Below are 143,845 nucleotides of genomic sequence, written 5' to 3'. Positions count from 1 at the left end.
GGAGAACCCTGAGGGATGTGGGACACTAGGGACTCTCAACTGGTCCCCTGAGAGCAGATGACCAGGAATAAAGAAATGTATCTAGAGTGGGTCAACTGAGCAGTAGCGTCTGGAGTCAGAGGAGCAGGAGCTCCAGGCATAATGCCCAGTGGTACTTGCTACCCTTCCATGCAGTCCCTCTTTGGTCCCAGGGTACCTGTGAGCTCTGGAGGGTAAGGCATTGGTAGAAATGCTAGAATTGTATCTAAGAGCTCACATGGCAGAGCTGAGGGATTCCTCTCTGAAAGAACTGGACATGTCGATGTACTGGCCAGAGAGAAGAGGGCACAGGAGACTGGGAGAGAGAAAGAGATGTCAAGAGAAGGACGGCAGTGCCAAGACCAGCACCGGAAATGATGAAAGTAACAGTGGACAACAGAGGAGAGGGTCCACAGAGCCCCTGATTATACATGAGGAAGAGATCACCAAAAACCGATGGTTACCCCAAATTATGTATTTTCTGGGAATTCTCGGATATAGCTGGAGAATTGAACACTGAAAAAATAAAAGCCTACTAATCAGCAGTTATGGGCAGCATGAAGGATTGAGATTTGGATTATTATGGCAAATATGATCCTGGGCTATAATTACATAAAACTGCCTAGTAAACATACAGACTATAATTACATTAAACCATTTTATGTAAATTTTCTATTGAAGTAAAGGTACATAGAGAAAAGCACACTAATCACAGGTGCACGGCTCACTGAATTTTCCCAAAGAGAACATACTTGTGTACCCAAAATCTAGATGAAGAATCTAGTATCATCCCAGAGGCCCAGCTCATGCCCTTCCCAGTCACTGCCTCCTCCCAAGGGTAACAGGTATCCTGATTTATAACACCATACATTAGTTGTTGTATTTGTCTGTTTTTGAACTTTATATAAATGGCAACATATATAACTCCTTCAAGTACCTTTTTTCACTCAACATTATGAGATTCATTTTTATTGCTACGTGAGGTTGTAATTTATTTTTTGTTATTGCTGTATGGAATCCCATTATGAAAATACCACTATCTATTTATCCATTCTACTTCTGTTAGACATTTGTGTTATTTCTAGTTTGAAGCTCTTTTGAATAGTGCTGCCATGGACCTTCTACTATGTGAAATATGGTAAATATATGATGCATTTCTGCTAGGCATATACCTAAGAGTGGAAATGCTATGTCATAGGGCATACGTATGCTCAGCTTTGGAAGATACTGCCTAACAGTTTTCTGAAGTGATCATGCAATTTATATTCCCCCAAATAATGTTTGAGAGTTTCAATTGCTTTACATTTTCTTCAACACTTTCAATTTGGCCATTCTAGTGGGTGTGAATTATATATAAAACTTTAAGTTTTGGCCAGGTGCAGTGGCTCACACCGGTAATCCTAACACTTTGGGAAGCCGAGGCAGGAGAATTGCCTGAGCCCAGGAGTTCGAGATCAGCCTGGGCAACGTGGCGAAACCTCATCTCTGCAAAAAATACAAAACTTAGTCGGGCGTGGTGGCACACTCTTGTAGTCCCAGCTACTCAACATGCTGAGGTGGGAGGATGACCTGAGCCCGGGAGGTTGAGGCTGCAGTGAGCTGTGACTGCAGGCTCACAACTATAGCTATGGAAGGTTAGCTATACACTATACAAGAACATTTCCTTTTCCTCCTGAGCTGGTTCTTTATTTTATTTTATTTTTTTGAGACAAGGTCTCACTCTGTCACCCTGGTTGGCATGCAGTGGCCCGATCTCAGCTCACTGCAACCTCTACCTCCCAGGCTCAAGCAGTCATCCCACCTCATCCCCCTGAGTAGCCAAGATTACAGTCCGTGCCACCATGCCTGGCTAGTTTGTTGTATTTTTGGTAGAGACAGGATTTCACTATGTTGCCCAGGCGGGTCTTGAACTCCTGAACTCAAGCGATCTGCCCACCTCAACCTCCCAAAGTGCTGAGATTACAGGCATGAGCCGCCAAGCCTGGCCTTGCTGAGCTGGTTCTTTAATACACTACAGTAAGGCTTGATGCTTATATCCTTTCTAATAGATGCATGTTGTCTCTTTAGATGTCTGGCCACAATACCATAACGTATGAACCTTTCATTTAATCTACATATCCCAAAGTAGAGAATATAATTGCTGGAGACCTGCAGGCACTATTAGCAGGGGAACTGCAAGGCTTTTCATATATTTGCTCTCACAAGGGAAGACTGTTTTCTCATAGACCATTTCTCTAGGGGCTGCTGTGTGACTATAAGTGGAAGGAATCTATCATAACCAAATTGTAGACAATAAAGCAAATCTGGGGGTGACATGGGAGTTTCTTTGATTTCTACTCTAGAGATCAATGTGTAAAATACGCATGATTGGTTTCCTCTGTTTAATGTCATCCTTGGGATGCCTAGGGATTTTGAATTCTGCAGAGTCATTTTTGCCTTTAAATGGATCATTGACCTAGCTGTCCCCAATGTGTTAAAATACTTGCATTGAAAAGATTGAAAGGGAATGAGGGAGTCTCAAATTCTATTAGTAACTTTCTCTGTTCTATGAACTTACTGGTCTCAGTTGGCTTGAAAGAAAGAATCTCCCCCACTGGCCTGAAAAAAATTTAAAAACAAAAAAAAACTAAACTAAAACTAAATTGTGCCCATGTGCAAAATGGGCTTCATTCTTCAGGGCTGATAACAAGTACAATTAAGAAACCACGGAGCCAGGTGCAGTATTGCATACTTGTAATCCCAGCTACTCTGGAAGCTGAGATGGGAGGAGAGTTTAAGCCCAGGAGTTCAAGGCTATAGTGCACCATGATGGTGTCTGTGTACTCCAGCCTGGGTGACATAGTGAGACCATGTTTCTGCTTTTTTGTTTGTTTGTTTGTTTGTTTTAGTTGGCGTTTCACTCTTGTTGCCTAGGCTGGCGTGCAATGGTGTGATCTTGGCTTACTGAAACCTCCGCCTCCCAGGTTCAAGCAATTCTCCTGCCTCAGCCTCCCAAGTAGCTGGGATTACAGATGCCAACCACCAAGCCCAGCTAATTTTATTTATTTATTTGTTTGTTTGTTTGTTTGTTTGTTTATATTTTTAGTAGAGACAGGGTTTCACCATGTTGGCCAAGCTGATCTGGAACTCCTGACCTCAAGTGATCCAGCCTCCTCGGACTCCCAAAGTGCTGGAGTTACAGGCATGAGCCGCCGTGCCCAGTCAGTGAGACCACATTTCTAAAAGAAAAAAGAAAAGAAACGACAAACTGGCCAGCTGCGGTGGCTCAAGTCTGTGATTCCAGCACTTTTGGAGCCCGAGGCGGGCGGATCACGAGGTCAGGAGATAGAGACCATCCTGGCTAATGGTGAAACCCCGTCTCTACTAAAAATATTTAAAAAATTAGCTGGGCATGGTGGCAGGCGCCTGTCGTCCCAGCTACTCGGGAGGCTGAGGCAGGAGAAAGGCGTAAACCCGGGAGGCGGAGCTTGCAGTGAACCGAGATCGTGCTACTGCACTCCAGCCTGGGCAACAGAGTGAGACTCTGTCAAAAAAGAAAGAAAGAAAGAAAGAAAGAAAGAAAGAAAGAAAGAAAGAAAGAAAGAAAGAAAGAAAGAAAGAAAGAAAGAAAGAAAGAAAGAAAGAAAGAAAGAACAAACTAAAATACATGACTGTGTAGATGAGGAAGGACATAAAATGAAACAGGAAAAAGGTGACCTGAAAACTTTAAGAATTTTATGTTATCATTGGTATTTTCCTCAAAATCACTTAAGTATCATAAAGCTTTGCAGGAAACCTTTGGTTTGGCTGCAAGGAGAGAATTCAGGACATACTCACCCAGTTGTTATCTGAGGGACTTCCTCTTAACAGCTCTTAATTTCAAAGATTATGTATCATAGCCTTGTTCCTCAACCAGACTGTAATCCTCTGGAGGGCAGGGACTGCCGATTCACTCAAACATTTTTGTTAGGCACCTGCTAGATGCTGGGGATGGTAAGTTGATACTTCCTGCCATCAAATCTTCCTCCGCCAGCCACCTGCCTGCATCCCTGACTAGCGCCTGTTCGCCAGCTCCTGGGAACTACACTCTCCTCTTCTAGAGACACCCTGTACTTTTTGCTGAGCCCTCATGATGCCAACTGTCTGTCTGGATCAGCACCTGTTATTTGCCTCAACATATGTTCTGCCTAATAGACCTTTCTCTCTGTCCTTGGAGCCAGTCTACCACCCCCACTTCTAACTGCCCCTCTCTGTTGGTATGTCTCCTTCAAGGTTCTAGACCCTATTAGGCTTCCCATCCAACTCCTTTCTGGGCTATGTTACTTCACTCATAAAGATTTTTATTCCACAAGTGTTCATTGAGCTTCCACTTAGTGCCAGGAGCTGTGCCAGGTGATAAAGATACATGTTAATGGTTATCAGGCTGCTAAGAAAAACATATGCATGTGAATAAGAATGTATAAGAAAATTCTACAATTGCCTCAAGAGATGTGTGAATGAGATAGAGGGGCACCAAAACGCAGGTGATCAATTTTTCCATGAGGTTGGGGTGGGCAGGTAAGATTTCATGAGTAAACATTAGATAAAGTAGCTTCAACTAGATCTCTGCTTCTACAGCAGTTCTCGACATTCTCACTTGACCACACTGCATTGCTGGTTAGAGATCTGGCAGCACTGGACAGAAGAGAGGGCAAGACAAGCTATCTGAGGGTATCTAGGTCTCATCTCCAAATTGGGTTCTTTATTCTTGTGTTGTTGAGTAGTAAGGTTCATTATGTGCTATGGATACATGTAATGACTATTATTTCATTATGTGTTTTCCTCTAAATTAGCCTTTTTTTTTTTTTTGACAGGGTCTCACTGTGTTGCCAAGGCTGGAGTGCACTGGTGTGATCATGGCTCACTGCAGCCTCAACCTCCTGGTCTCAAGCCATCCTCCTGCTTCAGCCTCCCATGTAGCTGGGATTACAGGTGCACTCCACCACAGGTGGCTAATTTTTGTATTTTTAGTAGAGGCAGAGTTTCACCATATTGCCCAGGCTGGTCTTAAACTCCTGGGGTCTAGCCTCCTAAAGTACTGGGATTACAGGCATGAGCCACCATACCAGGGCCTTCTAATTTAGTCTTGACGTCTCTCTTAGGATAGAGGCTATAAACTCTAGCCCTGGGCTTTGGGGAATTTGGTCATGGCTGCTTACAGTGTACCTTTCATGAGATACTTCTTTATCCTGAAAGATGCTTTTGTTGCTGTCTGATCTGTGTCCAGTTTATTCCTACCAAGATGGCCACTCCCTAGGAGATCCCTGTCTAGTAAGAAGTTAGATTTGAGTGTGTCAGTCAGGGGAGCCATGTAAGAGGCAGCACAGTAAAATGCATGAAGTAGCAGAAGCAGTGTATTGCTCATGGGCCCCAGAGGGAGGAGGAGAGCATACCAATAGGAATGGAGAGCCGCCTGGTACAAAAAAGCCCAACTTGTATTTAAAATGGATGCTGAGACACCATAAAACTGTAAGAATTCAGTACCATCCCTTACAAATTGTGATTTGTAAATATTTTCTCCCATTATGTAAGCTATCTTTTTACTTTCCTGATGATATTCTTTGAAACACAAAATTTTTTATTTAACGAAGTCTAATTTATTTTTGTTGCTGTTGTTGCTTATACTTTGAATGTTGTACGTAGGAAGGGTTTGCCTGCACCAAAGTCACAAAGATTTGCTCCTATATTTTCTCCTGAGTTTTGTAGCTTTAGCTCTTACATTTAGATCTCCGGTCTGTTTTAATAAACTTTTATAAATGGTTTGAGGAAGGGTCCAACTTCGCTCTTTTACATGTAGGTACCCAGCAGTTCCAGCATCAATTTTTGAAAAGATTATTCTTTCTCTCATTGAATTGTCTTGACTCCCTTGTTGAAAATCAATTGAACATAATTATAAGGGGTTATATCTGAACTCTCAATTCTGCACTATTGATTTATAAGTCTATCTTTAGGCCAGCACCACACTGTCTTAATTACTATAGTTCCGTAGTAGGTTTTAAAACCAGGAAGTGTGGATCCTCTAACTTTTTACTTTTTTTCAAGATTATTTTGGCTATTCTGGGTGCCTCACATTTGTACATGAATTTGTGTTTAGTTTGTCGATTTTTGCATACAAGCCAGCTGGGATTTTTACGGATTGTGTTGAATCTGTAAATCAATTTAGGGAGAATTGTCATTTTAACAATATCTAGTCTTCTGATCCATGAGCATGTATGTCTTTCCATTTATTTGGATCTTCTTTAAGTTATTTCAACAATGTTCTATAATTTTTAGAGTACAAGATTTACCCTACTTTGGGAGGCTAGGGCTGGAGGATCACTTGAGCCCCATAGTTCGAGGCTGCAGTGAGTTGTGATCATGCCACTGTACTCCAGCCTGGGTGACAGAGAGAGACTCTGTCTCTGAAACAACAACAAAAATGACTTACTTTTCTCTTACTAAATGTATTCCTATTTCTATTTTATAATTCCTGTTTTCTTGATGCTGCTGTCAATGGAATTATTTTCTAACTTTTTCAGATTTTTAATAAAGTATATAGAAGTACAATTCATTTTGTGTATTAATCTTTTTATTTTTATTTCTTCTTTTTGTTTTTAGAGGCATGAGCTCACTATGTTGCCCAGGCTGCTCTCAAATTTGTGGCCTCAAGAGATCATCCTGCCTTGGCCTTCCAAAGCTCTGGGATACAGGCACAAGGTAATATACCTGGCCCATTTTGTGTATTAATCTTAAATCTTACAACTTTTCTGAACTCATTTATTTGTTCTAATAGTTTAAGTAAATTTCTTAGTATTTTCTATATGCAAGATCATGTCATCTGCAAATAGAGTCGGTTTTACTTCTTCCTTTCCGATCTGAATGCATTTTATTTTATTTTCTTGCCTACTTGCCCTTCCAGCACACTGCTGAATAGAAGTGGTGAGAGCAGACATTCTTGTCTTATTCCCAAGCTTAGAGGGAAAGCTTTCAATCTTCCATCATTAAATATGGTGTTAACAATTGTGGGTTTTTCACAGATTCCCTTTATCAGGTTGAGGAAGTTCCCCAGTATTCCTATCATGAAAGGATATTGGATTCTATCAAATGCTTTTCCTGCATCTATTGAGATATCGTATGATTTTTGTCCTTTAGTCTATTGATGTAGTATATTACATTAATTACATTTTGGATGTTAAACTGACTGTATTCCAGGAATAAATCCCACTTGGTCATGGTATATAATTCTTTTTACATGTTGTTGGATTCAGGTTTTCAGTACTTTGCAGAGGATTTTTGTGTATATCATCATAGAGAATATTGGTTTGGCTTTTAGTGTTGAAAAATGAGTTGGGAAGTGTTTACTCATCTTCTTTTTTTTTTTTTTTGGAAGAATATGTGAATAATTGATACTAATTATTTTTAAATACTAATTATTTCCAAACATGTTCGGAAGGCTCTGATGAACAGTCTTTTCATAATCTGACAAGAGAGATTGCAATTGAACATTGCAGCCCAACCCATTCATGAGCTTGCATATGAAAATCTTGACCAAAAATACCAGTGAATCAAAAGTGACCCAAAAAATCACAATGATACAGTAGGTTTATTTCAGGAATGAAACGACAAAGTACTATTTTTTAAATTTTTTTTAATGTTTAATTGACAGATAATACTTTTATATATTTGTGGGGTACAATGTTATGATACATGTATACATTGTGGAATTATTAAGTCATGCTAATTAACATATTAATTACCTCATATACTTATTTATCTGTGATGAGAATGTCTAAAATCAACTTTTAACAATTTTGGTATATACAATAATTGTTATCAACTATAGCCACCATTCTGTGCAATAGATCACTAGAACTTATTCCTCCTAACTGAATTTTGTATCCTTTAACCAACATCTCCTCTTTTCTCTTCCACCTCTCCTCCCTGCCCTCTAGCCTCTGGTAACCACTAGTCTCACTTTCTCTATTTCTATGAGTTTGACTGATTTATTTACGTATTTGTTTTTGAGACAGAGTCTCACTGTGTCACCCAGGCTGGAGTACAGTGGCACGATCTCGGCTCACTGCAACTTCTGCCTCCCAGGTTCAAGCCATTGTCCTGCCTCAGCCTCCCGAGTAGCTGGAACTATAGGCACCCACCACCACGCCCGGCTGATTTTTGTATTTTTAGTAGAGACAGGGTTTCACCTTGTTGGCCAGGCTGGTCTCAAACTCCTGACCTCAGGTGATCTACCTGCCTTGGCCTCCCAAAGTGCTGGGATTACAGGCGTGAGCCACCGTGCCCGGTCGTGTTTGACTTTTTTAGATTCCACAAATAAGTGAGATCGTGTAATGTGTGTCTTTCTGTGCTGCCTTATTTCACTTAGCATAATGAAGGAGAAAGTACTGCTAAATTGTCTATTAATATCAATAATAGGCCAAAAAAGAAATCATACAAACTCAAATGATGCTGAAACAGCATTTGATAGACTATTCATTCTGATAAAGGCTTTAAAAACTTACTCATAGAGGAAAGCTTCCTTAAAAATGAAAAAGAATATATACTTCAGACCAAGAGGCAACATTGTACTCAATGGTGAATCATTGAAAGTCATCCCATTGTGATGCCTATTATCTCTATTATTATTTATTGTCATTTGAGAAGTCCTGGCTAATACATTAAGATATGACACAAAAATAAAAGGGATGACATTTAGGAAGCAGAGCACAAATAATTGCTGTTTACAAGTGATAGTATCCACTAGGAACCTTGAAGAAATAAACTGAAAAAAAAGTTTAAATTAATACAAACAGAAGATACAGTGGCCAGATCCAAAGTAAATATAATTTGATAGTTTACTTTGCAAATAATAATAAAACCCATTTTACACGAGCACATGTTGTGTGGTAGGCACTGTGCCAAATACTTTACGTGTACCATCTGATTTAACCTTTTTAAAGTCCTTCAGCCATTAATTAATGAAACTTTACAACAAATCTTATAAGGTATGTGTTACCATTATCTCCACTTTATAGAAGAGGAAACTGGGGCTTTGGGATACAAATTAACTTGCTTAAGGCCACAAAGCTAGTATAAAACAAAGCTAGAATCCACTAAGCTTCACTCTTCATTATTCTTTTTTCATACCAATAATCACTGTTATTATTATCTTGACTGATATTATTATGTGCTGAAAGCGTGGGGGCAATTTTTTATGGGTCTCTCCCATTGCTCATCTTGTGAGCAGGGGCAGCACTGATAGATAGCCTTTGTTCCTGACTGTCTTTTCCAGGCTGTTTGTATAATGAATAGCCTTGGAAGCTAGAAGTGGTATCTCTATCTGTATCAGGACAAGCCACAGACAAAACCCCTCAGACACCGAGATAGTAAAGGGAGTGGCTTTAATCAGCTGGGAGCATCGGCAGGCTAGCGTCTTAAAATCCCAGCTCGTCAGGTGCTCCACTTCTGTCCCTTTTAAGGGCTCACAACTCTAAGGGGGTCAGTGTGAGAGGGTCCTGAGAGTTCTCACTCTTATTTTTGCTACTTATGTCTTCTTGTGCAACAGATTGATAATGATTCATATAGTACACTTGTGCTGAAGCATTTTGGTGAACTAAGGTAGTGATGAAGCTTTTTATCATTTGAAGAAGTACAGGTAGCAAACAAGGGAGCAGTAAGCAGGTTTCTATTACTATTATAACTCCTATTATAAGAGTTTTAAATCCTCCTAGTGCTGGGAACCACCTTCTAAACATGGCTTCAGGGTCAAATCCGCACTACACTTGTACGTGCACATGTGCCAGTTTTGTCATATTTCTAACTATGTCTTTAACTACTTGCCTTTGATTATCTATGTGTAGACAGTAATTAGTAAGGTTAAATTTTTTATAGACCTTTCCTTCAGCTGCTAGCAGGCAGTCAAGAGCTAGTCTGTTTTGATAGATAGCATTCCTCATCTGAGTTTCTTGCCAGGCTAGAACAGTCAAGGCTTGACCAGTTTTATTAGTGATGATTTCTGAAACAGCTTGCAACCGTATGATTCGATTGAGCATGTAAATGGGGGTCTGGTATCCCCATGAGCCGTCTTGTGCCTAAGTAGCAGGCCTATAATATTGTATGATTCTCTTAGGGAGCTATTCATTATTTTTCAATTTTTTTATAGCTATGCTTTTCTTTTTGTGGGAAGCATAGACAGGGAAGCCCAGGAGTTCACCTGTTTTTATGGGCAGTAGGAAGAAAGATGGTTTAATAGTGCCAGTAACACAACTACCTGTCCAATGGTCAGGCAGTTTAGTGTAGGTTCTATGTCCGCATATCTAGTATACCCTAGTGGGGGCCGTCTACTCCTGGTGGGATTCTGGGTGAGTTTAAGTGGTCTGCAACTTTGGAAATTTACTGAATAGATTTTTATCTGTGTGGTTTGAACTCCACCATGTAACTGTTTTGTGGTACTATTATACAATTTTTGTCCTAGGCAACTAAGTCGTCCTACAGAATGAGTGAATTCTTTCCTTTTTTTAGCTATGCAATATTGTCTAATAATTGAGAATTTTAGAACCTAGAAATGATCAGGGTGATTCTTTTGGGCCAGCAATTTATCAGGAACTGGGTCTGTAGGCACTAATTTTCAGGCTTCTTATGGCCATTGATCTCCTATTACAGTTCCTCCACAAACATAACATTGTGGCCTACATAGCATTATACAAACAAGTTTCTTTTAGAGTCCCAGTACACTTATAATAACCATCAAATAATAGGACTGTAGCAATCTTTTGTCCTACCTCAGTGACTTGATGTATATACTGGGAACAGTTCTCAGTCTGAGGAAGGTCAACTGAAGTCCTTACTATACAAGTCCAAATTTTAAGGAAAATGAGTCCCGCGATGAGTTTCCTCATGCTTCGGCCATGTGTGGACCAGTCAGCTTCCGCGTGTGACTGGAGCAGGGCTTGTCGTCTTTTTCAGAGTCACTTTGCAGGGGTTGGCAAAGCTGCTCCCTTCCACATACAGCTCCCAGTCTACTGATGTTTAAGGATGGTCTTGGAGGTTGGGCCTGCTAGAATAAACTGAGTCCAATACTTCTACACAGTTATGTTTAACTGGGTTCTCTCATACCAGGAGTAAGGTGGTGGGGTTCAAGGTGTTGCAAACTTCAATGGTTATGCGGGGATTTTCACAGAGCAAGCTTTGGTATCTAGTTAGTCTAGTATTCGTTAGCTAATGATGTCCTTTGGTATTTATTAAAGTCACCACAGCATGGGGGGGACTTTACGTTTAGGTTTTGCCTAAGTGTTACCTTATCTGCTTCTTGTGCTAACAGGGCCATTGCTGCCAGGGCCCTTAGACATGGGGGCCAGCTTTTGGAAACCACATCTAGTTGTTTTCAGAGATAGGCTACTGGCCTTGGCCAGGGCCCTACAGTCTGGGTTAAAACTCCATCTGCCATTTTTTTTTTTTTTTTTTTAGACACATAGAGTGCAAAAAGTTTTGTCAGGTCAGGTAGCCCCAGGGCTGGGGCCGACCTGAGTTTTCCTTTTAACTCATGAAAAGCTTATTGCTGTTGGTTGTAATAGATGTAGTTTATCTAATTTACATTTTTATTAACTATCACCCACTAAAATATTGGCTTAAATTCTGTAGCTACTTGATTTCAAGCTTTAAATTGAGCCAGTATTCCTTGTGGGACTCCAATTGCATCTAAATGGACGTGAGAGTCGAAAGACCTATAAGGGGGCTTCTCTCGCTTTATGATGTCTTATTATTCCTCCCTCTGGATGATGAAACGCCAGGGTGAAAGGGATAGCCAATTGGACTAAAGTATAAGTGCCACTCCTGTTATTCAGCAGAGTGCCCAGTAAAGGTCCACCACAATACCACCACACATCTGCTTGGGGATGAACAAGGGCTGACTGATTGATAAGCTCTTGAAAATTCTTAAGCTCATCGTATCCCTTCAGGTCTCCAAGGAATGCTAAGTTTCCTCCCTGTCGTGAGAGACACGAAGTGAACTTAGTGTTGGGAGACGGAGGCTGGATGGCCCTTGGGGGCTGACCCGCAGGGTGCCGGACTTTGGGATAGAGCAGAGAGAGCTTGGCACGACTTATTACTCCAGGCTGTAGAATCCTGAAAAAGAGCTACCATGGAGCCCATGTTAGGTCGACTGGAAGACCACCTTAGTGGAAAGGGGACAATCTGGGCCTCTGGCCTGCCATGTGCACAAACATAATAATTGCTTTTGTTTAACGCGCAGATGGAATATTTGATCCATTCCAACCAGGCATTTGCATCTTGGTGTGCTGTCTTAATTGCCAAAGTTTGTTTTAAGTCTTTAACTTCTATGATCCTCTAGTAAAATGAATATTTCCTTTAGCACCTATTTTTATTAGTCTTTAGACCACAGAAAGCTAAACACCATTTTATATTTAATAATGCTTCTTGTATGATTTTTATACCAGCTAAGCTAAATTTCACCTTTATATTAATGTGCTATTAAGGTTAATCTTAGTTTTAATAAAGCTTTGTATACATATTTATCCAATTTTTAATGTTTGACCATAAGGTAAGATTTTATAGACTCTTTTTAACCTTTTATAATTTTTGTTAAAGAGCAGGTTGGTGCTTTAAGAAAAGCCTGCTATGCTCTTATTTTAATGTCCAATTTACAGAAAAACTGGATTATACCTCTTTAGCCAATGTTTATACACAGAATTTTCTTTCCAATTAACATTTTAAAACTTGATTAAACCTTTAAAACAAATATACATATTTTTAATCTTTTAGTATAGGTAAAAATTTATATTCTTATGCCTCCTTATAATTCTTTTATCAAAGGTATATTTTATTTTCCTTATACATGTTGCACATAAACTGTTTCTTCAGCAGTACTCAGGAGGCCTTATTACTTTTAAATTATACAACTTTTTTGCATAAAAATTTTTTTATAACATTTTTTTCTTTCACAACTTTCGCAGACAATTCTTCAACATGTCTCAACTTTCTGACCTATTACAAACATTTCTTTCTTTAAACAACCAGTTAATTTATTTCAGGACAAGAATTTACTATATGACACTCTTTTTGCGTAAATTCTGCCTCCCCGCTTCCCACCCCCCTTTTTTTTTTGAAGATAACCATTCTTTTTTTTTTTTTTAAAGTAAACTTTCTTTATGTCTGTGGACTAGACTGTCTAAGGCCACAAGATTAGAAGTTACTATAATACATGTTACCCTGTTAACTTTTAGCAAACTTTACTTTTGTTGAAAACCTTCTAAGTTTGGGAATTCAATTATCCTTTGCTATTAATAAGACCTTGTTTAGTCCAAATTAACTTAGAATTGGTATAGATGGCCCTTTTTATCTCTCTCTCTCTCTTTGACTTTCTCTCTCTCTCTTTGACTTTCCTTTTGCCTCTGTCTCTTCTTCTCTTTCTGCTTCTCTCTTTTTCTGTCTCTCTCTTTTCTTGACTCCTTCTTTGTCTCTCTGTCTCTTCTTCTCTGTCTTTTCCTCTCTCTCTTTGACTCTTTGTCTCTCTGTCTCTTTCTTCTCTTTCTCTCTGCTGGTCTTTCCTTGCCCCTTCCAGTCGCTTCTGCTGCTGTTCTCTTAACTACTGTCGGGGGGGAAGGGAGTCTAAAATCAGCTGTAACTGTCTATGTAGGGAAACTGGTCTGGGTGCCTTGGCTTACAGGTTACCTTATGCCATACCTTTGAAACAAGGGACCTGTCCAGGCTTCCTTCTGATGGCCAACCCACCTCTAATGCTGGCCAGTCTATTTCACACAAAGTTCTAAGTGTTCCTGGTGTCACAGTAACAACGTAATCTCCCTTAAATCCTTTCTTGAAATTTTTCACCATAGCTCCTAATGGGATGGGCTTACTTTGTGCCTGACCCACGTCTCCTCAAGACAAAACACCACGCTCACACCATATGCACACTACAAAACAAAGAACGAGTAAAAAGGGCACACACACAGTTTTACAGTTGATGCCAAACCAGAATCAAAACCAAAATCAGAGTATCAAGAAATCCAAGCCAGGTCAAAACCAAAACCAAAGTATCAAGCAATCCAAGTCAAGTCAAAAACAAAAACCAAAGTGCCAGTACAGGTACACCATGGGTGATCAGGCCACGCTTCCGCTCAAATGGAGTGGGCAAGTTCCTAAGACCAGTCCTGTCAAGCAATTCAAACCAAGTCAAAACCAAAACCAAAGTGCCAATACAGGCACGCCGTGGGTGATTAGGCCACACTTCCACTCAAATGGAGTGGGCAAGTTCCAAAAACTAGTCTTACTAAGTTTTAGATGTCCGAACTCCAAGTGCCAGTTCCTTCTGGTGTTCAGCAACTGCGTTGATCCTCCATGGGGGCCTGCCACACACTGCTCTGGCGAGGTGTCCAACCGGGGCACATACCTACCCGGGAGTGCTCTCAGATCTGCGTCGCTCCGACTGGTTGGAGTCCCCCGCAGAGATGTTCCACAGGGCAGGCTAAAGCCGCCTAAGGAGCTGCCTCGATGGTCCGATGGTCCGTTAATCACCTCGCTTCCCGGTCAGGCAACCAAGAAATGTAGCGGGAGGAGCCGCAGACAAAACCCCTCAGACACCGACATAGTGAAGGGAGTGGCTTTAATCAGCTGGGAGCATTGGCAGGCTAGCGTCTTAAAATCCCAGCTTGTCAGGTGCTCCACTTCTGTCCCTTTTAAGGGCTCACAACTCTGAGGGTTCCCCGTGAGAGGGTTGTGATCAATTGAGCAAGCCGGGGGTACGTGACAGGGCTGCAAGCACCGGTGGTCAGAGTGAAACAGAACAGAATGGGAGGTTTCACAATGTCTTTCCATACAATGTCTGGAATCTATAGATAACATCAGTTGTTAGGTCAGGGGTCGAATTTTAACTACCAGGCTTAGGTCAGGCAGGCCCAGGTCTGGTTTCAAGTCTGGTTCCTAGGCACCGGGCTACCTGCCTTTAGTTTCGCTTCTCTTTCCTTTTTGGAGTATAACACAATATAAAACAATATGAGAGGGTCTCTCTCTTCCCTCATTTCCAGAGCAAAGGACGGGTTTGTTTACTGTCCAGTATAATAAAGATAATGTCTCCCTTAAGGAAAATTTTCTTTAAAAAATATTTTAAAAAGAGAAAAATGCTCAGGGCTCTTCTCATGTAATGGCAGGTTTCTACTGGAACAATACATTGCCAAGAATCACTAAGTTTTTTTAAAGCAGAAAAAAGAAAGAGGAAGTACTTGCTTTAGCAGATGTTAAATTAGTCATAAAGCTATAATAGCTAAAACAATAATTGTGGTTCTGGCATAAGAAAAGATAGGTAAATCGATGAAATAGAAAGAATAGCTCAGAAGCAGATTCTAAAACACAGAAGTTAAAATATGAGGAAAGTGTTACAAATCAATGGTGAAGGGTTGAACTACTGGATAAATTGTGGCTATGAAAAACTAGTTGGATGTTTTGGGGAAAAATCAATTTAGGGATTCACATGATACGTCAATATGCAATTCTGATGGATAAGAATTAAATATAGAGAAACACATCAAACCATTAGTAAATATAAAAGCAATGCCTGGATGAAAATCAAATCTCCAGGTAAGAAAGAACATTTCGAAATGGCCTTCAGAATTTTTAAATTATCATGTTTTTTGACTCAGCAATTTAACTAAAAGAATGCAAACATCATTTTTATGGATCTCAGACAATTGACTGGCTTGCTCATTGCTACATTTGTGGGTGGTAGAAAGTCAATAAATATGAATTTAAAAAGAAGTTGCACAAAAACTTAAAGGTGTACGTTCAGAAAGGATGTCATAGCGGTGGCCATTTGTGTGAGTCAGTAGCCAACGGTCACCCTGTGCCTTGAGATTTAAATGAAATTCACCTGGGAATCCTAACCCTGTGGAATGTACATGGCCCTCCCTGTGATTTCTGTGAGTTTTGGCAGTTTTATTTTCTCACAGTTCTTTCTATGTTGCTCAGAGCTCTGGTTCTGTTTCAAGCCCACTTGCATCTCACCTCTTTTAGCCTGTGTTGTCTTTTTGATTTGAACCAACGTACATGTGAAATTTAACCCTCTTTCCTTACCATTCTATTTTTTCAAGACGAAACAAGACAAAACAGAACAACAAAAACACCTCCCAAGCCATGTGAATGTGGATTTTTTACAACCACACAAACTGACTCATTCAAAAATTAATATTAGACCTTCTCATACATAAAGGCCTTTTGTTCTCTTTCCCATGAAGAATTTCTCACTGACCACTTTTGTCCATGGGCTCTGGTATCCTGCTTTTTCACTTGACCTTCTCTCTCCACCTCAGGCATTTCCTGACATCTTATCAGTTCTGTGTTTTCAGGATTTGCTTTCCCATGGACTATTTAGGGACAGTTAAAATACCCAAGGGGGAAAAAAAAATCAAGCTTTTAAAGAATTAAAATAAATTTTATTCACGATTCTTACTGAGGACTATAGACTGAGGCCCATAGCCCGGGAGGAGTCTTTTAGGGAGATCTATCGGACTCCTTCCTCTAAAGCAGTGTTTCAGCCCATTGGTAGGTAGGTGGTGGAGGTTAAGTATGTGCAAAATCACATCTAAGTTTGGGTGCAAGAGTACATTTGAATATAGTTTACTAAAGTACATTTGGTTATAGGTAGTAGAAGCATAATGACTAACCCCATGAGATGTTATCGTGTGTAAGAAAAAGCAAGGACTAGAGTCACTTAACTTTTAAGAAATACAGTGACTCAGGCAAGAGGCATGGGGGATCATGTGCTCTATCCGGTTTTGTCAAAGTATCTTTCTGGAAAGCTGCAGGCCTCACAGTCAGGGGCTTTGTAAAATTACCCTGGCAAGCAGAAACAGGCAAACAGGCTCCTTCCGTTTGCTACTTTGTCTCGCGGTATGCAGAACAATTCTGCTTTCTAACCCTCTCCATTCCTCGACCTTCTTTGCATTTCTAAAGCTTTGATAACATCTAGACTACTGGAGGGACCATTAATTTGGCCTCAAGCTTTAACAGTACAGAAAATCGGTGGAGGTTTCCACATTTCAGACCTCCTTTTCTTTTACCCACCGAGATTTATAAGTAAAAGGAAGCAATATGGATACTCGTTTTCCCTCTGCTATGAAATATGCCTTTCCTCTTCCCTTACAAATGGCCACAGACAGTTTGGATTTTAAATATTTTTTTTTCACCAAGCTACATTTGTAAAAGTAAGAAAATTAAAAATGACCCAAAGGATCATCAATAGAAGATACCAGGTTAATAAATCATGATACAGTAGATTGAAGAATGTAATAGGTCCAGATGTTCTGAAATGGAAAGATGACCAAATCTGTTGTTAAGATACAACAACAACAACAACAAAATGTAAGTTAAAAAGCCAGTTGCCCGAAAGTATGTGTAATATGAAACCATTTGCAATGTCTGAATACATTATTGGTTGTCACAACTAGGTGGTAGTGGTGGTGAGGCTACTACTGGCCTCTAGTGGGCAGAGGTCAGGGTTGCTGCTAATCATTCCACAGTCCACAGGGCAGCTTTCCAAAGAATTTGCTGGCGGCAAATACCAACAGGTCTGAGATTAAGAAACCCTGTTCTAGGCCGGGCGCGGTGGCTCAAGCCTGTAATCCCAGCACTTTGGGAGGCCGAGACGGGCGGATCATGAGGTCAGGAGATCGAGCCCATCCTGGCTGACACGGTGAAACCCCGTCTCTACTAAAAAATACAAAAAACTAGCCGGGCGAGGTGGCGGGCGCCTGTAGTCCCAGATACTCGGGAGGCTGAGGCAGGAGAATGGCGTGAACCCGGGATGTGGAGCTTGCAGTGAGCCGAGATCTGGCCACTGCACTCCAGCCTGGGCGGCAGAGCGAGACTCCGTCAAAAAAAAAAAAAAAAAAAAAAAAAGAAACCCTGTTCTAGATGAATATACACCAAACTCTTAACAGTGGTTATCTCCAAGAGTTGAATTACACTTTTCCTAAATTTTAATCTTTTTGCATTTCTTGTAACGAGCTTATTATAATCAGGAAAAAATGTGAAAAACTATAAACAGTTGGAAGAGCTTGCACATAAAAAAAAATTTCTAATCAAATTACACGGAAGATGAGCAGATAGGGAGAGAGCAGTGCCACAGAATCTAGGAGAGGAGAGACGTCCCCTCCCAGGGACACCCAGTTGGGAGAGAACTCAAGTAAGAATCAGCCTTTCATTCAAACGGAGGAGTTTCCTCCTGAGAGCACATCTCACCGATAGCCAGTTCTTTCCTAGTCTCACCGGGCAGTGCTCTGTCTTCGGAGATTACGAGTGGTTGAAGGGGTAGAGAGGCCAGGTGTGGAAGCTTGTGCCCTGTCTGAACATCACACCCAGAGTCCAGGGGTTTGGAGAATGTAACTGTTAGGTGTTTAATAGAACATAAAAGTACACGTGAAATAGAAGTCATAGCGCTATTTATTCTTCCACGGGGCAAATTTCCCTTTTTAATTTTTCTGTAGTTGTTTTGTTACACTGGAGTCTCTTGACCGCCATCTGGTGGACAGATTTCCATCACCCGATCGGATGGTCAGCCTTCCCCACAAACGTTTTAGTCACACTGTGTCACTGTCTGGCAGGATCATGTCTTGTCTTCAATTCCCCAGCACTTTGTGCAGTTGACACATTATGGGTAACCAGAGTCTGTTTGTTGAAGTAGTAAACATTGGTCCATTAGAAGCTGTGAGTGAATAGTGAAGTCATGTATGAACTGGCATTGGGAAGGAGGAACTGAAAACCAGGAATAAGCTGTCCTGATTGCGAAGGGTGAGTGCAATGCCGGACTGAGGAATGAAACCAACTCCAGGCCAAAGAGCGTTGAAGATTCCCAACAGGCTCCCCAAGGACACACAGGGAGCCCAGTAGAATTTTCCTGGAGCCTACTGAACTTCTGCTCGGAGTGGACTCGGCCCTCTGCCCAGATGAGGTGCCATGAGGTACACAAAGGCTCTAATATGTAATTTGACACTTCCCTGGGTAAAATAGACAGTACAGTGGCCAGACCCCAAAGTAAACTTAGGTACTTCCTCTTTACCCCTTTTTTTCTGCTTTAAAAAAATCTCAGCGCTTCTTTCCTGCCTTTCAGCTCTGCTCCTCTCAATTCCGCAATAACACAAATCCCTGGTCTCCTAAGAGTGGGCCCCAGGAGAGTCTGCAAACTCATCACCTTCTAACGGGGACTGCTGTCACTGAATGGTCCCAAGTGGGCACTAGAGGCCAGTGTTGCAATGTTTTCAGACTTTTCAAAAGAAACAGAAATCTTTATTATCTTGTGAAATCCCTTAATTTGGAGCCAATACTGGCTCCAATTACTTTTGAAACACTCCATGGGCCAAAAAGCACTTGTGTTTATGGCCAACAATTAGTGACCCATCAAAGAGGCTCCCTGGACTGAGTGTGGTGGCTGATGCCTGTAATCCCAGCACCTTGGGAGGCCAAAGTAGGAGGATTACTTGAGCCCAGGACTTTGGTACCAGCCTGGGCAACATAGCAAGACCCCGTCTTTACAAAATTTAAAAAATTAGCTGGGTGTAGTGGCATGGCTCTGCAGTCCCAGCTTCTTGGGAGGCTGAGGTGAGAGGATTGGTTAACCCAGAAGGTTGAGGCTTCAGTGAGCTGTATTCTTGGCACCGCACTCCAGTGTAAGTGATAGAATGAGACTCTGTCTCAAGAATTTTAAAAAGTAAAAAATTAAAAACAGATTTCTGAGCTTCTTCCCAATGTTTCTGCCACACTGTGACTCTGACCTCTGCCCACATTTCTACATGGCTAATTTTTAAATCGGGTCAATTGCTGATCCTAGGTCAGCAGGAACCACAGGGTCAGGAGTGTTCTTTCTTTGAAGTTTCAGATTCATCAGTTTATCTTTAGGAAAAAGAACGAAACTTCTCTTTAGGTAAGGTATCTACCAGAGCAGCCCCCAATCCCACCCGAAAGTCACCTGAATACAGCTATTTCCTGTGCTTCTTTCTGCTACAAATCTCTGCTGCATGTTTTGTTTTATGCATCAAAACTAGATCGACCTCTGCATTCTCATCATTTCCCCATGGTGTTGTCTTTTTCCAAACTTTCTGTTTTCATTAACTTAAAAAGTCTATGATGCTCTCAAACTGATTAAACTCATTCCAATCAAGCACTACATGCTGAAGGTAGTGAATCGCATTGCCAGTTGGGCTTTAAAAAGAACAGGTTTGAATGTACATCCTAATGTATTATATAATAGATTGTGAATATGGGTTGTGTTGAATCTATAATTATGAGGGATTTAATACATTGGGGTCTACATTCAACCCCGATATACACATACTTATATATATGTAAAATGTTTGGCCCCTTAACTTAGCCTTGCTGACAGTTATGGGAAAGTTTCTAGAGTTGTCAGACACAAGCTCCTATGAGAATCTGATCTAAGCAACTCAGCCTTCCCTCAAGAAAAAAACACTCATAAGCAAACAGTTTCCCAAAGTCTGTGCATAGACCCTTAGGCATACCTGGGCCCCAGGTAAGAACTCCTGTTATATCAGTGAGGGGCAAGGCAACTGCTCAGAGCCTATAGGTCTCGTTTGATTTGAAGGTGGCTTGTTGACCATAAGCTCTTTCTCAGTACATCACACCTTCCAGTAGAACTGAACCAAAACTCTAAGATACCCTTTTTATGCTCCCTTGGGAATTTAGGGCCCTTACCATGTATAGCTTCTCTGGGGTGGTTTCCGATGCTCATCAATTCTCTGATATCAACTGGGTATGTTACCAGTGGAAGATATCCCGGTTATCAGTGGCAAATTCATATATCTCCTCAGCAACCTCAATTCTTGCCTCCTCAGAAGAAAGAATTCAACTGAGGGGCATAAGGCAGGAAAAAGATAGAGGCAAGTTTCATTGTAGGAGTGGAAGTTCATTAAAAAGCTTTAGAGCAGGAAAGGAAAGAAAGTGCTTTTGGAAGAGATGCAAGTGGGCACTGAGAAGGTCGAGTGCCCCGTTTAACAATCATCCTAGGACTTTATAGGCCAGCAAACTCTGGCGTCTTGCGCCCCCTTTCCATGATTCTTCCCTTAGGTTGGGTTGCCTGCATGCACAGTGCCCTCCTTACCCTTGGGAAGTGAGGACATGCAGTGTGTTTAGGAAGTTGTACGCATGCCCGTCTGAGGCTTTCTTCCCTTCTCCTGTGGAGTGCCCCCAGAAGGTCATACTCCACCATTTTGTCTCTTAATGCGCATGCCTGGGAAGTTGCCTCTCTTGGCGTCTGCAGTCAGTCAACACTTTAGTGCAACGGTTGTGGACCATCAAGAAATGACCTCTCTCCAGAGGCTGGCTGCCAGTTTATCACTTAGAGAGACAACGTGATAATCATCAAACCGTCACCTGACATTCCTGGTGGGTGGAGGAGAGCCGTTTCCTGCCCCAGTCACACCTGTCTAACTACTTACAACAAGTATCCAAAAATTGAATTATGACACTATCTGGAGTTAGTACAGATCCCACAGATTAAGGGCTCAGTCCTATCAGACTTCCTTCACCTCAAATGTCAATCTCATCTGGGCCAGGCCACCCATAGTTCTGACCTACCAGCTATAAATCAAGGATTCCCAGGATCCCCTCCTCAAGTTCAATAATTGGCTAGAAGAGCTCACAGAACTCAGAAAAACAGTTTACTTACATTTACTGACTTATTATAAAGGATACAACTCAGGAACAGCCAAATGGAAGAGATGCAGAGGGCAAGGTATGGGGGGGTAGGATGAGGGTGGCACAGAGCTTCAATGCCCTCTCTGGGTGTGTCACCTCCCAGCACCTAGTAGCTCTCTGAATCTGTTGTTCAAGAGTTTATAGAGCTCAAAGCTGTATAATACCACTTCCTAGAGGTCAGAGGGTGGGGCTGAAAGTTCCAACCTTCCAATCACTTGGTCTTTTTAGTGACCATCCTGTTCTGAAGCTATCTAGGGACCCCATCTTAAGTTACCTTGTTAACACAAGCTTCAGTGTGATCTCACAGGGCTCATTATGAATAACAAAAGGTAATCCCATCAGTCATGAAATTCAAAGCATTTTAGGAGCTCTGTGCCAGGAACCCAGGAAGAAGACCAAATACATTTTTAAAATGATCTCACAGCTTCTCTGTGCTTACTAAGATTATAGCTGATCACTCAGTGTTCCCACCTCTAACTTTTTGCTTGATTGCCATCTTCTCCATTCATCTGTATTTCTCTGTCTTCAACTGGATTAGGACTGGGCTTAGGGTCAGAACCAGGGTTCTTTTGGCATTGGTGATGGATCAACCAAGAGAAGGCTAAAACCTCCAAACCTGATCATTCTATCAAGTTGGGACTGACTCCAGTAGTAAGTAACACAACGATGTCCAGGGAGAAGCAGGAAATAAATATCCAGGCATGTGGGCAGTGCAGAGCCCCCAGAAAGCCAAGCAGGATAGCAGGTGGCATTAGAGATGGCTAGAAGCAGGAACCTAGCCAGACGACTGCAGTTCAAGGCCAGGACTTTAATCTCTGGAATTGGGAAGAGCAAGACAGGAAATAGAGTATGAAGCCAGGAGTCAAGGTAGGAAATTGACACAAGGGAAAAGCGGGCACCCAGTTACCAATGTTGTGGTACAAGCATTGTATTTAAGATAAGGAAGATGGGCACGGTGGCAAATGCCTGTAACCCCAGCTACATGGGAGGCTGAGGTAGGAAGATTGCTTGAGCCCAGGAGTTCAAAACCAGCCTGTGCAACACAGCGCAAACCCATCTCGATAAATGAATAAATACACAAATAAAATTTAAAATAACACAAGGAAATAATCCAGAAACAAGTACATCTAAGCTGAGCTAGCAATAAGGTGGCTTGATTCCAAGTCAATGAGCTTTGACCCTATAGTTCTTAACACACTTCTTAGGGATCAATTCATCTCTGAATCAAGATGAGCTGAACCTGCAAATGGGGACCAAATGGATCTAGTAGGGGGTTTTAGAGGTCTTCAGGTGGTAGAGAGCCAGGTGGGAAACAAGAGGGATGCCATCAGCATCCTCATCTTTGGTAATTTTTAAATAACAATTAATATGAGAAGTCAGTGCTGAATATTTCCTGGGCCAGAGGCAGATAGTCCAGGGATATTTTCCTGTTTACCTTAAAGCAAGTAGAAAGACAACAGAGTATTGTGGTTATAACTGAATTTGTTTTGAGACAGAGTCTCCCTCTATCGCCTCGGCTGGAGTGCAGTGGTGCAATCTCAGCTCACTGCAAGCTCCGCCTCCTGGGTTCTCGCCATTCTCCTGCCTCAGCCTCCTGAGTAGCTGGGACTACAGGCGCCCACCACCATGCCCAGCTAATTTTTTGTATTTTTAGTAGAGACAAGGTTTCACTGTGTTAGCTAGGATGGTCTCAATCTCCTGACCTCGTGATCCACCCACCTCGGCCTCCCAAAGTGCTGGGATTACAGGCGTGAGCCTCTGTGCCTGACCCCAATTTTTTAAGTACTATATTTGATTAGTAAATAATATAAACCACTGATACCTGGACATGGATGTAGCCATAAAATGACCTTAAATATATAGCATCATCCTAGCAGTCAGGGATGGGCAATAAGAACAGATATTGTAGCCCAGAAAACTGGTGAGCCTTGTGGAAGACAGACCACCATCCTTTCTTTTCCCCTAGGGAAAGTTAATGTCTCTTTCAACTATGTTCCACAACACACATGAAATACTTTGGATACCTAGTTATTTCTGTATGTTTCCTCAGAACATTTACTTTGTGGAGCTGTTTATCCCCAGCATCTAACAGAATGTCAGGCCCAGAAATATGGGTTGGATGAATGAATGAATAAATGCCCAATGAATGAATGAATGGTCAGGGAATTCTTTTCTGAGACTTCATCTAAATAGGATTGGCTATAAACACATGGCATCTCTAAAGGTTATGAGAGCCTTTCCTTCCCTCTGAGTGAAGAGATTCACGTTAGTTGTTCATCAAGGTTAAGTCACTGGTGAGCCAGGGCTTCAAGACACACTGGAAATGATATGTAATAAATTCTAAGCTTTGCTTACTCACAATGTCCCTGCTGGCCAATGAAAAGTTTCCTTTATTCGATGCATCAGATTTATTTCTATAAAAAGGGCCATAATCAAACTCCAGGAGAATGGTAAATTGCTGCTGAGATGATATACAGGATACAAAAAAATATAAAAATAAGCCTTTGTTGAACCCCAAAATATTCTTTGTAATAGATCTATGTTTATTGTAGAACATAAGAGATCCCAATGTCTTATTCTTCCTGTTCTTGTAATGCCTATGCTATGAGAGCAGAAAACAGAAGGAATCAATTATTCAGTAATTACAGAACAAATAAATGGAGGATTGAATTCTGTATCACATTTGGTTCTATTAAAACAATGAGGCTGGGCACGGTGGCTCACACCTATAATCCTGGGAGGCAGAGGCAGGAGGATCCCTGGAGCACAAAAATTCAAGACCAGTCTGGGCAACATGGTGAGACTCTGTCTCTACAAAAAAAAAAAAAAAAAAACTTAAAAAATTAGCTGGGCATGGTGGTGCACCTCTGTGGTCCCAGCTACTCAGGAGGCTTGCTTGAGCCCTGGAGGTCAAGGCTGCAGTGAGCTGCAAAAAGCAATGATAACATGTACACAAATCAAAACAAAAGAAAAAATTATCTATAATGCTACCATCTTACAATGTTTTAAATTTTTTTCTTCAAGACAGGGTTTCACTCTGTCACCCAAGCTGGAGTGCAGTGGTACAATCACAGCTCACTGCAGCCTCAGTCTCCTGGGTTCAAATGTTCCTCCTGCCTCAGCTTCCCGAGTAGCTGGGACTATAGGCTCATGCTCCCATACTGGCTAACTTTTTTATTTTTTGCAGATGAGGTCTCACTATGTTGTGCAGGCTGGTCTTGAGCTCCTGGCCTCAAGCAGTCCTCCAGTCTGTCCTTCCAAAATGTTGGGATTATAGGCATGAGCTACTGCACCTGGCCTGTTTTAATTTTTATATGGTCTGTTTTACGCTTTATGTTTGTCTGTATTTTTCAAACACATAATGAAAAGAACTCATGCACGCAAAACACGCACAGACTGCTTTTATGTGTATACGGGCTAGGCCAGCCTGGTGATAGACATCAGGTCACACTAGCAGTAATCAGACAATGTTTCTCTGATTCTAGCCCTACTCATTCTGCAGAAATTCCAGTTCTCCTCACATCCTTCCTAACTAGTTTTTGAATTCTCAGGAACTAATCCTCTCAGCTATCATGTGTCATCTCTGATTTTCCTCTCCTTTTTAGCATCTCCCTTTCAGCATGTCTCCTGTTGCTGGTGCTGCTGCAGAAACTTCAAAAGCTGCCCGGTTCCTCTGCCCTAGTGTTATGCCCTCTTCCATTCTTCTTCCAGCAGCCAGCAAAGGCTGGTTTGACTCCTTGATTAGCTTGCTTGTGATCAGCAAGTCCACTGTGTTGGAATCAGGGACATGGGCTATCAAGCAGTGCAAATGTGGAGATTTTAATGGAACTGCCCTTGTGGTTTTTACAGGCTTTTTATTGCAGCCCATACTCCTTTGAGCATCTGTGAGTCCACAGTTTGAGGGAGAGAAAATTAAATGGCTAACAGTCTTTTTAGGACCACCTATTTCTTTTTTTTGCTGATTCTATTCCTAAGCTGAGGTTGTAATACTTGAGTCTCTTTTCCTTATAATGAATTTTTGCTCAGTAGGTTCCTCAGTACCACATGCAAACATATGCCAGGTAGGTCTCTTCAGACAGGCCTAAATATGCTCAAAGTCTTGCGTGAACGCAGTTTGAGGTGTCTGGGCATCCTAATACAATAGCAAAGATAGAATTCTGAGTTTTGCTTTGTTCATTTCACATTGTGAGTGTGTTTGCAGGTCACTAGAGAGTTCTCATAATTATTAACTAAGTGGTTATATAATAAATATTATATAGGATGGGCATGCCATAATTTACCTAATTGTTCTCTTAATTTGCACATTTATGTTATCACTGATTTATCTCTAGTTAAATAATGTGAGTTGAGCAAGGACAAATTAGGTGGTCTTGATTGTGTGTTTTATTTTGGAGACATATATATTAGTTAAGGGAATTCTTGGTTCTGTAACCCCCCACATTTCAAGAGCACAAAACTCTAACCATTTATTTATCAGCCATATACCAGTCCAGTGTGGGGCTTTTTATCAGCAATGTTGGGGAGAGCTCTGCCCCACACATTCATTAAGAGACCCAGGGGATGGGGGCGCCACCATCATCAGCACATGGTTTTCAAGGTCTCTCCAGGCACCATAAATAGCCAGCAGATGAGTAGGAGAGACAGGTTTGTGTGAGAGTTTTTTTAAGTTAAATTCACCAATTTTAATGGTACAGTTTGATTTACTTTTGCTAATTGTGTATAGTTGTATAACCACCGTGAAAATAAAAATATAGGCTTTCTAACATCCTAAAAATTTCCTGTTGCCTTTTAAATCTGATCCCCTCTTACAAACCCCTAGCGCCAGACAACTTTCTGTCAATACAGATAAACTTTGCCTCTTCTCTAATCTCATACAAATGGAACATAAGATGTATTATTTTGTGTTATGCTTCCTTTGTTTAGCATAATCCATGTTGATTATTGTATTAGTTTTTCATTGATTTTTGTTGCTGTGTAGTATTTCATCGTATGGATACACAATGATTTGTTTATTCATTCACTGTTTTTTGATGTTTGGATAAGCCCTAGGTATTAGCTATTATGAATAATGGTGCTATGATTTGCATATATGCCCTTTTGTGTACATATACTTTAACTTCTCTCATATCTACAAGTGGAATTACTGGGTCGTATGACAAGTGGATGTTTAACTTCATAAGATACTGCCCTACTATTTACCAAAATTGCTGACCATCTTGCACTGTCACCAGCAATATCTGGGAGTTCCAGTTGTTCCAAATTTTGTCAATGCTTGTCATTGTCAGTGTTGTTAATTTTAGCCATATCAGTGTATGTGTAGTAGAATCTTATTTCTCATTTGCATGATCCTAACTAGTGAGGTGAGCATCTTTTCACATGTTTATTGGCTATTTGTATATTTTATTCTGTGACATGCCTGTTCAAATATTTTGCCCATTTCAAAAATAGGGTTGTCTGTCTTATTACTGAGTTGTAAGAGTTCTTTAAATATTTTGCATATGAGCAAAGAGTGTACTCTTCTCTATCTAGTACTTTGCAGTACATTCATTATTGCTTTTTGCCTTATGTCCAGATTTGATAGGTGTTTTGTATGAAGGAGTTGGTCTTGCAGACTCTTACTGTATCATTACAGGAAATGTAAACTATGACAGAGGTTTTAAGAGCCAGGACTAGAATTGGCCCTCATCAGTTCTGCTTACACCCTATTGGCTAGAATTTAGTCATGTGACAATACCTAACACCAAGGAAGGGTAGAAAATGTGATCTATCTGTGCCCACAGGGTAGTGTGCCCTGGAGAGGAACAGGGTTAGTGATCAGCCAGCACTATCAGCTAGAAGGAACCTAGCAGGGCCTAGAAGGACCTAGAAGGAACATGGAGTGGCAGAAGTTTTGGCCCAGGGACATGGTAACTATTTCTAGATCCCTTCCATGATAAACAATCATGGTACCTATCATATGCTAGACACTGAGCCATAATAACTAAGGCTAGCATTTATTGAGCACTTACTATGTGTGAAGCATATATAGACTCTATAAATGTTTACTGACTGTTGAATGGACCTGATTTCTTGGAGTGGCCTGGGGAAGACTACCCGCTATATGTGTTTAATGATATCTCCAGATCTTGCCAGCCCAGCAGAAGCAGGGTTGTGAGTAATGAGGCTGCTTGCCAAGCACTGCCAGTTCCCCTGAGGGAAGGTATCACTGGAGAAACAGAGCATTACTGATGTCCTCCAAACTTCAACAAACCAGTTTTTCCACTCTCTGGGTAATTATTTATGGACTCCAGGGTTTGGGTAAGATGCTAACTTGCAAGCTCTCTCTTTGTCTCTGCTCTTTTTCTACACCAAACTCATGACTATTTACAGCATTCCATTCTAGAGCTGTTCACAAACCAATGCTTCTGATTTTTTAGTGAATTTCCTACTTCCCTCAATGGTGCTGCCGGATTTATTGGTAATAGTTCTTTGAGTATTAAGTGGATTGAAAATGCTGCCTATGTTATCATTTCTCTGTTGAAAGCAGCTAGACACAAAACATACATAATAACAGCTAGCCCTTGTTGGGCACTGGTGCACACAAATTGCCTTCACGTACATAATTCTATTTGGTCTACTCCCTCACATGATTCATTTGGAGGACCAGTGGTAGAGCTATTTCACTTGTTCACATGCTTATTAGAGTAATATGTTCAAAGTTAATTGATCTTTTTCCCCATCCTACTCTTGTTACAAAGGTAATTGACATTGAAATGGTCAAAAGACGTTCAGTAGGGATGGCCAGTAAGAGAAGTAAAAGACCACACAATACAAATAGGATAAAAAGTTCCTCAATATATAATAAACACATCCACACCTGGAATCTCTCTTACATATCATAGATGAAACCTCACCACCTTATTGTACAATCTATTCCTTCACTGCTGCACTTTTTTTCCCCCTGATTGTGCATACTCCTTTGCACAGCTCTTCTTGACCAGGCTGATGTCCATTATCTTGTATGGACATCATCACTACTCCCTTATAACCTATACTCTGAAATTACTAATCTTATTGCAGTTTCCTGGATATGTTATGGCTTGTCATGTTTTGATCCTTTTAGGCATCTCATTCCCTCTACACAAAGCCTGATTTACTTACTAGATTGCTCCAGTGGTCCCTGGCATTGGAAGCTTCCTCAGCCCAGCCCTGCCTCCCAGCCAATCTGATTTCTGTTAGAGCATCTGGGAGCACCCTCCTCCAAAGCCCTTTTACATTCTTTTGTGATAGTGTTTATTTACATGACTATGTGACCCTCCTACTGTGAGCTCCTTAAGGATGTAGATATTTTTTTCTTATTTGCATAATTTCTGGACTATTTCCATTGAACAATTAGTGTGAATAAACAAATAGTTAAATAAATGTTCATACCACACACTTCAACTCGTTCATTTGTTTGACTTGCATTCGATGTATATTTTATAATCTTGTTTAGCTGGACGAAGCAAGAAGAGACACTGTAGCAAAGGAAAGATCAATACAGAAAATGACTGCAAGAAAAACAGGTTCAATGACAATGGTGTATAATAATAGAAAAAATGGTCATCTTTGAGTATGTTTGCCTTCTTTATATCAAGCATATACTCTTCAAACTTATACAGAAGAATAAATGATGAATGGGTGTGGAATCATGTCTCTTAGTCCTCATTACTGTATAATAATAACAAATAACAGTTGTTTAGGAACTGTGTTTTCATAGCATTTTCACATCCATTTTATTTTTCAGGACATGTTTACAACAACTCTATTTTTCAGATGAAGACATTGAGACACATAGAGGAGAAGCAATTGATCAAAGATCATATAGCCACTGTGGCCTAACTGAATGGATAACATCTCAGTCTGTAAGTCAACATGGAGTCAAGTCATTGGGATGGCTTCTGATTACTAGATTGCTAATTTATACCTTACCTGCCAATCTAATTTCCTTAGAGTCCCTGTTTGCCCTCTGCAGAATAAAAAACATATTGCTTACTATATAGATTATACATTGTCTAATAACTGGTTATAGTTGAAGCAAGTTACCAATGAATATGTAATCTTGGATTTGATTCTAGAATTTACCCATTAGTTTGTCTTTTCTTTGCCTATTAATAGCCTGAGCCCCCTGTCAATCTCTACATTAAAAGCTTCTCCATAGCCTACTCTTTCAAACTACTCCCCTTTCTTTCCTTTTTCAACAGGCACACTAGGGTCCTTCTCTTCACTTCCACCTACCTCCTATGCACATTGTTGCTTCCACACCTGTGCTCAGAACCCCCTGGACCGGTTCATCCCGCTTCACTGCCTGTTCTAGTCTATCCTTCTTAAGGCTTAGCTCATAGAGCCTTCCAGGAATGCTAGCCCCCAGTGATCTAGCCCTCCTCTGAACTAACCAGCTGACATGTGGCCCATTCCACTTTGTTGATGCTTGATAATACTGATCGTAGTAACACTGTGCCTTGTTCCAGTTTTTACATTCTCAGCATTCTTTACAGCCCATGGCAATAAATGTCTGTCAAATGAAAGAACAGGTATTGTGTTTTTATTTAAATATTCTAATGCCAGAATCAGCTTCAACTGTCATTGAGTAGTGTTTTAAGATCATCACAGATCTTGGGCTCTTGGACCTGTAATCCCTAATGGATGAAATGACCCGGCTCTCGATTTAAAAGTGGACTCACTTTATCAGCATTCTAATTTTGATGGTAGAGTTGCACTCTCAGGACATATTCAGAACTTCCCACACTCTTCCCTAAACTTCCCTTTCCTTTTTATCTCTGATTCTCCAAATAGAAGACAAGCTCCTTTGAGAGCAGAGCATGTACTTCATTTACTCTTAGATTTCCCCCGCAACACTACCAATGTTGTACCAACTTTGTATAGAATAAGAATGTAATCAGTGTTTGTTAATTTAAATTAATGGCAGAGTTACACGCAGCTGCAGTGTAGTGGGTTAAGATTGACCTTGGTGTCAAAAGCCCTGCACTCAAGTCCCAGCTCTACCACTTTCTGACTTTGGGCAAGTCATCTTTGTATTTGCTCACATAGATAGCATTCCTGGGACTCTTCATTTCTTTGTGTGGATCTAGATCTCCATTTGGTATCATTTTACTTTGCTGAAGGGCTTCCTTTAAGATTTTTTTAAATAGTGAAAGTATGCTGGTGATTAATTCCTTCAGTATTTGTAGTTTGAAAAAGTTATCTTTATTTTTGAAAGGTGTTTTTGCTGGTTATAGAATACTTGTTGATAGATTTTTTTCCCTTTTCAGTACTTTAAGGATGTTGCTCCACTTTCCTCTGGCTTGCATTGATGAGAAATCTGCAATCATTCTTACCTTTATTCTTCTATATTTAGCATGTTTTTTTGTTTTGTTTTGTTTTGGTTTTGGTCCCCTGGCTGCTTTTAAGATTTTTTCTTTGTCCCTGTTTGAATTTTTGTTTTGTTTTTAGCAATTTTATTATGTGATACTTGGTGTCTTTTTTCCTATATTTTATGCTCGGGGTTTACTGAGATTCTGAATTTGTTGATTTACAATTTTCAACAAACTGGAAAAACTTTTGGCTATTGTTACTTCAATTTTTTTTTCTCCTACTTTGTCCCCTGACCTCTTTTGGGGACTCCAATTGCATTGATATTAGGCCACTTGATATTTTCCAGCAACTCACTGATCCTCTGTTTACTTTTTCTCATCATTTTTTCAAAGTGTTTCATTTTGGGTCATTTATATTAATATATCTTAAAGTTCACCAGCCTTTTCTTCCATAATGTCTAATCTGCTGTTATCCCCCATCCAGTGATTTTTTTCATCACAGGCATTGTTACTTCCATCTCTAGAAGTTTGAGTCTTTTATATATCTTTCTTTTTTTTTTTTTTTTTTTTTTTTTGAGACGGAGTCTCGCTCTGTCTCCCGGGCTGGAGTTGCAGTGGCCGGATCTCAGCTCACTGCAAGCTCCGCCTCCCGGGTTCACGCCATTCTCCTGCCTCAGCCTCCCGAGTAGCTGGGACTACAGGCGCCGCCACCTCGCCCGGCTAGTTTTTGTATTTTTTAGTAGAGACGGGGTTTCACCATGTTCACCAGGATGGTCTCGATCTCCTGACCTCGTGATCCACCCGTCTCGGCCTCCCAAAGTGCTGGGATTACAGGCTTGAGCCACCGCGCCCGGCCTTATATATCTTTCATGTCTGTACTTAACATGTTCAATATTTCTTTTTCTTTTCTTTTTTTTTCTTTTTTTTTTTTTTTTGAGACAGAGTTCTGCTCTTGTCGCCCAGGCTGGAGCTGGAGTGCAGTGGTGCAATCTTGGCTCACTGCAACCTCCGCCTCCCAGGTTCAAGTGATTCTTCAGCCTCAGCCCCCCGAGTAGCTGGGATTACAGGCGCCCAACACCACAACCGGCTAATTTTTTGTATTTTTAGTAGAGATGGGGTTTTGCCAAGTTGGCTAGGCTGGTCTCGAACCCCTGACCTCATATGATGCACACGCCTCGGCTTCCCAAAGTGCTGGGATTACAGGCCTGAGCCACTGCGCCTGGCCCAATATTCCTTTTAGTATTTTAAATATATGAAATATGGTTATCATAATAGTTTTTATGTTCTTGCCTACTCATTCTGTCATCTGTGTCAAGTTCTGGGTTGATTTCCATCTATTGATTTTTTTCTCTTCATTATGGGTCACATGTTCCTGCTTCTTTGCATGTTTGGTAAATTTATTATTATTATTATTATTATTATTATTATTATTATTATTATACTTTAAGTTCTAGGTACATGTGGTGCACAACGTGCAGGTTTGTTACATAGGTATACACGTGCCATGTTGGTTTGCTGCACCCATCAACTCGTCATTTACATTAGGTATTTCTTCTAATGCTATCCCTTCCCCAGGCCCCCACCCCACCAACAGGCCCCAGTGTGTGATGTTCCCTACCCTGTGTCCAAGTGATCTCATTGTTCAATTCCCACCTATGAGTGAGAACATGCGGTGTTTGGTTTTCTGTCCTTGTGATAGTTTGCTGAGAATGATGGTTTCCAGCTTCATCCATGTCCCTGCAAAGGACATGAACTCATCCTTTTTTATGGTTGCATAGTATTCCATGGTGTATATGTGCCACATTTTCTTAATCCAGTCCATCATTGATGGCCATTTGGGTTGGTTCCAAGTCTTTGCTATTATGAATAGTGTTGCAATAAACATCAATAAACATATGAAGGTATGTGTCTTTATAGTAGCATGATTTATAATCCTTTGGGTATATATTCAGTAATGGGATTGCTGGGTCAAATGGTATTTTTAGTTCTAGATCCTTGAGGGATTGCCACACTGTCTTCCACAATGGTTGAACTTGTTTACACTCCCACCAACAGTGTAAAAGAGTTCCTATTTCTCCACGTCCTCTCCAGCATCTGTTGTTTCCTGACTCTTTAATGATTGCCATTCCAACTGATGTGAGACACGATCTCATTGTGGTTTTGATTTGCATTTCTCTGATGGCCAGTGATGATGAGCATTTTTTCATGTGTCTGTTGGCTACACAGATGTCTTCTTTTGAGAAGTGTCTGTTCATATAATTTGCCCACTTTTTGATGGGGTTGTTTGTTTTTTTCTTGTAAATTTGTTTGAGTTCCTTGTAGACTCTGGTTATTAGCCCTTTGTCAGATGGGTAGATTGCAAAGATTTTCTCCCATTCTGTACTTTGCCTGTTCACTCTGATGATAGTTCCTTTTGCTATGCAGAAGCTCTTTAGTTTAATTAGATCCCATTTGTCTATTTTGGCTTTTGTTGCCATTGCTTTGGTGTTTTAGTCATGAAGTGCTTGCCCATGCTTATGTCCTGAATGGTATTGCCTAGGTTTTCTTCTAGGGTTTTTAATGGTTTTAGGTCTAACATTTAAGTCTTTAATCCTGAATTAATTTTTGTATAAGGTGTAAGGAAGGGATCCAGTTGCAGCTTTCTACATATGGCTAGCCAGTTTTCCTCGCACTGTTTGTTAAGTAGGGAATCCTTTCCCCATTTCTTGTTTTTGTCAGGTTTGTGAAAAATCACATGATTGTAGATGTGTGGTGTTATTTCTGAGGCCTCTGTTCTGTTCCCTTGGTCCATATCTCCATTTTGGTATGCTGTTTTGGTTATTGTAGCCTTGCAGTATAGTTTGAAGTTAGGTAGCGTGATGCCTCCAGCTTTGTTCTTTTGGCTTAAGATTGTCTTGGCAATGCGGGCTCTTTTTCGGTTCCATATGAACTTTAAAGTAGTTTTTTCCAATTCTGTGAAGAAAATCATTGGTAGCTTGATGGGGATGGCATTGAATCTATAAATTACCTCAGGAAGTATGGCTATTTTCACGAGATTGAGTCTTCCTGTCTGTGAGTATGGAACGTTCTTCCATTTGTTTATGTCCTCTTTTATTTTGTTGAGCAGTCGTTTGTAGTTCTCCTTGAAGAAGTCCTTCATATCCCTTGTAAGTTGGATTCCTAGGTATTTTATTCTCTTTGTAGCAATTGTGAATGGGAGTTCATTCATGATTTGGCTCTCTGTTTGTCTGTTATGGGTGTATAGGAATGCTTGTGATTTTTGCACATTGATCTTGTATCACTTTGCTGAAGTTGCTTATCAGCTTAAGGAGATTTTGGGCTGAGAGGATGGGGTTTGCTAAATATACAATCATGTCATCTGCAAACAGAAACAATTTGACTTCCTCTTTTCCTAATTGAATACCCTTTATTTCTTTCTCTTTCCTGATTGCCCTGGCCAGAACTTCCAATACTATGTTGAATAGGAGTGGTGAGTGAGGGCATCCTTGTCTTGTGCCAGTTTTCAAAGGGAATGCTTCCAGCTTTTGCCCATTCAGTATGATATTGGCTGTGGGTTTGTCATAAATAGCTCTTATTATTTTGAGATATGTTCCATCAATACCTAGTTTATTGAGAGTTTTTAACATGAAGGGCTGTTGAATTTTGTTGAAGGCCTTTTCTGCATCTATTGAGATAATCATGTGGTTTTTGTCATTGTTTCTGTTTATGTGATGGATTTTGTTTATTGATTTGTGTATGTTGAACCAGCCTTGCATCCCAGAGATTAAGCTGACTTGATCGTAGTGGATAAGCTTTTTGATGTGCTGCTGGATTCGGTTTGCCAGTATTTTATTGAGGATTTTCACATTGATGTTCATCAGGGATATTTGTCTAAAATTCTCTTTTTTTGTTGTGTCTCTACCAGGCTTTGGTATCAGGATGATGTTGGCCTCATACAATGAGTTAGGGAGGATTCCTTCTTTTTCTTTTGATTGGAATAGTTTCAGAAGGAATCATACCAACTCCTCTTTGTACCTCTGATAGAATGCAGCTGTGAATCCATCTGGTCCTGGCCCTTTGTTGGTTGATAGGCTATTAGTTATTGCCTTAATTTCAGAGCCTGTTATTGGCCTATTCAGAGATTCAACTTCTTCCTGGTTTAGCCTTAGGAGGGTGTATGTGTCCAGGAAATTATTCTTTTTTTTTTTTTTTTTTTTTGAGACAGAGTCTCGCTCTGTCACCCAGGCTGGAGTGCAGTGGCCGGATCACAGCTCACTGCAAGCTCCGCCTCCCGGGTTTATGCCATTCTCCTGCCTCAGCCTCCCGAGTAGCTGGGACTACAGGCACCCGCCACCATGCCTGGCTAATTTTTTGTATTTTTTTAGTAGAGATGGGGTTTCATCGTGTTAGCCAGGATGGTCTCGATCTCCTGACCTCGTAATCTGCCCATCTTGGCCTCCCAAAGTGCTGGGATTACAGGCTTGAGCAACCGCACCTGGCGAATTTATCCATTTCTTCTAGATTTTCTAGTTTATTTGCGTAGAGGTGTTTATAGTATTTTCTGATAGTAGTTTGTATTTCTGTGGGATTGGTGGTGATATCCCCTTTATCATTTTTTTATTGCATCTATTTGATTGTTTTCTGTTTTCTTCTCTATTAGTCTTCCTAGCAGTCTATTAATTTTGTTGATCTTTTCAAAAAAACAGCTCCTGGATTCATTGATTTTTTGAAGGGTCTTTTGTGTCTCTATCTCTTTCAGTTCTGCTGTAATCTTAGTTATTTCTTGCCTTCTGCTAGCTTTTGAATTTGTTTGCTCTTGCTTCTCTAGTTCTTTTAATTGTGATGTTAGAATGTTGATTTTAGATCTTTCCTGCTTTCTCTTGGGGGCATTTAGTGCTATAAATTTCCCTCTACACACTGCCTTAAATGTGTCCCAGAGATTTTGGTATGTTGTGTCTTTGTTCTCATTGGTTTCAAAGAACATCTTTATTTCTGCCTTCATTTCGTTATTTACCCAGTAGTCATTCAGGAGCAAGTTGTTCAGTTTCCATGTAGTTGTGTGGTTTTGAGTGAGTTTCTTAATCCTGAGTTCTAATTTGATTGAGAGACAGTTTGTTGTGATTTCTGTTCTTTTACATTTGCTGAGGAGTGCTTTACTTCCAATTATGTGGTCAATGTTAGAATAAGTGTGATGTGGTGCTGAGAAGAATGTATGTTCTGTTGATTTGGAGTAGAGGGTTCTATAGATGTCTATTAGGTCTGCTTGGTGCAGAGTTGGGTTCAAGTCTTGGATATCCTTGTTAATCTTCTGTCTTATTGATCTGCCTAATATTAACAGTGAGGTGTTAAAGTCTCCCATTATTATTGTGTGGGAGTCTAAGTCTCTTTGTAAGCCTCTAAGGACTTGCTTTATGAATCTGGGTGCTCCTGTACTGGGTGCATATATATTTAGGACAGTTGGCTCTTCTTGTTGAATTGATCCCTTTACTGTTATGTAATGGCCTTCTTTGTCTCTTTCGATCTTTGTTGGTTTAAAGTCTGTTTTATCAGAGACTAGGACTGCAACCCCTACTTTATTTTTGCTTTCCATTTTCTTGGTAGATCTTCCTCCATCTCTTTATTTTGAGCCTATGTGTGTCTTTGCACATGAGATGGGTTGCCTGAATATAGCACACTGATGGGTCTTGACTCTTTATCCAATTTGCCAGTCTGTGTCTTTTAAGAGGGACATTTAGCCTATTTACATTTAAGGTTAATATTGTTATGTGCGAATTTGATCTTGTCATTATGATGTTAGCTGGTTGTTTTGCCCATTAATTGATGCAGTTTCTTCATAGAAGATGGTCTTTACAATTTTGCATGTTTTTGCAGTGTCTGGTACTGGTTTTTCCTTTCCATGTTTAGTGCTTCCTTCAGGAGCTCTTGTAAGGCAGGCCTGCTGGTGACAGAATCTCTTAGCATTTGCTTGTCTGTAAAGGATTTTATTTCTCCTTCACTTATGAAGCTTAGTTTGGCTGGATGTGGAATTCTAGGTTAAATATTCTTTTCTTTAAGAATGTTGAATATTGGCCCCCACTCTCTTCTGGCTTGTAGGGTTTCTGCTGAGAAATCTGCTGTTAGTTTGATGGGCTTCCCTTTTTGGGTAACTCAACCTTTCTCTCTGGCTGCCCTTAACATTTTTTCCTTCATTTCAACCTTGTTGAATCTAACAGTTATGTGTCTTGGGGTTGCTCTTCTCGAGGAGTATCTTTGTGGTGTTCTCTGTATTTCCTGAATTTGAATGTTGGCCTGCCTTGCTAGGTTGGGGAAGTTCTCCTGGATAATATCCTGAAGAGTGTTTTCCAACTTGGTTCCATTCTCCCCATCACTTTCAGGTACACCAATCAAACATAGATTTGGTCTTTTCACATAGTCCCATATTTCTTGGAGGCTTTCTTCGTTTCTTTTTACTCTTTTTTCTCTAACCTTGTCTTCTCACTTTATTTCATTAATTTTATCTTCAATCACTGATACCCTTTCTTCCACTTGATCTAATCAGCTATTGAAGCCTGTGCATGTGTCATGAAGTTCTCATGCCATGGTTTTCAGCTCCATCAGGTCATTTAAGGTCTTCTCTACACTGTTTATTCTAGTTAGTCATTTGTCTAACCTTTTTTCAAGGTTTATTAGCTTCCTTGTGATGGATTCGAACATGCTCCTTTAGCTCAGAGAAGTTTGTGATTACCGACCTTCTGAAGCCTAGTACTGTCAACTTGTCAAAGTCATTCTCCATCCAGCTTGTTGATGCTATTCCTTTCTGTTTGTTAGTTTTCCTTCTAACATTCAGGTCTCTCAGCTACAGGTCTGTTGGAATTTGCTGGAGGTCCACTCTAGACCCCATTTGCCTGGGTATCACCAGCATAGGCTGCAGAACAGCAAATATTGCTGCCTGATCCTTCCTCTGGAAGCTTCATCCTAGAGGGTCACTGTCCTATATGAGGAGTCTGTTGGCCCTTACTGGGAGATGTCTCCCAGTTAAGCTACACGGGGGTCAGGGACCCACTTAAGGAGGCAGTCTGTCCGTTCTCAGAGCTCAAACGCCATGCTGGGAGAACCACTGCTCTCTTCAGAGCTGTTAGACAGGGACAGTTACATCTGCAGAAGTTGTCTGCTGCCTTTTTTTCAGCTAAGCCCTGCCCGCAGAGGTGGAGTCTAGAGGCAGTAGGTCTTGCTGAGCTGCAGTGGGCTCCACCCTGTTCGAGCTTCCTGGCTGCTTTGTTTACTTACTCAAGCCTCAGCAATGTTGGATACCCCTCCCCCAGCCAGGCTGCCACCTCGCAGTAGGATCTCAGTTTGCTGAGATAGCAGTGAGCAAGGCTCCATGGTCTGGCGACCCACTGAGATGGGCATAGGAGAGAATTTCCTTGTCTGCTAGTTGCTAAGACCTTGGGGAAAGCACAGTATTTGGGTGGGAGTGTTCTGTTTTCCCAGGTACAATCTGTCACAGCTTCCCTTGGCTAGGAAAGAGAAATCCCCTGACCCCTTGCACTTCCCAGGTGAGGCAACACCCAGCCCTGCTTCAGCTCACCCTCCATGGGCTGCACCCACTGTCCAACCAGTCCCAATGAGATGAACCAGGTACCTCAGTTGGAAACGCAAAAATCACCCATCTTCTGGGTCAATCACACTGGGAGCTGCAGACTGGAGCTGTTCCTATTTGGCCATCTTGGAACTTCATGTTTGGTAATTTTAAAAATTGAATTCTATATATTGAGAATTTTACCTTGTTGCATGCTGGCTTTCATTGTGTGTGTGTGTGTGTGTGTGTGTATATATATATATTTATATATTTTTTTATATATATATATTTATATATATTTATATATTTTATATATATATATATTTTTTTCTATTCTCAAGTTGTTCTGGGACATGGTCAAGTTAATTGGGAACAATTTGATCCTTTCAGGAATTTCTTTTAAGCTTTTTTAGACGGGAAGTAAGCCATGCTTAGTTTGGAGCTAATTTTTCCCTTTTACTGAGGCAAGGCCCAGCGGCCCATAAATTATGAAGGTTTTAGTTTTCAGTCTGGCTGGTGAGAATAGGAATGATTCCTGGCCTGTGTGAGCTTTAGAGATTGCTCCCTCTAATCCTTGCAGGTTTTTCCTTTTCCTCCAGTAGTGTTAACACACGCATGCCATGGCTAGTCTCAGCTAAAAATTCTAAGGGACTCTTCTGCTGATCTCCAGAATTATCTTAACTTTTACCTCTCTTCTCTGCAACATTCTCTGTCACACAGCTTGATTTCCTTAAGTCAGGGAGACCACTGGACTCCACCAGGTTTCCTCATGCCTGCCCTGTAACCTACTCTCTCTATACAGTAAGCTCGGGCAATCATAGGATATACCCTGTGTATTTCTTGTGTCTCAGAGATCACTGTCTTTTGTCACCCAATGACCAGTATCTCCAAAGACCATTGCTTCAGCATTTTGTCCATTGTTTCAATTGTTTCAGGTAGGAAGGTAAACCTGGACTCTGTTACTCTATTTGGCTGGAAGCAGAAATCCTGTGCAGTTTCTTTGTGCCCCAATTTTCTTATTTTGAAAATGGTGCTGATAATATCACTCTGTTCTACATTACCAAGTTATTGTTATTTTGTGAAATATATAATTCATACGTAAATATAAGATCTTATTTGAATAAATGGAATATGCATACAAATAAGTGTGAGAGAAGTTATATTAAAATTGTATCAGTCATTTGTACTTTAGTAAGAATGTGTTAGTCAGAGCTTTTACTGAAACAGATTCAAAGTTGGTAGTAGAACTGCAGGTAGCTACCTATTTTTGCCCCAGGCCTTTTCACTCCCCAAAATACAAGTAAGAGATTAGGGCTCCAATACAGAAGAATGAGCCTAGATGATAGTAGGTTGGTCAAGGAATTATTCCAGATTGCCCTAAAATGTAATGTTAAATGTTTTATCAGAAGTCACTGAACAGGACATGGAGCCTGGTTAGAAAAGGATGCTGCCGCTTTGAGGACATGAAGGCTTAGAGAGAGGGCAACTGGGGCCTGAAGGTATGAGAAGGCAACCTAAAAAGAGAGAAGAGTAATTCCAAGATCAAGATAAGGAATGAAGAAGAGAGTTTGCTGTCTGGAAAAGCAGTAAAACTAGAAGAACTTGGAAAAAAGAAAGATTAATGCCTCCAGTACAATCAATGCAAACAATAAATGGGGGCCGGGCGTGGTGGCTCAAGCCTGTAATCCCAGCACTTTGGGAGGCCGAGACGGGCGGATCACGAGGTCAGGAGATCGAAACAATCCTGGCTAACACGGTGAAACCCCGTCTCTATTAAGAAATACAAAAAAAAAAAAACTAGCCGGGCGAGGTGGCGGGCGCCTGTAGTCCCAGCTACTCGGGAGGCTGAGGCCGGAGAATGGTGTGAACCCGGGAGGCGGAGCTTGCAGTGAGCTGAGATCCGGCCACTGCACTCCAGCCTGGGCGACAGAGCAAGACTCCGTCTCAAAAAAAAAAAAAAAAAAAAAATAACAATAAATGGGGACTATGAATTTATAACTAATTTCATCCATATATATAATATTTGTATATATATATTTGTATTCTGAAATCTCATGTGTACTGAGCTATAGAAGTATCTTGGACTTGATATGTGTTGAGGAAATCTGACTTTAGAGCCTGGAATTTTTGGGGGTGGGGGCGTGGGATGGTAAAGGTTTTTCAGGAAAGTACGTTTTGCTGCAAGTACCTCTGTTCTCCATAGGTCTTTCTGATTCATCTTGAGGAACGGCAGGAATGGAATGGGAAGAAACTTTCTGGCTGGTGTCTTCTTAGAGATGCTCATTTTGTCTTGAATTCCACTTTCTATGTGCGTGGCAATTATCAAAAGAGTGACAGTGCCAGGGCCCTCTTCCAACCCAGTCCTGCCTAAGATTCTAGTGGCATCAAGGGATCAGACTGCATCTTCTCTACGCATTGATGACAGTGATTGAGTCTTCAATGCTGTGATAGAGGACTACACCTCAAACTGCAGAAGATCCTTTCATTTGGATATAACTTCCACGTTCTTACATTATATTAACAGTGAAAGTCTGAATTTCCAGGTTCTTGCCCCACTTGCCTACACAACTGAGTTTGCCTCCTTTCTGCTTCTCTGCTGATGATCACAGTGATGATACAACGATCTCTGTCAGTGACACAGTCACAAGTCCTGGAGATACTAGAATGACAGTCTGTGCATACCTATGCATACCCTGCTCTCTGGACTCTGGCCACACTGGCCTTCTTTCAGTTTCATGAACATTCCATGATCACTTCCCATTCTCCCACCCCAAAGTATCTGCATTCACTCTGTTTCCTCTGCCTGGAGCACTCTTTCCCCCTTTGTGTCTCTTCCCCATGAGAGATTCAGAGGGCTAGTTTATATCTCAGCTTTCTTCAGATATCATCTGGATCTTCATTCCCTCAAAGAAACCTCAATTCTCTTCTTCCTCCTTCTTCCACAAGTCTTGATTAAGTTCTTTTGTTAAAAACTCTCAAAGAACCAATTCTATAGTACATTTATCCTAGGCTATAAATGTATTCTCATTTGTGTGATTATTTGATTAATTTCACTTTAATCTGTCTCTCAGGCTCATTCGCATTCTACAAGTTAATTTCTGTTTCCTGGGTCCATTCATTCTCTCTAATAATCATTTACTGTACCTCAGAAGAATTGCCTACATCCTCCATCTCTTCCCATTAGGTTATTGGATAATAATTTTCCTGCTTGCCGGGCGCGGTGGCTCAAGCCTGTAATCCCAGCACTTTGGGAGGCTGAGACGGGCAGATCACGAGGTCAGGAGATCGAGACCATCCTGGCTAACACAGTGAAACCCCGTCTCTACTAAAAAATACAAAAAAAAAAAAAAAAAAAAAAAACTATCTGGGCGAGGTGGCAGGCGCCTGCAGTCCCAGCTACTCGGGAGGCTGAGGCAGGAGAATGGCATAAACCTGGGAGATGGAGCTTGCAGTGAGCTGAGATCCGGCCACTGCACTCCAGCCTGGGTGACAGAGTGAGACTCCATCTCAAAAAATATAAATAAATAATAATAATAATTATTATTATTATTATTTTCCTGCTTTTTCACTGTGCTTTGTTAATAAGATTGTATGCCTTTTTTCCCTATTACTCCATCTATTGTCAATTAACTTCAACAGACTTAGACTAGAACATTCAGAGGGAAAATCTGAACTTCCCTCCAGTGGAAAGTATGAATAGAAGAGTGGGGACAATGCATCCCCTCACCTCTCTCCTCTCTACTACCTAGGTGCACCTAAGCAGCATTCCCTGTGTCTCAGGGGCACCTCCTTAAATAGCTCTTTCAAATTTTTTGCCTATAGTACCAAGCTCCAAAGACTAAAATTCCAGCCCCTTGAACTGGTTGGAGAATAGGAAACATTTTCTATCTTGCTCAACTTTGGCCTCAGGCATGCTTAATCAGTTAATCATTCCAGGAAATAGATACTTGATGATATGGTTTGGCTCTGTGCCCCTACCCAAATCTCATGTCAAACTGCAATCCCCATGTGTTGGAGGAGGGGCCTGGTGGGAGGTAATTGAATCATGGGGGCAGACTTACCCCTTGCTTTTCTCAAGATAGTGAATTAGTTCTCACGAGAGCTGGTTGTTTAAAAGTGTGCAGTGCTTTCTTCTTCATTCTCTTTCCTGACATCATGTGAAGGTGTTTGCCTCCCTTTCACCTTCCACCATGATTGTAAGTTTCCTGAGGCCTCCCAGTCATGCTTCCTGTTAAGCATGCAAAACTATGAGTCATTAAGCCTCTTTTCTTTATAAATCATCCAGTCTCAGGTAGTTCTTTATAGCAGTGTGAAAGTGGACTACTACAGTAAATTGGTACCAGGAGTGGGACACTGCTATAAAGATACCTGAAAATGTGGAAAAGACTTTGGAACTTGGTAAGAGGCAGAGGTTGGAACAGTTTGGAGGGCTCAAAGAAGACGAGAAGATGTGGGAAAGTTTGGAACGTCCTAGAGACTTGTTGAATAATTTTGACCAAAATGCTGATAGTGATATGGATAATGAAGTCCAGGCTGAGGTGATCTCAGATGGAGATGAGGACCTTGTTGGGAACTGGAATAAAGGCAACCCTTCTATGTTTTAGCAAAGAGACTGAAGGCATCTTGCCCCCGGCCTAGAGATATATGGAATTTTGAACTTGAGAGAAATGATTTAGGGTATCTGGTAGAAGAAATTTCTAAGCACCAAAGCATTCAAGAGGTGACTTGACTGCTGTTAAAAGCATTCTGTTTTATGTATTCACAGATACATGGTTTGGAATTGGAACTTATATTTAAAAGGGAAACAGAGCATAAAAGTTCCAAAAATTTGCAGCCCAACAATGTGATAGAAAAGAAAAACCAATTTTCTGAGGAGAAATTCAAGCTGACTCCAGAAATTTCACAAGTAATGAAGAACTAAATGTTAATTGCCAAGACAATGGGAAAAATGTCTCCAGGGTATGTCAGAGGTCTTCACAGCAGCCCCTCCCATCCAAAAACCAAAGGCCTAGGACACAGGGCACCAGGGCCTTGCTACTTTGTGCGATCTTGGGACTTGGTGCCCTGTGTCTCAGCCATGGCTAAAAGGGACCAAGGTACATCTCAGGCCATGACTTCAGAGGGTGCAAGCCCCAAACTTTGGCAGCTTCCACAGGGTGTTGTGTCTGTAGGTACACAGAAGTCAAGAGTTGAGGTTTAGGAATCTCCACCTAGATTTCAGAGGATGTATGGAAATGCCTGGACGTTCAGGCAGAAGTTTGCTGCAAAGGCAGAGCCCTCATGGAGAACCTCTGCTAGAGCAATGCAGAAGGGAAATGTGGGATTGGACCTTCCACACAGAGTCCCCACTGGGCACTGCCTAGTGGAGCTTTGAGAGGCAGGCCATTGTCCTCCAGACCCCAGAATGGTAGATCCACCAACAGCTTGCACCATGCTCCTGGAAAAGTCACAGACACTCAATGACAGCCTGTGCAAATTGCCACTAGGGCTGTATCCTGCAGAGCAACAGGTGTAGAGCTAGCTGCCCAAGGCCTTGGGAGCCCACCCCTTGTGTCATTGTGGCCTGGATGTGAGACAAGAAGTCAAAGGAGATAATTTTGGAGCTTTAAGATTTAATGACTGTCCTGCTGGATTTTGGATTTACAGGGGGCCTGTAACCCCTTTGTTTTGTGCAATTTCCCCAATTTGGAATGGGAGCATTTATGCAATGTTTGTATCCCCATTGTATCTTGAGAGTAAGTAACTTGTTTTTGATTTTACAGGCTCATAGGCAGAAGGAACTTGCCTTGTCTGAGATGAGACTTTGGACTTGGATTTTTGAATTAATGCTGGAATGAGTTAAGACTTTGGGCAACTGTTGGGAAGGCATGATTCTGTTTTGAAATGTGAGAAGGACATAAGATTTGGGAGGGGCCAGGGGCAGGATGATATGGTTTGGCTTTGTGCCCCCACCAAGATCTCATGTCGAATTGTAATCCCCATGTGTTGGAGGAGAGGCCTGGTGGGAGATGACTGAATCATGGGGTGGACTTCCCCCTTGCTGTTCTCATGATAGTGAATTACTTCTCACAAGAGCTGGTTGTTTAAAAGTGTGTAGCACTTTCCCCTTCACTCTCTCTGTCTCTCTCCTGCCATCATGTTAAGAAAGTGCTTCTAATTGTGTTGTTGTCCTTTGAATCTTTCAAAATGTAATCTAAAATCCTTCAATCTCTAAACTATTATATTAAGTTTAGAAACAAAAAGGCTTGAATGTCATATTAATGACAGACAGAAATCGAGGATTTGTGCTGCCTGTTGTGCATTTACTGGGTGCCAGATGTAAACAGAATTGACTCTTCCCCTCTCTGCTCCTTTTCTCTTGCAGCATGTGGATTACCATACCCTCCCTCTTCCCCTTCCGGTCCACTTTTCGTGGCTAAATATCAAAGCCCTCAAAATAATTTTGGGAGAAAGGCACAAACTACAGACTGTTTCTTTGTTTCCGTGTTCTTGTCTTCCGGACATGTTCTTAACCTTGGCAAAATAATCTTCCAAATTGATTGAGAACTGTCTCAGATACTTTTTGGTTTACATATTATTAGGCCTACTTTGCACTTGTTACCATGCCTAAACCATATAACATATGGAATTCCAATAAAAGGTTCATGGGATCCTAGGAGGCCCATGAGCAGGTTTCAGGAGGTATATGTATCCTCAAAACTGAGTGCACAGCTTAGAAGGTGAGAAGGTTTGTAGCTTTCATTAGATTCCTGTTGGATTCAGTGACCGTAACAGGTTTGGAGGCACAATAGTTGAAGGGAAGAACTTCAACTTGAGATATCAGAGGAAAGCTCTCTGATTATGAGACTTCCAAGGCAACAGCTCAGGCTTCATCCTCAGATCAATAAATTTAAGAATGTGATCCTATCAGAGCCCTTCGTGTTGAGCAGAGTTTCAGACTAACTCACATGAGATTCGTATACAAACCAAAAAAGCCACCATGTTCAGTGGTGTGAGGGTGGAGCTTGCCCATCTAGTGACCATGCTACTAGTTCCCCTTTCCCGTACTGGCTGGCTGGGGTACCTGAGCAGCATTTCCCTGCAGACAGGGAGCCCTTAAACCATCTTGTCGCTCTGCCTGTTTTCTCCTTTTGCCACAAGACTTGAAGACAACGGGAACTGGTGGGAAACAGATCACCCAGCAGCTCTTTACTGGCATCAGAATATCTGGAAAACAAGATAACCACTCAGAAGCGTGGCAAAGAAAGGGAGTTGTAGAATCAGAAGGCATGTTTTTGTACATCTGATGAATTCCCTCTGTACCACATCGAAGTACAACTCACTAATGACCACAGGACCCCTGTCTGCCACACGCACGATCTTCCTCTTTCTCTCGGAACAGTTCTCAGTAAAAGCCAAGACTTTTGTTGGCTCATTTTTGTTGAATATGCTAACTAGCCCTTTCTATTAGTATATTCTTTCCACAGAAAAATTATAATTCATTATGTTACAGGGTTTTTTTTTTTAAATGTTCAATTATATTTTGATGAGCAGTCTCTTTTGATCTGGTGTCTCCTCAATCCCTTTTCCTGCATCTGCCTTCTCTCAGGATAGGTGACTTTCTTGGATGGTTAACTTCCTTCACGATTCATTGATTCTTAGTTTTCACTATCAGAGAGTTGCCTTTTCAAGTTATAGGTGTGCCTTATCCTGTCCCTTCATGTGCCCCACAAGGGAATCACCTCCCTGCTCACCATCATCATCATTGTCATTGTGATAACGAAAACACTGTGAAATGTAGCTTCTGTGTTAATGTAGAGTGCTCTTTAAAAAACTTAGTATTAGTCCCCTCCTTAAAACTAACGCATCAATTGTTTCTTGTCTACTCAGAATTAAATCTAAACTTCTTAACCATGGTAGAGTAGTCACTGTTGGTGTTCCTAGCTTGTCCTCCAATCCCCATTTCCTTTCTTTCAGCTCAGCACCCTGAATTTTCCTCTGGGGACCCACTTTTCTTACAATTTTAGTGTATACTCCAGATAGAATGAATTCTTTCCTCAGATCTGAAATGGTTGCTTTATTCAGGACTGACAAATCGCATATCCATCCTCCTGGGCACTGTGACTAATCCAAGGACAGATATGTGGCCCAGGGGAGTCTGATGAGGATAAGGTCTGGACATTTTGTGGCAATTATTAGAAAACCAGTGCAATCTTTTAGGATTGCTAAACTGCTAGACTAATATGGCTGAATTTTATGTTCTTTACTAACTTGTGACATTCTTGCCACATTTTGCCTTTCTGGAAATGAAGCAAGCCAGAGGAAAACAGACAGGTGAGAGAGACGTGGATTGCCAATGACACTATCTGGGCATGTTTTTGTCCACGCTTGATCTTTTTGCACACCTGAGCCAATACATTCTCTTTTTTCCTTGAACCAGTTTACATTGGGTTTCTGATACTAGCATCTCCCGAAGTCCAGTGGTGTGGCCCCTGCTGATGTCTCCCACCTCGTCTTCTGCCACGTTCCCCCATGTTCTCTATATCATTGCTGTTCTGACTTCTGTCAGTTCCTAGAAAAATCCATGTACTTTCCTACCCAAGGGACTTTGTTCTTATTGTTCTCTTTCCTCTAAACGGTCTTCACTGGCTGTCTTCACCTTCAGATCTCTGCCTAAGCGTTACCTTCTCCGAGGCTTTTCTGTCACAGACTACACACATAGCACATACATGCTCACACACTAGACTGCAAGTTCCCTCTGGGCAGGGACTACACGTGACTTGTTCAGCATTGTTATTCCAGTGCCTGGCACATAGTAAGTACTACAGAAATATTTGGGCAGGCTTCTGGAATGTGCCACACTTGTTCTGCTTTTCCTTCTGCTTAGAATTCTTTTTCTTTAATTCTTTGCATAGCCGGTTTCTTCTTATTTCAGTCTCAACCCAAGCTCCACCTTTTCAGGAAGGCCTTTCCTGATCATAAAGTCTATGATTCCACTCCCCGATCCTGTCTCTCACATCATCTGGTTTTACATTATTCATTATATATGCCCTGAGATTATCCAGTTCAATTTTTTTGTTTATTTATTTATTTTCTATCCTCAAACACAATGTAAGCTCCATGAGAGCAGAGACGGTCTTAATCAAAGCTTCATTTCCAACCCCCTCAGCAGTGCCTGATACATTACGGTTTCAATAAATATACACTGATTGAGTGAATGAGTGAAGGAAAGTCAAGCACTAAAGATTACACTCACTTGCATGCTTTGCCTTATTTAATCCCTACCAAAGCCTTATGAAGGAAGCACTATCATACTACTAATTCCATATTACAGAGGAGAAAACTAAGTCTTAGAGGGGCAGTGTAATTTGCCCAAAATCACATTGTTCATAACTTGAGAAGCTGAATTCAAATCAAGATATGCCTGCTTTGTGAATGACAGCTCATTTTCTACATCTTAAAATATCTGTTTTATTTCTCACGCTTTGAGTTTGGATACCATAGCTGGTCTCCAAGTAGAAAAACAGAGTTCCTACTCTCCTCCCCCTTAACCCCATTAACTTTATCCTCAGAGTTACAGGCACAGCAGCTGGACAGCTTGCAACCTTAGGTAGGGGTAGGTCCTGCCTTGACAGATTCACTACACACAAGGAAGCAGGAGCGTGTACATTATCTTAGGCTTCCAGCTTCGAAAGAGAGAGCCAAAAGGGGCTGGCCTGGGCACGCACTAGGAACTTTTCCCCAAACTTCACTAATCAGGATGGTTTTCTCTTCCCAAGGGGTTGGGGCCAGAGGAAGGGACGGAAGGAGGGGTCTGAGGAGAAGGGCAGAACTGTTTTCCTAATACTTCCAAGTGGGCCAAAGTTCCTGTTTTATGGATGGATGCAATAACACAGGGAGAGGGAGAAATTTCCCCAACTCCAACCCTCAATTAGCGAAGAAAAACCCTTAGTTTGCAATTGATGTTGGAGATCCTGGGATGTAGTGGTGAGGGATATATCTGTATTGGCAGTATCAGGTCTCAGCCTGGCCAGCAACACAATTAATGATATCGCTTCTAAAAATCACTCGGTACCTCTGTACTAACTTTGGAGTCAAGTTTAAACTCTTCCTCAGGGCAAGGCCCTTCGTGAGCAACCCCTAGCCCCTCTGCAGTCTCACCTCCTGGTGTCCCACTGACATCCCCCATCAGCCATGGTAGAGAAGACATGAACATGTTGCAACTCCTCACAACTCTAAGCCTTTGGAAATGTCATTTCTTCTCCTCCTGGCTAATTCATATTCAGCTCTCAAGATTAGGCAGTTAACCATGAGCAGCTTCGAGGCAGGTTATGTTTTACCAATCTCTGTATCCTTGAGCCTCTCAAAGTAGCTGCCTTGAATGAGTTTCAGAAGGTTAGCTGAAAGGCAACCTTGCTTGGAAATCTTCCTGGCCCCTCAGGAGGTGGTTCTCCTCCTTGCTCCCAAAGCACTCCAGCACACCTCTATTTATAATTCTTCAACTATACCTTTTAAATTTTATTATTATTATTTTTTAGAGACAGGTCTCACTCTGTTGCCCAGGTTGGAGAGCAGTGGCACAATCATGGCTCACTGCAGCCTTGAACTCCTGGGCTCAAGCGATCCTCCTGCCTCAGCCTCCCAAGTAGGCAGGACTATAGCAGTGTGCCACCATGCCGGGGTACTCTTCTTAAAATGTTGGGTTTTTTTTTCTTTTTGAGGAAAGGGTTTGTGTCTTATGTGTCACAGGGTCTAGCACATAGGAGGCACTGGGTAAATTAATTTTTGAATCAAACCTCTTCTGAGCCTTTGTGATGTGGAAGGCATGGTGCTAGGTACTACTGGGGGTACACAAAGTCGTGTCTCTGATCTTAAGGAAATGAGAGTCCATGGGGAACAAGACATGAAAAGTCCATAAATATATTTCTTAGGGCACTGTGAGATAACTCGAAGTTAATTCTACAGAAATTTAAAAGGAGAGAACATTTCTGACTTATGTAACAATTATCACACACCCTCCTTTTCACTTGGAAATGGACTCTTATCTGTTAATTATTTTCTTAATTGTTTAGAAGTGTCTTTTATTGTGTGTCTTGGATCTGTTTTAAAAGTAGGTGGGTCATAAATAATAAATAAAGAAAACGGGTGATCAGGCTTAGGAGGCCCTCTGGGTTGTGCATTCAGACAGTATCCAAGAAGTTTGACTTGGTGTGAAGGGGTGGGATTACATGTTAGAGATAGCAGGGTTTAGATTCTACATAGAAAGGAAGCAGGCAGTGAGCCCCAGGAGGAGATGAAGGAAAGCGGTTACAAAAATGGATGCTTCCCAAGGCCCTCCATTAAGCCTCCTGGGATAGGTCTCCTGTCTGTCCCTAGACCCCAGGGTACTGCTGGGCACTTCAAGGGAGGCAGATAATTTGAATACTCATGAGTCTTGGAATGTAGGAATAACAATTCATCTGAACAAGTAAACAAGATAGACAATTTTTCCCCCATTGGGAACATTGGGTCTAAAAATCTGATTTGTGCCTAGGGATTATCAGTATAGAATTTTCATTATTTTATTGACTTGATATCGCATAGTTATGTAGGATAAGGATCTAGCACTTGAGTTATGAATAGCTCAGGATGACACAACATACAGTGGTTAGTTGGACTGGATATGTCCATAAAGCTGAATTCTATTTCAACTGTGAGCATCTCTGATTCTGCTTCTGATTCTAGGTGACTTTAATCCCAAATTGAATTTTCTGACATTTCTGTAAAATGGGGCATGAGAGAGCACATCGGTTATGGGGTTTAAACTAAAAGCAAAGTTTGCTTCTCCAGGGCAACTGAGAAGTGCCTCCTTGGTCAATTAAACCACACTGACATCCCATTTTCCTTTTCTTCTTTTTCATAATTAGAGAGGAAGTGGAGGGAAAGGAAATAAATAACTTTAACAAAGTATGCCTAGTTTAAATGTACCGGGTCCCCGCTCTTTTTATAAACTCATAATTCTCATTGCATCACTAATTTGAAATTAATCACAGCTCCGTGGTGTCTCAGAAAGCTTCCTATTGCTTTTCACTACCTAACTTTCCACGTCTGTGTGCTTGATACTCTAGAATGTTAGGCCACCAGAAGAAAGAGGATATATTTTTTTGATAGTCGAATTCCCTTCAACGTCTAGCATAGTGCCTTGCACATTTACCCACCCAAAAAAAAAAAAAAAAAAAAAAAATGCTTCTTAAGGAATAAATGAATCCTTAGGAGGAAAAGTGAAAATGAAGGTTTTCTCTCACGATGAGAAGGTGTATTTCTCCGTTCCTTTCAGATATGCATCAGCTAGTCAGCGTAAATTGTGCTTTTTATACGCTCACCAGGTGTAGGTAAGAGCTTTGGCTGAGATGGAGAAATTCATCGCGGGAGAAATAAAGCGGGAGGGGATTTGGCAAGCTCAGAGCTGCGAGGAGGAGGCGGAGTCGCGGAGAGTTTGAGTATTTCCGTCCAATCAAAAGGAGACTGGAGGAGGAGGAGGGGGAGATGACGGGGTAGCGGGAGCTCAAGAATACTGCCCAGTTACTCTAGCTCGCCAGGCCGAACCGCAACTTCTTGACTTAGGTACTTCTACTCACAGCGGCAGATTCCGAGGCCAACTACAGCAATGGCTTTTGCAAATCTGCGGAAAGTGCTCATCAGTGACAGCCTGGACCCTTGCTGCCGGAAAATCTTGCAAGATGGAGGGCTGCAGGTGGTGGAAAAGCAGAACCTTAGCAAAGAGGAGCTGATAGCCGAGCTGCAGGTAAGGCGAGCGAGAGAAAATTGAGGTCTCCAGGGCAACCTCCACGGGAAAAGGCTGACTGCGCCCTGGCCATGGCGCCCCCCTCACGTGCCCCTGTATCAGTTAGTTCCGGGGCCTCCTGAGATTGGGGGGTAGTGGGGAACGGCAGCGGGGGGGAGGCAGAAAGCGGGAAGAACAAACGGCGGCGAGAAGCAAACTTTGCTTTTAGTTTGCAACCGCGTCTTTCACGTTGGCATGCCCCCGCTAGCATTGCGAAGTGCAGGCTGCTCCAACTGGTCCTGCAGGCTGCTCGCGGATGCCAGCGCGGCGCCCCTGTGCCTTCGCGCGCAGTTGTTCTGGCAGCCTCGGGCTGCCTCTTCCCCCCACCCCCCCAACCGCCTCCTCGCGAGGGGATCGGGAGAGGGGGGCCAAAGTGGCTTCCTTGCGGAGAACCCAGGGACTGGCGATTCTTCCCAGCCAAGTTCTGGGCGACCCCGCCGATTCCAGCCTTCCTTGGCGGTGGGGGAGTCGGGGGACGGGGGAACGCTGGCAGAGTCCCAGCCAGTCTCGTGGCTGCTGGGGCAGCTGCAGGGGAAGGCAGCCCTAGTAAAGCAGCAAACACGTACCCGCCCCTCGTCTGATGCAAGACTGCTCCCTGCTTTCGCCGCCCCTCTGCCTCCTGGGAGCCTTCGGAGGAAAGGGGGACGGGCGGGGAGCGCTGGGATCCAGATTTAGCCTCCTCCCCACCTTTGGTTTATCGCTGGTTGGGAGTGACCAGACTCGACTAGAATCCGATCCCAAACGCTCCCAGATGATTTATAGTCTTAGTAAATTTTTATCTCCGTTTGTTGTGATATATAATTAATCTACTTCAAATTTTTATCTACCGTGTTTGAAAAGGCCTGCTGCGCTTTGTGGCCTTGTTCAGGATATTTATTTTGTGAACTCTTCACTCCAGTGCCTGCACTTTCGACCTCTGTAGTCGACCCAGCTGCCCAGTCTCTACCTCACCTCATCCGGTATATTCTCCCCCACCCTCCAAATCGCGCCGCCTTCTGCCAGCCTCAGCTCTGTCCACCACCTTCAGCCATCTCCTCCTCCGAGGACCCCTTAGACTGCAGAGGCTGCTGCTTTTGCTTTAGCTGTGCCACAACCACGTGGTCCTGGAAACTGCCTGGCTCTCTTTGTCTGCCTTTGTATCTGCTGGCATGGATGCTGTCACCATGGCGTGGCACTATATCCAAGTATCCAGTCCTGCCCTGTACTCAGAAGAGTTTGGTCCCTGCCTTCAAGAAGTTTGTAGCCTGGTTAGGGAGCGTGGCTAACACGCAGGAGACAGTTGAGCAGATGACACAGAGCATAGCCCCGAATTAGACCATCCAGCTCCCTAACCTCTGCCTGCTCCCTTGCTGGAAAAGGGAGAGAAGGGGCCGATCATCATGCACCGAATTGGTGGGCAAGAGCTCAGGACCTCAGTAGGCAGACTCCTCACATCTGTCACTTCATTTCTTGTGTGAAATGGTATCAGTGGCTCTGGGGAACGACCAGGAAAGACAGTGGGGTGTCCTCCAGAACCGCCTCTGACTCTCACCTCCACCAGAGCTCCAAGTTGGGGAGAGGGTGGCAATCAAGGGCTTTCACCTCTCTAAAGGAAATTAGAAACTTGATACCCCAATGAGGGGGTGGGGATAGGGAGGGAGGAGGGCAGAATTGAGAGGAATGGGAGGCCTCTTCCATAATGAGGGGTTGTTCTACGAAGTCAGGAATCAGCTGGGTGGATGCTGGGAATCTGGTGCTGAAACTTGGAGAACATTTTAAAGGCACTGAAAACTCTTGGCAGGAGAGGAGGGGTGTTTGTTGGCGAACTTGACTGCTGGGCATTGTTGGACTGTTTGGTGGGAGGGCTCAGCTTTGCTGTCTGTCTTTGCAACACGTTTGGTTCAGAATGCCAATTAATCTCCTTGGTCAGCCCACTGAAGGGCCCTCATTTCTACACTATGCCTTTTTATTCTGCATGAAGAGGTGTCTGGCATAGTGTCTCCTGCCCTCCCCCACTGAAATCTCTTTAATGCTGAAGGAAGCTTTGGCCCCATTGCTAGAACCCGGCCTGGCCTTGGTTCCCACTGCCTTGTATTCTGGGCAGGCAGTCTCCTCTCACTCACCCCCTGGTCAGGAAGTATAATCATTCCTCCCTGCCCTTTCAGTGGTGCTTTTCAGACTTGAAGCAAGTCATAGTTCAGTTTAATGGGTCATGACTAGCATTTTAAAAAACAAAGTAGGAAATATCAGACAGCAATGCAGATAGTAAGGCCATAAGTATTTTTTCATGAATTTTGTTTCAATTATGTGTGTAGTTGTATGTGTGTGGTATGTGAGTATGAAATTACGACTTAAAAATGTGTTTCTTGGCCGGGCATGGAGGCCCACACCTGTAATCCCAATGCTTTGTGGGGGCCAAAGGAGGCAGGTCATTTGAACCGAGGAGGTTGAGATCAGACAACGTAACGTGGCAAAACCCTGTCTCTACACAAATACAAACATTAGCTAAGCAACCTGCCACAAGCCTGTAGCCTCAGCTACTGGGGAGCAGGGTGGAGGGCTGAGGCCCTGGTTGCTGTCACTCTTCCCAACCTGGTGCTTTGGTGGCAGGATCGCTTGAGCATAGGAGGCTGAGGCTGCAGTGAGCCATGATCTCGCCATGCAGTCCATCCTGGGCAACAGAACTAGACCCTGTCCTGTCCCTCCACCAAAAAAGATGTGTTTCTTACAATGAGTCTCAGTGAAAAAGTTTGGAAAACGTTGGCTTAAAATAATAAAGCATCTTGTTTGGAACTCACATCTTAAATATACCTAATATGCAGGAAAATATTTAAATAATATTACCATGTATCAATAGCTTTTAAACTTTGACTGTGGCCCACAATAAGAAATTTGTTTTATGTCATAACTTAAACACTCATACATATGTGTACACACAGACACACACAAATTTTATGAAATACTTACTCTTTTTACATATGATGCATTCTGGTATTTTCTTCTGTTTCATTAAGTAGCATTGCTGGTCAGGACCACTAAACTAAACACTGGTAATGATATTTAATTTACTAAAGCACATCCATATCTTCATATCAGAACTTTAAGAAAGATTAAGAAGGGAGTAAATCTTTCCATGCAAGATTTCTTTTCAAAGCCTCCTTAAAATAGCAAGTTCCCAGACTTTACACAAGGATTTAGTTTGCAAAAGTTAAATAACCACCAAATTAATCAGGATCACACATCTTGTGCAGAACAGGGTAGACCTGCCTCCCCTATAGCTGGGGAACATGACCTGGATAGTTTCATTGTCTTGTCCTGTGATTTACGTCGGAGGCACAGCCGTGCTAGAATTACCTCCTAGGCCAAGCTTGTCCTCTTGGGAAAGGAAGCATGTGTGAACTTGAGGAATGGGAATGGGTTCCCACTGCTGAGTTAGCAGTTTGTCTGGAACAGCCATAAATCAAGCAGTTTTCTCGTTGAACAGCAGCTAAGGACAGGGGAGTGGGAGGACCTGTAGGAAGTGTGGGAAGTGACTGTTCCAGCCACAGTGCAGACACAGAAGCCACACGCAGAGGGCAGTGAACATCAGAATTTGGTGCTGTGTAGAGAGAGACTTGCTTCCTCACCCAGGGAACGACAAAGAGGAGGAAGGATCTCTGGGCGCTGGAGAAGTTTTAATCGCAAACTGCAGAGGATGTGAGCGGATGTGTGCATTTGGTTAGGGCTGCAGTTTGCATAAGTAGAGGACAGGAGCAGGCAGCTTGGGGGTGAGTTGTGGCCTGAGGAGGGAAGGGGCCTGGGTGCAGGGGGTTTGAGGGTTCAGCAGGAGGTAGGTTGGATTCAGGCTGTCTGTGAATATGTGCTGATTGAATGAGTGGATAGAGTGGGTAGTTGAGGTTGTAAGAGGCCTTGGGAGCTCATTAACTCTGACTGGTGTGGGATATCTGGTTCTAATGTGGGACCAAGGTCTCCTGAGTGACAGTTTCTGCCCTTGGGACAGGTGAGACCTGATGCTCATCTGTAGGAGTCTGACTGGGGACTCTTAGATTCCCTGGCACCAAAGAAAGCTGGTTTGAGGGAAAAGTCCAGAGACTACAGCGTAAATCTTCACAAGGGAGATCCACCCAGAGAGGCTGTGCTCATGAAAGGAAAAATAGTGCTGTTTCTGTGCTTGTTCAGGGGCTACAAGAGCGGGTGGACTTTGAGGAGTCTGCATGCTCTCCAGCTAGTGTTGTCTGTGGGGAGTAGGTTTGCAAGGTTTGAGGAGCATTGTGGCAGCTTTGGAGAGAGCATTGAAGAAGGCTGGACCCTTAAGGCCCAACGGAATGATTGGGTAGAGCCTCTGGAGCAGGACTGGGCCTGAGATGTGGGCTCCAGAACTTGATGCTAAAGAGACAAAGATGATAAGATAGATGACTCTGGGTGGTCCCTTCTCCTCTTGCTCCATGCCTGCTTCTTGTCAGTTGCACTTTGACTTTTGGTCCTGGCTCACCACTTGAAAGGAGGTTGTGTTTCCTCAGTGTGTTACCAATTATCTAAGGTGTCATTGCTGGCTGCAAAGAAATGCCCATTAAGAATGTGCATACCCACTCACTGTCCAGTTGCCCTCCAAAAAGGCCGTGCAGTGTACACTCCTGTTTCCCTCCATGCTCACCAATGTCGAATATTATTCATTTTCTTTTTGCCAAAATGATGCCCGAAAATATCACATTTAAAAATTTATATTACCTTGATATCTAGTGTTGAGGAATCTGTAAACTAGTGAAACGAGTGACCACTTTGTAGTTCTTCTGTGCATTGCCTATTTATATATTTACCTATTTTTTTATTGTGTTCTTTATCCTTTAAAAAAGTTGATTTGTGGCGCATGCCTATAATCCTAACTACCCGGGAGGCTGAGGCAGGAGAATCGCTTGAACTTGGGAGGTGGAGGTTGCAGTGAGCCGACATCGCACCATTGCACTCCAGCCTGGGCAATAAGAGCGAAACTCTGTCTCAAAAAAAAAAAAAAGAAGAAGAAGAAGAAGTTGATTTGTAGGAATTCCTTCACTTTTGGCAATGAATCCTTGTTCTGTTACATATGGTGAAAGGCGTTTTCTCCGCGTATCAGGACCACTACTTGCCTTTGTTTATGGGATCTTTTTCCATGCAGAAGTTTAAAATTTGAATGTAACTGAATTTGTCAATATTTTCTTCCAGTGTTTCTGGGATTTGTGCCTTGTTTATGAAAGGTTTTCCCAATCCCAGTCATAAAAATATCCCCTGACATTTTCTTCTAATGCTTGTATTTTAAAAAATTCTTTAATTCATCTGGATTTTTAAAAATCTGAAGTGAGGTAGCCATCTATTATTTTTCTTCCTGAATTTTCATAACACTATTTCTTGTTTAGTTCTTCCTTTCCCCATCACTTTGAGTTCTACTTTTTATTTTCTAAATTCTCACATATTCTGTCTAGTGTCTGTTTAGTTCTGTTGACTGATTTGTCAATTTCTGAACATGTTTTTCCTGCTTTTTTTCAACTTCTTTTAATAAGATTTTTGAAAATCCTTGAGCACTCTTGGAAATAGAACTTATGCTTCCTTATCGCAGTCAAAGGAAGGGATTTCTGAGCGGCGATATTCAGGCATGTGAAGTGTTAAAGTTATTTGGGAAGGAGGGTGAAGGTGTGAGGATGGGGGACTGATGAGGGTGATTTCTATGGGCCTCTCGTCACTGAATTCATTTATTCAATGGAAGTGTATAAAACACTTCATTGTGAAGTACCAACTGTGAGCTTGCCTACAGGCCACAGGCAACTTGCTCTTCTCGACAGAGGCATTTGTGCCTATTTCTGTTATCCCTCGGTAGGCAGGCTAGCTGGGAGGAGCAGGTCACCAGAAGATCCAGGGACCTTTGTTAGGGAGCTTCCGCCATCTTGGAGAAGCCACATGATTTCTGGCAGTGTCTCTCCTGGTTTAGGTGTCTCAATGCTGTTTTTGGAAGGTAGTTGGAACTTGGACTTTGGTACTCAACAGATTTGGACTTGATTCCAGCTTCTGCCATATGCTAGCTATATGACTTCAGCAAGTTCTCTAAAGTCTTTGTCAATTTGCTTGTCTGTACTATAGGGATAATTGTACCGTCTGTCCTAGGATTGTTGTGAAGCACAGTGCTGGACGTAAAGTACTTGCTCAAAAAATGGTAGCTATTGTTACTAGTAAATCTCTCCAACGGATTTTATGGTTTGGTTTTTGCACCTAACTGGCCATTGCCTTGGCTCTGGCCTTATCTTCTTGACATCTTGGCAGGTCCACCCACTCTTCTTCAGTTACAGACTCAGAGTTAGCCAGTGGCAATGACTTTCCAGTTCTTGGCTGGTTTTTGATCTGTAAGAGTGACCTTGGGCAGATTACCTCTCAAAGCCTCTGTTTCTTCATCTGGAAAGTGGGGATAATTATACCCCTTCTCCTTGGAGTTGTGGAGAGAATAATGTAAAGCAACTGGTGTAATGCCTGGTACCCAGCAGGGGCTCGATAAATGGTTTATGTGCTGGTGAGGCTGGTACTATGGATATATGGTATAGAGTAGATAAAGTTTTAATACAAAATCCCTGCATTAGGCATAGACAATATAACTAAGGAGACCAAACTGCAGGTCTAAGAGAGGACAACTGATATGAAACATATTATATTGGTGATCACAACAAAAATGGCGGGGTGTAGGGGCAGTGACAGTTAGTTCAGGGTCGTTGGCAAATGTTTCCTGAAAGATAACTTTATTGTGCCTTGAAAAGTCAGTAAAGTGTGTCCAGGCAGGGAAATCCTTTTCTTTGGAGCCTGTGTGGTGGACCTGAATGTGAAAAAGATGTCAGTATCCCGTTTTCTGCCTGGCTTGGCTGATACTTAACTAGGCTGCTATCGGGGGAAATCAGAGTACCTCCAGGTGCTCACCTGGTGTTGGCCTCAGCATTGGGGCAGTCAGCACTGAGGTGGCTTCTGTTTGCTTCCTCTAAGCCCTGGGTGCCCGTGTGACTTGTATAAACCTAGGTCATCATCAGTTTAGCATAATGCCAGATACATACATGGCAGGCATCCAATAAAATGAAGAAAGAGAAGTACAGAGGAGGGGAAGGGGAAGTGGGCGGGCTTAACTCTGTTGGGCTTCAGTGTTTCTGCTGTACAGTGGGGTTGGACCAGATGCTGGGGAACATTTCTTCGAATCTCCCACTCTGAGGTTCTACTTCAGAACCTCAGACATAAAAGGGCTTGGAGTGTCTTCCAGGCAGCCTGCATGTTTCTCTCTGCTGGTAGGCATAGCCCCCAAGCAGTGAGGATACGCGATGCATAAACACCTCGGAGGAATCGTTCTACTATGGCCCTTGAACAATTATTCCGGTATTTAGAAGCTCTTAAGGCTTAAATATTCTATGCAGCGACCTAAGCATCATTCCTCTTCTCTTCTCAGTGGAGATAAAATTACCCACTGCTCTCCTTACATTTACTGTGTCCATATTTGCTCCTGTGCTCTAGGCTTCTGCACGACAAACACAATGTGGGCCCTTACCCTAGGAGCCAACTTCTCATGGCCTTTCCCTGTCTCCAGAATCCATGCAGTGGGAATGAAGGGAAAAGAAGGTTTTCATGGGATCCAGCTGAGAGCTCTATGGGGAAAATGGATCTGAGGAGCCATTTCTTTTATTTTACAGATAGAGAGTAGGGGTATAGAAGGAGGTGAATTACCACAGTGAGCCACTCATTGTTGGCAGACTTAGGATTAGAACTCTGTTTTCCTGATTCCTAGCTTGGTGCTTTTGCAAGTACACTTGCTGCTTTCTCACCGGCCTGGGGTCTGCCACTTTGGGACAGAGTGTGGACTTGCTCACCTGCTCCGTTTCCTAGGGATTCTCCTTCTGTGTTTGAGCAAGAATATTCTTATTCTGGAAGGAACCACATACCACAGGATTCTGGGTGAACATAAGGAAGATGGTCTTGGGGATCTAACTTTGCTCACGTATGGTGGCTGTGATGAATTCAGTGTCTTATTTTTTGCATATGTATATTTTTAGTCTGATATTGCCTGAGTGTCTGAGCAAGCCTAGATGAATTTAATTGCTCTCCTTCTTCCCCTGCCCCTCTTCCTTTGGTCTCTTTTTTAGGAAATGTTTTTCTTTCAACATTTCATTTCATTCATTATTTACTCATTCAGCCAACCAACATTTATTGAGTGCCTTCCCTGTGTCAGAGACAGGGACTTACAAGGTAGAATTTGATCCCACCTCTGCCCTTCAGTAGCTCAGTGTCTAATGGAAGCAGTGATGTTCATTAAGCACGGCCAGATACTGTGCTAGGTGCTGTGCCTGTTCTCTCTTGCTTCCTCCTCACACACTTGAGGAGGCCGAAGCTGATTCATAGCTGGGAAGGCAGGGACCTTGGATATGAACCCAGGCCTGACCAATGGCAGAACCTATCAGATGTGTGCACTGATGACATTGCCTTTCTTTCTTTGGATATGTCAAAATCAGTCAGCTTATAGGAACCCCCATTTTGAGCAAGCAGTATGCAGGAATGATATGGTATACGGAGAGGCACAGGAAATGGCCCCTGACTTCCAGCATGTGTCTGATGGACATCCAGGCTACAGGCATCACGGTGCTGTCTAGAGAGATGAGCCAGGTGCCCAGAGCCCATGGGCCAACGCTGCCCTTTCCTGAGCATGCCAAACAAAGCACTTGGTGTGTTAGAGGCACAGTCTCCTCCACTCTAAGTAAAAATCAGCATGAGTCCTAGCCCACATTTCCCTAGTGAGTATACCAAAGATGTCTATGAGCTGGCAGTCATCAGTGACTTCCTAAGGTTCTGGGAATGCATCTCTTACTCAGGAGTAAGCAATGATGTGCCTGAGGTTTTAGGAGTTCTCACAGAATGACTTTCTGGACCCACATGTTTCTTCTGCTTCAGGACTGTGAAGGCCTTATTGTTCGCTCTGCCACCAAGGTGACCGCTGATGTCATCAACGCAGCTGAGAAACTCCAGGTGGTGGGCAGGGCTGGCACAGGTGTGGACAATGTGGATCTGGAGGCTGCAACAAGGAAGGGCGTCTTGGTTATGAAGTAAGTCATGGAAGCTGCGGGGGCGGGGAGCGGTGGTGAGTGAGGAGACTGACCGCACCACGGGAGAAAAAACTCACTTGAGAGAAAGCTGAGTCCATTGGAAGGGCTTCCAGGAGGATGCCTGGTCTGGAGCCTGCATGGTCAACACACACAGCATAGTGATTCCAAGGTTTTTGGAAGGCAGCTGTGCTCACCACTACGTCACTAATACCATCAGGGGCTTCCAGAGTTTTTGAAATTGAGAGTCCCTGCGTAATCTCAAAATGTTTCACGGACCCACTCCATGCGCAGTGCTTGCACCTCTGCGACCTGGTTCAGGAATCGGAAGGTCAGTGAATTTATCTGCATTTCCTGCTCCCATCCAGCCCCCCCTGCCTCTATTAATGCTGTTTGTGGCAGGTTTTTGTCAGCTCTACTTTACTGTGCTTGTACAGAGGCACAACCTTTGCTAGTAGACTAGTGACTAGAATCCTTGTCCTCTCCACTTCCCTGCCACCTTCTGGAGCTAAGACACTAGTTTCTCTTTCAGTGCTCTAGGGCAAGAGGAGAAGGGTCCCCTTTAAAGCTGTTTCAGCAAAAGCAAGGGGCAGAGGTCATCAGCACGCCAGTGCTGTACTGTACCTGTTCTGTCACTTAGATGGTATGGCAAGGCCATCCGCAGGCTTCTTCGTCCTTAAGACTTTTCTCTTCTCCTGTGGACTTCATTGTCCTTAAGACCTTTCCCCTCCCCTGCGCTGCACTTCCCCCTGTAGGGCAGAGGTTAATTGGTCACCTGACTGAGGTCAATATTCAACAGTAGAAATGTTAAACGGTAACCCATCCCACATTCTTGCCTTGGACCCAGAGGCAGCCAGGCCCCAGCCTCTGCGCCTCTGCTTGCTCCCCCATACAGCCTGTCTGCTGTGGGAGGATGAGAAACCAGGTGGTTTTGCAGACAGATGACTCTGAGAGTCCCTTTATCTTATACAGGATCTCCTGACTTTTTCTTCTTGTAACCTTATTAACCTTCGTTCCAGAGATGAAAAAGACAGACTCAGTAGGGGAATAATCAGGGTGAACACGTATATGAAATTCTTTCAAAAACTTAAAAAGCCTTTGAGAAAAGAAAAATAGTTTTGTGGGTTGCCACCTCTATTCTTTTTTCTATAAAATGGGCAGAGTCTGCACTGCCCTGTGACTTAGGGTATGAGGAGGCTTTCTCAGTTCAGAACTTGTAGAGAGATAGAAAGAGTAGTCAGACAGGCGGAGATTACTAATAAAAGCTAGGGTGGGGCTGGGTGTGGGGGCTCACACCTGTAATCCCAGTACTTTGGAAGGCCAAGGTGGGAGGATCACTTGGGCCCAGAAGTTCGAAACCCAGCCTGGGCAACAAAGTGAGACCCGCCCCCATCTCTACAAAAATACAAAAAAAAAAAAAAAAATAGCTAGGTATGTTGGCACCAGCCTGTAGTCTCAGCTACTAAGAAGGCTGAGCTGGAAGGATCGCTTGAGCCCTGGGAAGTCAAGACTGCAGTGAGCTGTGATCATGCCAGTGCACTCCAGCCTGGGTGACAGAGCGAGGCCCTGTCCAAAAAAAAAAAAAAAAAAAAAGGTTGGGTAACTTGATGAAGATATGCAGGCAATGGGCTGAGCCCTGAATTTGAGAGACTCGGCCTTGGTAAGATCAATGGTAAGAGCAGCAGGGAATTTGTGCTTTCTGGAGGCAAGTAAATCCTGAAATAGGAGAAAGAAAAGGGCTGAACCACACGCAAATCTGATCATATAAGACACTTCTCTGCCTTGGGAGAAGTGAGTGTTTGGGTAGAGAGAAGCCAGATATGTTTCTCTAATGGAGGTCCCTCTGCAGGGAAACATAAACCCAGGGAAAGGGGGTTTCTTTCCAGCCCTTTGCTTAGGGCAAGAGTACATCAGAGAGCTCTGGACAGTGGCGTGGTCAGCTCATGAAGCAGGAGAGAACGAGCACAGCCTGCACTCAAGGCTTTCTCTTGGGGCAGGAGTGGGAATACTGGGTCTGTGCCTATTGATGTCCCCCTTTTTTTTATTTTTAGCACCCCCAATGGGAACAGCCTCAGTGCCGCAGAACTCACTTGTGGGATGATCATGTGTCTGGCCAGGTAAGTCCCTGACTTCTCAGCAAAGCTAGTCTCTCCGATCTGCCAATTATTACCATTTGCCAAGCAAACGGACCCAGAAAAACTTAGAAACATTTCATCTCAGCGACATGCGGACTGCTGAGAAGGTGACATGCAGACTGCAAAGAACCTTTAAGACCATGAGGTCCTCTATTCAACATTCATTACACAGGTTCCCTAGTGCACAAAGGTGCACTTCTCTTTACTCGTGTTCTATTCTCCACGCGGCAGACACTCTGCCTTCTCTAGCCTCCAACTCTTGCAAATGTTCTCCGTACCCTGCTGCCTGGAGATAACAAGGAAGGATGCTCCAGGCAGCAGGGTATGGACAACTTCTAGGTACCCTCTGCTTACTTTTCAAGATTAAGCTTCAGTGTTAATTTATCCAAGAAGCTCTCTGGCTTCCCCAGCTAGACCATGTCCCTCTCTGATTCCCCTGGCCCTCAGGGCTTATCTCTGCCACTGCCCTTACAAATCTGTATTGTCATAGACTGGAATAAGAACCTGCTTCAGGGTCCCTGTGTGTTCCTGTGGGTTCATAACACAATGGAACTCAAATGGGCAAGACTCTTGCTCTTCTAGCAGGAGTCCCAGGCCTCTTGAGTGGATGGGGCAGCCTAGAAATCAAATGGATATGGCACAGAATGTACTTGAGTCTCAGTATGTCGTTTAGTAATTTGGCAAAACTGATTGCATGGAGCACTTCTGTTGAACGGGCAATTCAAGCATTTATGTGGTCAAGGGGAAGAACCAGCCTCCCACTAAAGAGGGGAGGAAGCTATTCTAGGTCCCTTTGAAGCTCCATGGATTCCCACCACCAGGGGACATAGGCATCAAGCACTCCTTTTTTCTCTCCCTGGTCCTGAAACTTTCCGGGACCAAGAAATTACCCTTCCCACGGCAAGACCTGCTTTCCCTCCTGCTGGAGGAGGATCTGGAGGAGTTTACCTCTGCTCTAACTCCCCCACAGTTTCCATCTGAGCTGTCTGGTATTCACTGATATTCACTGGTAGGTGAAGGGAGGCAGTGCAGGGAAAGGAGAAACAGGGATAGCTTACACAGCAGTAGGGTCTCAGCCTAGAAGGGGCTCCCAAGCTGGCAGCCTGGTTCTGCCAGAACATCTAGGCTGAGCGTCTCTCCCCCTGGAGAAGTATAGAAGCCTGGTGCCCTGGTTTCACTGATTACCTTCAGTGATTTTTTTTTTTTTTTTGAGTAAGGGAAAAGATCTCAATGTGGCTTTCTAATTAATTACCTCACTTTTTTTCTGGAGTTGGAAGGAAAGGATTGGGAGCCAGCAATACTTTCCCTCCTTTTCCAGGACGAGCTTTGTTTAAAGGAATCGGTGAAGCGCTGTGGTTTAAAAGAAGCTCCCCATTGTCAACGGCTTCCCATGCCCTCACTCATCAAAGATGCATCAAAACTAGGAAATGCGCACACCCTATTGGGAAGGAATACGTTCGTTTCATCAGGCTGTTCCTAGCAGAGGGGACTGTAGGAGAGAGTGGATGCTATATGTAGACCGTACAGGGTTGGGCAATGTGGGTGGAGAGCAGGCGTGGCCGGGCCCCACAGTGGGGACTTTGAGCTGATGGAGGAGGCTCCTGAGGTGCAGAAGAACAGCACACAGAAAAGAAGGAAGGAGAGAATCAACAAATGTAGGTTTCACCATTTTTGCCTGCTTTACCGTCTCTTCCTCTAGTAAGTCAGGCCAGCAACCATTTAATTGTTGTGAGGCCCCTCGTCCACATTAGAGTCCTCTCCAGTCTGGCCTGATAAGGATTCCAAAGTGTTGAAACCTGGAGAGGCTCCATGATCAGCTGGGGGCAGCAGCCAGAGAAAGGGTTTAGGGACTTCTCGTGTTCTGTGGTGTCGCGTGCATCCATCTTAGATAGCACTGTGGAGTGTGGTGGGAAGAAAACAGAATGTGAGGGAGAGGAGAGAGGGGCCAGGCAGGGGCTCTGTCTCACTAGGTCAAAGGCATTTTATCAGGCAAGCTTTCCCAAGAAGTGAACAGTTCCTCAAGGCAAGTCCCTGTCCTTATTACCCGCCTGGTGGGTCAGAGCAGTGAGGTGAATGCAGCTTGTCCCCCATGTGGCTTGGTACTGAAGTTCTTCTGAGTTTACCCATAAGATGGTGCGCCTCTGTGGTTGAGGAGGACAGACTCCACCTTCAGCCTTACCCTCAGAGGGAGATCGATGTCCTAGTGATGTGTAGAGCTGAGAGAATGTTTTTGTGTTAGAAGTTAGTGAAGTGAAAGCACAGAAGTAGCGTCTTGAGATTTCTCTTTTCGCATGCTCGCTCACTCCGAGGTTTTTGGCAGGAGGTTAAAGGCCTACATTTAAGTACTCAGGAGGCTGGCCGTGCTGGGCTTGACTTTGCTGGCTTTGAATCTGTTCAAGTGCCTCCAGTTGGGTGATCTGGGGTGAGTTGTTTAACGCCCAGTGCCTCCCTCCGTGCAGCTGTGAATATTAGAGGAGTTAATGTGTGTCTAAACATTTATTTTAGGATGTCTAAAATAGAGAAAGTGCTCCTTAAACATTGTTCCTCATTTCTTCCTTGTTGGCCTCCAGAGATGTGTTGATGACCCATGCCCACAGGACACATATCGCCCTTTCACCTCTAACGTTGCCCTAATTGCCACTTCCTCTGTCTCCTCCAGAAAACACAGACTTCCATCTGAACTAATAGGAGGAGACAGGCTGTGAAGCATGTGTGTGTGTGTGTGTGTGTGTGTGTGTGTATGTGTTTTGGTGGTGGTGGGACAGGAAAGTGGTGTGGATGTTTAAAAATGTTGGGACCACACGTTCAGGACAGAATAGAAGTGTCTAAGCTTTGGCATCCACCCACCCACTCCAGACTCGTCTAAGGCCCTCGGAGTTAAGAAACTCTCAAGGAAGCATAGGTCATTAGGTGTCCTCTTCATAATAATAGAAGACGTCATAGGTTATGGTGCTGGATGAGATTGGAAGATGAAAATAATTCCTTAAGCTTCTGGAGTACTCGATGTCATCAGAGTTGCCCAGTACCCCACTCAGTTATCCCTACAGACCCCGGAGGATTGGCAATCGCTTAAAGGAAAAAACTCATTCTGATTGATGCCTCAGTGGCTGAGGTGGAATCCGTACCTCCTCCCAGACGCCTGGCTGGTCACAGAAATCCCAGGCTTTCTAAGTCAGATCTTGCCAAGGGTTTCTCTCTTCTGTTTTCCCTTTACCCTACATCAGTGTTCCTGAATCTGAACCCCCAGACCCAGTTCTTGGGGGAGTGGCTGTTACGGGCAGTGACTGCGCAAACCTGTTGTTGTGTCTCCTTCCTGGGCTGGCGGGAGTCCAGGTGGACCCTCTGAACCTGTGTCTATCCTTGCAGGCAGATTCCCCAGGCAACGGCTTCGATGAAGGATGGCAAATGGGAGCGGAAGAAGGTGAGCAGCGGCCTTGACTCGCCCCACCTGGGCTCAGGGCCCAGGGTCCACTCATGTTGCTGACTTCAGCTTCTTTCCTTTTGCCTGTTTGGTTGCAGTTCATGGGAACAGAGCTGAATGGAAAGACCCTGGGAATTCTGGGCCTGGGCAGGATTGGGAGAGAGGTGGCTACCCGGATGCAGTCCTTTGGGATGAAGGTAGGATGTTGCTGGAACCCTGTGATGTGGGACTTTCTGCAGCAATTTTGGGAAAGGCAGCATGTCTGGGCAGAAGTCAGAAGCTTTGTTCTAGGAAGGTCTGACCCTCCCTTGGAGCCCCCATCTAAATAAACGTTAAAGCCAAGGAGGGAGCGAACACTGGCCTGCTAATCTGGACTCAAAAGCTGGGAATACTTGGTGGGGGTCCTTTAGCTCTCTGGTGAATGAATAGCCAGCCCTGAGTCCCGGTGAGCCAGATGTTGATAGCTGTTTTGAGACCTTGGTTCTTGTCTTCTTAGTTTAAAAGAATTTAAACAAGAGATGCAGTGCAGCATTGAGGAGTTTATTGCAAAGGAAAAAGAATATTTTGAAAGTTCAGTGCAGAGCAGACAGTACACCTTGAGAGAGAGAGAGAATTTAGGGTGGGCTGCTCATAAGAATGAGGTAGTGTTGATTATTGCTGGAGAAACTCCCTTTATGGGAGTTTTACGTGATTATTCATAAGGAGGTGGGAAGAGCTGTTACTAGGAAGCATGTTTCGGGTGGTCCTCTGGGTGCACATGAGTACTAGCTGTACATGCTTGTTCATTCGGCGCATGTCTTATCAGCATCTTAAATCTCCACCCAGGAGTGTGTTTTTTACTATTAGAATGAGCAGGGGTCAGTTTGAGGACAGGAAAAATCAAAGTGCACAGGCTGTCTAGATGGGAAGTTCCCTACTGAAGACAGCTTTGCTTGAATGAGCTCAGTTATAATATGAATTCCAAGGCTTATTGTGTTGACTGTAGGATCACCAAGGTTGCTGCACTTCCGTGATTACCTATCCTACATCACAGGCAGGGTGTTTGTGTCCTGCCCGTCCTTTCTTTCCTTCCTGGTTTTGTTGTGTCTGCTTTCCTGTGATAATTTAGAAAACAGGAACAGGTTTATGGCCTCACAGTAGAGATTACATCCATTGTCCATCTGTCCTTCCAGTTTCCCTCCATATTTCAGAAAAGATTTAAAAATGCTTGTATGTACACTGTGATATGATTGTAGAGTCTATGGTGGCTGGAAGACCTCACACCTGTCTCAGAAATCACACCTGACTCCTGTCTTCCCCCAGGCCTCTTCCTTTTCCTACTCTGGGAGCTCAGTAGGCTTCTGGCTAAGGGAGGGTTGCAGTTGCTAGCAGTACCATCCACGTGGGCTAATCCTGCAGCCCCTGCAAATGAGAGAGGCAGTTCAGCTAAGAGAGGGGATCTGCAGGGCTTCCCAGATAGGCCAAAGAGATGAACCCACTAAGGCTGCTATCGGACATCTCTCTGTTCGCTTTCTGTTTTAGGGAATTACAGGGATTATGGGGTCAAATGGCAGCCACGGAGTCTTTATTTAAACATTAGGAAATTCGTTTTGACAACCAGATCATGTCAGATCTAGAAAAGTGTACATAGAACTGCTATGGAGCTCTCGTCTCCCTTTTTCTACATCCCTCCTACCTTCTTAGAGTTAGAAGGGATCTTAACAGATTAACCTTTAATTTTACACTGACATCTAGAATTTGTAAGCTTATGCCTAATGACTCATAGCAAATGGACAGTAGCCTAGAGCCTGGTGCACATCGCATTGTACACATTGAATGTTATCCCCTCTCTCCTGCCTCCACTCCCCACCTTATTCATTTAAGTCAGCAAGATATGTTTCCTAAGCCTCTGCACTGAGAAGGGCCAGGTGTATTCTTGACCCCTGGACTCCTGAGAGAGGCAGATGTAGCCCAGCAGGATCATTGATCATGTAAACAAACCACAGCCTTGCCCTCTGTGCAGGGATGGTGGGATGCCATCAGCCACAAAGAGCACTCCCTCCTCCATCCTCTTTTGTAAGAGATCAAGGGTCAAGGTTTAGCCCATGGAGAATTTTGATCTAAAAGGCAGAGGTCAGGGGTTAAGTAAAACTGAGAGCACTCATAGCCAAATGGGTGAGCATTTCATTGATGAAACAGTAACTTGGAGACAGGCTCCAAACCAGTGGCCGTTCCAAGGCTCCTGCCCCCTTCCCCAGGGGGTCCTCTTCCCCATGACTCCTCTTCCCGGGCCTTCCTTCTCCGTGGCACCACTACACATCAAATTCCTGGCTCAGCAACATTCTTCATCATGGAGACTTCGGCAGTGACTTAAACCAAACGAAAAGCCCCACCTCATTCCTGAATGATTGAGGTGATAGGTAAGCTTGTCTGTCCATCTGGCACTGCCCAACTCTCTACCCTGGGCTGCTTCCGAGAGGTGCAGGGGTATCTGGGACCTTGAGCATCAGTGTCAGGAAATGTCTGACACCTCTCAGGCATGTGTTTGATTGAAAGAGATGTCTAAGGCTTGCTTATTTCAGTGTTAATCTGTGCCTCAGGGCAGGTGACCCACTGAATGTTTAATTCCCATTCCCAGCACGGTGTGGAGGGTGCCGGTGCCTTCGCTTTGCATTTCTTCTGTCCAGATGTCTCTGGAGGGTCATTCTTAACTGTCTTGCTTCCAGAACATGCTCTTTGTAAAGCCCGGAAACATGGCTGGGATCATTCTGCCTCCCACTTCAGCGCCTCCGGGGCTGCCTGGACCTCATCATTCCGGAGGGTCTAAGTGGCCTCTCCTCATGCTCAGCTGCTTACCTCGACCACGTCATTATCATACTTTTGAGTCTGGATGAATTTTGTCTCAGGGCGGAGAGCTCACCAGTTCTAGTGATCTTGGAGAACAAGATTTTCTAAAGGGAAAGGAAGATTCTTGAACACATTGTGAAAGAGACCTATAAGCATCCAGACAGGAAAAGAGGATAGTGTTTATTAAACACAAGTTATTTCAAACTAACCTCATTCTGCCTTTGGAAACCATTATTAAACTGGTAAGGTATGGAAATCCGTAGGTGTCATATACCTGGACTATTTAAAATTATATTTTAATCGTGTAATAAAGGAATGCATTCTCATATAAATTAAAACATAGACAAGGCTATACTTGATTACCACCTGAACGGTAAACATCAGTTTAGCATGTCATCCCGGACTTTTCTATGCATTTGCACAGAATGCGTACAGTTCCATGCCTGTGGAAGGATTCTATGGCTGCAAAGAATAGAATATTGTTTGGTGATGTTAAGGAAAAAAAACATGTTTATCTCAGAACAACTAAATCTAGCATGTTTTTAAACAGTTGTGTGGAATTTTGTTGCGCAGATAAATTGCTTTTTATTTGGCCAGTCTCTCAATCATGGGCATTTAGCTTGTTTATAGATGTGGACTTCAGTAAGACATCTTTCATGATTCCCTCGGGGTTCAGGTGGAGCCCCTTGAGCTTGGTGCTATTAAAGGGATTAGTGCTTGGTGCTTTGTGGAATGGGCCACCTCAGTTTGGAGGGAGATTGTATGCGATAGTGCCAGGCTCTGCCTTGCCCACCGTTCTCATCAACAGCTTGAACCACGTGTCATTTGTGGATGGCAGGAAGCAAGGAGAGGTAGTTAATACTTAAGGGTGCAGAATCAGGTCCGAAAAGACCTGTGAAGGCTAGAATGGGTGGGCACTCTCACAGGAAATTTAGCTAGAATGCACTTCTGCACCCTACTTGTGGGTCCAAAAAGCAGCTAGACAAGTTTGAGGTGTAGAAGCACTTGTCAAAAGCTTTTCTAGGGGAGCAGGACTTTGGTTTACAAAAGAGCAGTGTGGTTATCAGCGGCATAGCTGATAGAAAAGGTAACCTGACATTTGGCAGCATTAAAAGAAGTATGGCTCCCGGAGCAAGGGAGGTGACGTTCCTCACACTCTGGCCTGATCAGCCTGCAGCCTGCCTGTGGTCTGAGTCATACAGGTCTTACGCTCTAGACCGTTCTGTCTGCATGAGACTTTTTCTCAGTAGTGTTGCTGAATAATAGGTCGTGACCTCAGAGACGCAACTCATTCATGCTGGTGTGTTCCTTAGAATGTGTTAAGAGGCACAAACCAATCAAGAAGCGAGCCTTGTGCTTTCTTATCAAGGTTTTTGAAGAGGGAACAGACAAGCATCTCTTTAACAGTTTCTTTGTAGCCAGCATTGTGATGAATCCAGCTTTAGCCCAGAGGGATGGATGTTGAACCTGAGGCACCAGTTATCACAGATTCTTTCAGGTCCAGCTAATGTTTGCTGAGGTCTGCTGTGTCAGTTCCTGTGCTTGAAATGACTCTGCGGGGTCAGAATTATTATCCCAGGGTTATAGATAAAGAAACTGAGGCCCAGGAAGGTTCTATGATATGCTGAAGATAATGCGACTACTAACTGCTGAATTCTGGCTCAGCCTTCCAGGCTGGCGTTCTTTGCTCAGTACCACTTGACTTTATTCTTGATCCATTGTAGGTAAACAGTCGCTGTGCCATGCCAGTATGCTTAGCTATTCCAAGGACAGACACTCTCAGGATAGGCAGTTCCTATCTCAGTGTGTTACCTGGAATGCTTACTGCCCAGAGCAGTGATTCTCAAACTCAGAGCCTCAGGTTCTGGCAAGGTGCCTTCAGGACACAGGTGGGAGCCAGGAGGGGCCCAGGGAGACAGCAGGTGGTGGCACTTTGAGCCTTCACCTCTGCAGCTTTGAATTGACCTGTTTGTATATTTGGGTCTCTGTTTAAGATTTCATTGCCCTGGTAGGGAGGGTTCCCATGCTAAACTGAAAATTCAGCTATGGGGCAGAGAGAGCAGGTGACGGTGAGGGTTCTTCTTCAGAGCCTCTTTAACTGGGAGGCCTCCTTGCCCTCCTCTTTGCTCTGCTAAGCCAGCAAGGCCCTGCAGCCAGCATACCAGCCTCTCAGGGCTGCCTTCTGTGGCCTCAGGCAGGTAGGAGCCACCAGCTGCCCTGGAGTCCTGCTTAGAATATGAGGCTTCCTCTGTTGCCTCAACATCAGGAGTCTGGCCTGGGGCTGGGATTGAGGTGAGGGGACTCCTTCATGTTTCTCCCCAAGGCTTCTCTCTGGGAGTAGTCTTTGAATCGTGTGTACCCAGAGGTGCTCCAATGTCTGTATATTAGGACATCTGACCCTTTCCAGCACACATCAGGACCCTGGCAGGCACGTGTGTCCTGGGCCTGTTGTCACCCTTTCCATCCCCTCAACATTGTCTCCTAGTATCAGAACCCCAACCCCCAGCTGAGTTCACCTCTTCTCTGTCCTGGTTATCTCAAGTGGAAAATGAGAACAGAGGTTTGCTCAGCCAGATTCCTTCCCTGCAGTCATCTGCAGATAAATGAGATACTCTCTGTGAAAGAAGGAAGCTGGGTCAGTGCTTCGCTGACCACTGAGGAAGATGCTCACCTGCTCCTCTCCCCAGGCCCCTCCCTCCAGCCCCAGGCACCTGTCTGTGGAGGAGGTCAGGCTCAGCCTGCAGCGTCCTTCCTCCTGCCAGCCCCCAGGTCGTTCTTGGCTCCTGAGCATGGAGTAGACGTCAGTCAGCCTGGACCTTGTGATCTCTATTGGTGCTCCCTTCCTCTCCCCGCTCCATATGAGAAAAAAAATATACATCTGGATTAGAGATGAACAGGGCCATTGTTCGGGCGGGCCTCAGGACCAGCAGACAAAGAAGACTTGTGACAATGATGGCAGGGGATGGCAGGGATCCCGTCTCCTCCCCTGGACACTGTCTCCTCCCACCAGAAATGAGTAGCTTAGAGCTGAGGGGAGCCGCAGTGTCTGAAAAAGACCACCAGCGTTCTGAGCTGGAGGTTGGTGTGGGGCCACTTGCCTTTCCTTATTCCACAAGGCTAATGATGAAGAAAAGGATCCAGAGGCTTCACCTTAATCATACCATTTTAGCTTCTGCCTTATAATTACTGAATTTGAAGTCCTCTTTCCTATTATGTTCTTTTTTATTTTATTTTATTATTTTTTTTTTTTCTGAGACATCTTGTTCTATCACCCAGGCTAGAGTGCAGTGGCACAATCTTGGCTCACTGCAGCCTCAACCTCCTAAGCCCAAGTGATCCTCCTGCCTCAGCCTTCTGAGTGGCACAGGTGCGTGCCACCACACTTGGCTAATTTTTTAAAAATTTTTGTAGAGGTGGGATCTCACTATGTTGCCCCAGCTAGTCTCCGACTCCTGGGGTCAAATGATCCTCCTGCCTCAGCCTCCCGAAGTGCATGAGCCATAGCACCCAGCTTTCCCATTATGTTCTAAAGTATCTATTCTGTATCCCTAATTTCAAAAGTAATTTATGAATAATGTAGTAGAGAACTTAAAACCACAGGAAAGTATAAAGGAGAAAAATAATTCCACTACCCAGAGACAACCGCTGTGAAAGTACTATGCTGTGTGTTCTTTGTTTTTGTCTAATCCTGGGCTCACTCTTTATATTCTCTCTTGGAGTTAAGGGGGATTTTTCTTCAAATAATTCCCAGTGATTGCACGTGAGAGTGAGGGATGGCTGCAATGATCCGCCCAGCTCCTTCATTTAGGATTGACGACCCAGGTCCAGGGGAACTGACCTGTACCTTTCCACACAGTGGGCAGTGACTGGGGGAGGACACAGGCCAGGCTTCCTGGTTTAGAGGACATGCAGTCTCACTCCCGCTCCGGGTCCTGCCTTGTACCCCTGTTGCCCTCCTCCTTCACCTCTGCTCACTTTGTTTTAGTACCTGATGCACCTGTCTGTTTTCTGGACTGGACCCTCCAGCTGCAGCTGCCATTTCTCCTCCTCCCTTTCCTGGCTGTCCACTCCCCACATGACTGCCCTCCCTCCCTCAGGGCTCCCCGCTTTCTAAGGACTTCCAAGCTCCAACTTGTCCAGACGTACATGCGCTATTGTTGCATCTGTGTGTGGTCAGAGCATGGAGGCAGACGCACCTTCTTTTGAGCTCTGGTTGTGCCCCTCCTCACTGTGGAAGCCCTGCTTCCCTCAGCTCTCAAGCAGACAAGAACAGTCCCAGCATCATTGTGTTGTCATGAGAATTAATTAAGCTCAGCATGGTACTTAGTATATTGCAGATGGTGCTTAGTATATGGAGCATGGTACTTAGTGTATGGTAAATTAACTGGAGAATTAATTAAGCTGAGCATGGTACTTAATATATGGTAAATGCTCAAAAAATGTTTGCCATTCTTAATAATAACACTACTAATAATTAAGAATGGCACTCTCCCTCTCTCTTGCTTCCTACCAGACTATAGGGTATGACCCCATCATTTCCCCAGAGGTCTCGGCCTCCTTTGGTGTTCAGCAGCTGCCCCTGGAGGAGATCTGGCCTCTCTGTGATTTCATCACGGTGCACACTCCTCTCCTGCCCTCCACGACAGGTAGGTGTGTCCTTACATTGTGGATTGGTCACAGAAGCCACAGACCAGTTAACAAATGGGCCCTCCATCTGGGCCTTCTCCACACAGTGGTAATGAGCTGCGGGGAGAGGTCCACCTGGGTCCTGCAGAGCCTGATGCTTTGTTAGACACCCCTGCATCGGATAGGGGAGAGTGAGCCAGCTAGAAGTGCTTGGGGTCTTGACAGCCTGCCCTTCCTACTCCCAAATGAACCCGCCATGCTGGCTGACCCCCTTGTTTTCCCCAAATCATGGCATAAGACCACCACTTCTTGTCTTTGCTTCTGTCAAGCCCTTCCTGAGCACAGGGATGACCAGTGACCCCCATGGATGCTTTCTGCAGCCCCTACAGGGCTTTCTGATTCCCAGACCCACTTGAAACGGTAATATCTCAAGAATTTCTAAGATGTTTCTAAACTGAGTCTGGCCCAGATCCATAACAGGGACTCCTGCCCCAGAGCATCTGAGGAGGAAGAGATGAGAGCAAAGAAGCTGCCATCCTACAGGAGAGAGGCTCTGAGAAAGAGCTGGCTCGAGGAAAGGGACGACCTCTGGCAGCCAGGGATGAGCGTGGGGATCCTGGTGCTGCCCCAGCAGGAAGATGCTTCGCTTTCTTCCAGGCTTGCTGAATGACAACACCTTTGCCCAGTGCAAGAAGGGGGTGCGTGTGGTGAACTGTGCCCGTGGAGGGATTGTGGACGAAGGCGCCCTGCTCCGGGCCCTGCAGTCTGGCCAGTGTGCCGGGGCTGCACTGGACGTGTTTACGGAAGTAAGTGCCTGGCAGCCTCAGAGTCAGGAGGAGGGGAGAGAGAGGGAGCAGAGAGGCCCATGGCAGGGAAAGCCTGGCGTTTTACAGAAGGCCTCTAGCTTATAGTCTCTTTCATCCATGGTAAACAGGTGAAAACGGTGTTGCCGAAAACACCCCTTTGTGGTTTGAGGAGTCCTTGCGGAGCCTCGTATGGAGGCAGCTATGTGGTTTTCTGCAAAACTCGGGTTTTAAAGGGGACCCAATTCCTGGTTCCAGGCTTCTCAGACTGCTAACATATTGACAAAGATAGAGCCGCAAATCAGTTCTGAGGTTGAGGGTCTGGAGCAGGGAGAGAGGGGGCTTTAGTTTATAGTTGAGGGACACTGATGGATATGCAGTCCCGTTGCCAAGATGTCCTTTTCAGTGTCCATGGGCACTCCTTTTTCCTTCTTCTCTTCCTGGGTGGACAGAAGCCCGAGGATACTGGCAGTATTCCCCCAGGGTCCTCGGGGTGGGCTGCTCTCCCAGCAGGAGCAGAGGCTCGGCCTCATGCCAGATCCAGTAGGGAAGAGTGCATTTGCGCTTGAATCCTGTTGGCTCCTCTCCTGAAAGATCCTGCCCCCAACATTGGATCTTCCCCCGGTGAGGAAGGGGAAAGGGCATGGACTTTGGATTAGGTAGTTGTGGTTTGCAGGTTACTAGCTGTGTGTCCTTGGAAGGTCACTGGCCCTCTCTGAGCCCCTGTAGCACTCATTGTGTACTCCCAGCCCAGGGCACACAGTGCCTTTTGGTTTGTAACATTGGTCATCTTTCTCAACTCTTAGATCATAAGCTCCCTGAAGGCAGGGCAAGCCTTGTCCATCTTTGTATCACCATCCTCCCTAATATAGCATCTCCTCCTGCTCTCTTCAGCATCCTTGTACCATTTCCTGGTGGTACAGGACTCACAGGGTTACATGGTTACATGTGGCCAGGCCTCACAGGGTTAAATGGTCAAAATTCAATGGGACCAACAGAGCTGAGGAGAATGGCCAGAAGATGCCTAAATAACATTCCCAGGGGCAATCTTCTCAGTGAGCAGAAAGGTGGAAAAGACCCTGGAGGGTGGGGTGGAGGTGCCACAGATGGACAACCTGTTCTGATGAGAGCCAAGATGCAGTTACCTGCGTGGAGTGTCTTGGAAGAGCAGGACACTGTGCTACAAGTCCAGCAACGCACATCGACAGCAAGTGCTGCATGGATGCGGGGGGGTGAGTTTCAGGGAAAAGCCCAGTAACAACAACAGTAGCTCCCATGGGTTGACAACCTCCCATGTTAAACGTGCATAATCCCCACAGTAATGTTATGAGGGAGATAGGATCAACCCATTTCACAGACAAAGAAACTGAAGCTTAGATCAAGGTTCACCCCCAAGGCACCTAGGTGGTTAAGTGGTGAAGGTGAGATTTGAATCTGGTTCACACTTTCTGCTCTGTCCACTCTGCTGAGATGGAACATTCATGAGGAAACCCAGTATTGAGTCCAGTGGCCACCCTGACAAAACAGAAGTGGAAGGCACCGGCACTCCTGACTGCCTTCCCTCCAACCTTCCCTGTTCCCTGGGGTGGTCCAAGAGGGTGTGACAAGTCCGTGGCAGCCAGCCTAGAGGCATCTCTTTCTGGACAGGAGCCACCACGGGACCGGGCCTTGGTGGACCATGAGAATGTCATCAGCTGTCCCCACCTGGGTGCCAGCACCAAGGAGGCGCAGAGCCGCTGTGGGGAGGAGATAGCTGTGCAGTTCGTGGACATGGTGAAGGGGAAATCTCTCGCGGGGGTTGTAAGTATCACCACCTGGGGCTGGGGGCCAGGAGTCAGAGGAAGGAGAGGAAGGCAGACATCTTGTAGGGGCTGGTGGCAGCATGGGTGAACAGATTCAGCCCTGGGAGCTAAAGATAAGGGAAATCTGCTTGAGTCAGCACTCTCCGCAGTGGGTGGGCGGGAGCCTCCCGTCTCCAGCCTTGATAGCAGAGGCCTTGGCAGCAGAGAGCCCGGCTCAGGCCTGTTATATCGTAGTCTTGCTGCAGAGATTGTGGCCCTTCCCAGGCCCAGCCTCTAGAGAAAGGCTCCTTTGTTCTCCACATGCCTTGGGAATGAAGGAGTGCTGTTTAGGTGCCAGCTGGACGCAGCAGGTGGGGACGTGGTTGAGGGGGTGGCCTGTGTAGAAAATTTGCACCCTGTAAGCTCCCCAGACCCTGCCTTGACAGCCTGCCCTTCCTACTCCCAAATGAACCCGCCATGCTGGCTGACCCCCTTGTTTTCCCCAAATCATGGCATAAGACCACCACTTCTTGTCTTTGCTTCTGTCAAGCCCTTCCTGACATGTGCGTCTCCTACGAGCTTAACCTGACCTACACTTCAAGTCCTGCCTCATTCATTCAGTCTGTGGATATTCCTTAAGTTTCACTGGGTACCAGACGTTGTCATAGCTCTTGGGAGACGCAGGTGCATGAGGGAGGCATAGCTCTCCTTCCAGGGGCTTGCTGCCTCCTTTTGAAGTCTTGCTTGGCCTTTCCAGCCCCTTCTCAATTCTGAGAACCACTTTCTTTCTTGTTATTAAGGTTCAGTCCCATGGGGTGTTTGTTTGTTTGTTTTCTTTTGTTTTGTTTTGCTTTTTCCTAATCTTCCTACTTAACCTAAATTCTAAGCTCCCTGAGGACAGAAAAACGTGACGCAAGCCTCTCTGCAGTTTGTGTGGGTGGGCCCAGGCCATGGAGTCAGAGTCAGGGAAATGGGCTGGGTGTTCTCAGCTGTCCTGGCTGACCCTCAGCTGGGCAATTTTTGCTGGTGAGGACAGCACTGTGGCAGGAGAGGCGGGGATTTTGGTTCTGTCCTCCCACCTCTGGATTGAGAGCCCAGCCCTCCAGGCCTCTCTGCCCCCTCCATCCTGAGGAAGCCCACACAGCAGAGAGGACAGAGGATGCGGACAGGTCGGAGTCTTTGCTGGCCTCCTCGCATGCTGCTGGTCCTAGCCCTGCTGACTTCCATGGACTCCCCCCGCCCCCACCGCCCCACCACTTCCATGGAGAGGGCTGGGGCGGACACAGTTCGGCGAAAGGAACCATTTTGAGTGGTTGTGGCCTTCTGTGTCCATTGCTGGCTCTACAGCTCCCCTCATCTGTAGGAACAAGTCCTTGTCCTGTTGTTAGTGACTGGTGGAAGTTGTCACCCACCAGGCACCAAGCATGAGTGACCCTATCTGTCTTTCTGGTGGAGCTGGGTCTTGGCGGCCAGATCTTGATTCAGGCTCTGCCATGCCTCTTCCAGACCACAGCCCCGCTCCTCCATTCTCTGCAGGTTAATGCCCAGGCGCTGACCAGTGCCTTCTCTCCACACACCAAGCCTTGGATTGGTCTGGCAGAAGCTCTGGGGACACTGATGCGAGCCTGGGCTGGGTCCCCCAAAGGGACCATCCAGGTGATAACACAGGGTGAGCTGGGGACCTTGCAGAGGGAGAGGAAGGAGGGCATGAGGGGGTGTGGGATCTGCCCTGCTGGGTGTATCTGCTACAGGACACAGGGTTAGTGAGAGGCAGTGGGGATGGCTTGGGCCCTGAGTATAGCTCCCTTACTACTGGTGGGAGGGTGGTAAAGGGAGGGGTAGAAAAAGTCATTGGAAAGATGTACTGAGTATTCATAAATCATGTTTATGTAGCATTTTTAAGACGTAGATATTTTGGGTACAAGAGAGACCTCTACAGGAGATAGAGTTTCGTGTGAGAGGGCGTAGGATAGCTGGAGGGAGGCCCTCATTAAGCAACAGGATGCTGGATTCTGGTTTTGGGCCCTGTCTCTTGCCTGCTGTGTGACTCTCCCTTCTGAGGCTTGGATTCTTCAGTTGTAAAGTGAGAGTTAGGGGCAGATGAACCGAAGGCGGGAGGACACTTTGTGCTCTGTGACTAACCAAGGTGGTCCCTTGGGCCGTCTGACAGCCCTTGAGGGTGTTTGCTCAGCTGTGGAGTGGGAATGAGAGCAGTGTCCTCTGTCCACCTCTCGGGCTGCTGAGCAGGCTGTGGTCCCCTTTGCAGTGGATCCAGTACTGTGCAGATGTGGTTGAGTGACCGAGGAGGGCTCCAGTTTCCTTAACCCTGTAGAAGTGTGTCTTTCTCCACGGACTGTTGGGCGTCTCACTCTTGGGGAGAGATTGCAGGGTGAGGGCAGCTAAACCCCAGGCATTGACAATACCAGGGAAGGGCAGAGCCAGGGGGTCCCCACTGGCCTGGGTGTCTGAGCCCTGAAGGCAACAAGGCTGGGAGCTGGGCAGCAGTTGCTTCAGTTGCTTCTTTCTGCTTCGATTTCCTGAGGCTGGCAAGGCTCTGAGTGTCAGGGAGGGGTAAGAGTAGGGAATTTGCCAGTGTCCCCTGGGAGAATAAGAGGTAGGCCAGGATGGCCAAGCCAGGTGCAGGGTTGGGGAGTGGAGTGGAGTTGGACTGAATTTTGGAGAGGAGTTTCTCAGGGTGGTTAAAACATCCTGGGTTTCCTGGCTTGGGCCCAGATTATGCCTCCTTTGAGCCCACTGAAGGGCAAGTGGACCTGCCTGGGGCAGGCTGCCCTTGGGGTCCCCAGGATAGCGAGGAGCCTATCGTCCAGAGCTAGGTGCCAGTGGCTTCCTGCCCCCCTCCTGTGGTGCTCAACAAACAGTGACCTCATGGTGGCTTCTCTCTGTCCCCAGGGACATCCCTGAAGAATGCTGGGAACTGCCTAAGCCCCGCAGTCATTGTCGGCCTCCTGAAAGAGGCTTCCAAGCAGGCGGATGTGAATTTGGTTAACGCCAAGCTGCTGGTGAAAGAGGCTGGCCTCGATGTGCGCCCCCCTCCCCGACGCTACCTCCCCATCCCTGTCAGCCCTAGTCTTCCCCACATTTCCAGAGCCCGTTCGCTGAGCGGAGGCCTAGGTGCCAGCCTTGCATCGGCCTGTCTACCTGTGAGGGGTAGCTGCAGTTTCTTCATCTGCAAAATGGAGACTGCCTGGCCCCGAGGGTTGCTAATGGCACTGCTCTGTGTATGAGTGCTGTGGGAACGGAGGCAGTAGCAGCGGCCCCATTTCACAGCCAAAGAAAATGACGAGCCAGTGTGTTTGCCTCTGCCCGACATGGCTGCCAGGCCGTGTTTGACTCTGCCTAACTCCCCTCAGGGCTCCTCATGCCGTAGTACCCGGGTTCTTGATTCACTTGCAAGCTCTGGGAGCAAGCAGCATGTCCTACTGTCTCGCACGGCTTCCTATTGGCGCCTTCCCCTCTGGTTCCCTGTTTAGATCAAAGTCTGTTTCAAAGCCTGTTGCTCAGCCAGTGGGAGCTGGCAGAAGGGATAGGCAGTAAAACTTCCACGTCCTCACCCCTCTGCTCCACTCCACTCCTGCATGCCAGTCATGCCACTGATGCTATGCAGGAAGCAGTGTCAGAGCAGGAGGGGCCAGAGTGGAGTCTCCTCACAGCCCTGCCTCCCTCCTTTTCTTTCCTCCCTATTTCCCTCCAAGCCTTCGCCTGTGCCTGGCAGACCTCTTTGCCCTCTCTTTAAGGAGATCATTGGCTGTTCCAGGAAGCTGATGCCGAAGGGCACACAGCTTGGCCCATTTGCCCCCTCCCTTCTGGTCCTGAATTACTGAGCACATTATCCAGGCTGGAGCCCTACATCCTACCAATGGGTGATTCGGCCAAGAGAGGAGGGTGGGCGTGGTGCAGCCAGGAGGAGTAACTGTCGCCTTGCCTTCTCCACACAGGTCACCACCTCTCACAGCCCCGCTGCACCAGGGGAGCAAGGCTTCGGGGAATGCCTCCTGGCCGTGGCCCTGGCAGGCGCCCCTTACCAGGCTGTGGGCTTGGTCCAGGGCACTACACCTGTACTGCAGGGGCTCAATGGAGCTGTCTTCAGGCCAGAAGTGCCTCTCCGCAGGGGCCTGACCCTGCTCCTATTCCGAACTCAGACCTCTGACCCTGCAATGCTGCCTACCATGATTGGTGAGGAGGGCCTTGTAGGGCTGGCTGGTGTCCTTGAGGCTGGGGTGGAGTCTGCCCTGGAATTGGACCCTACCCACCGTCCTTTAGCCCCTCTTCATGCCCCAGGGTGTCTCTGGATCTGCACCATACAGAGAGTTTGTCATGCCAGTTTCCAGAACATTCAGGGAGTGGATACTCAGTTCAAAGAGGGAAAGTGCCTTATCCAGGGTCATAGAGCAGCATGGCAGGGGTGGGGCCAGAGCCTCTATTCCTGCCCAGTTGTGGGTTTCCCAGCTCGCCGTGTTAAGCACACTGGACCTCCCTGTGGAGCCATAGCCCAGGAGTTCAGGGACATTGAGAGCAGGTTTCTTACTCCTGCCTGCTGGCCCCATGGCCGTCCCTGGTGGCCAGCCCAGCTGCAGCAAAGCCTACAAAGCTTCTAGCCATGGTGGGCATCTCGGACCTGCCCCAGTCCGCGGGGACTTGGGCTGTAGGCGTTTTGGAGCACATCCATGTTTGGCGGAGGGTGTGCCTTCAAACCCTGAAGGGCCTAATTTCACTATTCTTGCTGGCTGCCCAAGGGAACTTTCCTGCTTTTCTCCCTTGCTGTTGGCTGGATACAACTGGCAATCAGGAAGTCAAGAGCTACAGCTGATGGTCACGGTGTTCCCAGAGAGTCAGGAATATCCATGGAAGCTGGGCAGATGCCCTCTCGCTCTCCCATCTCAGCTCTTTGACTCTGAGACCATCGTCCCCTCATTGCACCTTTGGTCACAGAAGCTTAGAACTTCTGACTCTGCTCCCAATCCCTCGCTCCTTTTTCCCCTATGCCCTGTGCCATCCAGGAGTTTCTTCTATTTCCAGGCCTCCTGGCAGAGGCAGGCGTGCGGCTGCTGTCCTACCAGACATCACTGGTGTCAGATGGGGAGACCTGGCACGTCATGGGCATCTCCTCCTTGCTGCCCAGCCTGGAAGCTTGGAAGCCGCACGTGACCGAGGCCTTCCAGTTCCACTTCTAACCTTGGGGCTCACTCACCGGTCCCCGCCTCTGGGGCTTTTCTGAAGAAACCTACCCACTGTGATCAACAGGGAGAGAAGATCCACATTCTTGGGCTGAACACAGGCCTCTGACACTGCTTACACTGCACTCTGACCCTGTGGTACAGCAATAACTGTCTTAATAAAGAGCCAACCCCCAACTCCTCCTGCATCTTTGTGTGGTCATTATCCTAAAGAGCCACCAGAGGGCGTCCAAAGGCAGACGTAGGGTTTGGTTTAGACTGCGGGAGGGTAGTGGATGTGGGGGAAGACTGGGATGGGCAAATGGCTTGGTTGTGAGTTGCTTGAAGATGATCTCTCTCTTGTCTGTCTAAGGCTACTCAGAGGCACTTTTACACAGCTCAATGTATTTCCCAGTGCTACGGTATTTCAGATCCCTTCCATCTGGGAATGTACATGCACATTAATAAGTAAGATACAACACACAAGCCCAGCATTATGTACCAGGCACTGGGCTAGGTGCTTTACTTTAAGAGGAGAATTCAAACCTGACCCTTTTTCCATAGAAGTCTGGTGGGAGGGACAGAGCATGCAGAGGTCACTGGAAGCGGTGAGTGATGCTACAACAGAGGCGTATAGGAAATTCTCTTGAGTCCAGAGGAGGAAGTTATTTGAGCTAAGGATATTGGTATCTCGGGAGATGTTTAGAAGGATTTCATAAGGGAAGGAAAGTGTAAAATCATGGGGATATGAGAATATTTGGCAAGTTCACAAAGTAAGTTCAGTGTGGGTTGATGAACATGTCACTTTTTTTTGAAAGATTATTTTCATGAAAAATACAGCTAAACAGTACTCTACCCAAAAGATTCACTTCAGAGAGTTTTTTCCCCATTAATAAGGGATGATCCATTCTTAGTGTGTGCCCAGTAGTGTCTGTTTCTGAGATTCCTGGCCTGGCTAAGAAGGCTTGACATGGGGCAGTTGCTTGGCACTGGCAGGGGCGAGTCCAGCACTCTGGCCTCCTTCGTTTTGTGATGGAGCTAAGCGTCGGTAAGAACTCCAGCATTAAGGGCTGTGTTATCGTCTGCAGTGAGCTCAGAGGCGTTGTCCTTGCCGTAGCTAACTTTGAAGAGAATGGGCCTGGGTGTGAATGCCACCGTCAGCTTTGGAAGCTGTCTGACCATGAGTTCAGTGTTGGTATGAGGTGGTATCTCACCGTGGTTTTGATTTGCATTTCCCTGATGACTAAGTAAATAGGCCAGACACAAAAAGAAAATTATTACATGTACTCACTTATATGTGGAATCAAAAAAAAAAAAAAAGTCACATATATTGACATAGGCACTGGAAAAGCAGTTGAGGGGGGTGTCTAGGGAGATATAGATCAAAGAATGTAAAGTAGAAAATAGGCCGGGCGTGGTGGCTCAAGCCTGTAATCCCAGCACTTTGGGAGGCCGAGACGGGCGGATCACGAGGTCAGGAGATCGAGACCATCCTGGTTAACATGGTGAAACCCCATCTCTACTAAAAAATACAAAAAACTAGCTGGGCGAGGTGGCGGGCGCCTGTAGTCCCAGCTACTCAGGAGGCTGAGGCAGGAGAATGGCGTGAACCCGGGAGGCAGAGCTTGCAGTGAGCTGAGATCCGGCCACTGCACTCCAGCCTGGGCGACAGAGCGAGACTCCAGTCTCAAAAAAAAAAAAAAAAAAGAAAATACATAGGATGAGTAAGTCAAAAGATCTAATGTACAACATGAGGACTATAGTTAATAATATTGTATTGTACTGAGGATTTTTGCTAAATTAGTAGATTGCAGCTGCTTTTGCCATGATGGCAGTGGGGATGGGTAACTTTGTAAAATAATGAACATGCTAATTTGTTCCATTACAGTAACCATTTTACTACATATATGTATCTTACAACATCATGTTCTATCCCTCAAATATATACAATGAAATTTTTGAAAAACCCAGCTAGTGCTACAGGGAGGGTGCCATGGACTCCCTCGTGCTCTCTGTGGCATGTGGCATCTCTTCACTGCCCTTCACTGCACTCTGAACTTCTAGAGTAGAAGTTCATTCTTGTGCACACTGGCTGGGAAGCAGAAGGCTGGCTGTGAGCTCAGGGTGGAGGCAGGGCAAAAGCTGGGCCACACACAGAATCTACCCCAGCGTGCTGACTCCTGAAGGTGTGATCAGTGTGTCCCCCTAGAGCCTGCGCTTGTCTCTCAGTCAGTGGCGGGGCCATCCTTTCCATCAGTTTTAACATCACATGTTGAGTATTCCCGTTTGAATGAGTGTATCATAGCCCAATTCTTGCCCAATCTGCCATCCTCTCTCCTGCCCTAGGTCACCCTGCGTGAATTTTTGCCCACAGGCAAAGTCTTTATTTGCAGGATATCTGTAGACTTTAGGGTGAAAATGTTGACAGAGTCATTGGCAGCTCATTCCCTCGTGTGCTGACCTTACATGGGGGAGAGGGCTTTGTTCAGAGCAGGCAGGCATCAGTGTCCCAGAGCTGCCAGAGGAAGGCCTCGGGCTCAGTATAAAAGTTGGTGAATAAAGGAAGTTGGAGGGAGCCGGGGCCTCTGCACGTGCAATGGTGGCAAAAACTAAGGCCCTGCGGGTGAACCAGTGCTGATGCCCAGCTGGTGTGCGGGGTGTGGGCAGTGTCCATTCAGTTGGTCAGCCCTTGACAACCTGGTTGTCGAGTATGTTTAATATCCTATTTGTGCTCAAATGCTTCCCTAGTGGAGACAGGCCTGGCCTCTGATGCAGGACGTATGGGAAGTTCTGGTTGCTGAGGCTGACTGAGGCTGAGGGAGCCAGTTTCAGCACCAACACCCCACAGTGAGCTCCTGTGTGGATAGAAGGCTAGGCCCCAGGCCTCTTGTCTCCAGAGCTAAGATGAATGCTGGCTTTTCTCCCCTGCACACGGACACCGAAAGGCACATGTTGTTCTGCTAGGGATGCCAACCAGGTTGAGGGCCCCTAAACATCTTGCTGAGGAGGTGCAGGCAGCAGGAGGGAAGCAAAGAGAGGCTGGTAAGTGGTGGCCGCAGCTGGTGTGATGAGTAGAGTTTTGCAGGCACCTTGAGAGAGGCCTGGGAAGGCAGTCAGCTGATGCTGGATTCGCTGAACAAATTGGGGCTTATCCGGGATTTGTTGTGGCATGACCAGCCTTGAGAAAAACAGTGAAGGGAACAGATCCAGCTTCTCATTCCCGTGGGGCCGTTTTTAAGCGCTCCCTGAGGCCTCCTCCCCTGCCCCCACCAGTTCTGCTCCCCTCCAATAGAAAAGATCCTCTCTGTTTTCCATGGTGCCCTTTCCTCACGGGGGTGGCTGAGGAAACTTTCTAAAAGGAAGTGATGACAACACCCTGATACTTTCCCTCTCCTCCCACTCCCTTCCTCAATTCAATCCCCACCTCCCTGAACCATTGCTATTTTATAAGAGGACCCTAGAAGAAGCAGTGCCCTCCCCGAAGGGGGAAAGATCCTGTAATGGAATAATTTCCTGCCAGGTATCAACATTTATTTATTTTTTTACTTTTGGCTGTAGAAGGCAAAAACTTGTTAACCTTTGCCTTGTGTTTATTTGTTCAAATAACAGCAGCAAGGAATGACCAAGAAGATCTTAACTACAGCTCCTGCTGGCCCCTGTCTGCTGCTCTCTGTCTATGCAGTGTCTTTAGATCAGGGCTGGGGGAAGCTGTGTTCTACCATTCTTATTTGCCTTGTCTCTGTCATAGTACTTGGCATGTGGCACAAATACAATGGAATTGCGAGGGGACAGAGGCAGCCTGTGAGGCAAGGACCCAGCCCTCTGACCCAGGAGGTCTAGCAGGCTTGCTGCCTGTTAGCTGGGTTTGTATTCTGGGTTCCAAGAAACACAGGAGTCATTTCCTCTTTCTCCCTTTTTAATTGCCATATATTAGCTTAGAACAAGATACAAAATTTGGAGATTCACAGGAATGGCACCGAAGTTTAACAATATTCATAATAATAAAGTTATAACACAGGACAGGAAAGTTTATCTGGATCTTGAAGGCAACAGCGGATCCGCATGCACATTTCTGGAGGCCAGTGATTCATGAAGAGATCTTTGCTCCATTGCTCCATCTTGCTCTTTCACAAAGGACCCCTAGTCCTTAGCACCACAAGCCCAGGACAGTGATTACAGCATGGAGAGGAATGAAGGGGCTGCTAGGGATGGCTCCTCACTCTACAGGGCTGATGCTTATGGGGCTACTATGTCGATTCAAATTCATTTACCAGCTAAGAGTGGGATCTTCAAAATATGATTCACGGGCAGAAGCTCTGCTAGCATACGTTTCCCAGGAAGCTCTCCACGGATCTATAGAACTTAAATAAACAAAAGGTCACTCAATCATGGGTCTCCTCTTGGGCACCCTGCCCCCAGTGCCTGCTTCTTGCCCGAGGTGTGGCTGTGCAGAGGGGCTCTCCTAAATGTATCCTGAGGGTGCTCCCACTAGGCACCCAGTGCCAAGCCTGGACACCTGAGGGATCTGTGCCCAATGCTACTGGAGCCAAGCCTGGGGGTAGGCAGAGTCCCCCATCGCACATCTGCTTGTGATAGGAAAGCAGGAGGGGCAGGCTAGGGCAGTGCAGAGAACTGCAGAGCTCCACCACGAGCTCTGCATCGACAGCAACCCTTCATTTCTGCTAAAATCTCATTGTTGGAAGTTCACTGCTCATATTAATAATCAATATGAGAAAAGTTCAAGAGTTCCAGCTTTTCTTTTCAGGTATAATGCTGCCTAAGCACTTGTGAGAAGCTTGTCTACCATGAGAGGGAGGGAGCCTGATGTGGAAATTCTCTTTTAAAAATTCCAAATTTCTCTTTCTCTCTCCCTTTCCCCACTCCCTCCCTATTTCTCCTGATAAATGAACTAAGTCGACACATTTAACAGCCCCTCTTTGCTACTGACCTGCCCTTAAGAACCGTATTTCCAACACGCACACAGGCTCCCAGGCAGTACCACAGTCTTCAGGGCCTGCTAACTGAGCTCGCCCTCTCAACGGCATCCTGCGGCCCTCAGCCTGCTTGTCCACCTCTCCTAGCCCTAACAACACCTGGGCTGCAGCAGCCTAGCACCTGCGAATATCCCAGCGGTGAGGAATGAACCCAGGATCCCTCCAGCTGCACTTCTGCTTCCTCTGAGGTGGCTGTATCTGTGCATCTCCGCCTCCCACTGACTTCTTCCCTCTCTTCCTCTGCTCCATCCCTGCCTCGGCACACCTTTTTCTTCTTCCCTCTCCATCTACCAAAAGGAGGGGAAAATCTTAAAAACTTGAGCACGGGGACTGCACTAATTAAAATGTACGGGTTGTAAAATAAATCTCTTCTCACTCTATCATTCCGTTTATCCTACCTATTCGGTCAACTGAAGGCAGCTACCTGGGTTCATACAAGATTCTTATTTTGAATGTTTGCTTTCCTTTTAAAACGATCATAAAGCATTCTCCCATTTCTCCTCTCCCCACAATCCTCTTTCATTTTGCTCTCTTCTCCCTATCCTTGTGTCCATGAATTTCCTGAACCTCACTGCTTCTCCCCAGAAGGAATCCCATTACATAAGAATTGTTACACGACCCTTAGCCTAAAACTCCCTCCAGCGGAAGTGCCTGGCTTTAAGGGACTCTTCAACCCACCCGTTTCCTTATGAATTTGTCTCCCACACATTGGTGTGTACCATTTCTGAGGCTCTGGGGCTGCTCATCTTGGTTGTTCTGTTGCTCATCAGATCTGCTGATCTCATCCCCCTAGAGTAATGATTTCTGTAGGTTCAGGTTCATAGCCTGTTCACTCAACAGATGCTCTGAATGCTAATCTGTCAAGCTTCTTCTAGGAGAGCTTCCTATCTTCAGCAGATCAGGAAAACAAATCCCACTCTTATTTCTCACATTCAAGATTTCAGAACATGTTTCTCCCCCCAGGCTTTTGCCTTCCAAGGCAAAGAGCCTCAAGAGTTTTAATTGGTCTTTATGGTGCAAATCTCCACTTCTGATTAGTTTGAAAGCTATGAACCCTCCCTGGCCTGGTTAATGTTCCCAAACTGCAAGATTCCTATTCTGAATACTTGCTTTTCCTTTTAAAAATACCACAAATAATGCTCCCATTTCTCCTCTCACCCCAATCCTCTTCCATTAAACTCTCTTCTCCCTGCACATGTCCCCACCCTCTCTCTCTCTGTGTTGTTACCCGGAGGAAGACTTTAGGGTTTTATGCCACCAACTCTGCAAACTCTCACTCACCACCTTTAGATGGGACGCCGGGCATACTTTCTGCGATGCAGCTCGTCCACTCGCTCCAGGTACCAAGTACCTGGGAAAAGGCTGTTTGTGTCACCAGGTGGGGAGAAATTCGCTGTGGAATGAGGAGAAGAGGCAGTACTCACAAAGAGTTGTATGAGTTTTTGGAAGAGAAAATGGTCATGAAGATGTCTGCACCTCCACAGTGAAGCTCTCTTGGCTGTGCTGAAAGGGGCTACAATGTCACCCTCAGTCCACCAAATAGAACACTGGACTCGTGGAACCAGAGGAGCAGCCATCTTGAATCTAGCACTTAAGGCCTTAATAAAAGGCTATTAAGACTTTTATTATAAGAGTACAAAATTTTCCTACAGTAAGCATAGCCTTCCTCCACTGAAACCTTCATCCCATCCTTTTGCCAATAGTTCCTACTTTGAGATGTAATTCCCAGCTTCCTGTTTCCTAACAGACACTTCCTTCTAAACTAAATTTTCTGGTTCTGATTCATTGCAGTATTTCACTGCTTTGTCCATGAATGTTTGTCCTAGAGGTCCTATTTTTTTTTCTTTCTTTTTTTTTGTTTTGAGACGCAGTCTCGCTCTGTCACCCAGGCTAGAGTGTGGTGGTGTGATCTCAGCTCACCGCAGCCTCTGCCTCCTGGGTTCAAGCAGTTCTCCTCAGCCTCCCAAGTAGCTGAGATTACAGGTGTGTGCTACCACATCCATCTAATTTTTATATAATTTTTATTTTTTCATATTATATTCATGTTTTTATATTTTTTATATTTTTAGTAGAGATGGGGTTTCATCATGTTGGCCAGACTGGTCTCGAACTCCTGGCCTCAAGTGATCCACCTGCCTCTCCCTCCCAAAGGGCTAGCATTACAGGTGTGAGCCACTGCGCCTGGGTCTATATTTATTCTCATTGTCTTTCTTTGCTATAACATATCCACTGGTCCAGAAGAGAGCAATGACCACTAGGTCTAGGTTTTCTGGAACGTTTCCAATTCCATATATTCTGTCTTCTTTTGAGACCATGCTACAAACATGTATCTCAAGTTTTGCTTGAGAATATATATAAAACCTATAGAAACCATGGTAAAACTGTGCAGTACCATGGTTTTAAAACCACTAACTAATCTCTCTAGTATTACATTTGGGTTTCATTTTCCTTTTATTTGTCGCTTTTGGGGCAATATTTTGTTTTTATGTTTGGTGGAGAAAGAGGGCAATTTGGAGGAGACAGTAATATTAGTTGATAACATATTTATGTAGAGTAATTCATTTAATTTGTTTGGAAATCCTGCAAAATCAGTATGATTTTAGAAATAAGACCACTGAGAAAAGTTTAACAACTTTTGCAAAGATAAACAGTTAGTGAGTAGCACAGCTCAGGGTTAGATTTGGATATCTAGCTCTAAAGTCTGCACTCTGTCAACTGTTGCAGACAGTATTTTCAAAGACTATACTTCTGGCTTCCATGGGACTACACATTCTGGGTGTTTAGCTATATTCTATACTGGGAAGCTGCATCCTGCCTCCCTCTTCCCAACTCTATCCTCTGTTTTCGCAACTACTTCTTGCCCCTTTGGACAACAGATCTTCTAGCAAATCTTCTCCCAACCATATCTCATAGAAGTCCTGACCCTGGACTACCACATTCTAGATTTCTGAGGAATCCCTGACTCCCAGCTACTGGAATGGGGTCTGAGATGCGTTACCTTCTCTTCCTCTCTTCCTGCCCCTTTTCTTACCCTTATGGTAGAATTGCTCTCTTTGGTTCATTATTTCTGTGAACTCCTCAGGAGACATACACTTTCGGGAGGCTAGGCGCTTTGGCAGGTCTGATGTACTGGACACCAACTTGTCCAGGGGAGAGCCTGGTAAGCAAAAGCAAGATTGTTATACCTTCTTCATTGTCATTATCACTATGGCCAATCACGAGTCCAACAGAGAGTCAGGTTCTGTGGGAGGTTACACCCTGGAGGAATGTGCAGTGTGTGTGGCTTAGAATACCACGAAATGATAAGCAAACATACTTGTTAGCAAAACAGGCAGGCAGACACACTGATTTGATCAAGGTGTATGCCACATGGTACTTAGATGCATGTCCTTAATCACATCAATCACAAAATAATCAATAAATTCTTATTAGGTATCTCAAATCCATCAACTTCTCTTTAATCAATTGCAACCAAGCAACCATTACCTCTTGCCTGAACTATTTACTGGAACAATCTAAGTGGTTTCCCCATATCCACCTTTGTTCCTTTTCAATCTAGTCTCTAAGTAGTAGCTAAAGAAGTGCTTTAAACACATAAATTAAACCAACTTACTCCATGCTTAAATCCCTTCAGTGATTTACTTTGCTATTAATAATAACATTAACTCTGTCAAGATGGCAGCCTCAGCAATGATGGAGAAGAAGATGGTTATTCTACCAGATGAATCTTGTCAGGAATGCCTACTAGAAAGATGAGGCTCACCTGGAGAAGCATCCTGGGACACTCGAAATGAAAAGAAACTTGCTGCTAAACCAGAACCATAAGAGAAGGCACCAATCCTGGAGCCAGCCAGTTCTTGGGCAGAGTGGCTGTGGGGAAAAAAATCAAATAAAAAACACATTATATAATATATTCTGCACCGCAAATAGAACAACAGCCTATCATCCCGATCTTCTCCCTGTCTACCTCACACAACTAGAAATGGGTTCCAGGCACCCTACATAAAGAGGGACTTCTGGTAGACCTCAGGGACAGGCCTATGTGTAGGAAACCTTGCCAAAAGGAAAGCAGCTAATATCCCAGCTATATAAGGCAGAGAAACAACAAGATAATTTTTGGTGTACATAGAGCTTCTACCCTCTCATGAGGACAGGATAAATTCAGCACCTTCTGAAAGTGCCTCCAAGTGGAGATCAGACCACTGGACTCACCCTTCAGGCTCACATGTTGACTGGTAATGGTTCAGCAGTCATAACTTTTTGATCATCCTCTGTGAGTAATAATTTGATCAAGTTCACCCATAAGCATTTTTTCCTGCTTTTTTTCTTTCTTTCTTTTTTTCTTTTTTTAATTTAGCAGAGTCTTGCTTTGTTGCCCAGCCTGGAGTGCCTGGAGTGCAGTGGTGTGATCATGGCTCACTGTAGCCTTTACCTCCTGGGCTCAAGTGATCCTCCCACCTCAGGATTCAGGATCCTGAGTAGCTGGGACTACAGGTGCAAGCCGCCACACCCAGCTATTTTTTTCTTTTTTGAGACAGAGTCTCACTCTGTCACCTGGGCTAGAGTGCAGTAGCTTGATCTCAGCTCACTGCAATCTCTGCCTCCCGGGTTCAAGCAATTCTCATGCCTCAGCTTCTCGAATTGGTGGGACTACAGGCACGAACCACCATACCTGGCTAATTTTTGTATTTTTAGTAGAGAAGGGGTTTTGCCGTGTTGGCCAGGTTGGTCTCAAACTCCTGACCTCAGATGATCTTCCCACCTTGGCCTCCCAAAGTGTTGGTATCATAGGCGTGAGCCACCGCAAACATCCATGGCTAATTGTTTTTAAAAATTTTGTAGAGATGGGGTTTCCCTGTGTTCCCAAGGCTGGTCTCAAACTCCTGAGCTCAAGAGATCCTCCTGCCTCAGCCTTCCAAAGCGCTGGGATTACAGGCATGAGCCACCTCACCTAGCCCTTTCCTATGTTATATGCAGTACTTCCTTATAAAACCCACACAACAGAAAATGAATCGAAATAACATCCAACATTTGAGCACCTGCTGAGCACTGCTATTTTAATTGGTTTAGATACTTAATGCTCATAAAAACAGTAGAACACAGGTATCATGATTGCACATATGCTACAGATGGGGAAAGTGAGGCGCATTGAGGTTAAGTATTGTCCAAGGTCAACCCTAATAAGTAGTTAAAAAATTTGAACCCAAGTTGTGGGCTCTAAAGTCAGACCCATTTAACCACCATGCTCTACTACATATAGAGATTTTAAATAAATGAGACAAAAATATGCATACAGAAGCTACTGTTTTCTTCATGCACCCGAACAGATCTTGCCCATCCCTTGACATCATGTACTTCACTTTGGAGACCACTGTCTGATACAGACTGTAAATCCGCCTATACATACACCTTTGGTACGAGTTTCTTTCATCTTCCTTCCTTTTCCTGCCTTCTCCCTCCCCTCCTTTCTTCTATATTTATTTATTTATTTATGACAGGGTCTCATTCTGTCATCCAGGTTGGAGTCCAATGGCACAATCATGGCTCACTGCAACCTTCCACTCCTGGGCTCAAACCATCCTCCCACTTCAGCCTCCCGAGTAGCTGGGGCCACACGTGCACACAACCATGCTCAGCTAATTTTTGTAGAGATGAGGTTTCACCACTTTGCCCAGGCGGGTCTCGAACTCCTAGGCTCAGGCGATCTGCCCACCTAAACCTCCCCAAATGCTGAGATTACAGGCATGAGCCACCATACTAGTCCCCTTCCTTTCTTTTAAATTTCTGAGCCAGAAGAGAAACCCAATTTTTTTGACCCCACAGACCATGGTGGTGGAGGCTGGGGGTGTGCATGTAAGACACAGAGCCAGACACAGTACTCACTGGGACAGAAGTGAGGCCAGGCACCCGTACAGGGATGAGGTGTACATGTTCCCATTGTGCGTGGAGAGGTAAAGGGAGGCCTTGGTTTTCTTGTCGAATATGTCCTGAGAGGCCTTTAGAAGTGCTTTATCCAGGTCCTTGTTGGTGTAGGTGTCTTCCAGCTTTAGCCCCCTGTGAGGCAACCAGAGGTAGCCATGTGAGAGGCCAGGGGAGGAGAGGGAGGGAGCAAGGGGGAAAAGTAATAGCTTCTGGAAAGAAGACTTGGCACATGTTTTTTCTACAATATTTGGAAATACAGAACAGCCCAAAGGAGAACATACCACTAATGGACTTACCATTCATATTTTTCTGGTGGAATCTATCCCTACTTTTATACAGTTTACTAGAAAATTAGAAAGAAAATCATGCTATGTGTTGTGGTTAGCATACTTTCTTAACTCTGTGTGTGTGTGTGTGTGTGTGTGTGTTTGTGTGCGCGCGCGCGCGCGCGTGTGTTTTCCCACGACATTGTAAAACATTATTTGTAAAGGGTGAAGAATGGTCCATGACAGGATGTACCCCACATTAACCTATCTTCTTGCTCCTGTTCCTTGCTAGTTAAAACACTACAGTGAATAGGTAGGTGTTCTTTTAAACACGTGGGATTACTGAGCCCAAAGGTTGCACATCTTTAAGGCTTTGGCTTCATGCTCTTCTGTTACTCCTCAAAACACCTGATCCATTTACACATCCACTACTGCCCATTTTCCCATAGCCTTGACAATTCTGGGTATTCACATTTTAAAAAGACTATCTAGAGAAAATGGTAACTTGAGTAAACATTTTATTAATGAACATGCACATTTAAAATGTGATCATATACATTTCTTCTTTGAGAAAATTTTCTGTTCATATTGTTTGCTCATTTTTCTATTAGGGTATTTATTTATTTATTTATTATTTTTTTTAATTTATTTATTATTATTATACTTTAAGTTGTAGGGTACATGTGCATAACGTGCAGGTTTGTTACATATGTATACTTGTGCCATGTTGCTGTGCTGCACCCATCAACTCGTCATTTACATCAGGTATAACTCCCAATGCAATCCCTCCCCCCTCCCCCCTCCCCATGATAGGCCCCGGTGTGTGATGTTCCCCTTCCTGAGTCCAAGTGATCTCATTGTTCAGTTCCCACCTATGAGTGAGAACATGCGGTGTTTGGTTTTCTGTTCTTGTGATAGTTTGCTAAGAATGATGGATTCCAGCTGCATCCAAGTCCCTACAAAGGACTCAAACTCATCCTTTTTTATGGCTGCATAGTATTCCATGGTGTATATGTGCCACATTTTCTTAATCCAATCTGTCACTGATGGACATTTGGGTTGATTCCAAGTCTTTGCTATTGTGAATAGTGCTGCAATAAACATACGTGTGCATGTGTCTTTATAGCAGCATAATTTATAATCCTTTGGGTATATACCCAGTAATGGGATGGCTGGGTCATATGGTACATCTAGTTCTAGATCCTTGAGGAATCGCCATACTGTTTTCCATAATGGTTGAACTAGTTTACAATCCCACCAACAGTGTAAAAGTGTTCCTATTTCTCCACATCCTCTCCAGCACCTGTTGTTTCCTGACTTTTTAATGATTGCCATTCTAACTGGTGTGAGATGGTATCTCATTGTGGTTTTGATTTGCATTTCTCTGACGGCCAGTGATGATGAGCATTTTTTCATGTGTCTGTTGGCTGTATGAATGTCTTCTTTTGAGAAATGTCTGTTCATGTCCTTTGCCCACTTTTTGATGGGGTTGTTTGTTTTTTTCTTGTAAATTTGTTTGAGTTCTTTGTAGGTTCTGGATATTAGCCCTTTGTCAGATGAGTAGATTGCAAAACTTTTCTCCCATTCTGTAGGTTGCCTGTTCACTCTGATGGTAGTGTCTTTTGCTGTGCAGAAGCTCTTTAGTTTAATGAGATCCCATTTGTCAATTTTGGCTTTTGCTGCCGTTGCTTTTGGTGTTTTAGACATGAAATCTTTGCCCATGCCTATGTCCTGAATGGTACTACCTAGGTTTTCCTCTAGGATTTTTATGGTATTAGGTCTAACATTTAAGTCTCTAATCCATCTTGAATTAATTTTCGTATAAGGAGTAAGGAAAGGATCCAGTTTCAGCTTTCTACTTATGGCTAGCCAATTTTCCCAGCACCATTTATTAAATAGGGTATCCTTTCCCCATTTCTTGTTTCTCTCAGGTTTGTCAAAGATCAAATGGCTGTAGATGTGTGGTATTATTTCTGAGGACTCTGTTCTGTTCCATTGGTCTATATCTCTGTTTTGGTACCAGTACCATGCTGTTTTGGTTACTGTAGCCTTGTAGTATAGTTTGAAGTCAGGTAGCGTGATGCTTCCAGCTTTGTTCTTTTGACTTAGGATTGTCTTGGAGATGCGGGCTCTTTTTTGGTTCCATATGAACTTTAAAGCAGTTTTTTCCAATTCTGTGAAGAAATTCATTGGTAGCTTGATGGGGATGGCATTGAATCTATAAATTACCTTGGGCAGTATGGCCATTTTCACAATATTGATTCTTCCTATCCATGAGCATGGTATGTTCTTCCATTTGTTTGTGTCCTCTTTGATTTCACTGAGCAGTGGTTTGTAGTTCTCCTTGAAGAGGTCCTTTACATCCCTTGTAAGTTGGATTCCTAGGTATTTTATTCTCTTTGAAGCAATTGTGAATGGAAGTTCATTCCTGATTTGGCTCTCTGTTTGTCTGTTACTGGTGTATAAGAATGCTTGTGATTTTTGCACATTAATTTTGTATCCTGAGACTTTGCTGAAGTTGCTTATCAGCTTAAGGAGATTTTGGGCTGAGACAATGGGGTTTTCTAAATATACAATCATGTCATCTGCAAACAGGGACAATTTGACTTCTTCTTTTCCTAACTGAATACCCTTGATTTCTTTCTCTTGCCTGATTGCCCTAGCCAGAACTTCCAACACTATGTTGAATAGGAGTGGTGAGAGAGGGCATCCCTGTCTTGTGCCAGTTTTCAAAGGGAATTTTTCCAGTTTTTGCCCATTCAGTATGATATTGGCTGTGGGTTTGTCATAAATAGCTCTTATTATTTTGAGGTACGTTCCATCAATACCGAATTTATTGAGCGTTTTTAGCATGAAGGGCTGTTGAATTTTGTCAAAAGCCTTTTCTGCATCAATTGAGATAATCATGTGGTTCTTGTCTTTGGTTCTGTTTATATGCTGGATTATGTTTATTGATTTGCGAATGTTGAACCAGCCTTGCATCCCAGGGATGAAGCCCACTTGATCATGGTGGATAAGCTTTTTGATGTGTTGCTGAATCCGGTTTGCCAGTATTTTATTGAGGATTTTTGCATCGATGTTCATCAGGGATATTGGTCTAAAATTCTCTTTTTTAGTTGTGTCTCTGCCAGGCTTTGGTATCAGGATGATGTTGGCCTCATAAAATGAGTTAGGGAGGATTCCCTCTTTTTCTATTGATTGGAATAGTTTCAGAAGGAATGGTACCAACTCCTCTTTGTACCTCTGGTAGAATTCAGCTGTGAATCCATCTGGTCCTGGACTTTTTTTGGTTGGTAGGCTATTAATTGTTGCCTCAATTTCAGAGCCTGCTATTGGTCTATTCAGGGATTCAACTTCTTCCTGGTTTAGTCTTGGAAGAGTGTAAGTGTCCAGGAAATTATCCATTTCTTCTATATTTTCCAGTTTATTTGCATAGAGGTGTTTATAGTATTCTCTGATGGTAGTTTGTATTTCTGTGGGGTCGGTGGTGATATCCCCTTGATCATTTTTAATTGCGTCGATTTGATTCTTCTCTCTTTTCTTCTTTATTAGTCTGGCTAGTGGTCTGTCAATTTTGTTGATCTTTTCAAAAAACCAACTCCTGGATTCATTGATTTTTTGGAGGGTTTTTTGTGTGTCTATCTCCTTCAGTTCTGCTCTGATCTTAGTTATTTCTTGCCTTCTGCTAGCTTTCGAATGTGTTTGCTCTTGCTTCTCTAGTTCTTTTAATTGTGATGTTAGAGTGTCAATTTTACATCTTTCCTGCTTTCTCTTGTGGGCATTTAGTGCTATAAATTTCCCTCTACACACTGCTTTAAATGTGTCCCAGAGATTCTGGTATGTTGTATCTTTGTTCTCATTGGTTTCCAAGAACATCTTTATTTCTGCCTTCATTTCGTTATGTACCCAGTAGTCATTCAGGAGCAGGTTGTTCAGTTTCCATGTAGTTGAGCGGTTTTGAGTGAGTTTCTTAGTCCTGAGTTCTAGTTTGATTGCACTGTGGTCTGAGAGACAGTTTGTTATAATTTCTGTTCTGGTACATTTGCTGAGGAGTGCTTTACTTCCAATTACGTGGTCAATTTTGGAGTAAGTATGATGTGGTGCTGAGAAGAATGTATATTCTGTTGATTTGGGGTGGAGAGTTCTATAGATGTCTATTAGGTCTGCTTGCTGCAGAGATGAGTTCAATTCCTGGATATCCTTGTTAACTTTCTGTCTCGTTGATCTGTCTAATGTTGACAGTGGAGTGTTGAAGTCTCCCATTATTATTGTATGGGAGTCTAAGTCTCTTTGTAAGTCTCTAAGGACTTGCTTGATGAATCTGGGTGCTCCTGTATTGGGTGCATATATATTTAGGATAGTTAGCTCTTCCTGTTGAATTGATCCCTTTACCATTATGTAATGGCCTTCTTTGTCTCTTTTGATCTTTGATGGTTTAAAGTCTGTTTTATCAGAGACTAGTATTGCAACCCCTGCTTTTTTTTGTTCTCCATTTGCTTGATAAATCTTCCTCCATCCCTTTATTTTGAGCCTATGTATGTCTCTGCGTGTGAGATGGGTCTCCTGAATACAGCAGACTGATGGGTCTTGACTCTTTATCCAGTTTGCCAGTCTGTGTCTTTTAATTGGAGCATTTAGTCCATTTACATTTAAGGTTAATATTGTTATGTGTGAACTTGATCCTGCCATTATGATATTAACTGGTTATTTTGCTCATTAGTTGATGCAGTTTCTTCCTAGCCTCAATGGTCTTTACATTTTGGCATGTTTTTGCAATGGCTGGTACCAGTTGTTCCTTTCCATGTTTAGTGCTTCCTTCAGGATCTCTTGTAAGGCAGGCCTAGTGGTGACAAAATCTCTAAGCATTTGCTTATCTGTAAAGGATTTTATTTCTCCTTCACTTATGAAACTTAGTTTGGCTGGATATGAAATTCTGGGTTGAAAATTCTTTTCTTTAAGAATGTTGAATATTGGCCCCCACTCTCTTCTGGCTTGGAGAGTTTCTGCTGAGAGATCTGCTGTTAGTCTGATGGGCTTCCCTTTGTGGGTAACCCGACCTTTCTCTCTGGCTGCCCTTAAGATTTTTTCCTTCATTTCAACTTTGGTGAATCTGGCAATTATGTGTCTTGGAGTTGCTCTTCTTGAGGAGTATCTTTGTGGCGTTCTCTGTATTTCCTGGATTTGAATGTTGGCCTGCCCTACTAGGTTGGGGAAATTCTCCTGGATGATATCCTGAAGAGTGTTTTCCAACTTGGTTCCATTTTCCCCCTCACTTTCAGGCACCCCAATCAGACGTAGATTTGGTCTTTTTACATAATCCCATACTTCTTGCAGGCTTTGTTCATTTCTTTTTCTTCTTTTTTCTTTTGGTTTCTCTTCTCGCTTCATTTCATTCATTTGATCCTCAATCGCTGATACTCTTTCTTCCAGTTGATCGAGTCGGTTACTGAAGCTTGTGCATTTGTCACGTATTTCTCGTGTCATGGTTTTCATCTCTTTCATTTCGTTTAGGACCTTCTCTGCATTAATTACTCTAGCCATCAATTCTTCCACTTTTTTTTCAAGATTTTTAGTTTCTTTGCGCTGGGTACGTAATTCCTCCTTTAGCTCTGAGAAATTTGATGGACTGAAGCCTTCTTCTCTCATCTCGTCAAAGTCATTCTCCGTCCAGCTTTGATCCGTTGCTGGCGATGAGCTGCGCTCCTTTGCCGGGGGAGATGCGCTCTTATTTTTTGAATTTCCAGCTTTTCTGCCCTGCTTTTTCCCCATCTTTGTGGTTTTATCTGCCTCTGGTCTTTGATGATGGTGATGTACTGATGGGGTTTTGGTGTAGGTGTCCTTCCTGTTTGATAGTTTTCCTTCTAACAGTCAGGACCCTCAGCTGTAGGTCTGTTGGAGATTGCTTGAGGTCCACTCCAGACCCTGTTTGCCTGGGTATCAGCAGCAGAGGTTACAGAAGATAGAATATTTCTGAACAGCGAGTGTACCTGTCTGATTCTTGCTTTGGAAGCTTCCTCTCAGGGGTGTACTCCTCCCTGTGAGGTGTGGGGTGTCAGACTGCCCCTAGTGGGGGATGTCTCCCAGTTACGCTACTCAGGGGTCAGGGACCCGCTTGAGCAGGGAGTCTGTCCCTTCTCAGATCTCAACCTCTGTGTTGGGAGATCCACTGCTCTCTTCAAAGCTGTCAGACAGAGTCGTTTGCGTCTGTGCAGAGGTGTCTGTGTGTCTTAGTTTACTGTGCCCTGTCCCCAGAGGTGGAGTCTACAGAGACAGGCAGGTTTCCTTGAGCTGCTGTGAGCTCCACCCAGTTCGAGCTTCCCAGCAGCTTTGTTTACCTACTTAAGCCTCAGCAATGGCGGGCGCCCCTCCCCCAGCCTCGCTGCTGCCTTGCCGGTAGATCACAGACTGCTGCGCTAGCAACGAGGGAGGCTCCGTGGGTGTGGGACCCTCCCGGCCAGGTGTGGGATATGATCTCCTGGTGTGCCTGTTTCCTAAAGCGCAGTATTGGGGTGGGAGTTACCCGATTTTCCAGGTGTTGTGTGTCTCAGTTCCCCTGGCTAGGAAAAGGGACTCCCTTCCCCCTTGCGCTTCCCAGGTGAGGCAATGCCTCGCCCTGCTTCAGCTCTCGCTGGTCGGGCTGCAGCAGCTGACCAGCACCGATCATCCGGCACTCCCCAGTGAGATGAACCCAGTACCTCAGTTGAAAATGCAGAAATCACCGGTCTTCTGTATCGCTCGCGCTGGGAGTTGGAGACGGGAGCTGCTCCTATTCGGCCATCTTGCTCCGCCACCCGGTATTTATTTTATTATTGATAATATATTTATATATTAAAGATATTAAGCTAGTATATTTGGTATACATTATACTTTTTGTTTCAATAGGGCCGGTCTTACAAGCAGTGTTTGTGCTAATTTTGATGTTTTAGTTAGTGGCAGGGTTAGGAGTACTAGTTAGTAACAGGGGCTACACTTGGTAGCCTATTCTACTGTTGATAAAATTGACCGAAATTTGAAATAAACAGGTACCAAGAAGAAAGGGAAAGATTCCTTTCCCAGTGGAAACTGTATTGAAGACATTTCTTTGTAAATATTAGTGATTAGTGTGGTGAATCAATAAACAGCATTCCTTCTGCTTTTTCACATCTAAGGGGGTGAGCTGGAATATCCCCATTTTATAGATGGAAGAAAGTGAAGCAAAAAGCAGGACATTAATTAAGACAGTGACAAGTGAGAATGGGACCTGACACTTCGCAAATTGCTACCCTGTAGTGTGATCATCTACTTCTATGTTTTTGTGTCTGTTTAGACTGTGAGATCTTCTAGGGCAGGGATCATGGAGTCACATTCATTTTGGTACCCTGAGAGGTTAGTACGATGTCTAGCACATAACATGTTCAGAAAATGTTTATTGACTGAATGATTTCGCTATTCTTTCTTTCTCCCTTCCTCCTTTTCTCCCTTTCTCTCTTTCTCTCTTTCTTTCTTTGTTCTCTGCAGTTTCTTACTGTCCCTTTATCCTGCAGTGCTGCCAAATCCCCCGTGTTTCCCTGCATTAACTCATGGAGGGCCCTACCCAGCCAATAATCCATTGCCCCGCAGAAGGACCTAGGATGGTTCCTGTTCTGCGGGAGGATTGCCATTTGTCCCCCACAGGGGTGCTGGTGGTCCAGACTCAAGGCATGAAGAAGCCTCCTTCTTGCTCACCCCTCACCAGCCTCTAGGATCCCCAAGAAGAGGACTCACCTGAAAGCCTCCAGCCCCTTGTATAAGCTGGTTTGTGTGTCACTGCTGGCTGACAGGAAGTCATTGAACATCAGGCGAGCCAGAGACTTCTGGACCATCTTGCAAAAGGGTGTGTGAAAGATCATGTACTGTAAATCGTCAAGGGTGAAGGGTCGATCACTGCCAGCTGGAAGAGGAAGCGTGAAGGCAAGGATGGGGCATGAGGGGTGAGCCATTTAGATCTCCTCCCTGAGATTTAACTGTGTCAAGTTTCTCCAGGCCTCCCAGGGAACTACTTCCCACCTCCTGCAAACGCATATAAGCTTTATTTATTCATTTTACATGCACTTACTAAGCACTCTCTACTAATAAGGAAAGAAGGGAAAGAAACAAAGTCTTTGTGTCTACTATTACCAGTCTCTATGATACTCATCTCAAATCAACCTTGTGGTATATAATTTTCTTCATTTTCCAGAGGGGGAACCCGTCTCCAAAACATCGTCATCTGTCCAAGGTAACCCAACTGTAAAAAGGCTAGTTTGGGATTCAGGTTCAGATGTCCCTGACTCTACTCTACGGACTGTCTCTCTCACTCTGAAGAGGAGTGCAATGCAATCTTTGCCCTTAGGAAAGATTACATTTTAGTGCTGGGATCCAAAGCCTCATCTGTCACATTATATATGCAAATAAGGAGTAAAATTTAAATGCCACAAGAATTCAGAGGAGTTAAGAGCAAATAACCAATTACAGAAGACAGACAGAGGCAGAGAGGCCCAAGGCAATTTCTTACCCATAAGGTTCACCTCTGGTAGGTGGTCCTCCACCCACTGCAGTGGAAAGAGACAAGAGGTAGCTCTTTATGCCACCCCCAAGGCATCCATGCCTTCTCCCACACTGCAATCTGTCTTTTGTGGATGCCCATCTGGTCATGCCTGAGCAGACAAGAATACTATTTATTTCTTTAAAGTGGGTTTAACTGTATTTATTTTTATTTATTCATATGTTCTTAGAGACAGGGTTTGTTTCACTCTGTAGTCCAGGCTGGAGGGCAGTCGCTTGATCATAGCTCACTGTATGGGCTCCTGTTCTACAAGCAATTACCCCCATCTCAGCCTTCTGAGTAGCTGGGACTACAGGCTCATGCCACCATGCCTGGCTAACTTTTGTATTTTTTTTTTTTTTTTTTTTTTAGAGACAGGGTCTTGCTTTGTTGCCCACATTGGTCTCAAATTCCTGGATTCAAGTGATCCTCCTGCCTCAGCTTCCCAAAGTGCTGGGATTACAGGGGTGAACCACCACTCCCTGCTTCTCTGTATTTTAAAAGGAAGACTTATTTGCTTCTTTTCTGCTTATGAAAGCAGTACATATTTCTCAGCAGGGAAATTTCAAAACTAAAGGTGAAAATAAAATCAACCTGCAATAGCACCACAAAGAGAAAAATCACTGACAACACTTTAGCATATAGAAAATATAGGTACGATTTCCCAATGTCAGACTTTAAAAGATGGTAAACTACAAACCAAGCACCAAACCATGCCTGACTTAACCAGAAACAAATGCCAACCACTGTGGAATGTGGTTGCCCGGCCTCTTAAAGCCGTCTCCCCGAGTGGCTGACATCCCTGGGTTTCATACTGGGGGCCTTGCCCTGGATTGTTTACTTTCTTTTATTTAGCTCAAGTTAGAAGCCGTTTTACATCTGACCTTGAATGACATCCAAATGGATTTTAGCATAGACCCAGGGAAGAGTGTAGGAAAGAGGACAGGAAACAATTCTCTTGACATTATTTTCAAGGCAGGAGAGAAGAGACCTTGCCATGGCCTTTGGGTACAAACTCTTGGCCTATGTGAATAGAGCCCCTACTGTCTGGCCTCTGAGTCGCATACCTTGCTTCCACTGATTCTGGATCTTTTTACGGTATGAGGTGTAACATCGATCCAAGGCCCGCAAGTAGCACTGGATGGAAAGCTTCCCATCCACCACTGGGTACTCCGAGGCCAAATTTGGTTTGTAGAAGTCATACACATTCTCCATATGGGTTCCCCTCAGTCCTGGAAAGGCACACAGAGGGTTTCAGAGACCATCCAATGCAGCCTACCTTGAGCACAAAGGATGAGAGAACCATGTAAAAAGAGCTTTCTGGTCATTATCTGTGTCCTATGTCCAAGTTTGAGCCCATTCAACATCCCTCGCATATTCAAAAGGAGTTGGACAGGTTGTTGGTATTACACAAATGAGATGTACATTTCCTTTTCCTTACCTCCATGGGCTTAACAAAACCTGGAATAGAAGCCAAGAGTCTCAAAGGAAAGACTTGCGCTTTATATCCAGTTATCTATTTTAATCTTCGATTGCCAGAAGAGTTCCCTAAGGTTCCTCACCAGTATCTGCACCGCTCATTTCATGCATCATTATGCCAATGCCTGATGACACAGGAGAGGAAACCTGGCGGATTCCCCTCTCCTATTTCTCCTCTCCTCCCTCTGCTCCACAGATCAGCCCTTTTTAGAGGCAAGCAATACCATCCTCAAACCCATACCCCAGCCCTGAGTAGCAGGTGTGCCAATGTGGGATTAGGATCTATGTTCTTGGCTATGCCATGCACAGCCTCTTGGTAATGGTTTACTACAAACCTCGCTCCAGGGCCAGAGGGGCCTTGGGCCCAATCAGCATAGCCACAGCTCCGGCCCCACCTGTGGGACGAGCATTACCACGGGGATAGACGGCGATGTCTCCACAGACCACCATGGCATAACGACCTGTAAAGAGAAGCAAGAAATAATTACCATCACTACGAAATCTGGAGTAGATTGAGTGCCTACTGTGTACCAGGCACAATTCTAGGTCCTGGATATAGAGTGATAAACAAAATAAAAACTCCCAGTCCTATGGAGCTTATGTTCTAGTGCAATTCATGATACATTTGAAATGTAAAGTCAAAATTTAGCATCCTGACACTCTGTAAAATGCTCATTTATACAGAATTCTGTCTCTGACTCCAGTGAAAAATGTGTTAATTGACACTTTTGGAGAAAATTCCGGTTTGTGTTTGTACTCATCTCCTTATGGCACTCCATGATCCTGAAATTATATCCTAAATCATAGAAGGTAAAGGACAGGGAGGGAAACTAACACTTAAAACACTAGTAGGACACTAGTTATCCTTAAACAATTCTTCAAACAATCCAATGAGGTAGGTAACATCCACATTCATAAGTGAAGACGTTGCCTTCCTGAGAGACTGAGTAACTAGTATAAGGTCACATATCTAGTTAATATGGATTTTGATATTCAAACCCAGGTCTGACTGGATCCTGAGCCATGTGCCTTGAATTGCATGGCACTACTTTCAGTGTGAAAAGAGTTTATGTAGAGTAAATGATCCATAGTCACTAACTTTATGATAATCAGACTAGTATTCAATAAATAATTGTGGTCTTGACTATTATGTATTCCACTTTCATCTGTCAGAATTACTGTCCCAAAAACTCGAGTTCATGGGTGAGATATGGTAGTAATTTTAGTATTCTGACCTGTGAGGAAGCTCCCAGTATTCACCCACAGCACTGCTTTGGGAGACATATTTCCATATAATTTAATCCTCATGATAAATCTATATAGCAGATATAGTTATCCCCATCCTACAGATGAAGAAACTGAGGCCTAAAGAATTTAAGCCACTTGCCCAAAAGCCACACAGCTAATAAATGGTAGGATAAGGATTCAGAGTCAGGACTCCAACCCAAATTCACTGAAATCCAGGAACCTTCTCTTAAGAATTATAATAATCCCAACTCCAACATCAATGAAAAAGTATTGTTTTCTTCCCCAATGTTATGTGCACATGTGTGTATATACATATGTGTGTATATATATATTTACATATATACACACACACAAATAATTCATATAAAATATATAAATGTAAGTATATATTTAGTATATATAAATATATTAGTATATGTATATTGGTATATTTAATGTATATAAATATATATTTAAGTATATATAATTTTATATACATAAAATTAAGGGAAAACAATACTTTTTTCTACCTGTATACACACACACATTTTGAAAATTTTAAGGGTTAGAAATGATTGAAAAGTATTTAGAATCCATTTAGGAAAAGACCAGTAAATTTGATTACCTAAAAATCAAAGCCTTCTATCAGAAACAAAGTCAAAAGACAAATTGGGGAAGTATTTACAGTACTTACAACCAACAAAAAGCAGTTTATCTTCATTTATAAAAGTTTCACTAAAAAGGCAAACTAGGCCAGGCATGGTGGCTCATGCCTGTAATCCCAGCACTTTGGGAGGCCAAGGCGGGAGGATCATGAAGTCAGACGATCGAGACTGTCCTGGCTAACACAGTGAAACCCTATCTCTACTGAAAATACAAAAAATGAGCCAGGCACGGTGGTGGGCACCTGTAGTCCCAGCTACTCAGGAGGCTGAGGCAGGAGAATCGCTTGAACCTGGGAGGCAGAGGTTGCAGTGAGTGGAGATTACTGCCACTGCACTTCAGCCTGGCAACAGAGCGAGACTCTGTCTAAAAAAATAAAAAATAAAAAATAAAGGCAAACTATATAATAGAAAAACGGCCAATAAACAACATAGAAATATTCAAGATTTCTTACGATAAAAGAAATGCAAATCAAAAACATTATCATTTTACTTGTTAAATTAACAAAGATTGGAAAGTTTGATAATATATACATTGTAGTAATGTAAGTTAGTACAACATTTTGGAGAAGAATTTGGCACACTTTATCAAACTTTTAAATCAACCTATCCTGAGATTCCACTTCTAGGAATTTATTAACAATATGGGACTAATTAAATAAAATGTGGCATATCCATCAAAGAATATTGTGGTTTTAAAAAGAATCAGATGGACCTTATATATGTTGATACAGAATTATCTCTAAGACCTAAGAGATGAGGAATATTTTATACAATGTTTAAAATGGAATAAATACGTGTATACTTGTAGGACCTAGAAAAAATATTGGAAGAATACAAAGAAACCACTAGTGTTAAATTTTGGGAAGTGGTAACGGGGCGGGGCGGGGGGTCAAATGAGGAGTTTTTCTTCACTTTTTTTTTTTTTTTTTTTTTTTGAGACGGAGTCTCACTGTCACCCAGGCTGGAGTGCAGTGGTGTGATCTCGGCTCACTGCAAGCTCCACCTCCCGGGCTCATGCCATTCTCCTGCCTCAGCCTCCCGAGTAGCTGGAACTACAGGCACCTGCCACCATGCCCGGCTAATTTTTTATATTTTTAGTAGAGACAGGGTTTCCCTGTGTTAGCCAGGATGGTCTCGATCTCCTGACCTCGTGATCCGCCCACCTTGGCCTCCCAAAGTGCTGGGATTACAGGCATGAGCCACCGCGACCGGCTGAGTTTTTCTTCACTTTATATACTTTTGTGTATGGGTATGTTTTTTTCCAAATACAAATTTTAATTACTTTCATTTAAAAAAAAAAAGACAAGAACACATGGGGACTCCCAGCCAATCTGAGCCAGAAATACTCTTCTCTTTCCTCATGCCCTCCTCTTTTCTCTGGAGTGATTCAGAACTCCCTGAGTCTCAGAGCCACTCCCTCCCACCTGAGGGTCCCCAGGTGAATGACTGGTTAGGTCAGAAGCAGAGTTCTCATTCACACTGGCATCCTCTGGTCCTGGTGGTTGCTGTCACCTGTGGGGTATATAGTCCGAGTGTCTGGGCTCAAGCTTAGGTGTTTTTGTTTTAAATACTAACTAAAAATTCACATTTCAATAACTTATTTTTAAAATTTTTACTTTTATACCAAGATACCATATTTTTTTTAAAAGATGCATTTGCAACCCCATCTGTGAAATACCCAGTCCGTCAGAAGAATCTACTCATTTGAAATGGCGTGCTTAAGGCTGACAATGATCTCAAGAATAGGCTCTTTGATTTTTGGTTAAAGGCTGGTGAATGCCCCTTATTTTTCATTTCTACTCCTCAACTAAATAATTGGTTGGACATATCTGGTGGTAACGGTGGTAGGGGTTACTAGAGAAGTAGTAATACAAGTATCGAGTAGGAGAGGCACTTTAAGAACAGACTTGATGATGTAGACTGGACCATCCCATGTCAGTGGAATTGTTAATGATGGAGCCAGGTAGGGCAGTTGGAAAAGCATGGAATGGACTTTTGGAATTGCACTGTCTTGCTGCATGAACAGAGATAAACTGTTAAACTCCTCTTGACCTCTTTTTTCTAAAGCAAAAGATATTGAATTAGATAATCTCTGAGGACTCTGCCAATATTAAGGCTTTTTGATTAATTTTATAATTAATGCTCATCATGGTTTCTAAGGTTTTTAATCCTAGTTTCGAACTTAGTAAATAGAGTGTCTTAACTACTGCCAACATACTTTTTTATATCTTTATGAAAATTTCACATTTCTATGAATTATTTTATTCAATCCTCTTATGAGTTAAGCGAGGCAGATAGGCATATAAGAATCCTGAGGCTCAAAAGGTTAAGGAATTTATCATTGTTTATTGATAGAGCTATGGCTTCAAACTCTCATATTGTACTGTTTCCCTTGAATTGTTTCTTGCCATAACAACAGGGGTTAGTCCTCCAATACAGCATTGGGAGAAGATATAAGTAAGATACAAGGTAATGTTAATATGTTAAGCAAAAAACAATATCCGAGGAGCCAGCTAAGGAAGAAAGAGGAGAAATATTCACAGTCTATCCTGTGGTTTTCTGGGCCTATTTCTACGAGGGTGTTTTTTTCCTGAACATCTAAACTTGTATAAATCTTTCAACATCACCAATCTCTCTCTCAGAGACTTAGGATATGTTTAAGAGAAACAGGTACAGTAAAATAGGAAATATATCAGATGTGGTTTGGCATTTTTGCCTCTGCCACTCACTATGTGTAGGATATCAGATCTGCCATGTTCTCATCTATAAATCTGGTATAATACACACTTCCTAGGCTGTTGTAAGAATTAAACGAATGGCTATGTGAACATGCTACCTAACTGTGTAAAGCTATATAAGTCTAAGTGGTTATTGTTGGATGATAGCAGCAGCTGTGTGAATATATTGTCCTTCCTTCACTAGATGAAGCCACCTGGGGAACTGAAAAGCAAAACTGATAATATTCAGCCTCCAATCCCAGCACCTTTCTTACATAAGGCTCGTGGCAGTACATACCATCCCAGGAACTGGACTCCATCCAGTTGGCAGCATTGAAGAGGGAGGCAGTACCACCGTAGCAGGCATTGGTGGTATCTATGCCCTCAATATCAGTATTGCCTGAATCCTGGAAGAGTTCCATGAGCACTGTTTTGACAGCTTTGGACTTGTCAATGATGGTCTCAGTGCCTACTTCCAGCCTGCCCACTGAGTCCCACGGGAGCTGTATGCGCTCCATCAGCCGTTGCACCACCGTCAGGCACAGGGAGTTGATGTCCTCTTGGACTGAGCAGAAGCCCATACGAGTCTGGCCCAAGCCCACTGTATACTTTCCTGCTTCCACATTGTTATATTTCTCCAGGTCAGTTTGGTCCACATATTGGGCTGGGAAGTAGACCTCCAGGGCCAGGATGCCCACGTCTTTTGGCCAAGTATCTGTTTTGGCCAGGGGGACAGCAGAGGCTGTAGAAAACCTGTGATGGAGATAACAATCAAACTCCCACTAATGGTCTGTAGATAGTTTCCTCAAAAGACAGTAATATAGCAATCATTTAATTAATTTTCTAGATGTTTTGAAGCTATGTTATCAGATGACTACAAATTTAGTATTGTTATATCTTTTCATTGAATTGACCCCTTTATCCTTGTTAAATATCCCTTTTCGCCTTTGTGATATTCTTGGCATAGTTTCCTTTCCTGATATCGATATAGCTGCATTAGCTTTTTGCTTACTGTTTGCATGGTATGTCTTTTTCTGTCCCTTTTTACTTTCAACTTCTTAAAGTCTTTATCTTTAACATACGTCTCTTGTAACCGGTGTATATTTTTAGTCCTTTAAAAAAATTTTAATAAGTCTGACAATAGTGGTGTTTTAATTTGAGTATTTCATCCATTTATATTTGTTGTAATTCCTGATATAGTTGGAACTAAGTCTTTGTTTTTTTCTTTTTTTTTTTTTTTTGAGAGGAGTCTCACTCTGTCACCCAGGCTGGAGTGCAGTGGTGTGATCTCTGCTTATTGCAAGCTCCGCCTCCTAGGTTCATGCCAATCTCCTGCCTCAGCCTCCCAAGTAGCTGGGACTACAGGTGCCTGCCAACACGCCCAGCTAATTTTTTGTAGTTTTAGTAGAGACGGGTTAGCCAGGATGATCTCAATCTCCTGGCCTCGTGATCAGCCCACTTCGGTCTCCCAAAATGCTGGGATTACATGCATGAGCCACGACCCGGAACTAAGTTTATGTTTTTATTTGTTTCTATTGGTCTCATTTGTTCTTTGTTCTTTTATTCCTCCTTTTCCATATCCTTTTTGATTAAGCAAATATTTATTATTCATCTTATACCCTCTTTTCCTTTTACTGATGACCTTAAAGATTATAACATGCTTAATTGGCTTGTTGAAATCTTACTTAAATTAATACTTCTTACTTTTGGAACACTGCAAAAACTTTAGGTTGCCTTTATTTACTCTCTGCATCCTTTTGAACTATTATTATCATATACTTTACTTCTACGTGTTATAAGCCCTTATAGGGCTTGTATAAATCTTTCAACATCACCATGAGTAAAAATATAATCTTTACTCATTTTTAAAGTATACCTCTAATTATATGCCTTTCTCTTTCTTCTTTCTTTTTTTCTACACAAGAACATACCCACTGTTTTCCTACTTATAAGTAAGTTTTCTGCTAGCTGATTTTTCTGATTGGGCCTTCCAGTGTTTATTGAGCACACCCAACACAGTTCTAGTCCAAATACACAGTAGTGAATCAGACATGCATTGTGCCCATAAAGAGAGCACAGCCCAGTGATAGAGGCAGACATTTTTACAGCTAAATATACAGGGAACACAGAGAGCAGAAAGAGCAATTCTAAATGAGAGCAGAGGAAAAAAAAGGCGGGGGAAAGGGGTCAGCAAAAGAGGGGAGAGATAAGGCCGGGCGCGGTGGCTCAAGCCTGTAATCCCAGCACTTTGGGAGGCCGAGACGGGTGGATCACGAGGTCAGGAGATCGAGACCATCCTGGCTAACACGGTGAAACCCCGTCTCTACTAAGCGGAGCTTGCAGTGAGCTGAGATCCAGCCACTGCACTCCAGCCCGGGCTACAGAGCAAAACTCCGTTTCAAAAAAAAAAAAAAAAAAAAAAAAAGAGGGGAGAGATGATCTATTTCTTTTCTGGACCAATCCACTTTTATTCAACCCAGATTCTTAATATCCTGGTGAAAATCTGTGTTCCCTTTTGTATGGGAGCATATGGGAGGTGAACTTGGTGATCTCTGTACTGCTACCATACAAAAGTACTTCCTACCTTCTGTTCACTTCAGCAACATTCTTCATTTTATAGATAGTGAAACCAGGGCACACACTGGTAAAGTGATGCGCTCAGGGTAACTTCATAGTTTATCACGTGTTAGAAATATTCTGTCCCTTCACTGCCTTGGGTGCCAGGGTTATAAATTTAGCTCCATTCTACAGGAGCTGAAACTCAGATTGAATGTGTCTATCAATCACCTTTGGGATTCTGAGCCTCTGGTAGCCCCAATTCTCCCAGCAGGAAGGTCACTTTTAAGGACAGCTGTCAGGCAAAAGTGGATCATATGATCACAAGATAGTGAAGCAAAGTGATAAATACACATTATATCTGACAGGAGAGGTTTGGAGTTTATTTATCTGCCCTGTTTATTTGACGCCCTCCAAATAACTGGAGTTTGTACTCTCAAATATTTACAGAGGAGCTTCCCCAGTACCTAGGAGCTAATGGTTAGCCCGTGCTTGTACTGCCAGCTTGGCTGCCTTTCTCCCAGCCTCGTTCTCACTCTGCCTTCTCTCTGGGCTGACTCCCTCCCTTTCTTCCCAGTTAGAAATCTAAGCTTGCAAGAAGAAGCTTAGAACGGGTCAGTTGGTAACTTTTGTAGCTGTCTTGGTGGGGAGCTATTTCTAGAAATGGATTATAAAGCCTTGAAGAAAACTAACACGTTGAGGCTTCGGAAGCTTCAGCCCACCATAGTTAAGAGTATCCTTCTCATCTTGTGCTTTCTCTAAAGAATGATCACTTTGTGTAATTTTAAATCATTTTCTCCTGGTGTTGCCCACTTCAAGAACATGTACCACATCTTTCCTTCTGCATTCCATCTTGCCTCCTTCCCTTGTGTTTCAAAATTATTACTACATTTCAGGCACTGTGCTGGGAAGGGGTTGTGAGGGTCGAACAAAGAGGTTGGACAAAGAAAAGAAGAGGGCGAGGTTCTTGAGACCTCCTTGACCAGTGTGAGGAATGATAAGCACACATATAACCCAACTTCAAGGCAGAATGTAGTCAGGGCCACAAGAGGGATGTGGGCAAAATCCACAGGTGTTCAAAGGAAGCAGAGATTTCAGTGGGTTGGAGGATCAGGGAAGCTTGATGGAAGAGACTGCATTTGAGGCAAACCTTGATGGATGACAGACTTCTGCCAGTGAAGAACTGGAGGGGAATGAAGGGTCAGTGGCCACAGCAGGGGGTGACTGAACAACTAAGGAACCCTGGAGATGCAGGTGTGTAGGGGAGCAGGGAGACAATACGTGAGAAATACAGGACATGGAGGGCACAAGTCTTGCTTAATTTTGAAGACAGCAAAGCAGATGCTGAGATGGAAGTCACTTTTAGGTTGGAGTTAGAGCCAATGTGGGTTGGATTAAAGGCAATTAGCCATATAGAGAAAAGATGATTCATGAAAAGCAATATTAGTTCAAGCCATGCGTAATGGGATGAACTGTAAATACGCCAGAAAGGAAATGTGAATGATTCCAAGAGTTTGAACCAAGGAAGTCAGAATGTCGGGGAGGATTGATGTGTGTCTTTTGGCTGATGGCCAACTATTGCTATCGAAACAAGCAAACCCACATCAATCTCTTCTTCACAAATACAGAAACAGGTTAAATCCTGAGCTGGGACATTTAACCTACGTGCAGGGTTTGGCAGTGCATGGGGAGAGTGAGGCGATGGTAGCACAATGAAGAATATAAGAAAGCTACGTGTATCAGCCCCTACCATGCACATCTATACACCCAGGTTCCCTGGGTATTTGGCAAGGAAAGACACTAGATCAAAACCATTTTTCTAAATATTTAGTAGTCATAGAATATAAAACTAGTCCCAATGTGTAATGAATTGTTTGGGGACTAGACAGCAACACATAGGTGGCTGGGAGCCGGAGGCACTAACGACAGCTGTATTACCATCATCGCTGACTATGGAAAACATAAGCACTTGAGCCACATTCAGGCAGTATTTACAAAGAAAAGGAGTGTGCCTGTTCTTGCAAAGAACATGTACACATACACACATAAACACACATTTCCCCTTTTCATAAAATTGGAACACAAGACAAACATAGCTTCTTATCCTCGGTCCATTTCTGATCCTGTTGCAGTGATTTAAAGTCACTGGTTTTATTAACACTGCAGTTGGCGCAGGGTACTGAGGGTCTTGGCAGAGGCTAGGGGTAAAGTTTGGAATGGTGGTGGAGAGAGGAGAGCTGTGGCCCTGGTACTGATATTTCTACTGCTTCATGCAGTTGGTGGAGTTAAAGATGCCATTGCTCACAAACACAGCATGTGTCAGAGGTTTGGGCTCTTCTCATTCTACAGCTGAAAGGGATTGTCTGTTTAGAAGTGAGCTAACTGAGACCCTGTAAAGTTAACTTGCTTGTCTAAGGCTGCTGTGCACAAGCCTTACTAAATTTTGAGTGAGATTCTAGTGAGTTTTCCCCAAGAGCAGGCCCTCTGTCTCTTTTACTAGTTACAAGATGCTTATCAAAAAGTGACTCACGTTTGGTGGGTTGCTGGGAGCAGACGAGCAGGTGTGAGGGAGGCTTCCTGCATCACTCTTGTCAATTGCAGAATGTGCTTCACTGGAGTCAACAGACGCTGCATCTCCAAAGGAGCAAGCAGAAAGCCAGCAGCTCACAGACCTTGAAAGAGATGCCCAGCGGTGCCCAACAGGGCTTTATAAAGCCCCAGGACTCCTGCCTCCTTAAGCCCCGCCTCTGCTCACCGTGGCTCAGTCTGCTTCTAAAACTGGGCCAAAGGGCTCACTCAGAACATGGGCGAGTCAAAGACAAACAGCATCTCTCCAACATGTACATAGCTGCCCTGCTCTTGAGCATGTGTGGGAATGGCTGGGCGTGGTTCCTCCTACTCCATCAGGCTCTGTGGCAGCCTTGTGTCTGCCCTGCCATCTAAGCAGGGAGGTTATGATGTTCCCTGTTGTATCACGTCCCAAGGTAATCCTATGTGGCTTGTTTTAGACCCTGGCTCCTTATCTGTATTACTCTCACTGCGTGTTCCACACTCCTCTCTGTGGTGTTAGTTGTTATTATTTTAAAGTGCTATGCATTACAAGAAACATCTTTCAAAACCAAAGGGAAGCTCTTTTAATAGTAGCTTTTCAAGGAGTTGGGAGTGAATGCTGGCACACAGGCCAAGGGCTGGGCATTAGAGTATGTGGAACCTACTATATTTCTTCTGTTTATTGTCCACCCTTTTATTTGTACAGCTCTACACAGTTTCCAAGTGGATGCAATTACTGTTGTAGTAAAGGGACAGGAGCCTCAAAGAGGTGACAGTTTGAAGCTCAATCTCCTAAGGAGGAAAGGTTTACTTTATAGATGAGGTCAGAGTTATGTATAAAGGAGTCATTTTCCGAAAGACCTACAGCTAGGAAGCTGCAGAATGAGAACTCAACCATGTCCTTTGACTCCAGATTCTGGTCTTTCTGCTTTGCTCTTCTATTACTCAATAAAAAGGCTCTTGCCATCTGATTTTCCAAATGAATGTCTCCCTCCACTCCTCCCACAGCACCAATCTTCCTCTACCTTTTACAAGAATCATGCATTCACTCCTTAGTTCATTCAATTATCCCCACCACCAACCCCCTGTCTAATATGAGCCTGTAGAGAACACAGAAAAGAGCTGGAGTGGTTCCTGCTTTAGGGGGATATAGTTGACTTCATGTTCCTACAGACAGAGAATGTCTAGGTGCCCCCAGCGGTCCAGGATATCTAAGTCTTCCATCTTATCTTTAAATTCTTATCTCCATATATCTTGGTGCGGTGGTGTTCTAACTCAGTCTCCTACCTTGCTGTGTCACCTCCTGCTCTTACACTGAGTCTTTTGCAAAGTTCTATCATCAGTGAAATTCTTCATTTCCAATCTCTTATCAGAAATACCTGTTGCTTCTTGTCAATGCAACACACTTTAAGTGCTTACAACAAGGCCTGTGTCCTCTTTGCTTCACACTGTTACTTCCAGGGTATATCTCCTCTTCCTCCTCTCAAAAACCCTGCTGTCTTAAAGCACATGCTGCAGTCTGTGCCACCCAGTGCCCTTTATTCTTGCAGCCAACTAACTGTCATGTTCCACTGTCCCTCATTCATAAAATTTAAGCACATAGATCACCACTTTCCTCTTCACCATCAGACATCACAATGGATGTGAGATGTCAGTCTCCACATAAGATAAATCACCTGCCCTAGCCTCTCACTGAAGCTCCCATGTCCATGTCCATGTTGATGGACATGACTTTAGCCTCCCATTCCACAGTCATAATGTGGACTTTGTTATTACAGTGTTCATGCCACCTCCAACATTTTAATTTCATGCGTTGCAATTTACAACCACTTCTATCTTCCCAGCTCCTGTTTAAAGTACCCCCACACCTTTTTCTCCCACTGAGACCACCACTGACTCCTCTACGTTTTTACCATTTATTACACCTCATCACCTCTTTTCTCTCCTTACGCAGCTCAGATTAACCATGGTGCCTCACCATAAGCAATCCCTTGCACACACTTTGCCATTTGTGCTCTCTGTCGGACTGGCCTACCAAACCTTCAATGTTGGTTAAACCCAACTCTTAATCTACTCTACGCCTGCATCTGAGCAGCTAACATAGACGAAGAAAAACACAACTTTGTACTAACTTGTTAGCTTTAAATGTACAAACATGCATCTCAAGTGGACCCTCACCATGGCCTGGTAACTCTACTACCTTTTCCCAGTCCATTTGTTCTCCCATCCCAAGAGGGCTAGTCACAACTTCTCTTCTGCCATAGCCCCTTTCTACTCATTCTCAGCTAATCACTTTGACTCTCAATTCACTGAGAAATAGAAACAATCAGAAAAGAACAACTCCATTTTCCATTAGCAAATTTGGCAGATTGCCTGCCTTTATACCCCACACACTGCCTTGTCACTGCCTTGTCACCATGTGGAGGAACAGTCCCTGCTCTGGCCTTGGGGCCAGCACCACCACTTGTGCACTGGTTGTACTGCTTGTTTCTCACATAAGGCTGTGCTCCTGCAGTTTTCCCCTCTCTTTCTCATGATCTATTTCCCCTTTCTACTATATTCTTCTTAGTGTTCTTATACAATTCCATCTTTAAATACCTCCTCTTGACCCTATATGTCTTACTGAATGCCACCAAATGTATGCTGTCATCTATAGCGAAATTTATTTAAAATGTCTGCTCTCAGTGTTTTACATGCTTACCTCTCATTCTGTCTTTAATTGACCACTTAGGCTTTTGCCCCCAGTGCTCCAAGGAAATCCCTCTCATCAAGGTCACCAGTAGCTTCCTTATTGCCAAATGCAGTGTTTGGTCTTGAACCTTCAGCAGCAAATGGCAAGGCTGCTCGCCCTTCTTCTCAAAGCACCTTTTTCACTTTGCCCTTAGGCCTGACAATCCCATGGTTTTCCTCCAAATCCCTGGTCACTCCCCACAGGTGCTCCCCTCTTTCTGATCTCTAAATTTTGGACTACTTGGGTAGTCTCCACATATTCGTTATTCCACTAAGAAAATGGATACAACTCAATAGCATTCAAGTAAATTTAATGTGGCCCAAAACTGCCTAGGTAGGTAGGGTACTTAACCTAATATATAAACAAACTGCAACTTAACCTGAGAGTATATTCATGTAACAAGTAACTGAGTCTTGACCAATCATAGCAGCCATGCTTTCAGTCAATCACAGGCTGCAAACTGCCAAAACGTGTTCCTGAAAGGCAAATGCCAACTGTAACCAATCAAGCTATTTTTGTCTCTAAATACTGACAGTCCAATATTTATATTGGAGCTCTCTAAATCTTTACTAATTCAGGGTGCTGACTTATTCATGAATGGTTTCTTTGCTCAAATAAATTCAACGAAATTTAATTTGTTTAAGGTTTTTCTTTCAACACTAGAAACATTAAACTCTTACACAAACGTCACATGGGATTATGGATACGTCATGGCTCAGTTTGATAGAATTGAAGACCAAAACCATCCAATCCAATACAAATATTAATTAGTGTATATAACGAATTAGGCACTGTGATAAGCATTGGGAATACAGATAGATGGATCAATTTCGTTCCCTTCTCTCTTTTAAGCTGACATGTACTAAGTAATTACTGTGTGCTAGGCACTGTGCTAAGTACTTTCCGTTCATTATCTCACTTAACTTTTACAATTGTCTGAAGTTGGCACTATTGTTAAGCCCATTTTACAGATGAGGAAGCTGAGGTTCAGAAAAATCATATAACCATTTGCGGTTTTAGACCTAGGAAATGGCTTGAATGGGCTTTGAATCCAGAAATCTGGCTCTACACAAAACCTGAGTCAATCATGACCATTTTTGACTTGGAAAGGCAGAAATTTTATACGGCCAATCTAATACTAAGTTGATCCTTTGGGATAAGGGAACTTGTAGATTGAGGAAGCACCAGGAACGTATTATGTAAAGTATAAATTGAGGGAAATAATAGTAAAATACCATTAGGTGGTAGTTTTTCATACTGAAGGAAATATATGTGACTTAGTCAATAATTGTATTCAAGTACAATCAAGTAATTGGTTTGTCTACTAATTGCTCAAAGTGTTGAAGAAAAATGGAACACAACATTTGTGTCTGAAGAAGATCCTACCTCCCAAATACTTAAATAAACCCACATTTTGACACTTCTTAAATGAAAACAGACGTATATTTATTTTTGCTTTGAGACTTTAGGGTCCTTCAACTCCCAGACTTCGGTTTTTCAGCTGAAGTGTTGATACAAGGATTAATTTAAAATGCCTGTTACCTGCTAGATAAGCATTAAAAGTCAGAAAAATTGATTGTTAGGGATTTTAGAAGTTTAGTCATCTAGGGTGAGGTCTTGCAAAAACAATGTTTGTTTTTTAAGCAATTCTGACAAAACAGCTGGTGTAGGAGAGCAAAACTATAAACAAGGTTCCCAGGCACCTGGATTTGCCTCTTTTAGCCCACATAAAGATTGCAACTCTTCTACCTCAGAAGCCCACTGCTCTCCTTTCAATAAATGCTCTGAAAATGCGTTTACCCCAGGTTCCCATGACTGATAAATTGAAGCAATCTTTTCCCATGCAGATTTGCCCTTTACATCTCAACCTAAGGGAAAAGAACTTTCAAAATTCTCAGCATCAGACAGTGGATAGGAAAGCTATTTCTACGGAAAGTCTAGACCTAGGAAGAAGTCTTTATACTTGCCGGGTCTTTGTACCTTTGGAAATGAGCCCCGTTTATTTCACGATAGTAATGCGGTACTAGCATATCTGGTGCTTTATCAGTTTTCAGTTGCTTTTGCATACAGTCTTTTCTCATGAACTTTCCATGGAGTTAACCTGAATTGTTAGCCCCATTTGGAAGATACGGACGTTGAGGCTTTGAGAGATTAAGTGACCTGGCTTGTGGATATGTGATTAGTGACAATGGCTGGGAGGGCATTTGATGGCCTTGGCTTCAGACCTAGGGCTCTTTCACTGCACCTACTTGTGGAGTCTGTGGAAGGGGAAGAGCACATGTTGTCTGTGATTTTGTCACTGGTTAGTACAATCTCTTATTTGCCAGGTCTTACCTTTTCTGATTGCCTGGGGAGATATTCAGACCTTTGATTTCAAAGCCTGCAGAGTTTGGTGAGGGAGGAGTCCTGAACCCTGTGACTAGTATATATAAATTCCTAGCTAATTAGGTGAAAGGTCCAGAGGAAAGTAGGGGAAAGGGCATGGAGTCTGATGCGATCTCCCAAACAAAAGCAACGAGTACTGGCGTATTGATGCTTCTCAAGTTTCACCCTTCCAGGTGTTCCCTAGTGTGCACCTTCTAGGGAGCAAACCTAACAAGCTAATTGGAGTCTCAAGTGGGAATTAAGTATTTGCATGGGGTGACCTAGTGTGCAGCTGCCCATGGCTCTCAAGGACCTGACCCTGGCATCGCCCCGTGTCAGTCCTTCTGACTATTGGTGTCTATTGTCAAGCTTTCATCTTCACAGACACTTAAACAATTTTTAAAAAATCTGTTCTCACAGCCATTTTATGTCAAACAAATAATGTCACAAAGATACCCAAAACAAACTTCCTTTTCTTTTTTTGTTTTTGAGCTCTAGAAGTTGATTGATAGATAATTATCAAGTATTTGTCCTAGTTCTTACAGTTTCTATTTGCATAACATTTTATCATGTCATCACTTTTCTACCTGGCAATATGGCAAACTGTCATAGGCTGCGTAGTGCTTCTTCCAAAATCAAACTGGAAGGCACTTAAAAAAAAAAAAAAAGAAGTATTAATTTGAAAAACAATTTATTTAAAAATCTGAGAGAAATTGTTCCTGGACCAAACGGAAGGTTGGGCTGTTTATTCTTGCGGCCCAATAATGAGATGCTGGTGAACTGGGAAAGAAGAGAGTTTATTTCTGTAACCGGGTACGGGGAGAAGGCCTGGGAAATATTGCCAGACCAGCTCAAAATTACAAACTTTTCCAGGGGTTACATATCTTCAAAGCTATATGTCAACGTGTAAGTGTGCATTCATCTAAAGACATCAGTGATTAACTTCTAATGTAGGTCTGAGTCCTGAAGACCTTCCTCAGGAGCCTCGTAAATTTACTTAATCTAAATGGGTCCAGGTGCTGGGGTGATTAGCCTTACCTTGTCTCCTGCTAAATCATGGAGACTTGGGGAGTTCCTTCAGACCCCCAGTAAACTTGTTTGTGGAGGCCTGGGAAGATTTTTTCAGACCCCCAATAAAACTTGTTTAACCCCAAGGCCGGGCGCGGTGGCTCAAGCCTGTAATCCCAGCACTTTGGGAGGCCGAGACGGGCGGATCACAAGGTCAGGAGATCGAGACCATCCTGGCTAACACGGCGAAACCCCGTCTCTACTAAAAACACAAAAAATTAGCCGGGCGAGGTGGCGGCGCCTGTGGTCCCAGCTACTCGGGAGGCTGAGGCAGGAGAATGGCGGGAACCCGGGAGGCGGAGCTTGCAGTGAGCTGAGATCTGGCCACTGCACTCCAGCCTGGGCGACAGAGCGAGACTCCGTCTCAAAAAAAAAAAAAAAAAAAAAAAAAAAAAAAAAAAACTTGTTTAACCCTAAAAGGGTCCTGTTAAGAATTCCTTGGTTATCTTGCAAAGCTTCAAGGCCCAGGAGAGGCCTGGGCAAAACTCTTGGTGGACTTTTGTTACAATCTAGCCTTTGTAGAAGGGCACTGGCTCAATCAGCTTTTAATATTTAACTGAACCACTCCGTCAGTACCGAAGCAGTTGTTCCTGAGACCTGCGTTAATGAGACCTGACTTGCCACAAAATCTCTGAGGAGTTGGATGTGTAAAGGTCAGAAGCAGGGCTGGGAATAGGAAGGGCTGGAGCCTGAGGTGGAGGATGGCTGGGGTTGGCGGGGGGTGACGGTGAGAGGAGGAACATTGTAAAAGCCCTACAGTGGGGCCTCGTTGATGATAAGAGTTGCGGACTGAGCAGTCACACTCTGACAATCACTCCAACAAACCTTCATGTCCAACCCCTAGATGGGTGTCCCAGCAATAATTTCCTCCTGGTACTCTTGCCTTCTAGCAACTTAAATGTGAAACCTTGGTCACAGGAATCTCCAGCTGAAGAGGCAGCAAACAGGGATGGTCTTCTGCCGTGTCTAGGGCTCTCCACTGTGGGTTTCCTCCCCGTCCCTCACCTTAAATATGCCTGGAGGGACATAGGCTGGGACCAGGCCTTCTGTGCTTCCCCAGAAGCACCAGCCATGACTGCCAAGGAACATGAACTCACACACCAACATAATCAGACGCCTGAGGACTGGAAAAGGAAGACAGCACCCTGAACAACAGGCACTGCCTGACACAGACCAAGAATGTGGAATAATCTAGTACATGTACTCAAGGACACAAAGAAAGATTTCCTACTATAATGCACTAAAAAGAAATCATAACTAAGAATTACATGTATAAATACTTAAATATAACGTTGAAATAAAGAATATGCTAAATGAGAAATATTACAGGATGGACATAACTAAAACTAATTAGTGAGGAGGCATATTTTTAGTGAGGAGGCATATTTGATTGGGGAACTCTTACAGAAAAGGAAAGAGCAAAGAGAGAAAACATTTAGAAAAGTGCTAAGATGTTGGGAGACTAGATATAAAAGTATCAGGAATATTTGAATAATGGGATCCCCACAGGGGAAAAATTAGAACTAATAAAGATGTATTTCCATTTTTAAAGAATGATGACACAGCTCATTTAAAAAAAAAGGAAAGAAAAGAAAAAGAAAAATGAAAAAAAGGCTGGGCGGAGTGGCTCATGCTTGTAATTCCAGAACTTTGGGAGGCCAAGGTGGGCAGATCACTTGAGGCCAGGAGTTCCAGACAAGCGTGGGCAACATGGAGAAACCCTGCTCTACTAAAAATACAAGAAACACCCGGGTGTTGTGGGGCACACCTGTAATCCCAGCTACTTGGGAGGTTGAGGCAGGAGAATCACTGGAACCTGGGAGGTGGAGGTTGAGTGAGCCGACATCACACCACTGCACTCCAGCCTGGGTGACAGAACAAGACTCAGTCAAAAAAAAAAAAAAAAAAAAAAAAACTCATCAAGGAACAAACAAGAGTTAAGGAGAAAATGGACCTAGAGTACCCAAAGACAAAGAGGACATTCTAAAAGCTGCTAGAGAGAAAGATCACCTAAAAAGAAAAAAGTCAAGTGGCATTGTACTACGCATCAGCAACACTGGACTCAATTAGACAATGAAGTAATATATTTAAAGAACTCATGAAGATGACACATCAAATTGTCATTCAAATGTAGGGGCATAACAAATATGTCCTCAGGCACTCAAAGACTCATAATGGAAACAGAATCGGAGGAAGAAGCTAAATCTCTTTACATTTGTAGAGAAAAACAAATTCAGGAGGATGCAGTACTAAGTACAGAAAAAACATGGGTGATCAAATACTTTGGTAAATGTATTGCTGATGCAGCAAAGTTCCAACAGACAACATCAACTTATAAAAATCGTAGGATTTCCTTACATTTGCATTAATCAACTAGAAAATTTGATGAAAAAATGAACCAACAAGAGCAATTCGCAATAACAACAAAAACTAGTGTCTAGAAATTATTTTAACCAAGGCTCTAAAAGACCTCTATGAAAAACTTTTAAAACTCGAACAAGTAATGTAGAAAATGATTTTACTTATTTATTTTATTTTATTTTATTTTATTTTATTTTATTTTATTTTATTTTATTTTATTTGTAGAGACAAGGGTCTTCCTATGTTGCCCAGGCTGGTCTTGAATTCCTGGGCTAAAGCGATCCTCCCACCTCGGCCTCCTAAAGTGCTGGGACTATAGGCATGAGCCACCATGCCCAGCTGATTTTAAAATAATAGAAAAACATTCTGTGCTCTTGGATGGCACAATTTACTATTTTAAAGGTATTTGTTCTTCCCGAATTAATCCAAAAATTCAATGCAATCCTCATACAAATTCTAGTTGGATTTTTTGAGGAACTTGAGTTATTATTCTGAACTACACTGAAAAGAAATAATAAATATTCAGAAATAAGTTAAAATTGAAAAATAGGAATAATGAGGGAGATTTCCTTTACCAGTCACTATGACTTAGTACAAATCTCTAGTAATAGAAACAGTGTGGTTTTGGTGCAAGAAAAAATATATCATTAGGCCAGGTACAGTGGCTCATGCCCATAATCCCAGACTTTTGGAGGCCCAGGCAGGTGGATTGCTTGAGGCCAGGAGTTCGAGACCAACCCTGCCAACATGGAGAAACCTTAGCTCTACTAAAAATTCAAAAATTAGCCCAGTGTGGTGGTGGGTGCCTGCAATCCCAGCTACTCGGGAGGCTGAGGCATAAGAACTGCTTGAACCCAGGAGTCGGAGGTTGCAGTGAGCTGTGTTAGAGCCACTGCACTCTAGCCTGGGAGACAGTGCCAGACCTTGTCCCCGCTTCCACACACACACACACAAAAAAAAAACACTGGAGTAGAACAGAGAGATCAAAAGGAAATTCATGTATAGACGGACATTTTAACAACAAATATTGTACCCAAAGTCAGTTGGCAGAAAATTAAATGGATTATTTAATAAATGATGTAAAGAAAACTAAAATTGAGCTCAAACAAGGAGATGGGGATAATTGGGTGTCCATCTTTGGGGAGAGATGGGTAAAATGTGGTTGGAGGTATGACACGGAGTGCTATGAAATAGTTCGAAAAAGCACTTTAAATGTACAAATGATGACATGGATGCATCTTAAAGGCAATGCTAAAGTAATACAAAGTAACATTTATATAAGTTTAAAATAAAGATCCACAAAACAAACATATGCGTTTCACAAAAACAGATAAAAATAAGGATAGTTGCCACAGTGGGATCAGGGAGGGAACTGGAAATGGAAAAATAAATAATCATAAAAACATAAAGTTTATATCCATGGCTGTATGATTTGATAGTATGGTGATAAAGAATACATTTTGTGTGTGCTTATTGGCGTTTCTTTTCCTCTTCCTTTTGAACTCAGGACGTGTTTGGTTATGCGGAGATGGGATCTGGAGGAAAAGTCAGGTATTAAAGCCATTGGACAGAGCACACAGCCTCAGAAAAATGAAATGCTTTGTACAAGTGCATGTAGCTAGTTAAGTGGTGGTGCCAGGACTCCGGACTCCTACTCTTGTGAAAACTCTTGTGCCTGCAAATTATTTAAAATATCTGGAATTCTTAGCAAAAGCATCTGGACAGCAAAAGTTTCCTTGATTGTTCCCTTCTCAATCTAAAGACAAAACTCATTTCAGAAAAATGTAAATAAACAAAAAAACACACCATAATTCTAGCACAACCCACTCCCGCCCTCCCCACTTTTTTTTTAATTTGCAAAGTGAGAAACTGACACTAAGTCTGAGGAGAAATTTCCTGACCATGAGTCTTGGAACCTTCTTTTTTGGAGGAGACAATTCCAGAAAAATGGTTGTTCTGGAGGTAAAGACTTTAAACCCTGTTTTGTTTTTGTTTTAAATTACTTTGGCATCTGCTGAGTTAAACAGTGACCAGAAAGTCAAGAGAACATCAGAGGCTGCGTGAAGCAGGCAAAAGGGCATCAAGTTGAATGGTGGAAACAGCAGGACCCCAGAGAGCTGATAGCTACGGGGAAGTATCTTCTATAAAAATTTAACAGAAGGCCTTTTCCATGAAAGATCACTAGTACTCCAGCCCTGACCCCCAGGAGGGCTTTGTGGGCCTCAGGAGAGGCCAGCTACAGCTGTAGTCCAACTCACTGTTTCACAAGAGTTTTCAGGGATTTGAACCTAGACAATTTCAGAACGGGAACAAAGCTTAGAACGAATCTGTAAGTCATCCATCTTATAGATTGTGGGAAGATGGTGGTGGCATGGTTTTCAAATCTCTGAATCCCCACATAAAAACACAAGAAAACAAAAATTTGCAAATCAATATTTGCAATAAAGCTAAGTGATAGCGTGTCTCATTAGTAGAAGCCCCGCAAAAACAAGAGGATGAGGATAAACCAACAGTCACGAAACCTGCAGCAGCATCTGAGAGGGAGGAAGCAGAGGGCAGCAATGATATATCTAAGGAATCTGAATCTCTGAATAGCCAGAGAACTCACTGGAGAGCAGGCAGACCGATTCAGCAGCAGTAGCTCAAATCAGACGTAGTTTTGCCTACCCCAATGCTGATGAGTTTAAGCTCCACTCTCCAACCCCAAATAAGATCCGAAGGGCTGGCACAGCATAAACGGTGGTGTGTTGATAACTGTTGAACAACCTGATTTGTAGTGTTTACTGATTTCCATGATGTAAACACTCTCATCATGGGCGATTGCAGGTTACTGACATAAACATAACGCTGGGAAGTGTTATACACAGTTGACTCTTGCAAGGTTGGAGTCAGCTGTGAACTCTGGGAAGAGCCAGGGCTCTTTTCCAGGACTGGCTGGACCTTTGGGAGTCAAATAAAAACTGAGCAGGAATAAGGACAACAGCAATGAAGGGAAGAGAAGGTTGAGATAAAAAGTGGGAATGGAACAGAGCCAGGGCATTTCAGAGAGCAAGTGGCCATGCTTCACAACACTACCCAAAAAACAAAGAATAGGAAGCTCTGCAAAGTTGGATGAGTGGCCTCTAACCACCCCACCTTCTAGAAGTTCAGGAAAGGTAATGTTACATAACAATATACCGAGGTAAAATCCCAAGCAAAGTTATTATAAAGCATTTAACTCCATGGTTCCCAGACTTGTAGCACATGAGAATCACTGGAAACAAAAATGAAAACAGAGAATACTCTTTCTGTGCCATTTATTGTGGATAGGAGGCCACACTCCTGACTACCTACAATAGGTTAAACTGACCTAACCAAAGCCATGACATTGACAGCTGTTGTCTTCAACAGCCTCCTTCCACCCACTCAACTCCCTACATCCTCCTAACTGTCTCCCAGTTTTCTAGCGATTTTCAGCCACAGGGATATCATGACAACTAATATTAATTTTAGCTGAGTAAAGTTTCCTTCCCCAATACTTTCATACAATAGCTGTAGTATTGTATGTTTTCATTGTATGACTCTCAAGAAGTCACTAATGTGGGGATTTTTAAAAAGGGTTATGCTAGGGTAATGGGGAAGAAATTTGGGGTCAGAAGAGCTTCAACAGTTCCAGTTCTTTGGCAGACTAGAAAGAAGGGCTGTTCATGTTCTTAGGAGGGTCAGGAACCAGGGCAGGCAGGCAGGGAATTGCAGTAGCAGTTATTCGAGAACCATCTGCTCTGAGTGTGCACTCGGTAATTCAGATTCAAAAACATTTGATTCTCAAGATTCAAATTCCTGGGTGTGGTAGCACATGACTATAATCCCAACTACACCAGAGGCTGATGTGGGAATATCCCTTAAACCCAGGAGTTCAAGACCAGTCTCGAAACCATCGTGAGATCCTCCTGTCTCGTTAAACAAATAAACAAACAAAACAACTAAGAAAGTCACACACACAAAATTAAAATTTCTGAGAATGAAACTTTAATTGTTCTACTTTGGGTCACATGTCCATTCTCTTGGTATGTAAGTGGGATTTTATAATCAACAGGTCTGGACTACATGGAATTTCTCAAGAACGGAAGCAAAGGCCGGGCGCTGTGGCTCACGCCTGTAATCCCAGCACTTTGGGAGGCTGAGGCGGGAGGATCACGAGGTCAGGAGATCGAGACCATCCTGGCTAACACGGTGAAACCTCATCTGTACTAAAAATACAAAAAAAACTAGCCGGGCGAGGTGACCTGTAGTCCCAGCTACTTGGGAGGCTGAGGCAGGAGAATGGTGTGAATCCGGGAGGCGGAGCTTGCAGTGAGCTGAGATCCGGCCACTGCACTCCAGTCTGGGCCACAGAGCGAGACTCTGTCTCAAAAAAAATAAAAATAAAAATAAAAATAAATAAAAAAATAAAAAAAAAAAAAGAAGGGAAGCAAAAAAGCAAAATTATACAAGATGTCCACTGGAGGCATTTGTCTAAATTTGCCTGGTCCCAGTCAGCCTGATTAGGTAACTTGATGCACTTTTGTTGAATGAAATCTAATAAGTAACTCAAGAAATTAAAATCAAGTTGATGTGGCTGGTTCGCACATGGCTTCTGTTCCATGCCACACTATCCCTGACACTCGACTTGGTACTTCTTTGCGTTGACTTTACAAAATCCTCTCATGCCACACATCATTGATTAAAGATTTTGTGTTGAGACAGAGAAAATGATTATATTGTATGCCACAGAGCAAACAAACTCGACCAAACTCAAATCCTATTAAGAAACTACCCCAATGCCCACCAACAATAGAACGAACAATTAAAATGTGTATATTTGCAGAATGAAATATTACATAACATGAAAATAAATGCTCTAGAACTATGCAATGACATGGATGATGTCACAAACAATATTGTCAGACAAAAACGAGTATATGTTATATGATTCCGTGTATATGAAAACAGGCAAAGCGAGTCCACGTTGTGCTGAGTCAGGATAATGGTTGCCTCTTGGGGGGAGGGATCGAGAGTGGAAGGGGGCACAAAGGCAGCTTCTGGGGTGCTGCTCAGGTTCTACTTCTTGGTCTGGGTCTGGTTCCATGGGTGTGTCCTGTCTGTGAAAATTGATTCAGGTGTGTCCTTATGATATGTGCACATATCTGTTTGTGTATTATATACTCAATAAAAAGTTAAAGCAACTTTGACAGTCCTGCTCTTCCCACAGTGCCTCCTTGGCTCTCAGGCCAATCAGGGATGCTTCTGCTGTCATCCGTCAGCTGTGTCCCCACTGCACCCCTCATGCTCAGGGGTCCTGCTTTAAACGTGTGCCCACCTCTGCTCTCTACAGCTCTCTGGCAGGTGCAGTCTTGTGCTGTAACAGCTTCTCTGTGGGAGGCCAGCCCTGCCCTGCCTTCTGGCTTCCCTGGTTCTTCCACAGTTCTTGTCAATGAAATGTCCTCCATCTCATGACGTTTTCAACCTGAGGAAAGTATATGAAAATATTTGCAATTTTGGATTCAAAAATTATCTCCCTATGGGATAGATTAGGAGAAGAGACCTAGTAGTCCGCTGACTTACAGTACAAACACATTTCTTCATCTTCCTTCTCTCGAGGAAGTTACATGCTAAGTACCAGGGCTGATAGTCTAGTCATCGCCCTTGTGATATTTGGGCTTACGGAGTCGCCCTCAGGCCTCTGCCTGTATCCTCTCCGTTCTGCTGTTTTCAGTACCTGCCGCTGGGGGATAAACACTGCAGCCCCCAGCCCTCAGGTAATACTCTGATGCATGTGTATTGTGTGGGCTTCTTGAGTTACCAGAGGGATGAAAGCTCCAGAAGTCCACAGTTTATAATTTATTAACACATCTTTTCTTAGCTGCCTCTCTTCACTGTTGCAATTTCCCATTCCCCTGCAGCCCTGCAGGCATTTCCTAGGATCAGCTTCCAAATAGACCAGTTCCACATGAATTCCCGCCTCAGAGTCTGAGCCTGGGGGAACTCAAGATCAAGGCAGAGATCTGCCTTTCCCATAAACAGACACATGTGCCTGAGTGCACAGGTACACATGCACACACAATGAATTTTATTGGTGCGTGGCAGACATACCTTAACGGTGCCCCCAGTGAGTCATGCCTTTTGTTTACCTCTCTCCCCTTTAGAGTGGAAGGAACCTGGGACTTACCCGTGTTATGCCCAGACTGTTTGTTCCCCAAAGAAGACCACCAGAGTCCAGAGTCAAAGCCAAGCGGCAAGGATCTTTACTACAAGTTCGAACCTGGTCCCTCCTTTACACAGTATACAAGAGGGCCCCGAACAATGCGAGCGTTTGCTTTTTATAGCCCGAAAGTTGCAGGGGAACAAAGAAATTCTTTTGGCTCCTGTGCTTTCACCTTGAACGGCTGTCCCCTTATTGGAGACTTTCCAGATGGTGTTTGTACTGGGCTCAGGGAGTTTGAGAGATATATGGTGGTGGGATGGGAGGATGGGATGTGTTTGTGCTAGGCTCAGGGAGTTTTGAGCCCGGGGCTGAGAAATGTGCCCAGCTCCTTTCATTCCCCCCTTCTTTTCAGGTATCTTTAGAGCCAATCTTGGGTCTTATAAGTCTGATTCTGTTTCAGCGTTTACAGGTTGGTATTGGGCTCTGAGGACCACGAGTTGTACGGTGTCAAATCTCTCCCTAACAAATTGTAAAATTCTGTTAACAACACAAGGTCCTACGGTAAGCAGAAATAGTAGACTTAGCAGGGGTCCAAGGAACGGGGCTAACAGAGAAAACATAGAGGAATGCCACCATTGGTCTGCAGCTGAAGCAAACTGCCGTGTTTTTACTTCAGTGCTTAACTTGCGTAACTGTTGGACCCGGTCCTCTACAAGTCCTGATTCATTTATGTAGAAACAACAGTCTTCTTTTAGAAATATACATGTACCACCTTTTTCTGCAGTGAGTAGGTCTAGGGCTCTCCAGTTCTGCAAGGTTACCTGAGCTAGGGACGTGAGCTGCCGCTGAAGGGAGGCAAGGGACTCAGCCGACTCCTCCATAGCAACGGCAAATTGTTGGTACAACTTGTTACTTTCTATGAGGGTGTGACATAGGGCTCCCCCCGCCAGTCCGGCCGCAATGAAGGATGCAGTGAGGGAGATTCCTGCAATGAGGGGGAGAAATATGGCTCGTGCAGGTCTTGGTCTAGGGTCTGGGTGAATAACAGCACTAGTCCAGTTACCGGTATACCCTAGGAACTCGCCAGCAGTTAGTAGAGTCAACCGGGGAACTAATGTGACAGGGAGACACAGTAGGTTATTAACAGAAGGACTAGGTAGGTTCTTAGATAAGGTTCCATTACACCAGAAGAATATGCCTGATGGAGCCCTTAAGGTGATATTAGGGGGCGTTGCAGTGATGCTGCAGAGGCTGGAATTGGTTCCTGAGAAACAGTAGGGAAACTTCTCCTGACTGGGGTTTAGGTATAGGGGCACGTTCAGGATAGGAGCATACGAGAGGTTTCGGAGGTTGTTAGCTTGGGCAAAGGTAGAGGATCCCCATGGCAGAGGGACAGCGGTTAGCGGTGGACGCCCTAGAGTGGCGCACAGAAAGCAGCCAGACAGGCTATGAAGTCCTGTAAGGTTAGCAAGTTCTAGTCCTTCTTGTAATAACTTTAACCAGGAGAAAGGACGTAAGTCTTGTGTTAGTCTGTTTTCCTGTCGTTGGATATTCCCGTGGACCAGGGGCAGTACTTGCACTAGGCCTCGCCACAGATAGAGGTGACTGCTAGGCCATGTGGAGGAGGGGGAGTAGTATACAGCCCCATGTTGAGGCGTGGTCCAGTGGGAGTTCCAGGGGTCTCTAACTATCCATGTATATGAAAAGTCTCTATCCCGTCTACGATGGAAGGGCCATTTAGGGTCTAACTGTTTTCTCTCTCTCCAATAACGGGGTCTATGGATGTTACAATAGTTATAAGGACAGCCGGCATTTTGGTGCCACCAATAGTGTTTACAATTGTATTTAGTCTGATCAAACTCAAAGCATATTATTGGTGTCATAGGTTTGGCTATTTGAAAACCAGTAAAATTTAGTAGAATTGGGCTGTTGCACCCTGAGGAAGGGCAATCAGCACTGGCCAATAATTTTCCGGGCTTATGAGGTTGCCCAGGGTGGGTTCAGTTTTCATAAAGCCAGAATCTCCAGACAAAGGGATTATGAGCTGGTTTTGTGATTTCTCCAGCGGCCACTAGGGCGACTAACGTTAGGGTTAGACTACCTAACTGCATGTTTGCAGTGAGCTATGCTGCCAGTGCAGGGTGAGTTTTAAGGGGTTGTTCCTAGCTCTGTCCACAGTCCACGTGTCCGGTGCTTCAGCCGCCACCGTGATTGGTCCCAGAAGATCGGAGTTTGGGTCCACTGGCTTGACGTGGGAGTAGTGGATCCACGATGCGATGCCTTCTACCTTCAGGGCGGTGGGTGTGGTTAGGAGTACCTGGAGTGGTCCTTTCCACCTGGGTTCTAGGGTCTCTTGTCGGTGTCGCTTGACCAGGACCCAGTCTCCCGGCTGGTACGGATGGGGTGTCGGCAGGGGACCGGTCTCGTATAGTTCCTTCAGCTTGGACCAGATTTCTTGATGAATTTTCTGCAAGGCTTGTAGGGAAAATAAGAGTTCAGAGACATTTTCTGTTTCGGACTTGAGCAGATCATCTTTTAGGCCGGGAACTAAGGGTGGGGGTCTGCCATACATAATTTCATAAGGAGTAAGGCCCAGTCTGTAAGGGGTATTACGGGCCCGGAACAGAGCGTAGGGGAGAAGGACCACCCAATTAGCGCCAGTCTCCATAGTTAATTTAGTTAAGGTCTCTTTTAAGGTCCGATTCATTCTCTCTACCTGTCCTGAACTCTGGGGCCTGTAAGCGCAATGTAGTTTCCAATTTGCCCCAAGGATGGAAGCCAAATCCTGACTTACCTTAGCGACGAAGGCCGGCCCATTATCTGACCCTATCTGGACGGGGAAGCCATACCTGGGGAGGATATCTTCCAGGATTTTCTTTGCTACAACCTGAGCAGTTTCTTCCTTGGTGGGGAATGCTTCAGTCCACCCAGAAAAAGCATCTACAAAGACAAGTAAGTACCGATACCCGTATTTTCCTGGCTTTATCTCAGTAAAATCTACTTCCCAGTAGATACCGGGCCTGGTTCCCCTGAGCCTTGTTCCCGTTGCAGCCTGGGATTGGGGGTAGGCGTTGTTAAGCTGGCAGACTTTGCAACTTGTCACGATGTTGCTGGCCATCTCGGCTGTATGTCTGAATTTGAGCTTAGAGCGTCTGATCAGGTCTATCATCCGCCGAGCACCCAGGTGGGTGGTTCGGTGGATGTGTTCTAACACTTGTTGTCCTAATTTTTCTGGTAGGATGGTTTGGTCATTAGTATCAGTCCCATTCTGGATCTGTTTCAGGGGAAGCTTGTCAATCCACTGGAGATCTTGTTCTGAATAATCAGGGAAATATGGCAAGTCCCGGGGGCCCGGGTCAGGGAGCTGGAGTGCAAGGAGTTGCCTGGGAGCCTTCGCCACCTTTCTTGCAGTTTGGTCCGCCAGAAAGTTGCCTTGAGCAGTTGGAGTAGTTAGTTTCTGATGCCCTGGGCAATGCACAATGGCTAACTTTTCTGGCCTCCATAGGGCTGTTAGCAGGGCTAGGATTTCTTGCTTGTTTTTTATCTCTTTTCCTTCAGCCGTCAGTAACCCCCACTCCCTGTAAATGTCCCCATGTATATGCGCTGTTGCAAAAGCATATCGGCTGTCTGTATATACCGTCAGCTTTTTCCCCGCCCCTAAGGTAAGAGCTTGGTTGAGCGCTATCAATTCGGCCTTCTGGGCCGATGTCCCCGGGGGCAGGGGTTCCGCCCAGATTACCTCAGTCTCTGAAGTCACTGCCGCTCCAGCGTACCTCTGGCCCTGATGCATGAAGCTGCTCCCATCAGTGAACCAGACGAGGTCGGCGTCAGGAAGTGGGCGGTCCTGCAGGTCTTCTCGAACTCCGTGCACCTGAGCTAGTATCTTGGTGCAGTCGTGGAGTGGGGCATCCAGGTCTGGGTTGGGCAGCAGCGAGGCAGGGTTTAAGGTCGTTGGGGGCAGGAAAGTTATCCCAGTTCTTCATGGAGGGCCTCATCAAACAGGGTAGGAGAGTTTTTGAATCCTTGCGGCAGTCTGGTCCATGTCAGTTGGCCACTTATGCCCCTATCAGGGTCATTCCACTCGAAGGCGAAGAGCTTTTGGCTCTGAGGGGCTAAAGGCAAACTGAAGAAAGCATCTTTTAAATCTAAAACAGTGTACCATTGATGTTTAGGGTTTAGGGTACTCAGGAGGGTATATGGGTTAGGCACAGTTGGATGTATGTCCACAACCCTTTTATTGATTTTTCTTAAGTCTTGTACAGGTCTGTATTCTCCACTATTAGGTTTTCGTACCAGCAACAATGGAGTATTCCAGGGTGAATGACATGAGCGGAGGACCCCTTGGTCAAGGAGCTGGCGGATATGCGGGGCAATTCCTTTCTTGGCCTCTAGGGGCATCGGGTATTGGCGTACCCGCACGGGGTCTGCCCCAGGTTTAAGTTCAACAAATAAAGCAGGACGGTGTTTTGCTAGTCCTAAGCCCCCCATTTCCACCCAAGCTTCTGGATATTGCTGGAGCCAGGTTGTTATGTCCTGGTCAGGGGCCGTTTGCTCCTGGTGGAGCCGGTACTCATCTTCTAGGGTTACAGTCAGGACGGACACGGGTTGATTGTGGGAGTTGGTCACGACGGGCCCCTCAGGGAGGAAATGGATCTGTGCTCCCATTTTAGTTAGCAGGTCTCTCCCTAATAGGGGACAGGGGCTCTCAGGGATAACCAAGAAAGAATGGGTTACATTCTTGGCTCCGAGGTTTACTGTTCTTTGTGTTGTCCATGGGTATTTCTTAACTCCTGTGGCCCCTTGTACCCACGAGGACTTGGAGGATAATTTTCCATTAGTTTTAACTAAGACTGAGTGCTGTGCTCCCGTATCGACCAAGAACTGGACGGGGGACCCCTCCACTTGCAAAGTTACCCTAGGTTAGGGGAGGGGATCCAAACCCCGTCTTCCCTAGTCTTCATCTTGAGTGACTAGTATGGGTGTAGACCTAGGGGGTCCCTGTCCTCGTTGTTTCTTTTTGGGGCAGTCTCTTACCCAGTGGCCAGCCTCCTTGCAGTAGGCACATTGGTCTTTTCTCAGATTATCATGCCTGGGGGGCCGCCTGGGTTGGGTGTACTCTGGCTGTAGATGCTTTTTCTGTACTACTGCTGCCAGGACCTTGGTCATTTTTTTCAGTGGCCTTAAATTGCCTTTCTTCTGGAGTATCTCTGTTATTGTAAACCCACTGGGCTATCTGAAGGAGGTCCTGAATCTGCTTTCCTTCTAAGTCTTCTAATTTTTGGAGTTTTCTTTTAATATCTGGGGCTGCCTGATTTACGAAAGACATTACAACAGCTGCCTGACTTCCTGGAGCCTCTGGATCTGTGGGGGTGTACTGTCTAAAAGCTTCCATTAATCTTTCTAAGTAGGTGGCTGGGCTCTCTGTCTTTTCTTGCAGAATAGAATATACTTTAGCCAAATTAGTGGGCTTGCAAGCAGCTGCCCGGAGACCTGCCATTAGAGTCTGGCGATAAAGGCGTAGCCGTCCCCTACCTTCTGCCGTGTTGTAGTCCCATGCCGGCCTGGTCAGAGGAAAGGTCGCATTTATGAGGTCGGGGTTGGCAGTCGGTTGACCGTCGTCCCCTGGGACCAGCTTTCTAGCTTCTACCTGTATTCTCTCTCGCTCTTCCGTGGTAAACAAGATTCGGAGGAGCTGCTGACAATCATCCCAAGTGGGCTGGTGGGTGAACATGACACTATCCAGTAAAGCCAGTAAATCTTTGGGGTTGTCTGAAAACCGAGCACTCTGAGTCTTCCAGTTATACAGATCACTGGTGGAGAATGGCCAGTACTGGAGCCTGGGGATTCCTGTGTCATCTGGGGGTCCTATTTCCCGGAGGGGTAAAGCCACTGTGGAGTCAGGCGGCTGGGGGGGTCTAGTCCGCGAAGTGCGCCCTCGCGTCCGCCCCACCGGCCCCTCAAAGTTACTTTCCCTTTCAGCAGGCCCGTGAGTGCCAGCCGCCTCCCCTCCGCCTGCTCTCTCCCGCTATTTCATTCGCGCGCGCTCTCTTTCTCTCTGTCATCCCCTGTCCTTTCTCCTTCACACTCAGTCTCCTTTTGTTTCTGTCTCTCTCTCTGACTCTCCACGTCTGCAGTTTCCTCCCCTTTCTCTTTCCGATTTCCCTTCTCACTTTCTCCCTCTCCCCAGTCTCACTTTCTGTGTCTCTTCCTGTAAAGGAATGTGGGTTAGAATCCCTATAGAGGAAATCTGATCTGATTTATTAATGATAGCTAGTCGCAGGCGCGCCTCGGCAGCCCGGGGACCAGGGCCGGGAGCTCGGCGCCGGAAGCCGGGAGCCCGGGGACGGGGCCAGGAGCACGGCGCTGGAAGCCGGGGGGACCGGGGACCAGGGCCGGTAGCACGGCGCCGGAAGCCGGGAGCTCGGGGACCGGGCCCGGGAGCGCGGCGCCAGAAGCCGGGGTGACCGGGGACCAGAGCCGGGAGCACGGCGCCGGAAGCCGGGAGCCTGGGGACCGGGGCAATTCAGACCGCAAGCACACACCCAGGGACCGGGGCAATTCAGACCGCAAGCGCGCACCCGGGGACCGGGGCAATTCAGACCACAAGCACACACCCAGGGACCGGGGCAATTCAGACCGCAAGCGCGCACCCGGGGACCGGGGCAATTCAGACCGCAAGAGCGCACCCGGGGACCGGGGCAATTTAGACCGCAAGCGCACACCCGGGGACCGGGGCAATTCAGACCGCAAGCGCGCACCCGGGGACCGGGGCAATTCAGACCGCAAGCGCGCACCCGGGGACCGGGGCAATTCAGACCGCAAGCGCGCACCCGGGGACCGGGGCAATTCAGAGTCAGCTGTTGCCTGGATCGCGAACGCACTCCGGCAACTCAGATCGCAATTTAAATCAGAAGAGAGCCAGGGGACGTCTCCCACCGGTCTCCACTGGCCGTCCTATAGTGCATCCGCCAGGACTGTGCCAGCTTCAGTTTCAGACCTCGCGAGTCACAGATTCAGATTCAGAACAGACACTCAGACACAGACAGACAAACGGAGACGAGCTGGCTCACCTATCAGTAGATCGATCCCAGCAGATCCGTTGACCAGGGGTCTGGTGGGCTTGGGGAATCCCGGACGAGCCCCCAGATGTTATGCCCAGACTGTTTGTTCCCCAAAGAAGACCACCAGAGTCCAGAGTCAAAGCCAAGCAGCAAGGATCTTTACTACAAGTTCGAACCTGGTCCCTCCTTTACACAGTATATAAGAGGGCCCCGAACAATGCGAGCGTTTGCTTTTTATAGCCCAAAAGTTGCAGGGGAACAAAGAAATTCTTTTGGCTCCTGCGCTTTCAGTAACCTTGAACGGCTGTCCCCTTATCGGAGACTTTCCAGGTGGTGTTTGTACTGGGCTCAGGGAGTTTGAGAGATATATGGTGGTGGGACGGGAGGATGGGATGTGTTTGTGCTAGGCTCAGGGAGTTTTTAGCCCGGGGCTGAGGAATGTGCCCAGCTCCTTTCACCTGTAGCCAAGTGAATATAAGATGATTCCTCCTGTCACTATGTTCCATGACAGCAGACTAGAGGGAGAGATTCTCTCCAGTTTTGAAGAAGACAGCTACTATGTTTGAACTATCTATGGGGTTCACAAGATGAGAACTGTGGCTGGCCTCTAAGAGTGGGGTCTGGTTTCTAGCCAACAACCAGTGAGAAATAGGGGGTTAGGGAGCTCTGTCCCACAACCATCAGGAGATGAATTCTGTCAAAATCCAAGTCTGGAGCGGATTCTTAAAGCCTCTGATGAAAACACAGCCTTGCTGACACCCTGACAGCATCTTTACCAGACCTTAGACAAGAGAACCCAGCTAGGTCATGTGTACACTTCGGATGCACAGAAATTCAGAGATGATAAATGTGCATTGCTTGAATCCGCTAAGTTTGTGGTAATTTGTTATGCAACATAGAAAACTGTTCTCTATGGGAACTTCTGACCAGAGTTGGGGCATTATTTCTTTCTACTCTTTAGGAATTTGTTGGCAGGGATCTGACCTCAAGGTGCCTTTAGTGCCTTTCTTTCTCTCTCTCTCTCTCTCTCTCTCTCTCTTTCTTTCTCTCTCTCTCCCTCCCTCCCTCCCTTCCTTCCTTGTTTCTTTCAAGATGGGGCCTCACTCTGTTGCTCAGGCTGAGTGTAGTGGCATGATCCTAACTCACTGCAGCCTTGAACTCCTGCGCTCCAGCAATCCTCCTGCCTTGGCCTCCCAAGAAGCTGGGACTACCTGTGCCAACCACCAGGCACAGCCCACTTTGCTCTTTGATTTGTTTTGAGAACAGCCAATATTGCCACCCTTTCTTGTTCCTCCTGAATGATTTTTCCTGAAAGTAAATATTAGGATGGCCCAACAATTCTCTGGTGAATATGTATTTCTTCAATAATGCTTCTCCATCATTGCTTCTGCAGGGCTTTCCAGCACAGCCTGATTTTTCCAACGTCAGGACCAGGTCAAGGCTCACAGGACCTTGTTCCATGGCTCGTTTCACAAGTCTGTGGGGTAAAGTTCTGTCCTTCCTGAACACAAATGTCACATATTGAACTTATGAATTTGTGCAATCCTCTAAAACGCTGTAAAGCTGAAGCGCTCTCCTCGGCTATGAGAAATTTGCCAGCATTATTCGGCAGCTCTGCCTATTTCCAAACACTGTTTTACAGGCTTCCAAGAACTTCCCTGTAGCTGTGGAGGCATTTTCTGGAGTGGAACCACATTAGCCTCCTCTTGTTCCTTTCTGATATCTGCACTCTTTCCAGTCAAGATTCAAATATTTCCTCCTAGAGAGAGTGATGGGGGAAGCTTCTTCTGTCATCTCAGCATTTCAATCTGGCTAAGGAGAGCTGCCCCCTGGCTGTCCCACATGCCAGCCCTCATCTCTGTTGGCTGTTTCCGGCTTGGGCAATAGGCATGCTTGCGTAAATGAGGCCAGGGTTGGGCCTCCATATCAGCAGTCTCCACACCTGCGGATTCAACCAAATGTGATAGAAAATATTGAATATTATATTATTAATAAAAATAACAATATAGCAGTAAAAATTAATACAAATAAAAAACAATACAGCATAACAATTATTTACATTGTGTTAGGTATTATAAGTAATCTAGAGATGATTTAAAGCATTTGGGAGAATGTAAGAAGGTTATATGCAAAGACTACACCATTTTGTATAAGGGACTCAAGTATCTGAGGATTTCGGTGTCCAATAAAGTCCTGTAACCAATCGCCCACAGGATACTGGGGGATGACTGTACTGGGTTCTCTCATGCCTCAAAAACATTAGTCTTTTTAGAAATTTAGACAAAGTTAGGATCTTTAAAGATCACTTTCTAGTTATTTCCCTTCTCTATTATCACATTGGAAGTCAGAAAACTTAATATTTTATTAAAGCTGTAGTCACTTTGTCTCCTCCTGTGAATAATTTTTCAAACTATTTTATATTTGCCCTCATTTTTTAAAAGTCTGCAAGTAGGATCCTTTCAAACTCTGGCTCATCACAGTTCGCGGGTATTCCTAATATCTGAGCATCCACACCGCCCACGAACCTTTCACAGGAGCAGGTTGCTCTCTCTAGTGCTGGACTACTGCTGCTGTCACTCTTGATTCTGATTATCGGAGTCTGGTCAGGTACATTCACTTGATGCCTTTGTTCACTGACACAGGACGGGGACATCTGGTCAAGGTGTTTGCCCATGCTTGGGATCTAAGCCCGTCACCCCTGCAGGTCCACCTCTCATGCTCAGCCAGTATTCCCTGAAGCCCAGTCATTGTGCTGGGAGAGCTTGTTCCCAGTAGTTGGCAGAATCAGCCATGGGCTGAGCTGACGGCACCATACCCTCCCATTCTACAGAGCACAGGGCGCTCCTCCTGCTCTGGAGCTGCTTAGGCAGATGATCCATCTCTCCCTGTGACAACTTTGTTTACCGTGACTCTCAGGAATTTTAATCAAGCCTCAAAACTTTCTGTTAAATCCTTATCTCAGGACAAAGACTGCCTGAGACAATACATAGTTGCCATAGATTGACAGCAGCCATTCAAATGTTTCTTTCTTGAAAGGGGAGACTCCCTACAGGAGTCTAGGGACACATGTTACTGTGCTCCTAATTTAACACCTGTGTTGACACACGATTTCATGTCATCTGTTCCACAATCATAAAAAGTCATTTCCTCCATGCCCCCACCCCCTCCATTTTTTAGATGGGAAAACAGCCTCAAAGAGGTTAGTGAGCTATTTAAAGTCACAGAGCTGTTAGTTGCCAGGCCTAGGATTGTAACCTGAGTGCATTTGACAACAAAATCCATGCTTTTTCCTTGTCCTCTGCCGTGAAGAAAGAGAACATAAAGATTTGCCACACGAGCCTGAACACCTCAAACTGGAGCCCGTGCACCCTTTGTGCTCCGTAGAAATATGTTGGGGAGTTTGCTTAGCTACTGGTTCTCTGGAAAAATATTTATTGAAAAAAATTTTTTATGGGTATATAGTTAGGTGTATATATTTATGGGGTACGTGAGATATTTTGGTACAGGCATACAGCGCGTAATCATTATATCATGGAAAATTGGATATCTATCCCCCTCAAGCATTTTCCTTTGTGTTACAAACAATCCAATTACACTCTTTTCGTTATTTTTAAATGTGCAATTAAATCGTTATCGACTGTAGTCCCCCGTTATGCTATCAAATACTAGGTCTTATTTATTCTTTCTAACTGAAAAAAAAATCTTAAAATGTATTTTCTTTCTTTTATTTTTTCTTTTTTTTTAGAGACTACAGACAGGGTCTTATCTGTCACCCAGGCTGGTGCAGCATTGTGATCTTAGCTCACTGCAGCCTCCAGCTCCTGGGCTCTAGTGATCCTCCCACCTAAGCCTCCCAAAATGCTGGGATTACATGCACATACCACCACGCTCGGCCTGTATTTTTTTTAAAACTACTTTATTGAGGTATTACTGATATTAAAAAGCTGTAGATATTTAATGTCTACAACTTAATGTGTTTGGAGAAAAGCGTACACCTGTGAAACCATCATCACATCAACTCAATAAACTTAGCCTTCACCTCCAAAAGTTTCCACCTGCCCCCTTTGTTTTTTTGAAAGTGTATTTTCATTTGGATAATAATGTGTATTTAAAAACAGAGTTTTCTAGATAACATGCTTGATTACTTTCTGAGAAATGTCTTGGGATTTCCATGCTGCATTTTGCATTTATGTTAAAGTTCATTGGCATCAAGTTGTACAGTAACTGAGATAATGGGAGAGAACATAGGCTGACTTCCTCTGGAACAGGGTGTGGAGTAGAGGCCAAGTGTTGCAGGGCTCTCAAAGAACAAAGGCCTTGCGCCACTTCATCTTTAAATAAAGAAAAGTAAAGTAATATTTCAGCCAAAAAGTGACTGTCAAACCCCCAAAGAACCTGAACCATAGCAAGGCATCCCAGGCTTGTTTTGTAAGCCAAGTTTAGTTGCAACAAACCCACATTCTTCATTAAATCAAACTTATGTGAGTTTGAAGTTTATTAGATATGTAGTTTATTTCTATTTAATATGTCATTTTCTTGGTTTTATAAGAGCTACAAGCATAAAGGACATATACTTACTTTAAGGTTTGTATAAATTTAACATAAGAAGATAATTTTCTTATACACTGGGGAGCCATAAGAATTTTTCACTATGAAAACTCTGATCATTACTCACATTTGAAAACAATATTTTTATTAAAGTACAATAGCCTTATTGTCTTTTTAGAAACAAAATATGCATGTTATAAAAAGTTAACTCTAAAAAATGTAAAGAGTAAATTTAAAAGAGGTTACCTCAATCCCATCACTGCAAAAATAAACATTGTTAACAATGGTGACATGGCTTTAAATATCTATCCACATACATGCAGATGGAAGCAGAGATAAAAATAATTTTAGATATGGGGATACAGCAGATGCAGCATTTTAAGATAAAAGTATCAGCTTTGATTTTTATATAAAATAGGCACCTATAGTCAAACTAAAGGAATTGCCTTTCTTCAGATAAATGTTTGCAGTAGAAAATATTAGTATCTGAAGAAGTATTTTTTTTTTCTTTTGAGACGAGTCTCGCTCTGCTGCCCAGGCTGCAGTGCAGTGGGGTGGATCTCGGCTCACTGCAAGCACCGCCTCCCAGGTTCACACCATTCTCCTGCCTCAGCTGGGACTACAGACGACCACCACCACACCTGGTTAATTTTTTTTTTTTTTTTTTTTGTATTTTTTTAGTAGAGATGGGGTTTCACCGTGTTAGCCAGGATGGTCTCGATCTCCTGACCTCGTGATCCACCTGCCTTGGCCTCCCAAAGTGCTGGGATTACAGGCGCGAGCCACTGCACCCGGCCCTGAAGAAGCATTGTTTAATCTTAAAAACCTCAGCTATTTTTATTAGTATAAGTAATACATGTCTCAACTTTAGAGAGTATCTATTACGTCCTTACTTCAAAATTAGAAGATTCATGCATTTATACTTTATTCTGTTTTCTCCCCCTTCATATTTCCAATATTATAATCTTTTTTTATGTTGTCATGGTTTAAAACATTTGCATTCCATTCCATTATCATAAATCTCAGTTACTCAGCCTTAGCTCTATAATTAATTAGCCACCAATAATTTTAACTTTAATTTTTAATAATTACTATTACTGTTTTTAATTATGTTTTTTTCATGACTGAGTCCTTTATTTGCTTCCTTTTCTGATTGTTTGGATTTCATTATTGGATAGTTTGTTTCAGGAGAGATTTATGGGTTCTTGCATGCTTAACTATTTACTGTCTTTTTACTCTATTACATATAAAATTATTGTTCACACATTTCTTTCAGAAGTTTGTAAATATTGCTTCACTGTCTTCTGACATTGAGCATGCTGTTAAGAAATCTGAGACTGACAAGATATTTATTCCCATGTCTTTGTCTTTATTTTTCCTGTGTACCCAATACATTCTTTACCCGTAGAGTTCAGAAACCAAGATAGTATATATCTTGGTGTTTATCATTTTGAATGAATTTTTCCAGGAACATATGTGTCTTTTCAATCAGCAGTTGCAGTTTCAATGAAATTTTCTTATATTTTATCTCTGTATCTTTTTCTGTTCTGTATGTTCTAGTCTCTTCTTCAGGAACAAAAATTACACATTTGTTCTTTTATGTCTTCCATTTCTATCATTTTCTCTTTAACTACTTAAATATAATTGCTATTTTCCTTTTTCTGTTGTGATTTTCTCAAGCCAATTCACCATGCCACACGATTTTCTTTGTAATATTATTTCTCCTTTTAATTATTTCTACTGGCTCATTTCAATGCAATTTCTTTCTTTCTTTTCCTTTCTACAATTCTGCCAGATCCCCTTATTATTTCTTCTCTGAGCTCTTTTTGGGAGAGGGGCATGGTGTAGGGAAAAGAAAGAGGGATCAGACTGTTACTGTGTCTATGCAGAAAGAAGTAGACATAAGAAATTCCATTTTGTTCTGTACTAAGAAAAATTCTTCTGCCTTGAGATGCTGCTAATCTGTAACCCTACCCCCAACCCTGTGCTTGCAGAGACATGTGCTGTGTTTACTCAAAGTTCAATTGATTTAGGGCTATGCAGGATGTGCTTTGTTAAACAAGTGCCTGAAGGCAGTATGCTTGGGACACAAACACTGCGGAAAGCCGCAGGGACCTCTGCCTAGGAAAGCCAGGTGTTGTCCAAAGTTTCTCCTCATGTGATAGTCTGAAATATGGCATTGTGGGAAGGGAAAGACCTGATCATCCCCCAGCCCGACACCGGTAAAGGGTCTGTGCTGAGGAGGATTAGTAAAAGAGGAAGGCCTCTTTGCAGTTGAGATAGAGGAAGGCGTCTGTCTCCTGCCTGTCCCTGGGCAATGGAATGTCTCGGTGTAAAACCCGATTGTATGTTCTATTTACCGAGATAGGAGAAAACCGCGTTAGGGCTGGAGGTGAGATGTGCTAGCGGCAATCCTGCTCCTTAATGCATGGAAATGTTTTTTGTTTTGTTTTGTTTTGTTTTGTTTTGTTTTGCTTTGTTTTGTTTTGTTTGAGACGGAGTCTCGCTTTGTCGCCCAGTCTGGAGTGCAGTGGCCAGATCTCAGCTCACTGCAAGCTCCGCCTCCCGGGTTCACGCCATTCTCCTGCCTCAGCCTCCCGAGTAGCTGGGACTACAGGCGCCCGCCACCACGCCCGGCTAATTTTTTGTATTTTTAGTAGAGACGGGGTTTCACCGCATTAGCCAGGATGGTCTCGATCTCCTGACCTCGTGATCCGCCCGCCTCAGCCTCCCAAAGTGCTGGGATTACAGGTGTGAGCCACTGCACCTGGCCAATGCATGGAAATGTTTATGGAGATGTTTGCATATGCAAACATCAAGGCACAGCACTTTTCCTTAAACTTATTTATGACAGAGAGGTCTTTGTTCACGTGTTTTCCTGCTGACCCTCTCCCCACTATTACCCTATTGTCCTGCCACATCCCCCTCTCCAAGATGGTAAAGATAATGATCAATAAATACTGAGGGAACTCAGAGACCGGTGCCCGCGCGGGTCCTCCGTCTGCTGAGCGCCAGTCCCCTGGGCCCATTTTCCTTTCTCTATACTTTGTCTCTGTGTCTTTTTCTTTTCTCAAGTCTCTCGTTCCACCTGACGAGAAACGCCCACAGGTGTGGAGGGGCAGGCCACCCCTTCGCATGGAGTGGATATCACGTTATCTGTAATGTATTTGAATAAATGGATCTCCTCCTCTTATTTCCTGCCTTTTCCTATTGAGCTGTTTATCTGCTTTCCTTTTTTCTATGCTAATCCTCCCCTTATTTTTGCAACGTTTATTCATAGGTATTGTGATGATTCCATTTTAATTCATAATACAAAAAAAGTTTGTGTTTCAATGAAAATTGATGCATTGTTTCTTTCTTTCTTTTTTTTTTTTTTTTGAGACAGAGTCTGTCACCCAGGCTTGAGTGTAGTGGTACCATCTCGGCTCGGCTCACTGCAACCTCTGCCTCCCAGGATCAAGCAATTCTCATGCCTCAACCTCCCAAGTAGCTGGGATTACAGCCACCAGCCACTACACCTGGCTAATTTTTGTATTTTTAGTAGAGACGGGGTTTCACTATGTTGGCCAGGCTGGTCTCGAACTCCTGACCTCAGGTGATCCACCCGCCTTGGCCTCCCAAAGTGCTGGGATTACAGACGTGAGCTACCGCACCCAGTCACAGTCCTTCTCGGTTAACAGACTCTAGTTGTGTTCATTGTCTTAATTCTATCTTCTGAAGTTTTTGGAAGCAATAATAGTTTTAAATAAGATATGATCAATCAATCATGTATTTACTATTGACTACAAATTTACTATGATATAATACTATATTCTAGAACCTTAAAAAGGTTTAAAGTCAAAGTCATTACTCCCAAATCCAGGATTCCACCTGCAGGTTTCTTTTTGCTCCACCTTGTCCCTAAAATTTCCTCTCCAGCTGTCTTTCATGGGGTTCTTGGGCAGCAGGGCAGGGCCTTGAGGTTGCTCATAATCTTCTACTTTCATAACCTTATATGTCTATACTGTCTGTTCCTTGGTTCCAACATAGCCTGAAATGACTGTCCTCAAGTAGGATACATATCTGATCCCTTATTACTATGCATATTCTTTTGTTTCATATTCACTTACTTTTGTAAAAGTTCTCAGTGACTTTAGAGACTGATTCTTGACTTAGGGAAGTACAGGATCCAGATGTAAACAGAACGAGATAATGCTGGAGCTGAAAGGGATTGTTTATTCCAGGGTTGTCAACTGGCCCCATGGGCAAAGGTCAACAGACCTGCTTTGTTTGGCTCTCACATGGTTGAAAGAAATTGATTTGCATTCTCATTTCCCAGTTCAAATTGCCCTACAAGAGACCACTTCACTTATTCACATCTAAGGAAACCCTATAAGCATTGGGATTTAGTTTAAGGCCCTCATTTTATAGATAAACAAACTGTGGTTTGGACGAGAGACATATATTCGAGATCACAAAGATTTAAAATGGTGACAATAACGTTTGCTAAGCATTTATGGCAGGCCCCATTCCAAATGCATCACATATCTTAATTAAATTAATCCTCAAATCCTGGAGAAAATAAAACAAAGGCTCAGACACTGTAGGCACAATGTCACACAGCCAGTTTGAGGCAGAGTCAGCCAGTTCTAGTGTGGCTTAACTCTTAACCCTTTGCTCTTCCCATCATAATAAACTGCCATTAGCCATGGCTGGAGTCATATAAATAGGCACATCTCAGGAAACAATACTTACCTGAATTTTATTTCTCACATCAGATGCTTCTCCAGTCTCAGTTGAGACTCCTGGTTCTAAATTCTTGCAGTAAGGCCTTAGGATAAAATTTCCCAAAGCATGGTCCTTGGTCCCCTGCATTGAGAACTACGCTGTCCTACTCCCCTTCCATGTACAGCGGGGCCACAGAATAGGATTGCCTAGTTTGTGCACTGCACAAAAGTACACAACTAAGAGAGCAAGAAGGGGCTAAATTCCAGCCTGTCTTGATTCTGAGAGTCCATGGGGCTATGTCTTCTTACGAAGAAGGGGCATCTTTTTTTAAAAAATCGATTTCTACAGAGTCACCATATGGGTGAGAAGTGGTCCTGCCCTTCGGATGAAGCTGCGTAAACTCGTGGGCTCTAGAGGAGTAACAGGTGATGACTTCGCTAAGTTAATCATCACATTCCATCCTCCTCGCTACCTTAATTGGTTGGAGAATGAGCACATAACTCATGTAGGGCCTTTCCTGGCCAATGAGTCTTCATTTGGAGGCTCCTGTTTAAGGGTTGTGGATCTCTTTCCTGGTAGAGGTGAGGCTGGACCTGCTTCAGCCACCTTGCACTAGATGGGGCCAGATAATGAAGCTAATCCCCAGCAAAAATGGCCACAAAATAGAGAAAACTCCCATCTGGTAACTTTGTT

General features: G+C 44.1%; 2 protein-coding genes across 4 annotated transcripts; one reads left to right on the top strand and one right to left on the bottom strand.

Annotated features, from left to right (window-relative positions):
- The first annotated feature begins 51,140 nt into the window (after positions 1–51,140).
- Positions 51,141–81,429, top strand: PHGDH (phosphoglycerate dehydrogenase). 2 transcript variants are annotated; one of them, XM_005542145.4, is made up of 12 exons: positions 51,141–51,361; positions 60,317–60,468; positions 62,517–62,582; positions 65,967–66,021; positions 66,120–66,218; positions 73,361–73,493; positions 74,131–74,279; positions 75,924–76,076; positions 77,594–77,726; positions 78,968–79,098; positions 80,014–80,251; positions 81,095–81,429. In XM_005542145.4, the coding sequence occupies exons 1-12, from the start codon at positions 51,224–51,226 to the stop codon at positions 81,247–81,249; spliced, it is 1,602 nt and encodes a 533-aa protein (XP_005542202.3). In that variant the 5' UTR covers positions 51,141–51,223; the 3' UTR covers positions 81,250–81,429. The 2 variants fall into 2 exon arrangements, with proteins under 2 accessions (XP_005542202.3, XP_005542204.3); XM_005542147.4 differs by lacking the exon at positions 51,141–51,361 and adding an exon at positions 54,931–55,146.
- Positions 81,430–85,129: 3,700 nt separating this feature from the next.
- On the bottom strand, positions 85,130–112,283 carry HMGCS2 (3-hydroxy-3-methylglutaryl-CoA synthase 2). 2 transcript variants are annotated; one of them, XM_005542142.5, is made up of 10 exons: positions 112,130–112,283; positions 107,342–107,796; positions 102,770–102,895; positions 102,023–102,187; positions 100,157–100,322; positions 92,109–92,279; positions 89,989–90,095; positions 89,257–89,382; positions 87,507–87,618; positions 85,130–85,592 (listed from the first exon to the last, which is right to left on the bottom strand). In XM_005542142.5, the coding sequence occupies exons 1-9, from the start codon at positions 112,231–112,233 to the stop codon at positions 87,512–87,514; spliced, it is 1,527 nt and encodes a 508-aa protein (XP_005542199.2). In that variant the 5' UTR covers positions 112,234–112,283; the 3' UTR covers positions 85,130–85,592; positions 87,507–87,511. The 2 variants fall into 2 exon arrangements, with proteins under 2 accessions (XP_005542199.2, XP_005542200.2); XM_005542143.4 differs by having other exon boundaries at positions 85,130–85,584.
- Positions 112,284–143,845: the final 31,562 nt, after the last annotated feature.

This window comes from Macaca fascicularis, chromosome 1, assembly GCF_037993035.2.
Source record: "Macaca fascicularis isolate 582-1 chromosome 1, T2T-MFA8v1.1".
NCBI lineage: Eukaryota > Metazoa > Chordata > Mammalia > Primates > Cercopithecidae > Macaca > Macaca fascicularis.
The sequence above is the reverse complement of the archived record's forward strand: the minus strand, read 5'-3'. Positions and strand labels throughout refer to the sequence as shown.

Coding starts and splice junctions, on each gene's coding strand:
- PHGDH (XM_005542145.4), top strand. CDS start 51,224: ATGGCTTTTGCAAATCTGCGGAAAGTGCTCATCAGTGACAGCCTGGAC. Junction 51,362..60,316: donor AGCTGATAGCCGAGCTGCAG/GTAAGGCGAGCG, acceptor CTTCTGCTTCAG/GACTGTGAAGGCCTTATTGT. Junction 77,727..78,967: donor CATCCAGGTGATAACACAGG/GTGAGCTGGGGA, acceptor CTCTGTCCCCAG/GGACATCCCTGAAGAATGCT.
- HMGCS2 (XM_005542142.5), bottom strand. CDS start 112,233: ATGCAGCGTCTGTTGACTCCAGTGAAGCACATTCTGCAATTGACAAGA. Junction 102,188..102,769: donor CCCTCTGGCCCTGGAGCGAG/GTTTGTAGTAAA, acceptor GTGCCTTTCCAG/GACTGAGGGGAACCCATATG. Junction 89,383..89,988: donor GTCCCAGGATGCTTCTCCAG/GTGAGCCTCATC, acceptor TTTGCTTACCAG/GCTCTCCCCTGGACAAGTTG.